The 121896-nt window shown below is 37.1% G+C and overlaps 4 protein-coding genes across 7 annotated transcripts; 1 reads left to right on the top strand and 3 right to left on the bottom strand.

Moving 5' to 3' along the window:
• Nucleotides 1–212: 212 nt before the first annotated feature.
• LOC135694214 (trafficking protein particle complex subunit 6B) lies at nt 213–4743 on the bottom strand. The gene is made up of 6 exons (XM_065212917.2): nt 4618–4743; nt 3952–4013; nt 3492–3609; nt 2453–2536; nt 2253–2346; nt 213–1237 (listed from the first exon to the last, which is right to left on the bottom strand). The coding sequence occupies exons 1-6, from the start codon at nt 4711–4713 to the stop codon at nt 1209–1211; spliced, it is 483 nt and encodes a 160-aa protein (XP_065068989.1). The 5' UTR covers nt 4714–4743; the 3' UTR covers nt 213–1208.
• A 792-nt stretch (nt 4744–5535) lies between these two features.
• Nucleotides 5536–46234, bottom strand: LOC135694167 (ral GTPase-activating protein subunit alpha-1). 3 transcript variants are annotated; one of them, XM_065212861.2, is made up of 43 exons: nt 45895–46234; nt 45038–45148; nt 44334–44383; nt 44046–44103; nt 42830–42873; nt 42192–42438; nt 39733–39854; nt 39175–39313; nt 38043–38365; nt 37343–37414; nt 35810–36088; nt 35475–35548; nt 29794–29905; nt 29003–29125; nt 27990–28395; nt 26752–27081; nt 26017–26249; nt 25198–25519; nt 23690–23970; nt 22790–22888; nt 22308–22469; nt 21442–21567; nt 20889–21023; nt 20385–20443; nt 19916–20024; nt 19256–19366; nt 18755–18835; nt 18151–18270; nt 17065–17245; nt 16504–16565; nt 15679–15825; nt 15039–15092; nt 14449–14581; nt 13312–13454; nt 12834–13015; nt 12480–12587; nt 11725–11796; nt 11116–11239; nt 10531–10689; nt 9313–9471; nt 8602–8729; nt 7992–8275; nt 5536–7169 (listed from the first exon to the last, which is right to left on the bottom strand). In XM_065212861.2, the coding sequence occupies exons 1-43, from the start codon at nt 46001–46003 to the stop codon at nt 7015–7017; spliced, it is 6528 nt and encodes a 2175-aa protein (XP_065068933.2). In that variant the 5' UTR covers nt 46004–46234; the 3' UTR covers nt 5536–7014. The 3 variants fall into 3 exon arrangements, with proteins under 3 accessions (XP_065068933.2, XP_065068947.2, XP_065068941.2); XM_065212875.2 differs by lacking the exon at nt 26752–27081; XM_065212869.2 differs by lacking the exon at nt 44334–44383.
• A 5690-nt stretch (nt 46235–51924) lies between these two features.
• LOC135694185 (endoribonuclease Dicer) lies at nt 51925–79807 on the bottom strand. The gene is made up of 15 exons (XM_065212886.2): nt 79675–79807; nt 73168–73407; nt 71191–71748; nt 69858–69992; nt 69416–69613; nt 67829–68238; nt 67021–67196; nt 59266–59401; nt 58284–58487; nt 57332–57502; nt 55186–56439; nt 54085–54750; nt 53031–53202; nt 52520–52592; nt 51925–52212 (listed from the first exon to the last, which is right to left on the bottom strand). Exons 2-15 carry the CDS (start codon nt 73385–73387, stop codon nt 52083–52085), a joined length of 4503 nt encoding a protein of 1500 aa, XP_065068958.2. The 5' UTR covers nt 73388–73407; nt 79675–79807; the 3' UTR covers nt 51925–52082.
• A 17733-nt stretch (nt 79808–97540) lies between these two features.
• Nucleotides 97541–121466, top strand: LOC135684092 (putative serine/threonine-protein kinase drkA). 2 transcript variants are annotated; one of them, XM_065199498.2, is made up of 12 exons: nt 97542–97839; nt 102387–102549; nt 103014–103141; nt 104797–104899; nt 105471–105522; nt 106903–107146; nt 108597–108728; nt 110751–110904; nt 111207–111317; nt 113808–113916; nt 115186–115367; nt 119109–121464. In XM_065199498.2, the coding sequence occupies exons 1-12, from the start codon at nt 97649–97651 to the stop codon at nt 119274–119276; spliced, it is 1737 nt and encodes a 578-aa protein (XP_065055570.2). In that variant the 5' UTR covers nt 97542–97648; the 3' UTR covers nt 119277–121464. The 2 variants fall into 2 exon arrangements, with proteins under 2 accessions (XP_065055578.2, XP_065055570.2); XM_065199506.2 differs by lacking the exon at nt 111207–111317 and having other exon boundaries at nt 97541–97839; nt 119109–121466.
• The last annotated feature ends 430 nt before the right edge of the window (nt 121467–121896 follow it).

Here is a 121896-nt window from a genome sequence, read left to right as displayed (position 1 = left end):
CCGACCTTGCCACTATCCCTCTCCACTGCGAAATAAGGTCATGAAAAAACAAACGAAAATGTGTTAATCTTTATTGAAAATCGTTACGCTCACAACAAGGCTATGAAAATCTTTGTTTGTTACCAAAATATATAAAAAGGTCACGGAACCAACAGATCTTTCATGGCTTGCTTTCATGCTTGAAATATGGATTCCAAAGAAACAATACAGTGTTATCTTTTTGACGAAATTCGTATACGCAAATTCTATATATTTAATTCTAAAGTAAGGCAATAAAATTGATATCTACGTTAGGATTTTGTTACACGGAACAAAGAATATAGGTAAGAAGGTCTAGTTACAAACTGATATATAATTCCCTTAAACTACTTTTGATAACAGAGAATAACATGTCATTTGCAGTGACACAAAGAAAGCCCTACATTTCTGAAATACTTTAAAGCACGTAAATACTTAGTAATACGTCGATTTATCGTTCAATTTTGCTTGTATTTGGTCGAAAGGTTGGTCTAAGTGTTTGCAACGCGGCCGCGGCGTCAGGGCTTTATTGGCTTTCATTTTCCATAAAATATATGAACTATGTTCCATTCATGTTGAATTTTCAAAACTATTCCTTTTCAACATTTACAGACGTAAATACAACATCAAGGTTTAAGTTTATTCAACTATACATCAATGTTTTATGCAGGTCGATTTGAAGAGCTTAAAGATTATTACACCGTCTGCTCTGTGGATTATCATTGCACATTTCAGCTTGATTTCACAATCCTGCTTATCCTATTCCTTAAGTACAATATATGAAAATTTATGACATAATTTTCAGGAAAAAGTTCAGTATTACAAAGGATGTCCCCCCAGACTTCAAGCCAAGTGAAAAGTTATGTTAAGGCAAAAATTAATTCACTCAGATGCCTTTGGGAAAATAAATTTACTGGATTCTTTTTCATTATTCTGTAAAATTTTGACTTGAAATATGTGAAATATTTCCTTTTTTGATGACAAGAAAAGATAAATTTCTAAACATAAAACGATACAAATAAAATTTGTTCACTAAATGGCCCAATGGAAGAAGATGTTTGGGAAGTGAATATTGATTTAGCAACTTCAAATTGGTTCGTACAAGATAAAGATCTGCTGGTGTGGCATGTCTTGTACCAACAGCAACCAAAATGTTGAGGTGAACTGTACCAAAGATGCCTTCTTCAAAGTCACTTTCGGATCTGTACGGTGAATTTACCTAAGATGTTTTAAAAATCATTACAAAATGGATATATCAAGTGTTATAGCATCAACTACAGCAATGTAACGAATTAAGGGAAAGAAAGTATAACTGCAACAGAGTAATGGCCATACTTTGGAGTTAAAAAACCAAAAGAATCTGCTTTACTAGGTGTTTTATCAATTGGTTAAATGGGAACTAAATATATGAAACTTTGCTAAAATCTTAATTAAGACCAATCACTTTATAGAAAAATTTGTACCTTCTCTGTTTCAATAGATGAGTCATTCAAGCAAACCAAAGGTTTAGATTAAGACACAACAGGTGTAGATGGTATATGAATATGAAATGTATGGACATCAATGAACCATCATCTCTTTCCAATCAAACTAATTTCATAGTTAAGTTCACAATTGCTCAAATCCATTGAAAAATGCATAGTAATGCATTGCAAGGTACATAATAACTTACTTTTAGGACCATGGTTATAGAAAAAGCATATTTTTTTTGTCTAGTGGGACATAGCATAATTTATCTAAGCCTATATTTGCTCATGTTAAAAAGCCAGGCTAATTTTCTTTGTTTGATGCAATTTATCATATGGTTACTTTACCTCTTGATCATTTTTCAGTTAAACTACGTTCTTAAAGACCTTCTGAGTTGACTGAAAGCCTAGTTTAGTGTCTGCTCTACAACAGCAGCAGCTGAATAAAATTTACACTCAATTTTATAAGAATCAGTAATTTGAAGTTCAGGCTGGTTGATCTTAACCTTTCCAAAATTATGAAGCTTGATTGTTCTCAATCTGTTTTAGAATATTAGGGTGTAAGCAGTACAATAACCAGCTTTTGTGCTTAAGGGGAGTGATGGGATTTTTAAGGGGATTTTTCACAACTTTCTGTTAAAAATTACAGGTTACAGTATCTCAGCTTTAGGTTATTATAAATTTGTTCTTAGATTCTGACCAATGTTGAGACTTGTGTTCTTACAAAGTTGTTCTTATAAAAACTGTATAACATGCTCAGGTACTTACAGGCAGGCATGGAAGAAACATCAACAGTCACTGTTGCTGAAAGTCCTAGCCCAGCAAGACTTCCACATATTATACCACAAGGAAATGCTAAAAGCTGTAAAGGAAAGTAAAGCTGTTAGAATAAAGAAATCAAAATTTTGACTCTGACTTTGACATATTGTCAATTTTCTTTTAATTCTCGAACTAGAGATTAAAAATACCTTTCTGGCTTCTTCTGTAAAATCTCTTTCTTTTGATATCTTACTAAGAAGTTTAAAATTTTCATCTTGCAGTACATAAACACCCTGAAAGGAAACGTTTGAAAAACTCCTTTAGTTGGATAGAAAACAATACACGTATAGAATCAGCAAAAAGCTGAAGATTGTGACATTAATATTGATCATTGAAATCTTAAAAATGAATCAAAAAGTTTGAAACACCTGGCTGCCTATACAATAATGATACTATGTTTAATGGTGTGATTACAGACATGTAAAAATATCATTTATACAAGTTAAAATATGGTAAAATGTACATACTTTGATGGAGGTACCAAAAGCAATTTGAAGTGGCAAAACTTCAGCCTTATTTAATGTTCTTACAATTTCATTATATGATTTGAAGAACTGGTCAAAAAGCAATAAAACAAGTGTGAGGAGAATAATCCAAACATGTGGTAAATGGTAAAAACAATAACAAAGGACAATATCATAAAAATTCTACAAGAAAATGAATGGTCTCCTAAAAACAATAAATGACCCTAAGGCTAAAAATACTGAATATGAATAAATAAAAAGGCTATACATACTCTTATAAATTGGATGTAGAAATGGAATGAAGTCTGAGTTCCCTCTGATTCATACAGCTTTATTTGATAATCAACATTCAATACATTTGACAAAGAATTTATTGCTTATTTCTGATAGTAATGGTTACTAGTTATCTCAAATCAGGCTTTATACTTCCAAAAGGCCCTACTTCTCTGATGGATAAATAATTTGAGGTGACTAAACTTTGTGACAACAAAATTGAACAAAACGATAACATTTTGACAGATACTTCCATGAGTGTTTTAAAAGTTGCTTTCACTGTATCTTTAGGCACTTCTAGATTCTAAAGTAAATATTGCATTTTTCTAAAGTGCACTATTGTTTTGCTTAAAGATCCATTTTTGCATAGATTATGTTCCTCGTTTTTCTCTTACAAGGACTGTCAAACACACCAACAAAATGGGAGCCCAATTAGAACAAGTTTACTGACCTGGTGATTGGTCTTTAAACTGTCCACTTGCTTCTTATAAATTTTCATCCAAAAATCTTTGCATATGAATCTAAGCATTTCTAGTTCATCCTTAAACCGTGGTGTGTCTCTGGTAAATCTGTAATTCAAAAAGACAAAAGGTCCCAAAATTCTTTCTGAACTGGCTCTTCATGTGCTACCAAATTTATTTTTTAAATATTGATTTGCAACTAACCTATTTTTATTTTATATTCTACATTAACCTTTCTAACATATCCAATATTTCGATACTAAATTTGCAGTATTCTGCAGGACACCTTTCCCTAATAGTAGTTACAAACTGCGATGATTTTTATCATCAGAGATTACAAGATATAGTTAGTCATAGTTTTTGTTTGATTAAAAATGAAAGAAAATGAAGGTGGGTTGGTGATATTGGATGATATTAGCAAATTCATAAAAAAACAAGCAAGCAAAATACCTTTCAATCAAACTCTGCCCAACTCTATATCCCATTTTCTCAAGTTTTGTGTATGCTTCAACCTTATAAAGTAAACAATTTAAAATTCTGATCATTTGAAAATGCATTTCTACTTCTACTTCTACTTCTACATCAATACTGAGCAGCACCGAGTAGCTGTATAATGCTCAGAGTGAAAGAAATAATGAAATAATAGTTTAATGGATAAAAAATGCTAGAAGATGCCATTGATCAATGATTCGATTGAACATTTGCATGTCTAATGAGAAGCTGCAATTTTGTTTGTCATCGGAACCAAATAAAAAAGGGACTGAAAATTAAAGAGAACATTGAGGGGGCATTGTGGTAATGGATTGGTCATGTTAGAATTGAATGCATGAATGCATAAAAAACATGTGACTTTAGAGACTCAACTATAAATCACTAGGCGATTTCATAGTCAAGAGTTGCATCATGGCTGCATGGTATAACTTAAACCGGAAAAAGTAATGTTTTGCTAATGCAAACATTTGCAATTCCAGTCATGCAATGGCAAAGCAGGGTACGAGGACGACGAGACGAGCAGCGAGCAACATGCTTAGAAATGCAGTTATGGAAATATCAAATTAAGTATCACCAGAATTGGCTTGTTCAGCCTAAATGGAAACTGAAAAAACTAAATGATACCTTGGCATTCTTAAGATTTGAACTGTACATTTGCGTTACAATCTCCATATGAAGCAACTCGAAAAGGGTTTCCGCTTCCACCATCTTGAATCGCATAATAAACTGTTGCTGTTGTTGTTGTCAAGAATCAACATGAACTTAAAACTTAAGCAAATACTTGCCAGCCCTTTGTATCCTAAATACTGGTTAAAATTGATATTCCTTATTTCTCCCATTGTTATTTACACCGTTCTTCACCCATATACACAAGAGACTTGATTTCTACAATGCCTGCCAAAAAACTTGGAACACCAGGCATATTGCGTTGTATTTTATATCATTAATTGTTCTTCCAAAAGAATACTTTTTCCAACCCTTTCCCCCTTAAAACAATGTTTAAAGTTCAGACAAATATCTTAAACGTAACGTAACAACGACATTCCCTAATATCTTACGCTGCTTTTTATTAAACCAAAATTGTTCCTTTGGGGTGGGGGGAGAGAGAAAGAAAGGGAGGGCTGAATTGACATTGAAAACTGATGTCAGTGTTCTTAGACTTTTGGGAGGCATCATACACCATAATTCGCCGTAAGAGACAATGTCGTATATACAATCTTTTGGTGGTACAAAATTTAAAACCTTTACTACTGAAACTTTTCGTCTGACACTCTTCAGAGTATAAAACTTCAAAACATAGATCGAAAACTCTACGCTAGGAAATATATACATATACCCAGTTGTAAAACGAAATAGGCCAGTCAGAAACATTTTCATTTCAACACCTTATGACTCCATTGGTAACATTTTCAATATGCAAGCGGCCCTGATTGGACAAGTGTCCCTTACAAAGCCAACTAAAAAATTCGTTTCTATGAATATTGATATTGCACGTCAATATGCGGTATTGAAAACAGACTTTCAAGCAGCAAAACAAAACTTCTATTCATTGCATCTTCTTTAGAATATATGCTACAACAAAATGAATTTTCCCGTCAATGCAAAATTATTCTATATGATGAATCATGTTACAATCATTATTTCTCGAAGCATGTAAATTATTAATCTCGTATCATTAAAACTCTTACGCAGTCAATACAAATCTGACTACAATTAGGGAAATAAAACTTCTTTACAAAATAAATTTATAGAAATCCGCTACATATACAATTACTGATATTTGCAAAGACAGATTCCTGAATAATGCAATACTTCTGCGAGTTGGTATGATTAAGAATGTCCACTGATTACGAAACCTCAGTTGTTTATAACAGCACAGAGTTTCTGTGTGTAAAGCGAGGAAAACAAGGGCATTGTCAAGGCAAGATACAAAATGGACTTATCATATAAAAGCACAGGACTTGGCTTGTGAAGAAAAAAATAGCGAAATATACTAAGATGCAAACAAAAATAACTTTAATATCTAGGGAGGGAAAAAAAAGTATCGATAGGGAACAGGTGCTATGAAACTTGGTATTACTTTATCATATAAACATGAGGAGACAAATACTAGAAGAAACAGCTACCTAGTATGTTAGAACATTACTTGGACGCACTTGTCCTTGTCACCGGACCGTAGAAAACTTGATTTTCATACAAACAATTAGGATGAATTTTAAAGTTGAAACATCAAGCTTCTTCAAAAAGCGGAAGGGGATGCCCTGAAATTTGTTATGAAAAGGCCTCCTTGAGAATTCTTGGAAATGGCCACACATACGGTATCTCGTTCCTCGTGTAACTTAACAAGGTCAGTGAAATAAAGTTGTTAACTAATAATCCATGCGAGTAAGTCCCTAGCTCCAAGATGCCTCTGAAAATTGGTGTATTCATAAATTAAGGAAAGTTTCAGATAAACTATATGCTGAAGAGCTCCTTGTTTAGATGTCCACGATCGATTAAAATACATTATGCTTGCTATGAAAGCAGACCTGCTGCATCTGTAGATGGGTCCTTAAAGCCAAATTTGACTCTGTTTAATAAGCAAGTAGATCTAAACGTAACATAATTGACCACAAGCTTCCAAAGTATTTGGCCTTTATGGGTTACAAAACGATTTTAAAGCAATACAAGGTTGTTTTAAACCTGAACGCCAAGCTAAACCAGGATCAAGGATTGATAATGAAGCTAACTAGCATATTTTAGAAGAATGAACTTTTCAGTATTTCTTGATTTCAAAAGTATGACAAAAACCTTCAGTGTTCATTGTTAAAAAGGGACAAAACTTTTTTTGAAAGTTCACTTCCTTCAGACAAACGGAGCAACAGAGGAAGGAGCTTTTATAACAAAGGATTTTATCATTTGTCAGACTGATATTTTTGTAATGAGTTTAAAAGGAGGGTATTAGATACAGCATGGCTTTAATACATGAGACAAAAATGGACAAAAGGAATTGCAAATTATAGACATCTAAAAAGATTGACGTCACGTGGCTCCCGAATCATCTTGTTCTGCTGGTGAAAAAGTCCGTGTGCCCGACTTGAATCTTTTCGACAAAGAGCGCTTTCGTTCTCTCGGTTTTTCTATTTCCAAATCTTGGCTTGATTCATCAGTTGATGAAACTGGAGAGACCACGCCTTCTACAAGAAAATTGTTTTATTGGTTAAATGGCGGTTTTGCTGGAGAATGGGATATAGATTTTTCAAAGACCCTCTACTATACTCTTCCCTGGCACAAAAACTCAATTTGACTCCAATATACAAAGAAGTGTCAAAGGCTAGGAAAACCTGTCCCGATATCTTTTTAGAACTCAAAACGCATTGGTCTATAAATCATCTTACAGTCTTCTAATTCATAAAAGTTTCATAAGATGCAGGTAGATAATAGCTTATAATCGTAATAACATGATTACCTGTTAACATATCTAGGCGTAAAATAATAATGATTATCACAGTCGTTACAGACAAAGGAAGAGAGGGTATTTTCCCCTTATTCTCAATGTCAGTTCATTTAGATTTTCAATATATAGATCGCATACACGTTAAAATAAGTTCTCCTGTCTCATTGTGGAAACTGACAACATCAAAGATCACAAGCAGATTATGCATGTACCCTTCTTGGTTTAGGTTGTTTTCAATTCAGCAAATAACACTCTTCGCCTCGTTTGCACGCTTAGCAGCATTCAATAAAGAGGATCAGTCGTATCTGAACGAAAACCTTGACTCAAAGGACAACGGTATATGGAAACATCGAAACCGTAATACACGATAAAGAGGCAAAAGTTTGGGATTACTTCCCTTTCTGGTTTCTGTTGTATTTCACCGATGGAAAGGCGCACCCACGCCAATATTTGTATACAACTCCTCGCGGCTTTAAACCTGCGCTGCGCAAATATTAGAGGGAATAGGGTATTCGTAGAAATTGAAATCAAGCATTGACAATTTCAAAAGAGAACTACTTACTTTCTCTTGTTTTGTCTACACTGCTACTAGCTCTGCTTCTGTGACCTTTGTCCCCCTGTGCTTCAAACAACTTCAACATGGCGACCGGATCTGAAGATGCTGCTGGCCGGCTTGGCAAACTAAATGTTCGATGTACCAAGCCATCTTCTACATCAAGTGTTCTACCTGTTTTGTTCTTGTAAGCACGACAAGGGTTTACTATGCTTTTGGCAAACATTTCAAATGAAGTTTCTTCGACGTGCTTTTCCGATATTTGGTTAATGTAGCGTCCTCTCTCCTCATAACTGGAGCAAAGTTCAGGAATAATCTCACATAAAAAACACAAAAGAAACGGACAGCCTAAAGTGAAAGTTGAAATAAGAGATTTTATAAAAGAACTGTTATAAGATGCAACACTTAAAATTAGGTTTGCTTCCTAAAAAACCAGATGAGCTCACAAAAAGGAATTAGAACTGAACAGTAAAGAATAGATATAAAAATGACATCAAAAGTTCAATTAGAATTCATATGATAACCAGAAACTTAAACCCAACATATTGAAATCAATTCAGTAAAAAGATCATAATAACAGATTTAAGGAAAACATGAAGGTAATATCTATAAAGGATACTGTCTTTCAAAAAGAGGCATTGTCGACCTCTTGGCTCTGCCTCCATTTATTGCAGTCGACCTCACCAATGACGGGAGTATGTTACCATTGACGATAGCACCGTCGAACAATGGCCCGAAAGGAGGTATCTGTAGAAAAGGAAACAATCTGCTTTTGATGTTAAAATACATGGGCTTTTTCAAGGAGCCGTGACGTCAGTACCCATATTTCAGGTGATGGCAAACAGAGGAAAGTTTATAATGCTCTAATTATGCAATAAAACATACTGTTGTTATACAGCGCTGAAGTATTGATAATCAAATTATTAGTATTATTTAGCCAATTGTAAACAATTAAGCAATTCAATTTGCACCGTGAAGTGTTGGCCTGCCACCTTGACGTAAAAGGTAATATTTTCCTTATTTAGGGTGAATGCAACCTGAACATAAAAGGTGAATTTTTACTTATTGATGTTGCTTCCAGGCTATTTTGCCATAGGCTGTGGAGCAGCCGATTAATGGCATATAAGATCACAAATGTACAACGTTTATAACAAAGAAATGTCTTAGTCAGAATGCACCAGCAAAGAGAAACGAAGAAAGCCTTACTAAAGGCCACTGGCATGCCACGAGCCTTTATCCGATAAAGAGTTATTAATGATGCAAACAGAACAAATTCCATAAATATTCTTAAAAAAAACAAATATAATGAGAATAAAAACGAGATACTTACACCAGGTTTCCTATCGATTTTGATTTTAAATAGATTGTTCTTTAGTGGATAAATAACGATAATGACATCTCCGAATTCCATGTTTACAATGCCTCTTCTGAAATCTCTTGAATGCTCAGACCAAACAATATGAACTTCATCATTACCAAGGTGACGAAGCTGCAATTAAAAAAAAATAATGATAGAAGTTCTGTAATGGTGTACTGCTCTTTCTTTGTGAAAGCGATCTTTCCAACTCAAACGAATATCAAAGATAATCCACCCATACTTTTAACGTACTGTATCATTCTTTGGTAATGGTAATCAGGTGTCCCCTGTGGAGGATCACATGCCTTTGTTGTAATTACTAATGTTTCAGAGATATTTTATCATACTGTGTAACTGGTCGTTAAAAACCTGTTTTAAAATCGGTACAAGGTAACTTCATGTTACCATTTTGAGGTCCAATAATATTATGCCGCACAGCAGCCACGAACCAGCATTCTGGGTGTACCCGATTCGTGAACCACGATGAATTCTTTTAAGCAACTCTTTTAAGCAAAATGTTCATTCTATTCACGATTAAGCATTCCTTTTTCTGCATAACCCCCTGGTGTCCTCTCCGGTGCCTCTCAAACTTTAGAGGTGTTCCAGCGTTATTGATAGTTCGGTTTTAGATTAAAGTAATGGGCCAAAGAGGTATTTCCAAAGGAAACTTGGTCTTTGACACCTACTTGCAAAGTTGAATCTTCCAATGAAATTGAATACTTTCCAGTGGACATTCGGGATTCAAAACAGTAGCGGGTATCTAACAATTTTTCGGCGGTACAAAATTTGAAAATGGCTTTGAAAAAAGCAAAGCAAACATTTTACAACACACGTGAAGATTTTTTGTCTGACACTCCTCAGAGTATAAAACGTCAGAATAAAGTTCCGAAAGAACAAGATGAAAAGTATATACCCAGTTGAGGTTCGAAATAGGCCAATTCTACCACATTTACTGGCTAGAATGAGTGCTTCTTTCAAATTAGCCAGCGGCCCTGAACCAAAATTAGCCACATCAATAAAAAATCAAAGAAGATAATCTAACCAGCACCTCTTGAAAATGAGCACTGACTCTAAACTTCATATAGCGTCACTCGTCTTCTTGAATCACATAACATAGCAAAGAAAAGGTAGACGCGGAAGGATTTATATAAACTCACTTTATGCCATTAATGGAGTTACTGTAATTCATACCTTTGTTATAATGCCAGACTCTCCTTCAGAAAGCGGCATTCTTGTGGAAACATGAAAAATCACTTCCAAGTCATGTGTTGCGAAGTAGGGAGCAGAGTTTCCAGTCGAGAGGTTTCGTTCAAGACCACCGATAAAGCCACTGTGAGTTGCAAGATCGACCTGTGAGAAAACGAGAGTCAATAAGGGTTCTACGATGCAGATCCAACGGACTGGATCGAGTCCCTGACATGGTCAAACCGTCAGTTAGAGTGATGTAGATCGCCAGCCCCCTCTGTAATTCCAGGCGTAGGAAACACGAGGTGTGGTCACATCAAGAGGAAGGACCAGGGCCTTGCTCACATTCGGAAGCTGTGTAGCAACTTAACCTTAAATAAAATCTACCAATTCAGTAAGATATTTTGCTGCAGGTGTATTTGAGATTAGTACACTCAGTTTGTAAACGGTATTCTAAATGAGCGAAAGAACTCCAATAATTCTAGGCATTTTGCTCAAATTTCAAAAATCTCAAAGGTTTAAACTCCCATCAATAAGAAAGTGTTGACAACACGAACAAATTCAGGACTATTTATTGGAATAATAACTTACCTCCCACGCCATGCCAGATACGAAGTCTTCAAACATCTTGCTGCCAGCAGTGTTTGACATAATCGACATTTTGTCTTCCTGCCCAGAACCAACGTAAAACACGGCAATTTTATGAGTCTCCCGGCTGAAGGAAATTGCAAAGAATTTTTCTTTATTGAAATTGATTAATATAAAAATGGTTCATATTAAAATAAATTCAATAATACAAAAACTGATTCCTTACCTGAAAGCTGACAAACGTTGAAATACAAAGGATAAGGACAGGCTTATAAGACGCAGGAATAAAACGCACGACCAGCCTTATAGCATAACTGGAGTAGGTTCCAAAAAAGGAGAGCTTAATTTGTGTGGATCGTCATTAGGAGTAGCTGTAGTTAACAAGACAGTACAGGGCAGGAATCCGCCATCATTTTCACATTTAGACCTCAAACTAAAGTCCCTTATTAAGTTACATTTAGTACTGAATGAACAAGCAGGTAAACAGAATAGCATTTTATTTGCAAATCCAATAAATATTCTAATTATCTTTAATATATACAGTTTTAAGCAAAGGTGTCTACTCAAGAAATTGAAAGTTGCGCTCATGTCGTAGCATTAGAGTATTCTTACCATGGTCTGCTATCAAGGTTCTTTAGCTCTCGTATCAATCCTGCCGACTTTTTCAAAAGATCTATCTCTTGCCTACAAAATTTAAAATCCAACGATAACAAAAGAAAAACAGAAATGATATAAATTTACATAGTATACTAGAATATTTAATTCGTTTTTTTACAGTTATATTCTGTCGGAGCGAGAACGATACGAAATAACATGGGGGGAGGGAAGGGAAGGGGAAGGAAGGGGGAAGAGAGGGGAGGGTAAGGGGAGGGAAGAGAGGGAGGAGAAGGGAAGGAAGGAGAGAGAGGAGAAAAGAAGGAAGGGGAAGGGAGGGGAAGGAGAGGGAGGGGAGGGAAAGGAAGGGAGAGGAGGGGAAGGAAGGGAGCGGAGGGGAAGGAAGGGAGGGGAAGGAGGGGAGGGGAAGGAAGGGAGGGGAAGGAAGGGAGGGGAAGGAGGGGAGGGGAAGGAAGGGAGGGGAAGGAGGGGAGGGGAAGGAAGGGAGGGGAAGGAGGGGAGGGGAAGGAAGGGAGGGGAAGGAAGGGAGGGGAAGGAAGGAAGTGGAAGGAAGGGAGTGGAAGGAAAGGAGGGGAAGGAAAGAGAGGGCGATGGTACAAGTAGCTCGCTCTAATCCAATCAGTGTAAAAGTACCATTCTCTGAACCGATTAAATCACCAGCAAAAAGCATGCGTGGACACATTGCCTTTAGTAGGCATCATTATCACCACCAATTTAAGCTTCTTGTTGGAAACCAAATAAAAAGAACTCACCGCTTTTCCCAAGACAAAAGGCCAAACTGATGGATGAAATATCGAGAGAGGTAAAATGGTGCAGTTGATTCGATCACCTCTGGTGCATCTATCCTCGTAGCGTTTATTCTAAGGTAAGAATTTCTATGGTCAGTAGTGATTGACAGCTGGAGCCATATAGGTGTCACTTATTGTTGAAGGGGCATTTGCCCTGACATTCCCCAACAAGTGGTTGTTATTTTTGGCACTTAGGCTGTAAATGATCTGAAAAAAGCTTAAATATAAATAATATAATTAATGTTGTTAAATACTGTACTGTTTTACAGTTCCCAATACCACTAATATATTTTAAAATATGGGTAATTGGAACCATACCTATCGTCGTCTCTTATTTCGTGAACATAATTCTGTTCTTTATTGTGCTGCTTTAAGACCGATGTGACGACTAACGATTGGATATCTGTTGTTATCTGTTCTGGAACCGGAGCTGGTACATTCAAGGCTTGGTCCCGGAATATCAGGCATTCTGGGCTGGTATTTCCAACATAGTACAACATCTAAAGGGAACAAAGAAAGGGCTTCGTTGCAATTTATAGCATTGTTAGGGGTAAAGATACTAAAATAAGATGAGTGCGAAGAAGCTAAGAGTTCTTCAGGGCCTGAATTGAGATAAAATTCAAAATAGTCTGCGTTTTGGAAAAATTTGTTTCATTAAAAGGTTCTATTAAATTAAGGTTCAATCTATTAAAAGGTTCGAGACAGCCACTTTAGTTTTGCCAATAAGTTGAATTTTCTTACTGTTTGCACTATACGTAAAATATCTTGGTCACTAACAATTCATCTCAACACATACCTGATCTATTCTATCAACATTCGAGCTCTCGTCCCACGTGAGCAGTCTTGGACTCCCGGATTCAAAACTCTTGTTCCATCCGCTGGTTACTAGTTTCTTTCCACGGAAACTGCGCAGCCAGCTGAAGAATGAGGAGCCCATATCTTGGGAAGAAAATGAGGACTGAAATCATATATCTGTAGTCAAAATGGCATTACATAATACGACGAAAAGGCTTCAATCCTGGACCGGCAGTATTAAGACCTTGCCCCCCCCCGCTGTTTAATTTTAATATCTCTGCTGTACATGTACATATACACGAACTTCAATTAGGGTCGGGGGGATAGAGTTTGGTTTATACGTCGACTGCTGTGTCCAATGTTGTAGACAAGCCTTATCGAGGCTTTGGTAAAGCACCAGAAAACACAGATACTTCCAACAGTTAAAATAAGGTATAAGTAAATTTGCAATATGAAGAATGGGACTAATGAAAATCGAAGCGTTGATTTGACTAATTCTCTGAGTAATGAAGATTACTGCTAACAAATGCCTCATAAAATACTCGACGCCTTTTAGACATAGCTGTACATCCTTTGATGTGTGGAACAGAACGATAGTACGTTGCCATTTTAAGCTTCATGCTTAATGTACTATGCTGAATGCGATCAGCAGGCAACTATTTAAATGCTTGCATTTGTATTTTCTAGTTGCCTGATGACCCATTAAGCATAGAGCATAAAGCGTGAACGCCGCAAAAACAACTTACACTCCAAACAGCAAATACTATCTGTTATAACGTACACAAATAAGCGCAATCAGCACCACCAAAGTATATCTAAGGCATCTACCTTATCAAATTAAATAGCTTAGAAAGAAAGTCCTGGTTTATTGTGAGGAAAAAAGTAAAATAGTTAACGTTACACATATTTGATAAGCCACTAAAATATACCCTAAACTGGCACATCGTTTGAATAAAGAATTGGCCGAGTTCTTCATATTGCAACGGTGAACTAATATCCCTTGCTCAAGCGTATCAGTACGGTTTCGACTGTGCATAAATGACAATAATGCGAGAATACCTAAGTTTAGAGGGCTTGCCTTGACTGGCATGAAAATGAGAATTCATAGGCTTTAGTGCAAATCGCGCAAATATCTTACCAGGTTCGTCCAAAATCTTTTTCTCTGGAAATAAAACAGAGTGATCCCAACAGTACTTTCCCGTCATGTCTCGCAAAATGAATCTACAAAACTTGTCATATGATTGAAGCGGGCTATCAATCTTCTCGTCTTTCTGCAATAGAAATAGCAAAAAGTAAAATTACGGTAAGAATTCCCTCTGAAATTTGACAGCATTGTAGGGAGTTGAAAATAAACAGATTTGAGTGTTTATGCTGAATTTCAAGCTGGGTATACATTTATTAAATAATAATGTTAGGAGAAGACCGACAGCCTATCGCAAAGCACTAACAGGGGAAAGGAGGGAAATGCTAAGAAAAAAGGGAGGTGTGATCAAGCTTCTTGAGAATTCAATTAGGGAAGAAGAAAGGCTTTAAGAGTCTGGAAAGCAAGAAGAGGGTAAAGCTAAAAACTCTGGGAATGAAAGGTGAGTTGTGGGACAAAGTGACATATATGCTTTGAAATACACTAAATCTGCGAGAAATGCTCGAGTATATTGCAAGACGATTCACTACTAAAAAGAGTTTTAGCAAAAACAAGTGCAATTTGAAATTGATTATGACGGGACGTACCTTCAAATTAATTTCAACAGCCGAGAGCAGGGTAGCTTTGTTCAGCAAAAAGAACTACAATAAAGTATGATAAAAATCTTTGTGATATATATAATTTTTATAAGATATATGACAAACATAATACAATATTTAACGTCATTTAAGGGAAAGCTAAGGAACTATACGGTTAAAAAGGACAACATGGATCTCAAGTATGTTATTGTTCCGAAATGAGTAAAAAACTTTAAATGGCTTTGAAAAAAGCAAACATTTGAGTATACTGAAGCTTTTTGTCTGACAATCTTCTTAGTGTAGAATTTTATATCTATGTTCTTATATATTGTTTTATATTTTGGGTATCTATGTTCTGATGTTTTATACTCTGAGGGGTGTCAGACGAAAAGCTTTAGTTTACGCAAATGTTTGCTTTTTTCAAAGCCATTAACAGTAGAATAAAAAGCTACGGTTTTTCTCAGGTGAGCATCACCGGACCCCAACTATTGAGAACTAGTAGTGGTCGCACCCTTAGCATGGACATCTAAGGCCGGTCCCAGGCCAAGTTTCCAATATTCCAGACTGAAATGAATGCAGAATTGGGACAGCAATTCTTTTACTACAGAAATAACTTATTTGCCAAGAATAGAGCTACATTTTTGGCTACCTGTACATTGTCTTGATCGAATATTGATGGCGTTAAATCTTCTTCATTGGTAGAATCGTCCTCATTTTCCATAACTTGACTATGGGGTCGAACAGCTCCGGTATTAAACGGAAAGTGGCCGAGATAATTTATCAGCTGAGTGATTGCCTACAAAACGATCGTGCAAGAACTTATTAGAACTTTTGAATGAAAGTGCAAATAAAGATGTGTTATGGGATGTAAAACGAGTTAATAATTCTTCCCAGGGACTTACTTAGCCACAATTTACAAACGAACACAACAGCTTTATAAGGGGCACATCATCTGTAAGTGCGAGGGCGAACATCGGCTACAATTGGGGACAGTATCAAATTGAAGGAAAGCGAAGAAAATATACAGGCTACAAAGAGAAAACTAACAAAATGATATTTACATGGCTTCTGAAGTTCTACAGACTCTGTCTCTATTACCTGCCCTCTCGAAAAAGGAAATGAGACCACAGCTAGAGACAATTATAAAGCTTCGTTCAAAACACTACTATAGCCAGTGAGTATGGAATCTTTTATCAAAGGAGGTGTGTCCGTACAAGAAGATTGCTTCGAGGCAGTGCAGCTCGTTCTAGCCAATCAACGTACGAAAAGCTTGCTCTTAACTAGCCAAATCACAGGACAGTCGAATTCACGCCAGCAGCTGAATTCAAAATTGCTTTCAACGATGGTGACCACAAATGCAATATATATTGAGACACTGCCGCTTGGCGGTTGTCAAACTGTGTATGTCGAATGCTACAATTTGAATGTATCAAACATTTGATTTCGAAAGAATACAACACGTGTAAACACTTACGTATTTCGAAGTGATTTTGATCAGCTCTTTTCTTTTCTCAAGCACAGCTTCTAATGCAAAATCTATTGGACAAATAAGAAAGTTAATGCAAATGTTGATGATCCTAACTACAGTGCAAATGGGGCATCCTGTCATAGTACCGAGACAAAAGTCTTTGCATATGAAGTAATATATGACAAAGCATAAAAAAGGAGACAGAAATCTATGTTAAAGATAGCGAAGAATTTCTGTTCTTTTTCAGCGTACACCTCACAACACTCAGACCCCACTGTAATAAATCAGCTAATCCAATCATTTCCAAACAAACACGATAATCAATAAAAACTCCAAAAAATAATAAAACACATAACGCAGAAATTATAATGTTAAGATACAATCTTACTTTATGCCCTATTCTTCATAAACAAAAATCAAAGTTATATGAAGTTGTGACAAAATAGAAACAGCTTTACAGAGCAAATGAAGTACATTCTTACTGGATTTCCAAACGCCATTTTAAAATTCAAAGTTTCTATGAAGTAAAATATATCTTCCATAAAATTTCCTTACTGTTTGAATTACCTTGTAAAATTTCTTTCCCCTCTTGTCCCTCAAAACCATCCGGAAAATCTGACACGTCGTCTTGAACCCTCGACAGGCGAATTGGTCGGCTGTCACCAGCCATTACTTGATTTATGTTGACAGACCGTCGTTTCTCTGGATACTTTGCTGGCGAATAACCATCATGCGCTCGTTTGAAAGTCTAAAAGATAAAATAGAAGTTTAATTTAGGCCTGAAATATAGACTCTAAGATTCATCACAAAGAATGCAAAAATATTTCCACAGGCTAGCAATAATATTTCTATTACAGGCATTCTGAATACTTCTATAGAAAAATCTAAAAAAGGCAAAATAAAGTACTGCAATGATTGGAATGAATTTCATTGGATGTTTGAAAACGAAAATGTGCACACTTGATGAGCTAATACATTTTTAACAAATACTACGATATCGATGCTGGGCGCAAATTCGAGTCATTGCGGTAAAAAGAAATCAGTGAAAAGAGTGAGCAAAAGCGTTAGCAAATTGCAAAAACGATTTTGAAAATCAACAAGAATAATGAAGAAAAGGCGACAAAAAGCAGCCTGATACAAATGTTTGAAGGTTCTAAAGAAAATATACACCTTGCACGCCGCTGAAACGTCAAAACTGAACCCTGTATGATCTCATAAACCATAAAACAAAATTTGTGAATGGTACTCTTTATGATAAAAATCAAGGTTCATATAATCCACTGCTAATTTTGTTTCAATCTGGTCGTCAACCAAAATGAGGTACTGGAATCGTGTTCATTTTAGCATCGAACTCCAGATCACGTGCTCTTTTTTATCAGTCGCATAAAAGAACAGAGCGCATAAAGCTACACTTCTCAACCTGCCAATTGCCATGTGGCTGCATCAGGGAAATCTACGTAGTCCAATGTTGACCAAAAACATACCAAAAACAAGGAATGATAACAAAAATAAATACGAATCAACAAATACTAGCAGCAGTCTTTTCAATTCATGCTACATTTGAAGGATATAAAGATTTCTAAAATATTTATGTACCAAAATTGAATAAAATATTTGGAAACGTAAGATAAAACTTGAAATTACGAGGCAAACCTTGAAAACAAGAGCCAGATAAGTAGCGCAATCGACCGAGTCTTTGCGTTTCGTTAGCAGCTGTGAATTTGAAATGACCATGGCCCAGTCTAACACACAAAGTACCATCTTGGATATGAACTGAAATAGGGAGGGGAGATTTAGAAGAATTCTCATGCAAAAACCATGACATAAAAGCTTAACAATAAATAATTCGTATTGGCCTGTATCGGCCAGAAGTTGAAATATGACACTCTGAATATACTGTTATGATGGGAATCGAGCTGCTTGATCGAAAGAAACCTGGTAGCTACAAAATTTACTATATTTGATTGACAGGTTTATCTGGATCATTCATATCCACTACCAGATTTCTGTTTCAAGTCATGTGTCAAAACATTAATTCAAAACAAAAGATTTTGGAAGGCAGAGCATTTATGATCTTAAACAGATGCCATGCTACATCATACTGTCAAATTATGTAATGTTCTGACGATTAAAATCACTTTAAGGTGGCTATATCTCAACGTAAACAAAATTATTCTTCAGGCAAGTGCATCAATCGACTTTTCAGTCTTAAACACGGAGGAACACGAAAAAAGAACAGAGTTAAAACATATCTTACCTCAGGGGCCGTATCACTGTTCATATCAGGACTGCCAGATTTATAATCAAGCAAAAGCTGTAGAGTTGTTAAACAAAGTGCCTAGAGAAAAGATATTGGCCATATACGGTAATATATCAACTTTTTGGCGGCAATTATAGGTGAATCACAACAAAATAGATACAGCCAGGCAAGAGCTTTTCGGGGTGTTGGGGCAAAAAAAAAGAAGGGACCCGTGATGATGCCATTAAAACTGTAATTGTTATTGCTACGAACTTTGCTATAACTTCTTGGGGTTCCTCTGATCTCAGGGACTGAAGGAATCTACCCTTGCCTTTTCTTGGCGGGCCTAGATACAACCTGGAGCCTGGAGCCTTATTTAGTTCGGAAAGGGTCCAATAGGAGAGTGCCTAATTATATCAACAATAATTCAACTAAATTTTCAAATCATTGTTGAAGCTATCGTCTGGGCTAACATCTGCGACCATTAGAAAAAGCAGCAAAGTAACAACTGAGAGCTACCTCCAATAGTTTCAACGGCAAAACTGTGTCATGGCAGCTCAGCTCCTCATACACGAATTTCAATGACCAGATTATATCAAGGGCAACATTTGAAACGGCTTTGTTGTGGAACTGAAATTAGATTCAAATGAAGTTAGAAGTATTACTTCTATGTTGTATTTAATAATTCTATAACCTCGAAAATCGATCCCTTTTATAAAAACTAAAAAATAGTTAAACCCAGAAAGCCAAACACAACAAAATCACTAAAGCAATTACACGACTTAAGTTTAAATTGTAACTTCGAATGGATAAGAATACTCGACAATGCCTTTCTAGCATTTCCTCAAACAAACGAACTTCCTTTGTCTTATTACTGCCTTCGTCCCGTAAGCCTAAGCTACATTACATCAGGTTTGATACACTGCTAATTGGTTTTTCCTTCAGATAGAGGTTCTAATTATACGATGAAGAGGCAATCCGAAGTGCTTTGCATGGGTTTCATTTTGCCAAACCGGAGTGAAAATGACTCCACTCTGAAGGTGAAGTGAAACCAACCTGAAGTAATTCGCGCTGCATTCTATCGCACATAAATGCTCAATTCGAAATTGATTTTCACTCCGACGGTTCAAAAGTGACTGTCTGGGTAAATACTACAATATTGTAAGAGAACAAACTTACACACAGTGATGCTAAGATGACGCACAAGCATTCTGTCACTCGTGGGTGGCCTTCTGAATTCATAATACTTTCCATTACAAAAACCCCTAAACAGTTTAGCGATGCACATCTAGAAAACGGGATGTTTTTTGGAAGCATTAAAAAAGTGTTATAATCAAATCTGTCATGAAAACAAATAGGAGATCCAGAAGTTAAAATAAAACACATTTGATATATCAAGTTAAAATCAATAAAAGGTAGGAAATATTGCAGTTTTATACAACATATGAAAACTTCGAGACAGTATATAAAGTATTACAAAAGGCTCTTTAAGTTGACAAAATCATCTTAAAAACAATAAGCAACAGATTTCAAAGTCTTTCGTGTTTTCAAACACCCATCAGCCCCAAGGATATTACAGAAACTCTAAAAATTTTCGGTTTGCAAAAAATAGGTTAACTCAATATATACAGAAGATATTGGTAAACACCTTGCGAGACAGGAAGGGTCTGTTTTTGCAGCCTTCAGGAGTGGAACAATGATATGCTCCTGCAATGAAATAGCATAAGTTTAAAATTAATTTCAGAAGGAAATTAAAAGATTCTTTGTGAATATACTCAGTTGTCTATGAAGGAATTTCCAGGAAAAGGCCGACCTCAACTTCCATTCGCTCAGGCGATCGCTATGAAATCCCCTGACCTGATTGGCTCCTCGCTGCATGTTTGCGCAAAGCCTCGTTAGAAGAAGGGTCCCAGTTCGAGGCTTACCTGGAACATTATTGTACCACACCGGCAATGGCTTGCTACGACGTAGACGGGACATTGAGCAGGTAAATAATATTAGCATTATTCAGTTTATAACGGACATATGACTTTGTAAGGATCATAAAAGCAAATTCTTTTCTTATCGTTTTCGTCTGGACTAGATCATTCAAAAAGAGTCGGCAGAGAGGTATGTTAACCAAGCAAAATCATAGAAAAAGTGATTTGCTCACCCGTAAGTCTTTACCACAAATAACCGCTTCTGCATCACCAACTTTCTTAATCGGCTGGTGAATTTTCATATCGGCGTACAAATGAGGATAACACAACAACGATCCTAGCAAAGACACAGCCTCTTTCCTTGGGTGCTACGATGAAATATTTCACTGAATCAATGAACGCGCAGTTTTTTGAAATGGCTGCAGCCTTTGCTACACACCACACATATTTGTTAAAAAAAATGCAAAAAAGGATAAAGCAAATACCTTAGTGAATAGGTGACCGTTATTGTATCTTTGAAAGCTATTGGTAGTATTATCAGATATCTACCGATTGCCTTTGAAAAGAATATCGTATTTCCTCTATTAAACGCCGCCCTCCGATAAACGCCGCCCTCTAATGAATGCTGCATCTTCAGCCAACCATTTGTGAAAAACGCCGCCCTCTATTAAACTTTGGATCCAAAAGTTGGATTTTGTAATGAACGTCGCGGTGTTCTTGAGAGGAAATACGGTATAGTAGACTATTATGAAGAAATATCAAGACAATATATGTGAAAAAACCAACCTTTAGATTTTGTGTTGAAATAATTGTGTTTGCAGCAAAAACAAAATCAAGGATAAGGGCAGAAGAGCCAGAGAAAGCAAAGCTGTAGAAATCCACACTTTGACTGATAATGGAATTGATGACATCCTAAATTTGAAATAAAAAGAGCAACCACTTGAATCAGCATCAGTTCATTAGTACGTTACAAGAATCATAGGTTCGTCAAATAAATGATTTTCAGAAAAGTAAACCGAAGAAGCGTTGGGGTGATTTGATGCTAGAAACTATGGGAGCACAATTATAGAATTATCTCCAAAAGCCTATAAAAGATACAGTAAAATTTTACCTTATCACTGAGAAAACAAATGCTGTTAAAATATTAGAATTATGAAATGAGTGAAAAATGAAACGTAATACAGATGCTATATTATTTTGTTCCAGATTTTAAAATATTTAACCAACCTTGTTTTTGTTATCTTAATAACTGTTATGAATTGATTATACCTTTTGTTAACGGCCCAAGCTAGATAGGTACACACGTTTTTTGGGTCGTGCATATTACAGTACGAGGTCGTATTTTTGGGTCGTATTAATGTAGTATTCTTGTCTTGTAGTATACGAATAAAATTGCATTGAATCTAATTGAAAGAACCATGTTTTAATTACATGTAAAAAAGGGCAATTGGCATACTTTTTAACTTTAATGAACAACTAATTCCAATTCCATATCCCAAAGAACACATATTGATATAAAACTACTTTAAGTCTTTAGTACTGTCGATATTTGTAAGACAAATCTAACAATTTATGTATGGTAACAAATCATACTAAATCAAATAAAAAATAATATTCAAACAAGCTTGTTGCTCTCTCAAGCAGGAACTTACTTGATCAGAGCCAGTAAGCCCAGCATGTAGAAGGCGATAGAAGTGTGTAAGGTGTTCTCGAGACACGTCATTGTCATGTCGACGGACAGTCATCAAACACATCAACTTATAAGCTAACATGCGACCGGTCTTGTGATCAGAAGCCCGACTTAGAGACATTGCCTAAAACAGACGAAAAATATTACAGTCTAGATCTCTTGACGAAAGTTCTAAGGATTTCGACATCAAGAGGTAAGTATTTGATGAGAGGCTGAAGTCCAAACAAGAGGCTGTGGTATACACTTTTCCATTTTACAAATACAAGTTTAGGGTTATCCAAGAGGCACTGCTGATTGCCAAAATCAGTTAAGAATTTCTAGTTATATCCAAGACTGTTGGGAATAGCAAAACATCTACATTGATATTACAGATAGAAACTCAAATTAGAAAAAAAACAGCCGATGTTCGATTCAAAATATTATGAAGATTGCCTTGCAACATACCTCAAAGCACCATGATGAGCAGAATAGCAACGGTGGAATTAGCCGTGGTTGTGGAGGAGTAGATCTGTTGTCGAGGGAAATTCCTTGGTTTTGCCGTACCTGTAAAAATGCAGCTTGTTCAGAAACGCAGTTTTCTTTTTACAGGAAAAGAGTTTGATCCTATAAGGTAGCTATGCGCACAGCTTACGTCACAATATAATTCTCACCAAATGATCGTTCTGATTGTAATTCGATGCCTGATGCGCATAATCCATTAAGCATTTAACAGAAACAGAGTGTCTTTGTATTTTGCAAGTATGTTCATTGTCAAGTATGGCGCTCGAATTTTAACAGCCGGTTTCCAATTAATAATGTAACAAAAGACAGAATAACACACTTGCTATTAAATATTAAAATTTCATGGGAAACAATACGGAATTTAACCCAGTTTCGCTAAATCGAATTAGTAACATTGCTTGAGACGAACTAGTGCTACACCTTGCTCAAGATACATGCATAAATCGAATTTCTTACAATTGTCGTTACTTGTTTCAAGAACAAAACAATCTCAAGTATCCACAGGTATTCACTCTAATTCCCGTCTTAAAAGCTTTTCTGATGGTCAAGGGTAAGGTAAACGGGTCAGACGAATAGTAATACATTGTAGGGGTTTGTGAATTCGAATCCTGTATCTAAGTTGAAAGATTAGCACAGCAAAGACGCCGATGCATAGCAAGACTATGATCACGTGTCTTGTTTTGAAAGTAGCCAATCAGACATCTGTGTAAGCATGAGCATCTAAAGCGGGTTTTTTAGACCCGTAGTCTATCGGACCTGCAGGGACGCCTCTAAACAAGTATAATAAAAAATGTAGAAAAGCTGGCTTTCATTTCAAACTGTTAAGAAATCTCTTAAGCTCACCGTGTGAAGCATGCTCCAAGTATCTATCAAATGTTCAAATACTTTGGCATGTATGTTCTGATCTTTGATCTTGTTTATGTTTCCAAGTATCCCAATCATCCTTCGCCATAAAACTGTTGCAGAAACTGGGGTCCAACCCTCAGCTTTCCCCCCTGCAATTACACTTTGTTCTTCAACAGCCTCATTGCTTTCAGAATCCTCAGTCAGGGTGTCTTGTCTTTCTCGAAATCTGTCAGAAGAGTCCATACTCTCTGGACCAGAAACAGGCTCTTCTCTCGTATCTGAATGAAATTAAACATCGTTTTCTTATTTCCCATTGCTCAGTCGTTACCGCAATATATAATTGAAGCAATTTATAAATATATTTCATACACAAAATAATTGCTAACCCTACATCACTTTATGTACCCAAATGTAAATTATTGAATAACTTGCAGCTTCAACAGTGGCGGCGCCAAGAAATTCAAAGTAAGGGGGCTCGAGTTGATAGCATTATTAGACTAAAAACCCAACTTTTGAAAAACGCACTGAAATGCTTCACAATATTTTATGCGCATGAGTTTATGGGGGCACTCGTTATGCTGGCGGTTTATTGGATGGCCGGCGAGAGGTTTTCAGAGGCCTTAGGTACACTCATTTTTTCATAAGAAACAAAGGTTAATGTTGAGCACTCCAGTTTCTAAATGTTCTGGAAATTTCAATACTCGTTGTTTCTTAAAAGTTTCTTAATTATGATGTCATGAATGATGTTATGAAATAAATGTTCGTGACTTTATTTTCACGTCAAGAGACTCCGTTCTGACGCTGTATGTAGATCTGGGATGTATATTTTATGTCTTGCGTCGTAAGTTCTCGGCCAACAACCAACTCAGTTTTTATCACGATTTAATAGTTTTTCAATTTTTTTGCATCGAGTATTGAAGTTTCTTATTTTTTCTGACTGTTCAGTACTCTTTTTTATAGCCAGTTTCTCATACGAAAAATGAGAGATTCTTTGCGAACATGCCCTCTAGATTAGCTTTAAAATGCATTTCAGAATATTCCTTGCAGTCTTTTTTTTGCAAACATTTTGCTATTTTTAAGGCATGCTTTTATAACGTATGAGTTATTCAAGTCTTAAAATGGAATTCGTTACTTAGGCACTATAGACCCCGGCTCATTCCTTGGAAATTAAGCAATACTGTAAAGGGATTTATCACACCATTCTTTTCTTCTATCTCTATTTTTTTTATTTTATTCTCCTAAAAAAACTTTTTTGCAAATAAGTGGGGGGGGGTGGGGGGCTGAAGTCTTGTGTATAAATGGCACTGAAAGGTTAAGCGGAAGCAATTTTCCCATTAGCAAAAAGAACTTGGAGTTTGAATTCATGTCACTTGCCTCCAATTGCTGCTTATGTATGATGACAAAACCAAAATTGCTATATGCAGCGAGAAAGGGGGCAAACTTGTTTTTAATCAACCCACTGAGTGAATCGACTGAAGAAAACCTTCATGGGAAAACAAACAAACCTTCCGCAAATCGAACATGCTGACGTGTATCTGAATGATCACCAACCAACGTCGAACAACTGGAAGTGAAACTCCCCCTAGATTCTAGGGTCACTCTTGATTCTAATATCTTTCCCTTTGGCACTTTGAAACTACCAACAGTGTCTCCTTCGTACAGTGTGAATGCAGCGCTGTCCAGGCTTTGCGAGTCGCTTCCTGTTGCCTTGGACGAAAGTTGCACATCGGAATCGAAGCTGATTAGATCGGGATCAGTAGCGCTTGAGTGATCGCTAATTATGTCAGGGGGTTTCGTATCCAAAGATTTTTCACTGTTATTTTCGTCCTGCAACACAAACAAGACATTTATTACGAAATACGGAGTAGATGCTAGGTGATTGTCATTGGCAAGACAAATAAAAAACCAACCTTTTTAGTGAGGCTTATTGGAAACATACATGCCGAATAGGGCCTTAAAGCTTTCATCATCTAGATTTATCTAAAATGTATTAGCAGATAAACAAACTTGCAACAAAGTCATTTGTTGAAAATGGAATAATAAAAGATTGTTTATGTTTTTCGCAATTTCTGTTTACAGATGACTCCCCATAGGTCGTACACCGGTTAGCACGGACTTTCACTAAGTCGGACCGAAGTCCGCCCGATTCCCCTGTTGATTTTTGTACCGTAGTCCAGTAGAAAGTTGCACCCCAGATACTTCGGTCATTCGCTTAGTCAGACCATTTCCTCATACTCCAGAGGAACTTAAGGGCCAGACATACCGGGATTCAATTGTAATTATTTCCCGCTTTGCATTTTCAATTTATAATAAAATAAACTTACAGACTGACTGAGACCAGAAGCTGTTTGAACATCTAGTAGACTGTTGGTGGATCTGTGAGCTTCGGCTTGCGCGTAAAACTGGTCTAAATCATCCCTACTTAAGCGATCTGACGCAATGCTGGGAGTGACACTTCGTGAGCCGTCACTTTTCAGGATCACCTCGGAGTATGGAAAGCTTGCACAACTCGCAAAACTATCCTCGCTTGAAATGCTGTTGCTTTTTGATTTTCGCCCTGAATATCAAAACATTATATCATAAATAAAAAAATTGTGCTGATATTGCAATGAATTAACAACTGGAGCATAGAGAAAAACCCACTCTCTATATATGTGCTCTTCATATATTAATTTTTCACAAAACATTAGGTCTAGAAGTAAATGCTTAGAAAGTATGATTTAAAGTTGCATTCATGGTAATTCAACATAAAAAAAGAAAGATGCAATTTCAAGTGTAATTGATTAATTTATTCATTACTCTAAACATACTCAGAACCTTGAAGGTGTTTAAAGCTTTAGAAAAAGAAGAGCTTTCCTCAAGAATGGCAGAAGATAGCAACGATGCCAAACATTCGCTAGGTAGCGCGCAATAGGTATCTTAAAACACTCAGAAAGCGACAAATGAACCTGACATCTACTTATAAATCGACTTGAAGTCAACGTTTTTGTTGACAAAAACACACACAGTGCCATAAATTGAGAAAAATTTGAAATCTAGACGATAGAAACATTGCATACCATGAACATGCCGGCTATAAATTCGGTCGGCAGACTCAAGCACTTCGTTAAGGAGTCCCTCAGTCTCTTCAGACCGTTCATCGTCATTATCAACATTGAAGGCTGTGGATTGTGGTCGATCGAATTCTGCCGATGAGTCACTGCTTGATGTTTCTTGGATCGCAAGAGGAGCATCAAGCAGAGGGGCATCGATCACAGGCACTGGGGACATGGGGGCATCTCTTGCTTTCCCTTCAGCCTCTGGTACATTGCGAAGAGGAAGTTCGCCGGTTTCATCCTCGTCGGCAACTTCAAGCAGTGTTCTTTTTCGTTCGACCGGGTCCTCGTAACCTTGAAATTAAGATCTGAACTAACCGTCTGACCGTTAATTACTATAAAGTCTTTATCACATTTAAGTCACAAGTTTTTAACTGGCAATACCTAGTTAATGCGCTGCACTTAAGTGACATTCTGCCTCCTATTGATTCTGCTAAGTAACTTAGCAGTAACATATACTGGGACAAAGTGAGGTTGAAAGGAGAATAGCAATGAGATACCGTAAATCCTCGAATTAGCCCCCTGCGGGCTTATTTATTTTTGATACTTTTGGATGGGGGCTTATTCGAGGGGGGGGGGGGGGGGCTTATAAAATTATTTTAGAAATTAAGAAGACATTATTAAAATACCTCGTTTATTTTAGTAGGACTTTCTTTATGAGCATTTAATTAATTACTACCGAAAGTATGAATTTGTTTTGGTAATTCAATGAAACGCCATAAGCGACCTCAGATGGCAAAAACAATCAATTGGTGGGGTCCAATTCTAGAATTTACGGTAGCAGTGGGGGCTCATTCGAGGGGGGGGGGGGACTCATTGACAATTTGTAGTTTAAGGGTGGGGGCTTATTCAAATACATGTTTTACAAACAAAACGAGGACAAGGTAGAAAGATCCATGAAAAACCGCAACAAATATAATTAGCCTAGGAATTATCGAAGGTCCCATGTCCCGTCAGACAACCGTTGATAGTAATCAATGCGTTTGTAATTGAGAAAACATTGAGAATTAGCCTTACGTTGCCGACTGGATACGTAACAATAGGTCTATTATGAAGTCTAGCCAATGGGAAACTGAAATGGCCATCGAAGCATTTAACCATAGTGATTTTAACTAAAAGGTAGACTTCTCTTCTTAAAAAAGGTTTTACTTAAAAACCATCAAACCAGAGCAAAGAAATATATTTATATCAAAAATTAATACCTTGATCTCCGGAAACAACGTCTGGCAAGACGGAAGCTGCAGTTAGTGAACTTTCACTCTGTATAACTCTCAACGAAGACTTTTTGGGTCCATCCTGGCCAGTTTGAAAAGAAACTGAAGTTGTTCTTGGCAACAGGGCCACAAAATCTCTGACATTCGACACATTGCTTTCGGCATCTGATGCCTCGGATTTCTGCTCTCCCTCTGCGTCACTCTTGTAATACCGACTCCAACCACGTGCAAACGATTTCTTTGTTGCATAACAGCCTTGGGGGTCTGAAATGGCCGACACTCTTCCCCTTTGCTTCTTCCGCTTTTGCTCTGTTAGCCGTTCCAAAGGTAAATCTGCTAGGTCAACGCCATATACTGTTCGTGCCAGCACTCTCGTCAGTGTTTCGATTGTCCCCTACAGGTAACAACAATACCTTAATTTTAGCTTCTCATCCATAACTTGATATTTATCGATCACTATCGGACAAAATAATACGCAAACATAGCCTAATTTTTCATCGTGGATATCAATTTTTATTATTTGCAAGTGCAAGAACAGGGTAATGAAATCGAGATACCGAGGAACTAAGATCCCGTTTATACTGCAGAAAAAAGAACAGAGCTCCTTGGTTCCACGCCTGATAAAGCGACGATATACCTTGCGTTTACACTAAGCATCTTTGTTCCGTGCTAGTTATGGAACGGTTCCGTTCTTCTTTGGTTTCGCTAAAATGTGAATATCTTTGGGTCCCATATCGAGTTTGTTTTCTCTGGTGTAATCGGTCTGGAACGGAACCTTTTGGCCACAATTGAAAACGCGGCTTAATCTATAGTTTGAATGAGGCTTTCACAAAATGCTAGCTGTCATTGTCGCGCCACTGCGCAAGCTTAACATCAAAGTGCGCAAACTCGAGTGTAAACTTTTTTCTGTAATGTAAATGGGGTCTAAGAGAATGAAAAACAAATACCAAATGCTCTAATAAACAAAATTCTTTCAAAACTGTCATCTTAAAATGACTCACCGCCCATTCGGAAATCATCTCATTCCATGAAGTAAGGGATGATATAACTCGCAGCAGCTCGTTCCAAAGCTCTAATGGCACATTGACTTGCAGACTTGCTCTTATCCAAGTTACAAACAGCGTCTAAAATAAGCAAAATTTTCAACATGTTACTTAATCTTCGAATCGCCCCCTCCCCTCGTGAGGCCCCCTTGAATTAGCCCAATAAATCTTTTCGTCTAAATCAATCGGCCCCTAAAAATATAATTCGCGGATTTACGGTACTAAAGCTAAAAAATGCAGTTGTCATAAATCGAGGGCCTATTTTCTGCTCCTTTGCGTGGACAATATGAAAACTGTTAAGAATTACCAGCCATGGTAGTAGTTAATATATAGTACAAGATACATTATTACAATGTCGAGGAAACTTTACATGCAAATGTAACATACTTGACCTGATGGGATGTGCCGAGAAACAGGTTATACTTATATACTTATATAATCCCGATCGAAATTATAGGACAGGGTATTATTAATTGCGTCGAAACTCTAGGGCAGGGTATCAAAATTAAGGAAATTGTTCGAGATAAGGTATTGAGAAAGATAAGATAGAAACTCTTTTAATTATCTGCAGATCCTCTTCCGCTCAGGTATATTTTGGCACAATTCTGTCATTTTTTTCGCATAATAATAATGGAACAGGGTATGCTTTTGGCATACGTTTTATGAAACAGGGTCAGGGTGCAAATGATCTTCCACAATTCCCAATCACTCGTCCTAGTCAAATGAAAAAACAAAAGAGGAAAAATTACCTGGAAAATATACGTAGAGAGCTGCCCTCCAAGAGTCTTTTCACGTGGAACCGGCGGCCTCCCCTTCAGTGTATATCCAGTTATTTTCAAAAGAATTACAAGCAATTGGTTCCTGAAGGTATCGAAAAAAAACAAAAACCATAAACTAAATGGCTCGAATAATCAAGGGTAACAAAAAAGACACAGGAAGTGCACACTCGACTTACACGTTGTTGAATCATAAAACGAGGGCTTGCAGCCCATTTTGTGTCTAGCCCATTTAGGAATGTGAAGTGACAACAGGTTTGCCTACAAAAGGCGGATCTACTCGAATGATGATACTATGCTATGAGTTTCTATGATATGCCTCAAAAAATAAAATTTTAAAAGAGTTCAATCAATGGATACATTGCGAGCTATAGAGCCAAAAAACTGGATACGAAATTAGCTTGTTAAACAGCCCCTAATTTAAATTATATGAAACTGCATTTAGGCGCTCTAATCCAATAAAACATTGTCAAGAAGTTATAATTAATAAGCAAATATGACTGCATAGCAAGGAGGCTTCTTTGAAAGGGAACTTATTCAAAACTCGACCAAAGAAGCGGCCAATTCGAGAGAGGATTGTCAAAACTTGACGCTACAGAGGGAGCTTTTTCGATAGGGGGGTTTGCCAAACTCAACGAAAACGAGCAGAGATCATTCGAGAGGGGGCTTATTCAAAACTAGACGCTGAAGAGAGGGCTTATTCAAAACTAGACGCTGAAGAAAGGGCTTATTCAAAACTAGACGCTGAAGAGAGGGCTTAGTCAAAACTAGACGCTGAAGAAAGGGCATATTCAAAACTAGACGCTAAAGATAGGGCTTGGTCAAAACTAGACGCTGAGGAGAGGGCTTAGTCAAAACTCAACGCTGAAGAGAGGGCTTATTCAAAACTAGACGCTGAAGAGAGGGCTTATTCAAAACTCGACGCTGAAGAGAGGGCTTAGTCAAAACTAGACGCTGAAGAGAGGGCTTATTCAAAACTAGACGCTGAAGAGAGGGCTTAGTCAAAACTAGACACTGAAGATAGGGCTTAGTCAAAACTAGACGCTGAAGAGAGGGCTTACTAAAAACTAGACGCTGAAGATAGGGCTTAGTCAAAACTCGACGCTGAAGAGAGGCCTTATTCAAAACTAGACGCTGAAGAGAGGGCTTAGTCAAAACTCGACGCTGAAGAGAGGCCTTATTCAAAACTAGACGCTGAAAAGAGGGGTTAGTCAAAACTCGACGCTGAAGAGAGGGCTTAGTCAAAACTCAACGCTGAAGAGAGGGCTTATTCAAAACTAGACGCTGAAGAGAGGGCTTATTCAAAACTCGACGCTGAAGAGAGGGCTTAGTCAAAACTAGACGCTGAAGAGAGGGCTTATTCAAAACTAGACGCTGAAGAGAGGGCTTAGTCAAAACTAGACACTGAAGATAGGGCTTAGTCAAAACTAGACGCTGAAGAGAGGGCTTACTAAAAACTAGACGCTGAAGATAGGGCTTAGTCAAAACTCGACGCTGAAGAGAGGCCTTATTCAAAACTAGACGCTGAAGAGAGGGCTTAGTCAAAACTCGACGCTGAAGAGAGGCCTTATTCAAAACTAGACGCTGAAAAGAGGGGTTAGTCAAAACTCGACGCTGAAGAGAGGGCTTAGTCAAAACTAGACGCTGAAGAGAGGGCTTATTCAACACTAGACGCTGAAGAGAGGGCTTAGTCAAAACTAGACGCTGAAGAGAGGGCTTATTCAAAACTAGACGCTGAAGAGAGGGCTTATTCAAAACTAGACGCTGAAGATAGGGCTTAGTCAAAACTAGACGCTGAAGATAGGGCTTAGTCAAAACTCGACGCTGAAGAGAGGCCTTATTCAAAACTAGACGCTGAAAAGAGGGCTTAGTCAAAACTCAACGCTGAAGAGAGGGCTTAGTCAAAACTAGACGCTGAAGAGAGGCCTTATTCAAAACTAGACGCTGAAAAGAGGGGTTAGTCAAAACTCGACGCTGAAGAGAGGGCTTAGTCAAAACTAGACGCTGAAGAGAGGGCTTATTCAACACTAGACGCTGAAGAGAGGGCTTAGTCAAAACTAGACGCTGAAGAGAGGGCTTATTCAAAACTAGACGCTGAAGAGAGGGCTTATTCAAAACTAGACGCTGAAGATAGGGCTTAGTCAAAACTAGACGCTGAAGATAGGGCTTAGTCAAAACTCGACGCTGAAGATAGGGATTATTCAAAACTAGACGCTGAAAAGAGGGCTTAGTCAAAACTCAACGCTGAAGAGAGGGCTTAGTCAAAACTAGACGCTGAAGAGAGGGCTTAGTCAAAACTCAACGCTGAAGAGAGGGCTTATTCAAAACTAGACGCTGAAGAGAGGGCTTAGTCAAAACTAGACGCTGAAGAGAGGGCTTAGTCAAAACTCAACGCTGAAGATAGGGCTTAGTCAAAACTCGACGCTGAAGAGAGGGCTTAGTCAAAACTCGACGCTGAAGAGAGGGCTTAGTCAAAACTAGACGCTGAAGATAGGGCTTAGTCAAAACTCAACGCTGAAGATAGGGCTTAGTCAAAACTCGACGCTGAAGAGAGGGCTTAGTCAAAACTCGACGCTGAAGAGAGGGCTTAGTCAAAACTAGACGCTGAAGATAGGGCTTAGTCAAAACTCAACGCTGAAGATAGGGATTATTCAAAACTAGACGCTGAAGATAGGGCTTAGTCAAAACTCGACGCTGAAGATAGGGATTATTCAAAACTAGACGCTGAAAAGAGGGCTTAGTCAAAACTCAACGCTGAAGAGAGGTCTTAGTCAAAACTAGACGCTGAAGAGAGGGCTTAGTCAAAATTCAACGCTGAAGAGAGGGCTTATTCAAAACTAGACGCTGAAGAGAGGGCTTAGTCAAAACTAGACGCTGAAGATAGGGCTTAGTCAAAACTCAACGCTGAAGATAGGGATTATTCAAAACTAGACGCTGAAGATAGGGCTTAGTCAAAACTCAACGCTGAAGAGAGGGCTTATTCAAAACTAGACGCTGAAGAGAGGGCTTAGTCAAAACTAGACGCTGAAGAGAGGGCTTAGTCAAAACTCGACGCTGAAGAGAGGGCTTAGTCAAAACTAGACGCTGAAGATAGGGCTTAGTCAAAACTCAACGCTGAAGATAGGGATTATTCAAAACTAGACGCTGAAAAGAGGGCTTAGTCAAAACTCGACGCTGAAGAGAGGGCTTAGTCAAAACTAGACGCTGAAGATAGGGCTTAGTCAAAACTCGACGCTGAAGATAGGGATTATTCAAAACTAGACGCTGAAAAGAGGGCTTAGTCAAAACTCAACGCTGAAGAGAGGGCTTAGTCAAAACTAGACGCTGAAGAGAGGGCTTAGTCAAAACTCAACGCTGAAGAGAGGGCTTATTCAAAACTAGACGCTGAAGAGAGGGCTTAGTCAAAACTAGACGCTGAAGAGAGGGCTTAGTCAAAACTCAACGCTGAAGATAGGGCTTAGTCAAAACTCAACGCTGAAGAGAGGGCTTATTCAAAACTAGACGCTGAAGAGAGGGGTTATTCAAAACCCGACGCTGAAGAGAGGGCTTAGTCAAAACTAGACGCTGAAGAGAGGGCTTATTCAAAACTAGACGCTGAAGAGAGGGCTTAGTCAAAACTAGACGCTGAAGAGAGGGCTTAGTCAAAACTCAACGCTGAAGATAGGGCTTAGTCAAAACTCAACGCTGAAGATAGGGCTTAGTCAAAACTCGACGCTGAAGAGAGGGCTTAGTCAAAACTCGACGCTGAAGAGAGGGCTTAGTCAAAACTAGACGCTGAAGATAGGGCTTAGTCAAAACTCGACGCTGAAGAGAGGCCTTATTCAAAACTAGACGCTGAAAAGAGGGGTTAGTCAAAACTCGACGCTGAAGAGAGGGCTTAGTCAAAACTAGACGCTGAAGAGAGGGCTTATTCAACACTAGACGCTGAAGAGAGGGCTTAGTCAAAACTAGACGCTGAAGAGAGGGCTTATTCAAAACTAGACGCTGAAGAGAGGGCTTATTCAAAACTAGACGCTGAAGATAGGGCTTAGTCAAAACTAGACGCTGAAGATAGGGCTTAGTCAAAACTCGACGCTGAAGATAGGGATTATTCAAAACTAGACGCTGAAAAGAGGGCTTAGTCAAAACTCAACGCTGAAGAGAGGGCTTAGTCAAAACTAGACGCTGAAAAGAGGGCTTAGTCAAAACTCAACGCTGAAGAGAGGGCTTATTCAAAACTAGACGCTGAAAAGAGGGCTTAGTCAAAACTCAACGCTGAAGATAGGGCTTAGTCAAAACTCAACGCTGAAGAGAGGGCTTATTCAAAACTAGACGCTGAAAAGAGGGCTTAGTCAAAACTCAACGCTGAAGAGAGGGCTTAGTCAAAACTAGACGCTGAAGAGAGGGCTTAGTCAAAACTCAACGCTGAAGATAGGGCTTAGTCAAAACTCAACGCTGAAGATAGGGCTTAGTCAAAACTCAACGCTGAAGAGAGGGCTTATTCAAAACTAGACGCTGAAAAGAGGGCTTAGTCAAAACTCAACGCTGAAGAGAGGGCTTAGTCAAAACTAGACGCTGAAAAGAGGGCTTAGTCAAAACTCAACGCTGAAGATAGGGCTTAGTCAAAACTCGACGCTGAAGAGAGGGCTTATTCAAAACTCGACGCTGAAGAGAGGGCTTAGTCAAAACTAGACGCTGAAGATAGGGCTTAGTCAAAACTCGACGCTGAAGAGAGGCCTTATTCAAAACTAGACGCTGAAAAGAGGGGTTAGTCAAAACTCGACGCTGAAGAGAGGGCTTAGTCAAAACTAGACGCTGAAGAGAGGGCTTATTCAACACTAGACGCTGAAGAGAGGGCTTAGTCAAAACTAGACGCTGAAGAGAGGGCTTATTCAAAACTAGACGCTGAAGAGAGGGCTTATTCAAAACTAGACGCTGAAGATAGGGCTTAGTCAAAACTAGACGCTGAAGATAGGGCTTAGTCAAAACTCGACGCTGAAGATAGGGCTTTTTCAAAACTAGACGCTGAAAAGAGGGCTTAGTCAAAACTCAACGCTGAAGAGAGGGCTTAGTCAAAACTAGACGCTGAAGAGAGGGCTTAGTCAAAACTCAACGCTGAAGATAGGGCTTAGTCAAAACTCAACGCTGAAGATAGGGCTTAGTCAAAACTCAACGCTGAAGAGAGGGCTTATTCAAAACTAGACGCTGAAAAGAGGGCTTAGTCAAAACTCAACGCTGAAGAGAGGGCTTAGTCAAAACTAGACGCTGAAGAGAGGGCTTATTCAAAACTAGACGCTGAAGATAGGGCTTAGTCAAAACTCAACGCTGAAGAGAGGGCTTATTCAAAACTAGACGCTGAAGAGAGGGCTTAGTCAAAACTCAACGCTGAAGATAGGGCTTAGTCAAAACTCAACGCTGAAGATAGGGCTTGGTCAAAACTCAACGCTGAAGAGAGGGCTTATTCAAAACTAGACGCTGAAGAGAGGGCTTATTCAAAACTCGACGCTGAAGAGAAGGTTTATTTAAGAGAGTGCTTATTCAAAACTACAGGTAAAATGGGCGGCTTATTTAAAAAAGGACACTAATGGACAGCGGGTCTAACTCGAGTTACTATGGCAGAAAAAGGCAAATTGAGTGCTAAATGAGGAAGTTTAACAAAACCGTATGTGTCTTACCATGTTTGTGCATCCAATGCTTGTTCGAGAACAATGTTACGATACATTTTGATGACCTTTCTACAAACTTCAGCCTGTAGAACCAAAACTATTGGTGAATATTCAATCTTTTCCAAATAAAAGTTGAATATTGTCCAAAAAAATGAAATCATTTTTTTATCATTACATTGTGCAAATCAAACTGTGCTTTGCAAAAGTAGCAACTGAATGCAAAAGAAACAAAGATGGTAAATTAAGTTATCTTTTGGATTATGCAACAGTCAATAAAACAATCGATTTTGTCTGAGACGATAACTTCATTCGATTAGATAGTTTTAGGGATAGGTCATGCATACCTGTTTCTGAAGCAGATCCTGTCCTGTTTGTGCAAAAAATACGTAGCTAGAATTCGTGACAAATAGTCGGATATTTGCTTGCAGACCCGCCCGTACGTATTCAATTGGTACTCTTGGAAAAAAGCCTCGATCACAATTGACAACAGCCTCTTTATAAGACGATGTGCGCAATAAAGGTGATCTATCGTCTGGAACAAGAGTTGCAGTGTTCTCGATAACAAGCGTCTCTGCTCCCTCTGGTAGCAGATTTTCTTGCATAAATATTGGTCGCTCTGTAGGCTGATGGTTAAAAGATGGTTTTAACTTATGCAGCAGATAATAACAACTATTCATAAAAAGTGTTCCTACTGCAATGGCGGTATCAGACAACAGTTAAAGCTTACCCATTTATAGAAAATATATTTGATTTTATTATTGCAAAAAACCATAGGCTATGACTAATGTCTATTCTAATATAATTAGGTACGCTAGGTGGGCGATCGTCTAATGTAATGAGGGACACATGGTTATGAACGACACAATATCATGGTAAGGAGTTACACAGCATCATGCTAATGAGTGACACAATATTATATTGATAAATGACACAATATGATGTTAATGATATGTGACACAATTTCATGGTAATGAGCGACACAATTTCATGGTAATGAGCGACACAATATCATGGTAATGAGTGACACAATATCATGCTAATAAATGACAAAATATCATGGTAACGAGCGACACAATGTCATGGTAATGAGTGACACAATATCATGGTAACGAGCTACACAATATCATGGTAACGAGCTACACAATGTCATGGTAATGAGTGACACAATATCATGCTAATAAATGACAAAATATCATGGTAATGAGCGACACAATATCATAGTAACGAGCTACACAATATTATACTGATAAATGAAACAATATTAAGCTGATAAATGACAGAATATGATGTTAATGATATGTGACACAATTTCATGGTAATGAGCGACACAATATCATGGTAATGAGTGACACAATATCATGCAAATAAATGACAAAATATCATGGTAATGAGCGACACAATATCATGGTAACGAGTTACACAATATTATACTGATAAATGAAACAATATTAAACTGATAAATGACACAATATGATGTTAATGATATGTAACACAATTCCATGGTAATGAGTAACACAATATCATGCTGGTAATGAGTGACACAATATCATGGTAATGAGTGACACAATATCATGCTGATAAATGACACAATATCATGCTGATAAATGACAAAATATCATGCTGATAAATGATACAATATCATGCTGATAAATGACACAATATCACGTTGATAAATGACACAATATCATGCTGATAAATGACACAATATCACGTTGATAAATGACACAATATCATGCTGATAAATGACAAAATATCACGTTGATAAATGACATAATATCATGCTAATGAGTGACACAATATCTTGCTGACGAGTGAGACAAAATGATGCTAATGATTGACACAATATCAAGCTAAAGATACACGGTGTATTGACTCACTTTGAACCACTCATGATACACAGTCATCACTCTGCAAATTATGTCAGACCATGAAATCGGCATAAGGAATCCCTAAAGTAGAAGAGTAAGAGAGTATTAACCTACAGGATTATACAGAAAAATTGTAAAAATTTCAAGGTCAATAACTAACCTTCGAAAAACTGTCTCAGAAATATCGCCAACAAGGGCGCTCCAACCTAGCAACCGTCACTTTTCTCGACTGCATGTGACAATAAGATTAAATCGTATCATTTCAATATTCTTAATGAATAAACGGAGGGTGGTCTGGCAGGGCCATGGTTAAGGTACGACATTTTTTGTTAGAAGTTTTCCACCATTTTTCATAGGAAAGTCGTTCTGATGAAAGGAAAGGTTCTACCGACCGAGAATTTCTTAATTTACTTACGTTACTTAATATCTACCGAATATATTTGGAAAATGTAGAAATTTAAATGAGGGTATGTGGAACTTTCTCGTGGAAATGATAATATTGAAAAACGTCTTTCCGAACATAGAATAAATGAATTGGTGACGCATGTAAAGCATCGAGAAAGAATATTTGACTATCACCGAGCCACGAATTTCGGATCAAAATACCACAGATTTTTGTAATATTGCCAGAAAGTTTGTGATCAAGGAAGAGGAGATTAAATCAATGACAATTAGCACAATGCTTTTAGAAAGTGGTAAGGAACAATACCTGGCGAAATACTTCATGTAAGCAGACAACATTGTCTTTCGTTGAGTAGAGAACTGATCTAACTACTTCGGCAGTGTCGAACAGTGTTTCGTACTGAAGAATGCTTTTCTCGTCTGTTGTAGCTGCAGGGGAGTAAGCATCGTTGTTAACCGAGTCATCAGTGTTCGAAGATTCCGATATCCGGTCTTCCTCGTTCCGTCGTCCCGGCTTTTTAAATCGAATAGTGAAGGCGACGAACCAGCATAGGACTCTCCAGCGACAATTCATCTGTGTTTGTGATTCTTCGCCTGTTTTTGTTTCCACGATTTGGGCTTGTTGCACATCTGGAGCGGTGAAGAAATAGATTTTCTGTTAGTGATATGATCCAGTAAAAAGACTTGGGTACTTTATAAAGATGTTATTTTCAGTAAATTATTCAGTGGACTAGTAAGAGCAACCTAAAACGCAAATGATCTTTGCAATATGACCTTTGTTAACCATTAGCAAAGCGACATAGCAATATATGCATAACTGACCAGCTGTAAATGTGTCTGAAACAATTCAAAGCCTTGGAAAATAGGTGATTTCTAAAAAATTGAGAAGTGCTAAAGAAGTTCCGAGCAAAAAGGGGAAACACTCGATTGATGTACTGAGTAATGTTCTCTTCTAGGAACTAGCAGGAGAAAAGAAGGAAAATATCCAATTTCATTTCGGATGCATGTCAAAATAACATAGCGAATTTTGGTACAAATATGCAAAATTTCTCCGAATCTGATAAGCCTTCAAAAAGACAGAACCTAGGTCAGCCAATTTTTCTGATTTTTGAAATTTTTGAACTCTACTTGGAGGTTTTAGCGAAAAAAATTTGGAAAAATACCCCCCTGCATACGTATTGCTATAATCTAAACAAGCACTTGCTCCATCTTCTTGTTAGACCCAATTCAAAGTACTAGAAGCATCTTATAAGCAGTCTATAAGCATTTTCTAACGTTGCATAAGTAGCATAAATTATCATTTTTTCATTTTCAAATAATTAAAGGAGGGTAGCCCTTCAGCAAATGCTGGTTTACAAGGGGCATTTTATATGAGATCATAACCACTATTGATGAGGTTAAGTTAAGGAATAATTTATATTCAAGAATTAATAGCTTACCTTCCTGATTCACATATAGCGTATCAACAGGGTTCCAAAGAGGAAAGATAAATGGTAGGTAAAACCGCTTGAAATGCTGGAATAAGTAGTAGAAACCACTTTCCCGCATTTTTATGTCCTTCCAGCTGACATCCATCATCTGAGGAGAAGAAGAAGCAGTCAATCAGTTAAGACAAGCCTCAAAATATAATCAACTTTAAGTTTACTTTGATAAATATCATATTAGTTATGTTGGGTGCCTTGAAATGAGTGAATAATATAAGAACTAGAAAGCAAAATAATTTCGAAAATCGTCTTTAATTTGACAATGTTCTGTTGCAAACGTGCATTACGTTATATACATAGATAGGAAAATTACCGCATATTAGCTTATTTTGAAAATGTTTTGTTGCCTGCTAGCTTGTTGGAGAGAATTGCAAAAAAGCTTTACAGCTTTACAATTTCATTGCTAATAACTCATAACAAGATATTCTACTACATCCTGTTCTCTTTTCGTTCTTTTTTGAAGGAAACGACTCTTCCTGTATTTCAACTCAATCGAATTTAAATTCGCCTTACCTTTTTAGTCATATAATCCAACAACCTGTCTAAGAACCTTGTCGTAAGACTTTCAGGTGAGGGATTTTTCTCGCCTTGGGGCGGTGGTAACAATGGTATTATTGCTTCCGTGTTGCACCAATCTGCAAACGAAGTAAAAAATTTCTTTATAAAAAGGGAAACAATTATATGAGTTTGTATTTAGATCGATGGAAAGACGACCGGGCTCTGCCAGTTATCTGAAACATATCGTCATTATCGAGTTTTGCACAATCTTTGTTATCTAGTAGACGTTGTTCGATGGAAGAATGACTTGTTTCTAGAACTACAAGATCGAGGAGGCTGTACTCTTTGAGGGGCAGTTTAGTTTCTTATGTTGGAAAGAACATGTTGTTTCATCCTATCCCCCAATCTTTGGGTTGTGCGTCCTACGTAGCCAAAATCACACTTAACACGTAAATTCATAAACAACGGAACATTTTTGGTTAGTAGGAATGCAATCCTTTTGAATGGCTGGAATATATGAGTTTGTTAAATAGTGATTGTTTGTCAAAGATGATTAAAATCACGGTGTTTTCAACAAACCCACTATTAAAACAGAGAGACTAGAACCAAAAACCGAGCACATCAAACACCCATCAAACACACTCTGAAAATATTCGTCTCCAAACAACTATTATTGCCAAACAAAACATGTGATATGCTACTTACTATATTGGATGATGTTTTAAGACGACTTTATAGAAAAATTATTTTGTTCCCATGTCCAACAAACCACTTTGGACGTTCAAAAATGTAGGAAAATTGAAAAACCCTTAAAGTAGCTAGCATTGAAGAGGTTTGCTAAATAGTAAAACAATGTGACTGCAACGGTCTAAGGGATGGAGTCTGCTGGTAGCGAATTTGGGGTTTATGGCGATTATGGAACAGGCCCACCAACCCATGAAAAATAGGAAAGTGGATTACAATTGATAACAAGAAATCAAGATCGTTAAAAATTTAGATTTTCCCCTCTGGGCTCCATTCACATTTTCCCTTTGCAATCAAGATTTTTTTACTGGATCAAATGAATTGACAATTAAAAGCCCGTAAGGACCCGTAATCCTTGTATCTGATACTTTAGGTAAATAGAGGATTTGTTTGTTGTTCGTACAACACTTAAGGCGGTATTCATACAATGCTAAACCATTTAGTGTGATCAAATCTATCTACAGGCATCTCCCAGGTATACCAGTCAAACAATGATTTGCATTTATAGTCCGGAAAATACAAAATTTAGATCCCGTTTACACTGTGCCGGTTAAATTTTATCCGCATCAAAATTACTTTAGACAGGCGTCGCGTTTACACTAGATCTACGCTTTCCGCACGAATTTGAGAGCGGCAATCCGAACAAAATTAGTTCACCTAGGAAAGTGGATTAAATTAGTTCGGATAGCTATGTGGTACAATGTAAGCGGTTTTATTCGGATAAACATTATCCACATCGTATCTTGCTTGAAAGTGATTGGCCATTTCTTCCTATTTAGTTTTCACTATCTACCAATCAAGACCTTTCTCCATTCTGGCTGCCTTGTAGTCGATAAATACTCGTGTTAAAAGTGCAGCATCTTCATCAGTCCACGTAAAATTGGCATCCTTGTCAGCTTTCCCCACTTTCTTCGCTATTTAAGCGTCATTTTGTTTCAGAGAACGAATTATTAAAACTAATTTTGCCTTATTTGTTTTTCACAATATCTTCGGACTTTGTCTGAAAGAGAGGCAGATGATTCTGAAGAGAGAACTAATTTTTTTTACGTTTGCAGGAATTTAGTTGTTATTTTTTTGCCCAGAGTTGACTTCGTTTTGGGCGTTCCGTGCACGATTTAGGTCACGTGACTGCAGTTATCAGGCACAGTGTAAACGGGAGGGCAAAGTGGATAAAATTTGTGCGGCACAGTGTAAACGCAAATCAACCAGAGCAAGTTCTATGTGGATAAAATTTATTTGGCACAGTGTAAACGGGGTCTAAAATTCAGTTTAAAATAATGATGATCTGAATCAAAATTAGAACTTTGACTAAGGTTGCGTGATTCTAGGAAAGGTGTACTTTGTACAAGATAAACACAGATATAAAATGTTATCTCTGACAATTTTATAGTCAATTACGTGATGATTAAGTACTTGATGATGCACAAATCAATAATACCTTACATAAAGGCATCTAGTTGTGATAAATGTTTTTAGTCTTTAGTAGGCCTTGACATGGTATCTTTTTAAGCAGCAATACAATTTATGGATCTGAGACTATTAATATGTTTCTTTTTTAAAAAGATGAAAACAATCAGTTCTAAGCAATGGCTATCAAGATCACATGATCATAAGCGATCACACTGGAAGCAGACTACTTTCAGCAGAGAACACCTTAAAGAACTTTTCAAACCAGGCTGATTTCGAAAGCATACAAACATAATTAGCCATTTTCAAAGCTGCATAAATACCTGAGTCAATCTCAAGATATGACAGATACTGAGATGATGTCACTGTTGTATATCCAGTGCCACTTATACAAGAATAGACAGATTCAATGAACTTCTGGGGTCTGTATATTTTTGATGCATTGATTTTGTTGAGAGGGTTGGGGAAACCAGGAATAATGCTCCCATACACCAGCAAACCAAGCTCATCAACATTTTCTTGCAGATCTTGAAGCCACAACAGATATAATTTTACCCCAATCTCTCGCACCTAGAATTAGTAGGTATGAGATTTAATAGATTTGTAAAATGCAAAGAGACTATTTTATCTTTTTCATTTGTGTTACTTCTAAGGTAGCAGAAAATTGACCTTAAAACAAAACAAATTATCAGCATATATCTGGTATGTCTCTAAGCAGGCATAAAATTCTTAAACAGGATTGACAGAAAAAACTTGTTAAGATCAAAACTAAAATACTTAAAGTCTTAATAGCAAAAGGTACAGTAAATGTTTCTAACACAGTATAAAAGGACAGCAAATCAAAGTGACAGAAAAAACTTGAAATAAGTCATAAAATCAGGCATATAGTAAAATTTCTGCTAATACAATGATTGATTAACATGAAAAATCTGAGTATGTTGTAAACATATAAATTTATTACCCCTATCATATTTCCATGATGAAGGAGTCTTCGTAAAATTAATCCTGTTAAAAACATAAATGGAAAAAATTAAAAAAAATGAATGTATTATACTGAGAAAAATTGAAATGGATGAGTCCTAGTCGTTCCTGGATTAAATTACCTTCAATAAAAAGGGTCTGTCAAAACTTCCTGAAGGTCTCTTTGCACTGTATTTTATAAGCCCCAACACGCTACTCCAAGACAGTTGGGGCTTCCAAAGGGCATCTTTCATGTACAATAATTGAATAGAATTTAAAGAAAAGAGGCAACAAGAATCATTCTGGGGCAAAGAAAAATCATACTACAAGACCTTAAAAAATTGTACCATAAAAAACATTTGTGCAAGTTAGATTTTTGAAAACAATTTAAGTTTTAATATTTGGCTATAACTGATACTATTGGTAAAGTTAAAAGGGGAACAAAATCTGCCAAGATAATATAAATTCATCATTCCTAACCTGGACAAAGTCACATAAAATAACCCCAAATGCAAACAGCTGTAGTCACTACCAGTTAACATAAAACAACAAACTAACCAGCGCTTCATCAATTGAATTTCCTACAAAGACTTTATTACAAACTTAAAAGCTACTCAAAAGCTGTAAATTTGGTGAAAATTCATCTTCACTTGTTAGATTTAAATTAATTTTACCTAATTTCTTCATGCTGAAAAAGGGAAGCAATTCATACTTAAGTTCTACTAATACCAGTGGCGGACACTTGGTCAAATATTGGGGGGGGGCAAGCCTATTGTTTTAATGAGATGATGTCACATTTCCCATTGTTTAAGAACAAAAGACCATTGTTCTCTAAAGTATTGGGGGGCAGTTGCCCCCCCTTGCCCCCCCCAAGTGTCCGCCACTGACTAATACATGTTTCCATATTGGAGGAAAAAGCTGTTCAGGGTCTCGGTCAGGTACTCATTAGCTCAAGTGAGACCTTTGGCTATCCTGTTTTTTTCTAGGTAACTGAAAATGAGGTACTGTCTTTTTCTAAGTAGCCTCTGACTTTCAAGTCACCAGTATATCTAGACATATTATTATTATCATCATTGTTAGCATCAATTCATTGCCTAGCTATGTCAGTTAAACTAGAAGATTGAAATGAATTAGTCAATTACATTATACAAATATGCACCCATGTTAAGAATTTAGCAAGATTTGATTAGTATGAATCTATATCTGAAAAATCGTACCAATGCTGTTGAACTGCCATCTTTCATATATTCTTTCAGGAACAAGAAGTAGCAACTTCTACAAGTAAATAGATAATTAAACCTTACTTTAATGATTAATAGTTCCTCATAGTTCCTTCAACTATAATTTTACTTATAAGAGTAGATCAATTAAAATCTGAAAACTCACCATGCAAAATTGATGTTTTGGAACACTTACAACAAATTATTTTTCCAAATAAACAAGACCTTGCTTAGCAAGATCTAGCTTACTGTTGAAATTAAATTATAAGCAAAATTAAAATATACCTCAAGGATTAGTAAAAGTCCTTCTAACTCTTCTTTAAATGATCTGTAACCTATAAAAGGCAGATCCTGGTGATGAGTTTTATGAACCCTTCTATAAGCATAACATGACATAAAGATATACAAAACAGATTGAAATACAATATGTGCATAAAATTATTAATTGAATGTAAAATGCAAATAATCAAAAACATTTTAAGTGAACGATTTGGAAATAGCTTCTGCAAAATATTTTCTTCTTTCCAAAGACTTTTTGTTAAGTAATCAATATAGTCAATGGTGTTGTACGTCAAATGAATAATAAATAAAAGTTAGAATAATTGAAATATGACCATACACATGAAGCTTGAGTACATTGCAATAATATTAAACTTCATGTACAAAGTCGTATTTTAATTTTACTAATTTTTATTCATAATTCCTATTTGCTGAGGTTTGCCAGAAGAAATGTTTTATTAGCAATACACCTAGACTCTTATTACATTTATTGATAAAATATTCTGTTTCAAATACCAGTCATTAACAATGACCCTAGGGAACTATTTTGATCTAAACTCATTCATCAAGAGCTTTTGATTAATACAAATGCCATCATGCAATAATTATGGGGTAATAAAAAAGTTAGTTTGCAGCCAAGCATTACTAACTGTTAGAAACCAATAGATTATCGTCATCATATCTGTATAACGAAATCAAACTGCGGTTACCTTTTGACTTGAATGCAGCAACAAGGGCATTCAATTCCTCATAGAAAATGTAATATATATCTACGTAATGTCTTTGAAATAGTTTCTTGATTTCACCAAGAGGTTGCTGATCTGAAGAGAATAATTTTTTGAATTATTTCATGCGAATTGAGCAGACTAAACTAAAATTAGTCTTTATCACAAAAGAGATCATCTCACAAGCTAGGCAGGCACTGTGTCCTGTCATTCAACCACTCAGAGTTAACAATAGGCTTTTCAGCATGTTTTTGGCCCAGAAAACATTAATTAGCCCTAGGTTGCTGATTGGATACATAACAATAGGTTTAGTTTGTAGTCTAGCCAATGGGAAATTTAAATGGTCAGCAAAAGGTGTTGGGACATAGTAATATAAAGTAAGTAAGGTCAATCTTATATCAAATTAGACTAAGATTGTGAACAAGGGATTGAAATGTTCTAAAATAATATTTCTAAGAGGTTTTCAACAGTCAATCAGTTATCAGAGTAGACGCTTCTAATTTCATCATAGCATCATTTTCCTCAGCTAAACACCAGACTTATCCTTGCATAAGAATTTTTAAGGGCAAAAATGATTTACCTAAGCAGTTGGAAACTTTTTAGGTGCAATTGTAATCATGTAATCATTACTCAAGCAGATTGCCACTATCAGCTTCTCATGTATGTATGACGGAAATATGGATAAACTGGCAAATATTGTTATATTTATTTTGAAGTAATCAATAAGGTATGAAAATGGCATATATCACAAAACAGAGAGGAGAGATACAAGTACAAGTTTGTTTCTTAAAAACAATGAAGTTTACTGAGTTAAGACATGCTATGGTAGGAAACGTTCTCACCTAACAACGTTCTTAGGGCTCTGAATCGAGTGTGAGTATCTCTCCGAGGGTCTATAAACCTTGAATTCGCCCTCTTCACATCGTGGCTTCCTTTTCTGCTGTGAAACATCACGATGACGATAATACAACTTTAACAAATAGCTGTCCAGAATTTTCTGCTAGCATCTTTACTATTGGTTAATTTTACATCTCCAAAATATGTCAAATGTTGATTTCTGGCGTGTTATCCGGTCAAACTATTTTAAGATCATGCTGCAACTTAGCTGACACCTTATAAATGTCGACCGCCATCTTGCTTTGGATTGCACCTATGTTGTAAAACAGTGCGCAAGCGCAATCTCAGCTTCCTGTTTCAGAATGAACGAAGACCATTGTGGTATGGTGGGTGCCCTACCGAGCAGGAGGGGTTTTAGGGACAGCAGAGCTCGCGGCTGAAATCATATGCAGTGTGCGGGCCTCTATTTGTGTGGCCCCTCCCAGCTACCATTAGCGTGGGGCCTTAGGCTGTAGCCCCCTAGGATACCGCAAAACCGTCACTGTTACCAAGATCCCTCTTTTGCCAAAGATAACATTTCATTTTATACTCAAAACCTAAGTTGGAATTTCAAATACATATTTCATTAGTAAAATTAAAAACATAAAAGATATAAAGACTAAAGCTGGGATCTATCTACAAGGAAATTGTCCTCTTTTGTTATTCAGAATTTCACTTCAGATAAATTCTTCTATCGGATAAATCCATCCTAAAGTAGACAATTGATGCTACTCGAAAAGTTGACAGTACACGGAGTGTTACTGACAATGGTCCTAAATTGAATAGTTTTTGTGATGTGGATCTAAAGTTTATGCTACTGTAAATGGAAGTGGGCAGAGCCGCCGAGAGGAGGGGGGGGGGGGGGGCAAGGGAACCTTGCGGTATAGACTCTAGAGGGCCCCATAAAGTAATGAGTTCCATTGAAAATAGATTTAATTAAAAGTAACAGAAATATGACTAAGAACAGTAAAACGTTTTAAATAATTGCAAGAAATTTAACAAATTTAAGGTAGCAGTCTACCATGAAAATGGTCAGTTATGAAAATTTTGTCAAAATTCCTTTTTCCTTGGATATGATCAGGAAAATTACTGCAAAATTTGATTTTGAAGGAAGTTTTCCCGTAACTGTTGTAGTTTTTGCGAAAATTTGATTTATTTATCCCCTGGGCTGATCATCTTTCCTTAGCAACCAAGTTTCTATCGGTTGCTAGGGGGTCTGTTGACACCCATGGGACCCGTTTTTGAAAAAAAATTATATTACGTAATCTATGGTCTTCTACCCTATCCCAAAATGCATTTATACCACTTTAAAAAACACAGGGAACGAATGAAGCATAGTTTCTGTTTGGCCTGGCCGACGAAAGTTGTTCGAAGAGTCCTTCTGTTTATGAAGCGAACTTATCCGACAATGAACGCCCTGAAAAGAGAGTTTTTAATCGAAAATTTAGGTCGGTAAAGCGAAGAAAAGAAAAAGATCTGCTGGAAGTAGAAAAAACTATGTATTCGAAGCAATGACAAGGATTTGGATTACTTAGGCCAAAGCGAAAAGGTGATGAAGATGTACTGCCTACCTCGTCTTCACAAGCAACAACGGATCAAAGCAAAGAATTAGAGGAACACAGTGCTTCACTTTATAAACTTATGAACTCTTTCTTTGGTTCAGAAAACCTTAGTCCCATAAAAAGACCAATTTCCGGATAAAAGAAACGAAGGATGCTGCTGCTGGCAATATTGGCAGTGCTGACGATGGCTACAGCCTTATAGATAAGAAACTTTTGATGAATGCAATCAACAAAATTGCTGTTTGTCGTACATGTAGGAATCCAAAGGCACAGTTAAGCCTGCTGCTTAGTTTGGCCTCTAGTTTAGCAATAAGTTTGGCCTTGCAGAGAAATATTATCTTGTATGTAGCCATTGTCATACAAGTTCACCACTTGAGACCAGTGAACAGCTCAGTGGATCTAAGAGGGCAGACAAGAAAGGGGGACAGACCACATATGAAATAAACTGTAGATCAGTTGTTGCTTTACTAGAAACTGAATGTGCTGGGTTGGAGAGATCTTTTGGCTTATGAGTCTTCCAAACACTGTCTCAAAGTCACCTTATGGCAAACAGTTAAAAAATCTTGAGGAAGTGTCAGTAAATGTATGTGAAAACATTATGAATGAAGCAGCTGCTAGGCTTATAGAGATCATTGAAATAGAAGAGCATACAATGATTGAATTTGATAAACCATCCACTGGAATGAGTCCTTGCATGGTATGGTATGGGCATGATGTCCAAAAACCTGTCAGGTTTAGTGGTTAGAGATCAGTGATTTAGTGGAAAACGAAAAGTTACAATCACTGTTTGCCATTCTGTTGGAAATTTCAATATTGGGCCATCATCAATTGCAGATGTTTTGAAGGCATTACAACTTAAATGTGGCCAAACAAACTTTAAATTATTTGAAAACTGTTGACAATAGAAGGCTGAAAGATGCTGCAAGGAAGTTTTCACAGAAATACAAAGATCAGAGACAAAAATTACAAGCTGCCACCTTAAAAACATCACAGAAATACAAAGATCGGAGACAAAAATTTCAAGCAATAAAGAAGCGAAGACTTGATGTAGCTAGGAATAGCTATTTATCAAGGGCTTTTGGTCTTTCTGCAGAGCCTGAAAACATTTCTAAAAAGGTAGTTGATGCAAGTCTAAAAAGGAAAAGAGGAAATAAGGAAGGAAAGAAAAAGAGACCCAGAAAGTCGACGGACCTGTCGAGTAATGAACATGGACATTTCAACCAGTTTGAGCCCCCAGTTACCTTTATGATGCCTCTAAACATTATTATTGACTTCTTTTAACATTTTTGGTTGTATCTATGGGTACATTATATGTGATACACAACCAAAATTCAGTCAAGTTGCAAAAGATAAGAAAAATTAGTTAATCAGTACATCTCAAAACTTCAAATGCACTTTTCTCAAATCTCAAATACGGACATCTATTAAGCTTGTGATTAAGATATCTTTGGCTCTGTATAAGATATGAAGATGAAATTTTCAAATAATATGTATCTTTTAATGCTCTATGCAATAAATACATAGATTTTTGATAGAAGAAATATTTCACAAAATATTTTAGAAAACTCAACTTTTCACAATAAAATATCTAGCTGACTTGGTATCATAAAACTGTGTGTTCATTGCATAGATTATGTAAGTAGAAACTTGTTGCTAAAAAATTTTCACCATAGCCTTTAGCATTCATGAGATATCATTTCCACAATTTGCAGGAGTTCGGCCTTTGTTTTTATGTTTCTATGGCAACGTCATTGCCACACCCTTCCAGACATCTAATTTTGCTTTTTAAATCTTACATTTTTTATAACCTGAAAATTTCAAGCTTCAAGCTCAAGCCATTATCAAGTTTTGGTCAGTTTTCCATATTGCTGCTTTCAAGGTAGACTGCCACCTTAAGCTAATCTAAAGGCATGGTCGCAAACGATTTCTGCTCGTTTTCCTCGCACTTTTCTTTCGGTTTTGCCCCGGGGCCTCTGGAATCTAACAGCCTCTGTGTGTGTCCAGTTCAGTAGTCGTATAAATACTATTTTTCTCTCTCTTTGTGATGTCTTAGGGAAGCTTGCAGCCAAACATAGTACTTGTCACTCTTTGTTACTGAGCCCTCAAATCTTTACTCGCAATAATTTGGCTTCAAGGTTCCCCTTACTTGTATCTTGAATGTTATTTTTTACGTTTTGTGTAATGGCCTCGGGGGTAGACACAGGGCCGCCGAGAGGCGGCCTGGGCCCTGGGGCAAAGTCCCGGTTGGGGCCCTAGAGTCGGATAGAATAATTTTTCGAGACCACGCCCTTTTTAAAATGGGAAACACCCATTATTTCCAAACGTTTGCGCACGTTATAGAATATGGTTAAAATATCATAAAATGTAATAAAAAACATTAATTCTAAAGATAAGCGATTTAAATACGCTCTTTGACCACATTCTTTTAGCTGATTAAAGAGGACTTCAAAATGTGTTCCTTCAATTCTGACTGTTTTTTTCTGGTGAACCACGCAATATTAAAATTTAAAATGAAAGCAAACTTTTATTCTACGCACTTTTATTTAAACTATGCTTTTCAATTCTTTCGTCCTTCAAAAGTTAACTTTTCTTGCTCTTTCAGTTGCAAACTGATCAATTATATTGTCGTAATCAATTTGTCTTGCTAGTTCGTGCTCGATCGAAAGAGTCACGAGGCTTGATAGTCTGTCTTGAGTCATTGTTGAACGTAAGCGGTTCTTTATTAATGCTAGTTTGCTGAAAGGGGCCCCAAAAATATAATATAGCTTTATGCAACGAGTCTAAATGCAAACATAACTCACCTGAATGGGCCATAGATTAAAACAAGATTATATGGGTTAGCTAATTTTTTATCAGGGATCCCTTCCATCAATAAGTACGATTTTGCGAAACTCAGGGAAACTCAGGTTAAAAGATGAATCCGTAAAATATGTGATCTAAGGTTTATTCAGCTTTTCTCGGGGCCCCAGACTCAATAAATAAAGCTAATAGACCTTTAATTCAAACAAGACCCAGCGTACGGACCCAATGAAATTACTGCCATCATATTCGATATTAACAAATATATCTTTAAATGCATTTTCAGTTTCTAGACATTTTAAAAAAATTTTCAAAATAATTTCGGTGCCTTTTTCAGGCCGAGGCCCTGGGGCAAATTGCCCCCCTGCCCCCCTCTCTGCGCCACTGGGTAGACATAGCTTACTGCTCCCCGGGGTATCGTTCTAGTAGTATTGTATAGTAATTTTGTTAGTAGAGTATTTCGTTATCTGTAAATTGTAACTTTTTAGAGGAATAAAAAAAAAAAATCTAGCAGCAGCCCTGGTAGTAAAACTTTAAGCGATGTGACTATAAGCAGAATCAACTGTATGTCCATACTTTTGTTGCACTGCTTGTAGCTCGTATAAAATAATGAACTTTTATGGTCACATATAATGCAAATTTAACTGTAATTTAGGTAGCATTATATAAAAAAGTTGAGTTGAATTAAAGGACGTTGAAAATATTCAAAAAAGGAATGCTATCAAGAGAAAAATTATAGAAACAGTAGGCTTAAGCAGAGTTTTCGGTTAACCCTAACCCTTCAACTTTCAGAGATAAAACTGGCTTCTATCTATGCACCGCTATAGCCCCCCTTATTTGCAACAATAGGCCGAAAAAATTTTTTGAAGGTTTACTCTAACGCAACTTTGGATAGCTTACTCCCATGAAGTAGCAGTTCTTCTTGACTGGAAACCTTTTCGTTCATTTTCTAGATGTTTTATCTTGTTTAATGGTATGATGCATTTTTTAACTTTGTCAGCTTGGTGTTTTGTTACCCTCAAGCTAATTTTATCTATTTTTTTAGTTATTGATATCTTCCCTAAACCAGACTGTTTATAAGAATTGAGCAGAAATAAGCAAGTATTTTCTAAAAGGGGCGTTTTCCGGCGCTCTAGAGGGCGTGGCCTGAAAAAATTTTCAGGCACACCCATTTCAGCCCCTCCACTATTAAACTGGTGCACGGTTCCTGCCACCACATAACTAAGTGATAAAGAAATGTAAAAAGACCTCTAAACCGTGACAAGGATCTCTATCAACGATTTTATTTCATACCCAAAATCCATTGCGAATGACTATGAAAAATGCTGGATCCGCACAACAATTTCGGTTGCTTTCAAATCTAACTGGGCACATCGCATATTGATCAACACATAACAAATTTAAACAATATTTTACAATGCTCCAACGAAACGTTCAGTTGGTTTTAACAAGGTTGTGGCGCTAAACAAGACACCGTATTACATCAAACAAATCCTTTGGGTGATTACTTGCAAGAAGGAGTATTGTGAGCGAAAAGACATGACCACCTTGTGCCACAATAGCAAAAAGGAGAGGGCAGCCCCCTTAGCTGAGGAATAAAGAATAGAGCATTAAAATACAAGAAACAAAGCTAAGTCAATTAAAAAATTATTGCTTTGTAACGCCAATCGTAAAGATTAAAAAGTTATGAACTACAAAACGACGACACTACGTAATATAGTGCAAAGAATTCTTTTTTGCAAACACAGTGTCTATCTGCCGTAGAAAATGGAGATATTTGCTCGTAAAGCAGATCAAACTTCGAGCAAAGCCTTTTGAGCGGCAGCTCCTTGTGCCATTTTTCGGTTTTGTCCGATGCCGTAAAATTCCTTTTCGTCAATCCGCCAAAAACACATGCACTTTCCATTTGTCATGTTTTCAAACCTATTGAACAAGAAAAGACTGTATGAATCAAATGAAGATGCTAATGAAATTTGAGTAATTTTTCGTTACTTGATAAAAGATTTATTCAGCATATACGTGTTTTATTTGTTTTGTATCTGTGATTTACTGGTAAATTTCACCACTTTCTAAGTAATCAACTGAAGCTTTTTTCAGCACCCAATTTAAACGTAAATGCTGCTCGTTATATTTAAACGTTATGTTCATGGCAAACTAGCAGAAATTTTGTAAATATACTAATCAAACTTCGCAAAGTAACATCTTAACCAATATTTGAAAACAAACAAACCTGTAGGAGGCTTGTGGGTATTTCTCTTTAATTGCTCTTACTGGATTTAAAGGCACGTTTTCCACGTAGGCATCTAAAAAACAAGCAAGATTTTTCACGACTCATGACGAATAAAGCGAAAGTAGCTACGTCATAATTTGGAGACTCTGACTCATAATATCTCTACTTACTTTCTTTCTACTTACTTATAACGTCTCTTCAAAACCTCAAGATGCATCCTTTTCCCCACTCTAAAAAAATATCTATACCTAGCAGCTCGGGTGTTAAGTGGGAATCACATTTTTTGAGGGGATATAGAAAAATGTTCATCAACCCCAAGAAGAAGGAAAATTTCATAATTTTCCCTGAAAAGTTCGCACTTGGGTAAGATAGCCTCCCTTTCCCACAATCACCGCGCCCATTTTCAGCTAACTCTTGCTAGCAGCGGTGCTAAACCCTCCCAACAACATAGGTTAAGATAAGACAAAGAATCCAAGTACCATCACATGGCACCAAATATCTACCAACTCACCAATTAACGGCTTCAGTATGGGATAAAAAACTCTCCATACTTGCAGAAAGTCAAGACCACTGTCAAGAAACACTGCCCCTGCCAATGACTCAAAGATGTCCCCAAGTACTTTAGGTGCATGATAGCCTTCGTCTGGATCATCGTCAGACGTCAGTCGAATCATGAATGGGCTCTAAATAGACCACACAAAATGATTGCAAAAGTACAGTTGACAAACGCTGTCTGAAATTCTCACAGGAAATAGGCATTTGTTCGAGATGGCAGTTAGTCAATATAGCGAATGGTTTCAAATAACGAACCCTGTACTACATCAAAAGTGAAATTGAAACTAATTCAAGATATCGAATGTTCGAGATGAGAGGTATTCAAGATAGCGGGTGTTAAAAGTATAAAAATCTTTGCAATCAAATACATTTGACAATATTTGGCATTTAAGCAGCAATCATAACTATAATGATGGACTATGTAGCTATATTAATTTTTCATCTAGAGATCATGCAATATTTTGTTTCCGATATAAAGGACCTTGACCCTTAATTTGCTCTCTTTACCTTGCCTTTTTTATTCGATACCTTCTTCGTCTTATCAGTTGAAAACAAAAATAAAATGCATTGAAGTAGCTCAAAGATGAAATGTCTTTGAGTCTATGGAGTTATGGTGGACGGAAATCAAAAGCACCAGGAAGCTCGCATCCTACAGAAAAGAGCCGGCCGCCTGGCATTTCCTTGAGCTTCAGGTCGCGATGATGAAAGAGGAACTCCAGGTTATGTAACATATAGGTATTCTTGTTTATTTTATTACAGTAAAAGAAAACAATGGCTTGGCAAAAAAATTGTCTTGAAATTAACTGAAACTTAAGGTGGATTTTTGTCTTTCTTCACAATCTCAATAAAATCCCTCTTACCAGATCTCGGCAAAGGCGAAGGAAATCAACATTCACTTCCTTGTCACATGTATCCAAAAAAAGTAGGATGCAAGTTTAGTTCATCGACTTTATAATTAATGAATTAAGATACCGATGTAATAAATTTATAAAATCATATAAGTTACACACCTTAAAATTATCATTTATTTCTTCTTTCGTGAGGTCACCGAACCTGCTCAACACTGAATCAAGTTTTGACTCCAGCCTCATCAAACCTTTATGAAGACGATATTTGAGTGAGAGCAGGGCAAATGTGTTGTTATTCACCAGTGCTGATTTGATGTCTGTTAAACTGCTTGGGTCTAGGTCTCCATTGTTAGAGCATAGGTGCCCTACGATCAGGAAGTCCAATACAGCATCACCAAGGAATTCCAGCCGTTGATAGCAGCCCGTGACTTTGTTTAAATGATATGACATATGCGTAAAGGCCTGCACCAAAAACGATTTATCTTTAAACTCATAATTTATCGTTTTTTCAACAGCAGAAAGTCTCATTTTTTTGTACTGTCTTGTGACAAAGGCTCGGTTTTCCGCATTTTCTTCGTAGATTGCTGCATGAGGCAGATCAAAATCAGCATACGCGCTGTTACAATTTGGAGCAGGCATAAGCGTTAGAGAGCTGCGGAAACAGTCAATTCCAAACCACTGCATCAACTTTAGCGCACCATTTACTCCATCGTGCTCCAAAAATGCGCCTATGAGAGCTTCAATGGCATCTGCTAATGATTTGTCTCTGATAATGTGACAAGGAGCGACAGGGACCTTTTCTTCCTCACTAGATGAATGGCTTAAGACCTGGAATACATAACCTCCGTTTTTCAACTTTTAAGGGAAATATTTCTTTAGAAATTATGCTATAGATTTAATAGAGAAGAAATTCTCTAGCTTCAAGCCAGTTACTTTTTATGCAAAAAACATTTTCTGACGGTCTATATTCTGACGGTTCATAGAGCTTTAAAAACAGCAGAGAATTTTCAAAAACTAATCAAATCTAACAAAAAATGTTATATCTCAACAAAGATGCCATAAAATCGATAGTTCGATGAAACGTGTGCAATAAACAGTTTGTGCTAATGTTCAGGCGAATGGATTACGAGTTTTGCAGGCAGCACTAGTGGTTCGCTTTACCAATGTTTTGAAACAACAAGAGTTTTATATATGTACAAATCACTCGTTTTTAGCAAGCTATACAGGCAAAAGGCAGTAAAATTAGCAGAAATGAGACGATACCTCTGCGAACATTGGAGGCAACCAAAGAGTTTTGGCATGGTCATACACCGTATCCTCATCCTTTCCTGTAAGCTTCACACCAAATGACGTATTGCACATAACGTGCTGCAAATCTTTCTGCTTTGCCACTTTCAACAGCTTTTTATTGCAAACAAGCTGCTTACGTTTTTCTGTCAACCTTCCTTCGTACTTCATCGGGTATTTGTAGAACAGGTAGATAGATGTTGCAACCTTCAGAAAAGAATCACCAAGGGTCTCCAGTCTCTCCAAGTCAAAGCCAGCGTTTGCTTTGGCAGTTGTTAGCGATTGTAGGACCACCTCTAATTTGACGCATTTGTCTCTGCCATGGTTTTTTCCGTGCAATAATTCACCAAGATTTCCACATGCATCATCCAGCTTTAAATCTTCAAATTCACGCTCAAAATTTGTATCATACCTGCAAACACCGCCTCTTTTCTTTTTCGGTTTTCGCATTATCTCATCAAAACATTCCCTCTCCTTTTTATTGACACAGCGGCAATTCAAATGCGAAGGAGAGATATCTCGAATCATCAGCTGTCTTAATTCTTCGGCAGCAAGAAGCGTCTCGAGCCTAAAAAGGAGTGATGGCACGCACACTGATTGACAGTGGAAGCTAGCAGGAATCCGTTTCCGCTGACAAAGCTCTGGTACCAAGAACTCGACAGATGCGCTTTTTGAGCTGTTCCACTCTTTGCTGCTATACCTAGGGGCAGTGTAATTGATCCTTGTACTTGCATGGACAGACTGCAACAACGGTTGCTCTTGACTGATAATCTTTCCGTATTTGTTTCTATAGTATTCTTCAAATGTTACCTTGCCAGCTGCAATTCTATCTGTGATCAATATATCGTTTCTAACTGCAGCAACATAATACAGGCTTTTCCTGTCTCCGAGGTAGGTCTTGCTTATCACTGCATCATCGAGGTCCCCATCTGCAGGATAGAAATGATCGTCACATACTTCACTCATAAACTTGCAATCGAACAGCTGCTTCTTTCTTTTTGTAAGCGAATGAGAGCCACTTGCAAGAACAACAAGAAGAGCCTTTGACTTAGCATTATCAAGGGAAAAAGATCTCCCAGATGCAAAATCACCAGCAAACATCGTCATTGCTGATTTATGGAAACTCTTCACGCATTCAAGCTCCAGACGGTTCAGGCAGACATCGCCCTCTTGTAGTTTTACACTTACTCTGACTTCTCCAGCCTGGGTAAACAGCGGGAAGTACGGTACCTAAAAATAAATAAACTTTGAATTTACTCCATATTGGTAAATCGGAGACCCCGTTTAGATTGATCTTTCACCGATTTGGTTTACACTGTCACGGCTGAAAGTTGTTTCGTTTACACTGTGTTGATATGAGCTGTATGTAAACTGGTCCTTGTTCTGTTATTAAAGAATATTTTTGTCCTGATCTCTGTTGCAACAAAAATCTTTCACTCTATGGATTTCAGAACAAGTCGGAAGGGGGGAGGGACAGAAAGGAGTTATAGAGGGGCCAGTAGTGAGTCTCAATGTTCCAGACATGAATAATGTCACATAAAGTAAAGTAGGAATGAAGATAATTTACTTCTTAAATCACATACCCTCAATGATCCATGAATATGAGAACGAATTATCATGTATAATAAAAAAGTTATTGATATGAAAAGACAAAATTACTTAAGCCAATAGCTATAAAATGCTACTTGAGAGAAATGGTTCAAAGTTTTCTATTCAACGACAATGGCATTGCAAAAAGGTAACTGTTCAGCCCTTAGAAGTGCATTGTAAATTTACTGATTGCCAGTAAGTCATTTAGATAACTGTATATGTCTATGATGAGTTTAAATAAACTGAACCGTTAATCAAAATACTACATTTAGAGCTCATTGTGTACAAGCAGTTTCTTGCTCAAACCAAACGCTTAAAACGTAAGAAAGCAATTGTACTGTTGTGATTTATGTACCTATTGAATCAGCATTGCATAAATTAGAATAATTAATAAATTGAATAGCCATAGAGAACCACGTGGTGGAGTCAAAGAAACCACACACTTGGTAAAATATTCTATTACGTTTTTACTAAACATACGTTCTCTTGTGTTTTATTTCCAATACAGAACATAATAGCAATTACTTCACACCTTTGGTAATGGCCTGGCAACAAGTAAGCCATATTGTCGACGATTTTCACGATACCAGATATTCCATAAAGACTCTTGACCAGTCTTTGGTTTCTCCAGAACTATCTCCAAAGCATAGAGATATAAGCCAGATGAAGGAAAAGGTCCTTCGAACTCAAAACAGTCTGGGATCTAAAAAAAGAGCTTTTGTCATCAATTTTGAGCCAAAATAAAACAATTGTTGCGATGTTTAAGGAGAATTGAAAAATTGGACGGCCAAACATTTACTTCCTGTTTTTCATGCTTATATTACAGAGCTACAATAAAATGTAATCTTTTCTCTGAACACACCTTAAGAAAAAAGGTGAAAGGTATTACCTAAGCTGTTAGTACTTGGAAGCCCGGCCACACAAATAAGTGCATTAATAAACCAACTAAAATCAATGTAAATATAAGCTAAAAAACAGGCCATGTGTAGGAAACTAGTCGATCGCCTTTGCCAATCTTCTTGCATCTATTTCTGCTAATGTTTGCTCAATTGGGCATTGTGGAGAAAATTATCTCTCCTATCAGCCTTGGCTCTCTGAATAATCATCCACTTTTCCCCTAAGCAGATTCACACGGCAAGACGATACTTGATGATATTTTCTTTAGCATTGGCTGTTCTTGCAACACTTGATCCCGGAAAAACGGTTGAAAAGCCATACAGGGACTGCAGAAGTATGGAAGAGGATGTGGGGACTAAACCTCCCCGTAATTTTCAAAACTGTACTAAAAATAATCCTTTTGGCCTTTTGCATATAACCCCCTCCCCAAAACTTGTTAGCCCCATTCTCCGTAATCTGTTCCACAGTAGATTTAGAAACAATTTTTTGAGAATTCCTGCTGACACTCCTGCGATGTATATTAAAGTCATTCTCTTGTTACCACTAATGATGTAAACGCTGCCTCTCGATGAAAGTACTCTCCTTACCTTTCTTTGATAAACAAATGGCGTACTCATACAGGCACTTCCAGCATGCACAACTTCATCCTCATCTTCATCGGTTTCGTCAGATTCGTAGTTTCTTTTAATTGGTACGAAATAGTCATCAAGTTCTTTAGCCTTCCAAAGACGAACACACGCCTCTTTTGCCGCAGAGATTCTTGCTAGTTTTTCGGTTGGAAGCCAATCGCCCTTCAAGTAAAAATCCACTGGAATTAACTGGAGCGAATGAATACAGTTATGAAATATGATGTCATAAAAAAACCTGTGCAATATGAGCTTGATATATTAATTTGGCTTGTTTTAACAGAGTTTAATAGCAATACAACTCTTTCGTGTTTGCCTCAATTGATGACGACGAATTGAGCAACCAACACCAATGGTAGGATAGGCCTACGCACTCCCTTCAATGAGAGGAGGTAGCTTCCAGTGGTGGCGCCAGCCACTGCAGAGTGGGAGGGTAATGAGCGTGGCCAGTGGAACCACGCCCATTTTCCTCGTTTCAGTGCTTTGTAGAAGGTTAATTTTTTGGAAATATGATCTACCCCTACCTAACGCATTTTAATCAATTTTAAGAAGAAACATGTGGACCATGTTTTGACAAATGGGGGGGGGGGGGGAGGGGTAGTTAGCCTCTCATACCCCCTATGCGCCACCACTGGTAGCTTCGTTACTAAATTATTGACATTGAAGAGCATTTTCCTTCCAAATGTATCTCTTATTATTTCGTATATTTTCCTATATTTGTTGAATAATTTACGAAAAACTAATTTGGGTCATGTTGCTTACTATAGTGTTTCGAACCAGGGGCAGAGATCCGCAATAGAGAAATGTATGAATGCTTTCTATCGATTAAATCACAACAATCACCAACCAAAATTTATCAGAGAAATCATTATAGGCTCATTCAAACACGTGATGCAAATGTCACTCAAAATGTTCGACGTCGTTGCTCAGACATCATGCATACCTCGATTGTTTCTCTCACAGGACAGTTTATCGGTAAACTGACAATAGCCATGAATTCACCATAATCAGCGTGTTTTTGAATTTTAAAGGTCGGTCTCAGAGATGTATACTGACCCGAAGGAAGCTTCGAACAATAACTGAAATGAAAATTTTGTTAAACAAAACGTTTCAAATAGTTTTCATCAATTTTCAAGGTACAAACCTGTTAACTTGCAAACTGTTAAGATTTGATAGAATCAAGTCTATCCAATTTTTCTATATCAGCCAGGCTCTTTTGAAAAATGAGGCAAACGGAAAAGTCCCTTTTAGAAGACTTATTGCTAAAAAGGGGCCATTGCGCTGCATAGGCATTCCATAATGACTTTCCAGACAGTCCCAAAATTAATTTTGGTTGATCCGTAGAAGTTTACCGCCATTGCTTGTATAGTCGCCTGGACGACTTATTACGCGCTAAAGTTCATTGCTAACAATGACTCTTAAAAAGGCACGAGAGAACTTCACCTGTAAACCTGTGCATCATACTTGTCGATATTCAATCAGATCTGTCCCATTCATTTGGAGTATTAACATTCTCATCGTCTGGAATGTCTCTGAGTAACCTATGAGTTATTCTAACTGTCCGTGCAGTTGTTTTCTCTGGATTCTCACTATGAGCCAGTCCACAAAACAGGAAATCTGTACGCTGCAGTTGCAATGATTATTTCTAGATCGATTTTCTCTTCAACATGAGTTGGTGAGTAAGCCATTACTTTCAAATGCCCGACCTTTGCACTTTAGGGGGCCCAGGCTAAAAAAGTAGGGGCCCAAGGCTTCTTACCTCTCTTACTGCAGCTTTAAAACTACTTGCTTCGTAAGAAAGTGGGAGGGGGGTGGCATGGCCCTGTTAAGACTAAATAATTATGCATTTGAAGATCCTTACGCTGTACGTATGCTGTTTTTCTGTATTTTATCATCTCATTGCCTATTCTTGCTACTGGACGCAATATCCTACAAAACTACAACATGCTTTGATTAAGACTTCCGACTTTTCAGTTTGCATCGTTAGATGGTGTCGCGGAAAGCAGGGAGTTTGCCGCGCAAACGCCTTTCCCACGGTTTACTTGCGTAATTAACCAGCGTGTTATTAATCAAGGTCGTTTTTTCAGTATTCTTACTGTTTCTTTTGTCTCGTAATAGATCTACATAGGTTTAATCGTTAACACATTTATTGTTGGTAATATCTTTTGTATTTGCCGCTTGGTTAATTGACTTGGAACTTTTACACATATCTTTTGTAATCATATTTTCTAAAGGGACCGATAACTAAAAAACTAATTGCTTATGGTTTAATGAAGTGAGTGTGTGTTGGAAATGAGCGTGTAATGTATACCACATATTTTTACTAATAAAATGATAAAATACAAAATGTTGTATTGATTGTTGATTGCCTTACTGCAACACACTTTGTTGATTTGTTCGGACTGTTACGATACAGTGGAGGCACTGCCCGGATAGTGTGTTGGAGTAAGTTTTGTTTGTGGAAAATATGTCGGTGATAGATAGGAGAAAGAACGTTCGATTGGCGCATAGAGAATTTGCATTGCAAATCATAGAGGACGGTAATGGAAACGACGTGAGTGAAACAGATTTAAGAATGATTCAGTCACAGCTTAAGGAAAAGCAGAAGAAGCTTGATAAATTGGACGACGAGATATTGGGGTTAATAAGTGAGGAAGGAGAAGCCGATGATTGTGTAAAGGAAGGCAAAGAAGCGGGACAGTTTAGATCAAAAGTTCAGGCTGCTATAATACAAATCCAAGGTCGATTGGATGATAAGTTACAACGCAGTGGTTCCATTGACAGTCTAAGTTCTACAGCCACTTTGAATACTAGAAAGGTACGGGCAAGGTTACCTAAATTGGAGATGCGAAAATTCAGCGGTAAACCGTATGATTGGCAGGAGTTTTGGGACGCATTTCGCTCGTCAGTTCACGAAAATGAGGAACTATGTCAAGTGGACAAATTTACGTATTTACGCTATCTGTTAGACGAGCCTGTGAAAAAGGTTATTGCTGGGTTTTCCTTAACTGAAGCTAATTATGAAGCGGCAGTAGATTTATTGAAACAAAGGTTCGCAAAGCCAGTAGTGATAAAAAGATCGCATATCAATGAGCTAATGAATTTGCAACCTGTTTATAAAGAGCGCGATTTGGATCGTCTTAGACATTTCTACGATATGGCTGAGACACATTTTCGAGGGCTGCACTCTATGATGATAGATGAGACCACGTATTCTTGTGTTGTCGTTCCATTGCTGCTCGACAAATTGCCAGAAGCGGTTCGATTGAGTATGTTGCGAGCGGTGAAGGGCTCTGAAGATTTACCCATTTCGTCTTTTTTGGAAGTGTTGAGAAACGAGCTTGAAGTACGAGAGTCGCACGTTTCAATCTTGAAGCCAAACCTTGCTGGTTCGTCTGGAATGCAGTCAATGATTGCTAGTGGAAAAGGCAAAGATTGGGTGAGAACATCGAGTGCCTTGCACAGCGTTGCAAAGGACCATCGATGCGCCTTTTGTTTAAAATTTCATGAAGAAATTGATTGTCAGAATGTAAAGGACTTTAGTGAACGTAAAAATATTGTGAAAAAATATGGTCGTTGCTTTCTTTGTTTAGCAAAGGGTCATTTATCCTTCAAATGTAGAAACAATATTTCATGCAATATTTGTAAGGGTAGACACCATAGTGCCTTATGTGAACAAGGTAATGCTAATTCTACTGCGTGTAAGGATGTCGGAAAGGCAAACACGAATACTTGCGTAGAGAGTGTTGAATGTGGGGGGAGGGTAGCTCTCCAAACCGCGCAAGGTTATGTTAATGGAACGAGGAAAGTGAAAGTGCGAGTACTTTTTGATGGGGGAAGTCACAGGTCCTTTGTTACCTCCAATGTTGTGAACAAAGCAGGCATTTTTCCTTCTCGTAAGGAGAATTTGCGTATATGTAGATTTGGTGAGACTAATGTAGATGTTTCTGCAAAGGACATTGTTCAAATCACTTTGTCGTCTGTAGATAAGAAGTATAACATCCCATTTGAAGCTTGTGTTGTAGATTCCATCTCACAGCTGGAAAACCAACATTTAGAGATAGTAAAGAAGGATTTTGCTCATCTGAAGGACATTTGGTTTTCAGACGTTGATTCGAAAGAAGAGCAACTAAGCATACAAATTCTGATCGGTGCAGATTACATGTGGCGGTTTATGGAGGACGAAACGAGAAAAGGAGGTGTGAACGAGCCGGTCGCCGTACGAACAAAGTTGGGTTGGGTTCTTTCAGGACCAGTTAAAGGTGAGATCGTTGATGTTACTTCTGTCAGCAATGTCAATATCAATTTTGTATCGGATAAGGAAACTAATGTGTTTAATGATAAGGCCAGTTTACAGGATCAGATCCACAAACTATGGGATTTAGATTCTGTCGGAGTACGGCCTACAACTGATGTTCATGAAGATATTGTGGATAATATCGAATTTACAGGCGAGCGTTACTCGACTAAATTGCCATGGAAGGAAGCCCATAAACCCCTTCCAACTAATTACGGTGTCAGTGTAGCGAGATTAAAGGGGCAATTATCTAAACTCAAGAAAAGCCCTGAAGTATTGCAAGAGTATGACAATATTATTAAGGACCAGCTTGAGAGGGGGATTATAGAGAAGGTTGTAGGTTTAGATAATTCTAGCAATGTTCATTATTTACCACATCATGCTGTTATAAGGGAGGAGGCAGAGACCACCAAATTGCGTATTGTTTACGATGCATCGTGTAGAGAAAAACACAATGGTACTTCTTTGAATGATTGTTTACACGTAGGCCCGTCCTTGAATCCGTTGCTTTTTGATCTTCTTGTCTCTTGGAGACATCACCAAGTCGCCTTAGTCGCCGATATTGAGAAAGCCTTTTTAAACATAGAAGTGCATCCTGAAGACAGGAATTGTTTACGTTTTTTGTGGGTTAATGACATAAATTCCCAGTCGCCATCTATTGAGACGTATCGTTTTAATAGAGTAGTTTTTGGAGTAAATTCATCTCCATTTTTACTCAATGCTGTTTTACGTCATCATATTGACAAATATACAGAGGTCGATCCGCAATTTGTATCACATGTAAGAAATGAATTTTACGTAGATGACCTAGCATCAGGAGCTAAGAATGTAACAGCAGCGCTGGAATTGTATTATAAGGTTAAGAACAGGATGGCTGAAGGAGGTTTTCATTTACGCAAATGGAAAACTAATGAACCCGAAGTCGCGAAGGTTATTGAATCTGAGGCTATTCAGGAGTTGAATTTTAAGACAAAAGAATGCGACAATTCGTATGCGAAAACCATCTTGAATGAGGGAAAGGATATTGATTCCTCATGTAAAGTTTTAGGGATTCATTGGAATCAACGTGAAGATACCTTGCAATTCGAATTTTCGAAAATTGCATCCGAACTACTGGGTAAGAAAGTAACGAAGCGTGAAATATTAAGTTTTCTTGCCAAAACTTTTGACCCGTTAGGAGTTCTTTCGCCTATTCTGATTAATGGGAAATTTCTTTTTCAGGAATTGTGTGTCGAAAATATTGGGTGGGACGACGAGTTACCCCCTGATAAATTAGAGCGTTGGAATAATTGGTTAAGTTCATTAATTAATGTGGGCTCTATTGTTATTCCCAGATGTTTGTATGGGAAGAATGCTGAGAAAATTTTGCATTGTTCCCTACATGGTTTTGCTGATGCGTCATTAAAGGGTTATTGTGCTACCGTGTATTTTGTTTATGAAGCTAAGGAAGGAGTTTTCAGTCAGCTAGTATGTTCAAAAACCAGAGTAGCACCATTGAAAGCTCTTTCTATCCCGCGTTTAGAATTAATGTCTGCTAGAATTCTTGCAACACTAATTAAAACTGTTTCCTCAGCCTTAAGTAGTTACTGTTATATAGAGGAAAGGTATCTTTGGCTTGACAGTAAAACCGCATTGTTTTGGATAAATAACAGAAATGAATGGAAACAGTTTGTGCAACACAGAGTGAATGAAATTTTAAGGTTATCTTCAAGTGAAGAGTGGAGACATTGTCCCGGTAAAGATAATCCAGCAGATTTAGGATCGCGTGGGGTTTATGCTGATACTTTGAAGGATAGTGAGTTATGGTGGCATGGTCCAGACTGGTTATGTCAGGATAAGTCTTGTTGGCCGTCAAATATTGATTTAGGTAGACCTTCTGAAGTAGATGTGGAACGTAAGAAGGTTGTCAATTCCATGTTGATTAGAGAGGAGAGTTCTAAGGATATTGATCAACTCATTGACATTAATAAGTACAGTTCGTATGATAAGCTTGTACGCGTTACTGCATATGTCTGCCGATTCATAAATAATCTTAAAGCTAAAATGAACAAACAGGAAAAATTAATTGGATCTGTAACTGTACCAGAAATCTTGTCTGCGGAAAGGTTGTGGATTATTAATGCGCAGGCAGTCTTGAAACAAGATCCAAAATTTGAATTGCTTAAGAAACAGCTACGCATTGAAGAGCAGAGTGGTATTTTAAGATGTGTAGGTAGACTATCAAACTCTGATATGGAATTTGATAGCAAATTTCCTATAATATTGCCAAAGAACCATCATTTCACGGAACTCGTTGTTTTACATGTCCATGCGTTAATGGGGCATGAGGGTCTTCGTATCACTTTAACGGAATTAAGATCTCGGTTTTGGATTACTAAGGGGAGGCAATTCATTAAGAAGCTTATCAAGCCTTGTATAATCTGTAAGAAATTGGAGGGTAAGGCTTATAAGGCACCACCTATGGCACCGTTACCAGATTTTAGAGTACAGGAGTCACCGCCTTTCAGCAAAGTAGGTGTTGATTTTGCTGGACCGTTGTATGTCAAGGGGTTAAAGGGTAAAACACGTAAAACGTATATCACCCTTTTTTCATGCTGTGTAACACGTGCTTTACATTTAGAATTGGTGGAAGATCTTACAGCTCAGTCTTTCTTAAGATGCTTAAGACGATTTACTGCTCGAAGAGGTACGCCAGAGTTAATCGTATCCGACAACGCAAAAACTTTTAAGGCAGCAGCCAAGTCTATCAATCGTATATTCAGAAATAAAGATATGCAGCGGGAGTTGGAGTCAAGAAGAATAGAATGGAAATTTAATCTAGAAAGAAGTCCGTGGTGGGGTGGCATGTTTGAACGAATGGTTGGTGTAGTTAAACGTATACTTAGAAAAATTCTTGGCAATGCTCTTTTGAATAAGGATGAAATGCATACTGTTTTAGTAGAAGTGGAAGGAATTTTGAATTCTCGACCACTGACGTACATATACGAGGATGATTTTAATGTTGACATACTAACACCGTCTCATTTAATGTTTGGTAGGAGATTATCACCTCTTGCAGATCATATAGAATTTAATTATTCTGATGATGAAACTTCGCATAGTAAACGATTCCTTTATCTAGTTAGGAAATTACAACATTTTTGGAAGAGATGGAGAACCGAATATTTGAGGGAACTACGTGAAAAGCATAATGCTGCTGGAGCCGACAATTGTGACATTCATAAAGGAGACATAGTATTGATAGAGGATGAAAATGTCAAAAGAAGTCAATGGAAGATTGGAAGAATCGAAAGATTAATCGTCGGTAAGGATGGTAAGATACGGGGTGCTTCTGTAGTTAAGATTTGCAAAGGTAAGCGAGATTTACTTAATAGACCAATTACTAAACTTTATCCTTTGGAGATAACAGGGACAAGTGACGAAGTGGGGGATATAGGAAATGGTGACAGTGAAAGAAAGGAAGTACGGAATAGGCCTCGTAGAGCTGCAGCTGCCGACGCGCTATGGCGGACCCGTCTTGTTTTTGACTCGGAGTGAGTCAAGGGGGGAGAGTGTCGCGGAAAGCAGGGAGTTTGCCGCGCAAACGCCTTTCCCACGGTTTACTTGCGTAATTAACCAGCGTGTTATTAATCAAGGTCGTTTTTTCAGTATTCTTACTGTTTCTTTTGTCTCGTAATAGATCTACATAGGTTTAATCGTTAACACATTTATTGTTGGTAATATCTTTTGTATTTGCCGCTTGGTTAATTGACTTGGAACTTTTACACATATCTTTTGTAATCATATTTTCTAAAGGGACCGATAACTAAAAAACTAATTGCTTATGGTTTAATGAAGTGAGTGTGTGTTGGAAATGAGCGTGTAATGTATACCACATATTTTTACTAATAAAATGATAAAATACAAAATGTTGTATTGATTGTTGATTGCCTTACTGCAACACACTTTGTTGATTTGTTCGGACTGTTACGATAGATGGTTTTTTAACACCAATCATTTATTTGCTTTTCAATAATGCTTAAGTTCTCTATTTAGTCCTCCATATTCTTCCCTGTATTATAAAATAGCAAGAGGCCCAATGTGCCCTTTTCATAAAAATACCCAAGACATCACCAGCTTGTAATTATCAAAAAGATTCCTACGAAATTTTGACGTTAGTGCCTTTAATGTCTTATTCTTGCTGAAATTTCTCAAAACGTGTAGAAAACATCTTATGCCAGAACTTAGATTATTTCAAGATGCCTGCAGATGGTTGAAACAAAATGACAGTTGCAAAAGAATTAGTAGAAGCTGGGACTTATGTTTCAAATTCGTTTTTACTGGCGCCTACCCCTTTGCTGCTTGGTCGTTCCGGCGTACCCGGATAAGCTAATACGGAGGTATAAGGAATAGCAAACTTACATGTGCAGTAGCTGCATCGCATTGTTTCGATTTATTTCTGCCGCCCCTTCCTCGTCAGAAATCCTAAAGGGCTCGATGAGCTGCTCTGCAACTCTGTATTCTGCAATTTCTTCTTCGGTTGGTAATTCACGACCTCTGCTTTTTTCGATTAAAATTTGTTCAACCTCTCGCATTCTCTTCAATTCAGAAAATAAATGAACGTCTAATTCAGTTAATACGTCACAGTAGATAAGTTTTTGCTTAGTAACTGCTCATTTAGCTACAAAGCAAATGAGGAAACCTACTGAAAACGAACTTAGGAAACCAGATCACATTTTTATTTGGAAGGAGAGTGCTCTAGACGCATTGGCAAACTTTTATGGTAGTTTTCTACAACTTGAATATCATACCTTAGCAAAAATGTGAATAGGCTGTAGCCCCCAGCCCCCCACCTCCTCCCTTGAACGAATAAGTAGACGATATTCAGTAATCTAGTAGAAAATTGAGTAGTTGACCTGCATGCTTATTAAAAACATCGCAATCATAAAAAGATTTTCCCATTGTAATCCTAACCCACTAATGCAAGCTGATGCCTTCTTTGACTTACAAGCCTGGCGGCGATTGCCCCTGCAGCCTAAGTGAGAACTATTCGTTTAGAATAATAGACTACTGTCTCTTTTTTAATAAGAACAGAGGCTTGATAACACGGTGAACAAGGCACCAGTTTTACAGTCAAAATATATGTGAGCTTTTAATGTAACGTGAATATGTACTGTTTACGCCACTTAATGCAGAAAACATGCTCATCAAGGCATTGAATAATAGATACCTCAAGCTGATATTCTGTTGATTCAATCTCCTCTTGTCTTGATAATATGACAAATTTAGAATTTTTTGCCCGTGCTCTTCCCTTTGATTGTACGTATTCCCTATAATTCTGTAGACCATCGAATCTCACGACGAGGTTACACTTGCGAACATCGAGCCCCTCCTCCACAACACTCGTCGCAACAAGCACATTGAATTCCATGCTTCGAAATCTCCGCAGGATTTTCTCTTGGTTCTTTGACGTCATTGAGCACAACTCCTTTTGGGTGAAGATACCCACCAAATTATGTCCGTATACAAAATCACTGACGATGCCTTCATAATGCTCATAGCACGTCACTAAGTTGTTGATGAGATCACTCAAAACGTGAGCAGTGATTCGCTTTTTCACAAACACAATCGCACAGAGATCTGAAAAAACCACAATGCACAGGTTCAATCGTGCTAGCGTTTTTTCATTTACTGCTTATTCTGTACAAGGCCATAACGATAGGCACACTCTCTTTTTGATCAAGGAGGATTTTGACCATATAGGGTTGCTTCACCAAGAAATTTTCAACCCTGTTGGCAAATTAAGGATAGCTCTTCCAATTTTTTTGGCAAATGAGACATGGAAACCCCATTGGGAACAATATCTATTCTATCGACGGCACTGATTCGGTATTAAGACCTCTAGGAACTCAAATCACTAAGGCCTCAAACTACACCAGGTAACAGAGCCGTGGAAGGGGAAAGAATTAAGGGGGTGAGAATTTAAAGAGAAAGGGGAGGGAGAAAAAGGAGATCGAGAGAGGATAGAGCCTGCCAAAACCGGCAAAGCCTCTCATCATTTCATGTATTCTCTCATCTCTATTTCCCTCCAAAGTTTAAGGCTCTGATACCCATGGTAGCCACATATCTGAAACAGCATGTACAAGCATTTTGAAACAAACTTAAAAGAATTACACGAGAACCGAAACTAATAAGCTTTTTATTTCAATTATCATTTTCACTCAGGCAAGGAGGCAATTTTCTTGATCGTGAAATTTTTATGGGCGGCAAACGTGCATTAGACAAGCCTTTGGACCATGACCTTTGGACCAGTTAGTAAAACGTGGGGAGGTTCAGGGTTGACATTCTAGTTTTGACAGAAAAGGAAACGAATGAATGGGTGATGCAAACAAGCTCTTGCGCAAAGGGGTTCCTAAAATCACTAGCAAAAAGCGAAGTGTTATCTTATCAACATGCTCGTAGACATCAAGGATTCAAAATGATCTAGGGCAAGTACTAAAAAGCAGAAAAAGTATCGAGCATTGAGTTTTTTGTGTAGTGGGGCATGCTAAATCAATTCTACGAGTTTTGAATCAATTCTGCTAATAATGCATTATTGCTCGCATCCACGGCCCCATACTTTCGGCTTTTTTGTAGAAAGGAAGATCTAAGAAATATTGTTCTTCAAAGAATTTTAAGGAACACATTTAAGACTAACAATTTTAACTTGACGACAGTGGATTTAGGAGAGTCGCACATAGCAGTATTTTACATTAAGAGTACATGGAGACTGTTCTAAACACGAAATCTGAAAGTACAGAACTATAAGGCTCCCTACCTTTCTTATTATCAACCAGCAAGTCCATCAGTGTCATAACTTTTGGGGTGATTAAGGGCATCATGAGCAAAATACTTTCAATGCCCCCAAATTGAGACACTGCATAGTGCTCAAACAAATGAATAATGTCCTCTGCTATTTGAACCACATAATCGAGCCACTCCGACCCAATACGATGAAAGCTATCTTTCTCCTTTTCTGAAAAAAGAGAATCAATCTTCAAACTTGCAAAATGTTAAAGTGATCCAAAATACCTCAATCAAATGTTGATCTACTTCAGAAACGATGCAAGATTTTTTTAACAAAGCCAAAGAATTGTGAATTAGAAAGATAGCACTTAAAAGCTCTTGTTTTCTTGGGACTAAGTATTTTACAAGTGGTCTTGAGGTTTCTGTTTTCCATCTATCTATCTCCAACTCGTTATACAGGTTGTAAAACATACCAATATTTTCTTTGATAACAATTGCAGCTTTGTAAGTGCACCATCCTCCAAGGAAGTCTAAAATTTCTTGTAGATCTCTAAGGGCATTTACACATTTTTTGTAAGCCTCCTTTTCCTCTTTGCTATTTGGCATTTCTGCAATGCAGGAAAAGTGTGTTAATTCCACGATCTTTCCTCGGCATTTAAAAAGGAGAAACTTAGTGACTCGTTTTATTGAGCGGAAGACCACTGAATCAGAAATTCCAAAATTGGTCTCAAATTTACGATTACAATATTTAGCAGGTATTAGACAGTTTCACAACCAGCATATTGTAATATATAAACATATTATTATATATGAAAGTTGAATTAGAAACTCTTTTATATGGCATTTTTCTCACAAATATGAATTTGGAGGCTAACTATTTACTACCTGTTTGTCAATGATTGCCATTGTTAAAAAGATACAGGAAGATCTGGTAGCACAGATTGGTTGATTAAGGGCACGAAAGTGGCGGTGTAGGCTACCACAAACTATGGAGGGATGATGGGCGAGGCCGCTGAAAGACCACGCTATTTCATATCACAGGCATACCCCATTTAGCATGGTTTCAGTGCCGCAGTCTCCCAAAATAGGCTTTTTATCTTAAGTAAGAAATATAACATATCTTTATCCAATAAATTTCTTTTAAAAGTTTTAGTAAGATAAGGGAGAGGATGTTCTGATAAAACTAAGGGACACCTCCAAATCCTTCTTTGCGCTAACACTAGTCTGCATCCAAATACAATCAGAAAATTCTAATTAAGGCTTTATAATGAAACAAGATATTAATTCTTTAAAAGGCTAAGGGCATGATGCATTGTCAAAAATTATTCTTAAAATTAGATTACTCTTTGCATGTGAAATCAATGTGAAAGGAATATCGGTTGCATAGGTGTGATCTCAGGGCCAACAGCCATCAAGCTTTCCAACAATTTTTTTAATTGGTGAGAGAGGGCGCATTTTAAAGTGTTTTAGCAACTTCTTTTTCAGCCAGATGTGCTAGAGAGAGGCCTAAACCATTGGCTATGCCTAAACCAAACCTTAACAAGGGAGAGGTTGCTTTAATAAGGAAAGCCTTAACAAGAAGAGAGTAAGAAGAAATCAAGAAGGAAGACATACAAGGAAGTTATAAGACTCTTAAAACAACAAGGTAATTGTTTCCAAAGTTTACAAGGAAATATGAGTTGTGGGACCAGTTTTTTGAGATGTACGTTGAGTGAAAGAAGTAATGTGACATTTTCAGCTAATATTGGAAGATAAAGAAAGGCCTAGCTTTGGAAAGGAAGTAGAAACATCCAAGTCAGTACTAACCTCCGTTAAATTTAAGAAGATCTGAGATTTGTGTGTATATCTGATAGAACTGAGAGTCATCAAATTCCAGGTCAGGATATCCTTTTATACTTTCCTTTGGCTTTGTTGCATATGACGATGTAGAAGATTGATCTGCACACGTAAAGCATACTGCTCGTAGGTTTATCTCAAGTTCCTTCATTCTTTCTTCTAGATGGTGTCGAAGTGAGATGCCTTTATTCTTGACCTTTTCATTTATGATAGAGGCTGTTAAACCCATAACGCGGGGTTTGATGCTAAAATCTTCGATTCGTTTCATGATCTGCGCATACGGGTGGTTTTTATTAGTATGGTGACATTCATCCAGTACTAGCAGATTGATATTCGATGGTAGCAAGTAATTATGTTGAAGCATATCAAGCAATATCTGATGTGTCATTACCAGAACATCGTGCGCATTGAATTCCTTCTTCCAGTCTTCCTTGTCCCAGAAGTCAACACCCATGTCTCCTGTATATTTACCTACCTTAAGGAATGTCCTGTCTTCAATTGCTTTGCTTTGTTGATGTACTAAAGGAACTGTAGAGTAACAGGATGATTAATGTGACTGTAAAACATTTTACATTTCGATCCAATTGAAAACAAGTAACAAATACCAACAAAAAATCATTAGGTACTACCATCAATCTGTAAAATATTGGCGATACAGTCCCCATTAGATTTGCAAAAAGTGACCATCCTGCTTCTACGTTTTGTTGTGACAGTTTTGGTGTAGTCAGAGGAACCAAGGAATGGTGCCCCCACTCTTAGGGAAGTATGTAAAAGAGCCCTCAAGGTTAAAAACATCTATTTCATCAACATCTTGAAAGGTGCTCCCCGTTTTTAAAGTGCCCTTAAGTAAACATTTTTGTACTCAAGGAGATAAGATAAACAATTTGTTTCAATTATAACATAATGGAAGTACGGTAAAGTTACTTTTCGTTAGAAAATGGGCTTGATAAACGTGGCCTCAAGAAACACCTCCTCTGAATGACTCCTCCTGATGCCTTTTAAGAATATTGACAATGCAATGCAACAATTGTATAATGATATTGGGAGAGAGCAAAACGGGATTTTGCAATATCATGATGCAACAAAGGACTGCAAGGAAAACTGTCAAATGTAAAAAACAAACAACAGGAAAAATTCTGAGAGGAAATAAAAAACATATTCAGATTATTCACGGATCTTAAAAAGGCAAGCAGCTGGGTACGGAGAAACCTAGTGTATTAGAGCTCAAGGGAAAACATCCTTCTTAAAGCATCAATAAGATCAGTTAAGGCAGCATCCGAAAATGCTCAGACAATGGAAAATCGTATGGAAGAAGCGAGAAGCTCAGTTCCCATGCGGGACTGCATCAAGGACCCGCTTCTAAGTCCCTTTTGATTTCTGCTAGGCGCGGTAGTGATTAGTAAACATTTCAGGTAAGGAAAACCTTAGGAAGTTTTGTTTGCCATCGATGTTGGAAAGAAGCAAAGAGTACAGAGAAAATGAATGATGTGACAAAAAGTTAGAGGGAGGAAAGGCTAAACTCAAGAAAAAAGAGCAAATGGTTAGCTTCAAGTAAGAAAAGTCATGACCAAAATGTGGTAAAACCGACTACGTGTTGCGAGCTCGTACAAAGATCAAAAGCCGATCATCTGATAAAGTAATTATTTTCTTTATTTTATAAGTTTCCAGGTCAAAAGTTTTGGGCAAAACACTTGAGTCACATCTAACATTGAAAGGTTTGGGTAGTAAGCCCAAAATTTTCCGTTATCTCCCCCTTGAGATGAACGTATCTATTTGCTCATGATGAATGCTGCTATACATTTTAATCTCGTACACAAATGTCGTGACACATGTAATGGCATGGTCACTTTATTACAGACATAACATATTTCCAAACTTTCAAAAACCATATTTTCCATTATCGCATCTTATAGCAATCATTTTAGGTTGAATTACTGCAAGACATACCTGTGGTGACCAGGAAAAACGTCCTTTTGCCCCCTTCACTAAGTTTTCCTTTGATTTGATGAGCCAGCTCTTTGATCAGCAACACGCTGATGAATGTCTTACCAGTGCCAGTGCCAAGACAAACAACTACATTTTGCCGGCAAGCTTCTTCAAAGATTTCAATCTGATAATCTCTAGGTAAGAAGTCACTTGAAGCATCACCATTGTCCGATGCCATCATTCTGATGATCAATACTTTCTCTGACATTAAAACGAGAAAACAGTTATTCATGGGGTCATTGACAAAATTAGTCAACCTTACAATATATACATTTCAGGAGTTTTCTATCAGTGTTTTCGCTGTAGTCTGCGAGGTATATGTACAAAATAATATAGACCATAAAAATATGACAGGGAAGAATGTCTACAGTTGATTTTATTTTGATTGAATTTGTAGTGCAAAACATTCCTGGAACATGAGAAATTTCTTTCAGATTGGTAATGTAATATGAATCAGCGCGGCGGTAGACTCTTTTCAAAAAACAAATTATGAAAGTAAATCAAATTGCAACTATAATCGATCAAAGCAAAAACCTACTTAAAATCTCAGTCAGTGGCGTACCCAGGGCTGCAGTAGTGGGGGGGTCTGGGGCGTAGCCCCCAGAAATTTTTTGAACCACGCCCTTCAAATACTCGCAAATGCGTGGAAACGCCCTTTTTGCAAAATTTTCCCCCATCATTTGATTCATTTTAGCTTTGGTAAATAGCAAAGTATTTTACAATTGTTATTGACACAAGCATACAGTATACTACACCCCCCCCCCAATGAGTTTTCAATCGCTTTTGGACAAATCTCGAGGACAATATTTTAGAAAAGTGGGGGGTCCGGAGCCCCCTATTCCCCCCTTGGGTACGCCACTGATCTCAGTTGACATAATTTTGCAACCTCTGTTGAACATTCAAGGTATTTCTTTCCAAATCTTTAAAAAAAATCAGTAGTTACGCTTTACACTTTTTTACAAGAACTAAGATAAATTTTATCAGGGAAATTAAACTCTATCAGGACACCTACCGTCTTTTCAAAAATTACTCAAAGATAATTTATCAACAGTCTTTATCAAGATTATTTATCATCCTTTTCCGTTTCTGGAACATATATTTTCACAAATATTTATGCTCTTAAAGGTTCCTTTTTATTTAGGCTTTTTATTGTCAGGCATAACCTTTTGATCCAGACAAACTTTATGTTTATGGTTTACAGAGCAAATCACTCAAAATTATCCAGAATTGTCTTTCTATAAGGCCCTAGACGCACACGCACCTAACAAGATTTCAGGAAGAACTTCTGACACACTTATGGTTCATAGAGAAAAGGGATTGAGCCTGTTAGTAAACAATGCTGAATTTCCATTACGCCCACCCAAAGTGCCACTGAAGAAAATTCACAAATCCCTCAAAGGTTCCCTCGTCTTGCCCAAGAGCAGGACGAGCCCTAGGGCCTAACCGTCAAAACGTTAAGGCTAATGAAAGATAAATCTCCAGGCGAAATATAACAAAATGACTGCTAATACCTCAAATAACTAGAAACAGAGTATCATGTCCAGATGGCTTGGAATTTTGATAAAAAATGAGGTTACCAAACTTAGTGCTAAAATTGATGATAATTTGAAATATGAGCCACATGTTGAAAAATATGCAAGAAGCTTCCATTATAACCTGCTATCAACTTACCAAATATATGGTTAACATACAATAATTGTAATAATTGTTATTACAGTGTATTCCCGATATAACGAGCCCCGGATATAACGAATTTCCCGGTATAACGAACTAACTATCTGGTCCCTTTGCTTCTGCCTAACAAACTCCTAAACAATTCTTTCGGTATAACGAACCCCGGACATAACGAACTCTCAATATTACGAACCAATTCATGGGTTCCTTCATCATAATTACCCTCAACATAACGAACTTTCATAATTTGTTCGTCTGTTGTTTTATTTATTTATTTTCGATGTTCATTTATCACTTTTTCTTGGGGGGAATCATTATTGTCATAGGTGAAACATGGTAATGATACATTTCAAGCATTGGCTGATAAGGCTCAGAGCACGGGATGAAAGTTTGATTGCGTCAGAAATTACTGCGAATGAGTACATTGACACTTATGAATGTCTTTTCTTATATTTGATACATTGGCAATGAGCGACGACAAAATTTTATTGACAGACCCAGATGGAGAAGCAGAAGAAGGCTAAAAGAATGTGAAGTAATCGAATACGTCATTCAGCCGCCAACTAGAAGTTAAGTGATACCAGCTTTGCCAATGTCTTGGTCCCAAATAATAAGAGGAACATTAAGATCTTAATTTTTAATAATCAACCAGTAGTATTATTTGATCTTAGCTTGGTTTTTTGGAGTTAAATGGGCACAGAGATTTGAGAAGCCAATTGCAGATTCTTTAAGTAAGAACTGCGAAAGGACCTAGAAAACGTTTTCTCTCGGTTTAGCGAACCCCCAATATAACGAACTATTTTCTGGTTCCCTCCAGAGTTCGTTATAACGGGATTCCACTGTATTTATTTTATTTTGACATTAATTATAATTTATAATGTGGTTGTTGACTGGTCTATTCTAAGTCAGTTGAATTAGTATTCCGCTCACATTGATGTTATGCAGCAAAATTTGCCAACAAATTGTAAGAAAATAAGATGAAGAAAAGGATGAAAATAAACAAAAAACTGTGTTATTAGAATATCTAACTGCAGATATTTTGTTTATTCCAATGTTTTGCGGAGGCTTTTTGGTTTCTCTTTTGATTTAAAGAAAAAATTTCACTTTTTTAGTTTTAGATGGGGGGCCCTCTCTCGATTAGTTCATCTATTAGAGAGCTCCTCCTTAGACAAATATATTTAAATACATAATGTTTTGTAATGTTCTATGTTTAAGTTCTATGTTGTAATGTTATGTTAATAAATTTTATTCTGTATTGTAATGTATTTAGGTATATTTGTCAATAAAATTGAATCGAATTGAATTGAATTGATAAGAAACTGTTCATTCAATCCAATAAAACTACCTGTTTGAATTATACGTCTCCTAGCACTTGAAGTTCTAGAATCACTTAACACCCTTAGAGAACACAGGGACACCTTTACAAGAGTAAGGCAGGGGGGCAGTGTTTGTGCTGTGAAAAATCATTAATTGTGTGGACAGAAGAAGTTCGTTTCCAACTTAGGACACTATTAGTAATATATTTAATAGGCTGGCGGGCAACATCAACAGCCGTGTGCTTCCGTTTCTGATTGGCCTATTTTGATCCATAACTAAGTATATATAATTCCTAGAGTGGAGTTTTCAAGCTATATTCTGATCTGACGTTCTATACTAATTTTCATATCAATAAATCATTAAAGAAACATAAACAACAACGGAGAAAAAGCTAATACAACAAAATTAATGATACACAAGGCACACTATCAACGATATTCATCTAATATTCATCTCCCAAGTGCAAAGTCGTATTTTATGATATTAATTTGTTTGCTTTGTTCATTCGACGTACAACACGCTCAGTTACTTTAATTATAAATCAATCAGCCGTTTATCACGTCTTATTAAAGTTTTTTTAAACCAGTAGATAAAAAGCAATATAAAATTTGTCATTCTATTACATTCATTTCATTTCCAATTCTTGATTCACGATAATCCCATCGATCTAAGCAGAATGCTTTTCAGGAGAGCCATTTGCAAATGTAATACTTTTAAAACTGCTTGCAATTAAACACAATACACAGACAAAGTTACGAAAAGAGAAAGAAAGTAGAGCAAGAGAACGTTTTAAAGATCTTGTTTCTCGCTGAAAAATGAAAAAAGAGGGCGCTTGTTTCAGTGCACGTTTCAAAGGTATCCACGTGTGAGAACCACGATACGAAAAACTTTCTTAACATTTGTACTGTCTTCATTTGTGGAACATATAAATCAGTATTTGAATTTCGTAAGTTAATGATGTCCCTTGAAGAATTGTTTGTAAATAATTTTGAGAGATAACTAGGTGCAGGCCGTTAATGGATTCATAGATCATCGTAACGGTCTCTACGCTGTTTAAAGTCGGTTTTGCTCAGAATGTAGCAACGTAGCAGGTAAACACAGGTACAATTTAAAATTTAATAATAGAACATCAGATATTGTACCTGCAGTGGCGAAACCAGCTCTGAAAAGTTGGTCATGCACTTGGCAAAAAATAAACAGGGTCTTCGGCACCACAGCAAGGTACCCAAGTTAAGTTAAGGTTAGATCAGTTCCCTTGAGAAAAGTGTTTTCAGCTATTGTGAAAATACCCAGAAAGCCTTAGGTGGGCATAAAACTTTTAACAATTTGCAAAAGAATAATTTTCAGAACTTTCTTGAAACATGTTTTGAAGAAGCCTTGGCTTTAGGTGCTAAACATGTTCTTAAATTCTGAAATTCAAATTTTATCTTGTTTTCAATGTTAACATGTTTTCAAACTCTGACATTCAATTTATTAATATTCACTATTTCAAGAGCAGTTTGATTCACCTGATCAAACCGTCAGATACTGAAGGAAGGCTTATTTAGGTAAAATAACACAGTTAGATTTGATTTTCACAACATTATATAACATGTCTAAATTGTTTTGCTCTGATACATGACAAGATAAATACACTTTCGATGACCCTTCCCTAATTCCTTACTTAGAACTATTGTATTTACAAGTACAAATAGTGTTATTTTTACAAATAAAATAATTAATGCCCCTAGTTAATGTTCATGCTACACCTCATTTCTTTTAAATTCATTATTCTTAATTTGGCAAAACAGATTATAATCAGAAAATGAAAGTGCATGACTAAATTGGGATCCCTGTGATATTTGCATGACTAAATTGGAAACCCTTGAGCTTTATTGAGTTTCAAATGTAGAAACCCTATGTTTGCGCCTACGGAGTTTCATAAAAGTACGCAAAGAACAATTTTCTTTGATTGTGGAGAATTTTCAATGTGATAAAATCCCATCTTTTAAAACATCTAGAAATTTTATCATTGATTAAAAATTTGTTTTCTGGAAAAATTTTTGGTCATGCTTGGTATGACCTGCATGACCTCTAGCTTCGCCACTGTATACTTGCTATAGTTATTCCGAGAATTCGATCTGAAGATTGCAATGTTTTATAGATAACCTTTTGATTTAGCTTAAAAATTCATTTTTGTTTTATTAACAAAGTTAAATGCTTTTTCAGAAGAATTTTTATGCTTAAAGTTTGCATGTTGTGTTAGACAAAGCATCATGGCGTGTAAAAGTGACCAATTCCTATATAGATAATGGCAAATTGTTCCAAAAAAGTAGAGTCATGTTATGTTGTAGGTGTGGAAGGCAAACTTTGCAGCTTTTTGGCTTTGTATCCGTTTTTAAGTGATTTTGATACACCGGAAACCAGGTTGGGTATATTTTCGGAAATGGAATAATCTTGCTTAAAGAGTGTTTTGTACTGAAATAGCTTTTAAATCTGCCAGGAAAGCAAAAATAAATTGAATGCATCTTTTGGGCCCTAGACGCACCGAACAAGATTTCAGGAAGAACTTCTGACACACTTACAATCTCTATTGTTCATAGAGAAAGGGATTAAGCCTGTTAGTAAACAAATGCTGATTTTCCATTGCGCCTACCTAAATTGCCACTGAACCAAATCCACTAATTCCTTCAAAGGTTCCGTCGTCCAGCCCCAGAGCAGGACGAGCTCTGGAAAACGGAAATAATTAGCAATTAACGCTTTTTTCTGGTGCCACAGAATAGAGTACCAAAGTGTGACGTCATCAAATATCTATTTACAGAATTGCAAGAATTATGGGGCAAGAGCCTGTGCTCAAGTGGTCATATCTCAGCTAATTCGTAATACCTTTAATTAATTTTGCATATTTAGAGGTATTTCATGATGCTCTTTTAGGTTCTGGGATCAAAATTTAGAAATTCTAAAAATAAATTTTTATGACGTCATCACTTCGGTACTCTATACCCGAAGTCAAATCGTTGTTTGTTCTAAACCAACTTACATTGGCCCAACAGAAAACAAGAACTTCACACACAAACAGCAGCGCGCACGAATTTCCAAGCGGATTATCTTTATCAAACTTGAAAAAGTATTCTCAATTTTCCATTTTGACAAACCTAATTAGTTTAATGTCAGAAATCAGTGCGTCTAGGGCCTTGTTCAAGAGTTGTCTGACATACCATATACAATGGTTGCGTGTGGATCTTCAGAGCTTATAATGCATACAACGTAAGCCCTATACCTGAAAATTATCATTTGCGCGGTATTACACGGAGAAGAACAGATCTACTCTGAACATCTTTGGGCCTAATTACTTGGAAAGCCGGCTTCAAATTCATCAAGCCTTTCTAAATCATTTCGTCTGCGACTGTATGCGCTACAAGTCACTGGAATCTTGTATTTCGAAAAGTTTAAGAGCTCATTAGTATGTACAATAAACTACAAAAAGTGAAAAATTACCTTTCCGTATGTTTTCAGCTACCAAACAAACCAACTGGCAACTTCGACGACATCTAGTGAAAGCTTGTTCAAAGGAGGCATCCGCTAAGCGAATTTGTTTTCCGAGAATCAGCCCACAGGGAGTCCAAATTTTGTTGAAGAAAAGTGATATCCAAGACACTACCGTAAATCCTCGAATTAGCCTCCTTGGGGCATATTTATTTTTGATATTTTTGGACGGGAGCTTATTCGAAGGAGGGGGCCTATACGAGGGGGGCTTATAAAATTATTGTAGACAATAAGAAGACAGTATTAAAAGACCTTGTTTAATTTAGTAGGAATTTCTTTATGAGAATTTAATTAATTACTACCAAAAGTACGAATTTGTCGTGGTGATTCAATAAAACGCCATAGGCAACCTAATATGGCAAAACGGTCAAATTGAGGGATCCAATTGGAGAATATACGGTAGCAGTGGGGGCTTATTCGAGGGGGGGGGGGCTTAATGGAAAGTTGTAGTTCTAGGGTGGGGGCTTATTCGATGGCTGGGCATTTTCGAGGGGAGGGGGGGTAATTCGAGGATTTACGGTATTTATTATGCTATATTGACAATTGGTGTTTAGTTGATCAGTTAAGTTATCTCAACCCCCTTTTAAGTGTTTTAACAACACCATCAACAGAAAATGTCGAAAAAGAAACTCTGTGGCCTTTATTCACATTGTAAAGTCGTCCTCATAGACATAAGCACAGAGCTTTATTTTTTTCCAGGAAGGGGGGGGGGCTAAAAATTAATTGCAATTGCTAATGGAGGCTGCCGAAAGAGGCCAAGCTGGAAGTTCTAAGGTGGTTTTCTTTTACATTTTTAATTTTCGTTGATATTTGATCTTGATTAAATATCTTGGGAAAAATTTTGTGCGTGAAACCAAGATTATGAAAGGATAGTCTAATAAATTGATAGCAAATTTCCCTATTTCCCAGGGAGGAGAGCTGAGGCCTCCAAATGTTCGTCAGGAGGGGTTCGAGCCCCACCATCTAAGTCTGCGCATATGATACGAAACGAAAAACTTTCTGAACATTTGTACTGTCTTCATTAGTGGAACATATAAATCAGAATTTGAGTTTCGTAAGTTAATGATGTCCCTTGAAGAATTGTTTGTAAATAATTTGGAGAGATAACTAGGTGCAGGCTGTTAATGGACTCATCGTAACGGTCTCTACGCTGTTTAAAGTCGGTTTTGCTCAGAATGTAGCAACGTAGCAGGTAAACACAGGTACAATTTAAAATTTAATAATAGAACATCAGATATTGTACCTGCAGTGGCAAAACCAGCTCTGAAAAGTTGGGCATGCACTTGGCAAAAAATAAACAGGGTCTTCGGCACCACAGCAAGGTACCCAAGTTAAGTTAAGGCTAGATCAATTCCCTTGAGAAAAGTGTTTTCAGCTATTGTGAAAATACCCAGAAAAGCCTTAGGTGGGCATAAAACTTTTGACAATTTGCAAAAGAATAATTTTCAGAACTTTCTTGAGACATGTTTTGAAGAAGCCTTGGCTTTAGGTGCTAAACATGTTTTTAAATTCTGAAATTCAAATTTTATCTTGTTTTCAATGTTAACTTGCTTTTAAACTCTGACATTCAAATTATTAATATTTACTATTTCAAGAGCAGTTTGATTCACCTGATCAAACTGTCAGATATTGAAGGAAGACTTTTTTAGATAAAATAACACAGTTAGATTTGATTTCCACAACATTATATAAAATGTCTAAATTGTTTTGCTCTGATACATGACAAGATAAATACACTTTCGATGACCCTTCCCTAATTCCTTACTTAGAACTATTGTATTTACAAGTACAAATAGTGTTATTTTTACAAATAAAATAATTAATGCCCCTAGTTAATGTTCATGCTACACCTCATTTCTTTTAAATTCATTATTCTTAATTTGGCAAAACAGATTATAATCAGAAAATGAAAGTGCATGACTAAATTAGGATCCCTGTGATATTTGCATGACTAAATTGGAAACCCTTGAGCTTTATTGAGTTTCAAATGTAGAAACCCTATGTTTGCGCCTACGGAGTTTCATAAAAGTACGCAAAGAACAATTTTCTTTGATTGTGGAGAATTTTCAATGTGATAAAATCCCATCTTTTAAAACATCTAGAAATTTTATCATTGATTAAAAATTTGTTTTCTGGAAAAATTTTTGGTCATGCTTGGTATGACCTGCATGACCTCTAGCTTCGCCACTGTATACTCGCTATAGTTATTCCGAGAATTCGATCTGAAGATTGCAATGTTTTATAGATAACCTTTTGATTTAGCTTAAAAGTTCATTTTGTTTTATTAACAAAGTTAAATGCTTTTTCAGAAGAATTTTTATGCTTAAAGTTTGCATGTTGTGTTAGACAAAGAATCATGGCGTGTAAAAGTGACCAATTCCTATATAGATAATGGCAAATTGTTCCAAAAAAGTAGAGTCATGTTATGTTGTAGGTGTGGAAGGCAAACTTTGCAGCTTTTTGGCTTTGTATCCGTTTTTAAGTGATTTTGATACACCGGAAACCAGGTTGGGTATATTTTCGGAAATGGAATAATCTTGCTTAAAGAGTATTTTGTACTGAAATAGCTTTTAAATCTGCCAGGAAAGCAAAAATAAATTGAATGCATCTTTTGGGCCCTAGACGCACCGAACAAGATTTCAGGAAGAACTTCTGACACACTTACAATCTCTATTGTTCATAGAGAAAGGGATTAAGCCTGTTAGTAAACAAATGCTGATTTTCCATTGCGCCTACCTAAATTGCCACTGAACCAAATCCACTAATTCCTTCAAAGGTTCCGTTGTCCAGCCCCAGAGCAGGACGAGCTTTGGAAAACGGAAATAATTAGCAATTAACGCTTTTTTCTGGTGCCACAGAATAGAGTACCAAAGTGTGACGTCATCAAATATCTATTTACAGAATTGCAAGAATTATGGGGCAAGAGCCTGTGCTCAAGTGGTCATATCTCAGCTAATTCGTAATACCTTTAATTAATTTTGCATATTTAGAGGTATTTCATGATGCTCTTTTAGGTTCTGGGATCAAAATTTAGAAATTCTAAAAATAAATTTTTATGACGTCATCACTTCGGTACTCTATACCCGAAGTCAAATCGTTGTTTGTTCTAAACCAACTTACATTGGCCCAACAGAAAACAAGAACTTCACACACAAACAGCAGCGCGCACGAATTTCCAAACGGATTATATTTATCAAACTTGAAAAAGTATTCTCAATTTTCCATTTTGACAAACCTAATTAGTTTTATGTCAGAAATCAGTGCGTCTAGGGCCTTGTTCAAGAGTTGTCTGACATACCATATACAATGGTTGCGTGTGGATCTTCAGAGCTTATAATGCATACAACGTAAGCCCTATACCTGAAAATTATCATTTGCGCGGTATTACACGGAGAAGAACAGATCTACTCTGAACATCTTTGGGCCTAATTACTTGGAAAGCCGGCTTCAAATTCATCAAGCCTTTCTAAATCATTTCGTCTGCGACTGTATGCGCTACAAGTCACTGGAATCTTGTATTTCGAAAAGTTTAAGAGCTCATTAGTATGTACAATAAACTACAAAAAGTGAAAAATTACCTTTCCGTATGTTTTCAGCTACCAAACAAACCAACTGGCAACTTCGACGACATCTAGTGAAAGCTTGTTCAAAGGAGGCATCCGCTAAGCGAATTTGTTTTCCGAGAATCAGCCCACAGGGAGTCCAAATTTTGTTGAAGAAAAGTGATATCCAAGACACTACCGTAAATCCTCGAATTAGCCTCCTTGGGGCATATTTATTTTTGATATTTTTGGACGGGAGCTTATTCGAAGGAGGGGGCCTATACGAGGGGGGCTTATAAAATTATTGTAGACAATAAGAAGACAGTATTAAAAGACCTTGTTTAATTTAGTAGGAATTTCTTTATGAGAATTTAATTAATTACTACCAAAAGTACGAATTTGTCGTGGTGATTCAATAAAACGCCATAGGCAACCTAATATGGCAAAACGGTCAAATTGAGGGATCCAATTGGAGAATATACGGTAGCAGTGGGGGCTTATTCGAGGGGGGGGGGCTTAATGGAAAGTTGTAGTTCTAGGGTGGGGGCTTATTCGATGGCTGGGCATTTTCGAGGGGAGGGGGGGTAATTCGAGGATTTACGGTATTTATTATGCTATATTGACAATTGGTGTTTAGTTGATCAGTTAAGTTATCTCAACCCCCTTTTAAGTGTTTTAACAACACCATCAACAGAAAATGTCGAAAAAGAAACTCTGTGGCCTTTATTCACATTGTAAAGTCGTCCTCATAGACATAAGCACAGAGCTTTATTTTTTTCCAGGAAGGGGGGGGGGGGCTAAAAATTAATTGCAATTGCTAATGGAGGCTGCCGAAAGAGGCCTAGCTGGAAGTTCTAAGGTGGTTTTCTTTTACATTTTTAATTTTCGTTGATATTTGATCTTGATTAAATATCTTGGGAAAAATTTTGTGCGTGAAACCAAGATTATGAAAGGATAGTCTAATAAATTGATAGCAAATTTCCCTATTTCCCAGGGAGGAGAGCTGAGGCCTCCAAATGTTCGTCAGGAGGGGTTCGAGCCCCACCATCTAAGTCTGCGCATATGATACGAAACGAAAAACTTTCTGAACATTTGTACTGTCTTCATTAGTGGAACATATAAATCAGAATTTGAGTTTCGTAAGTTAATGATGTCCCTTGAAGAATTGTTTGTAAATAATTTGGAGAGATAACTAGGTGCAGGCTGTTAATGGACTCATCGTAACGGTCTCTACGCTGTTTAAAGTCGGTTTTGCTCAGAATGTAGCAACGTAGCAGGTAAACACAGGTACAATTTAAAATTTAATAATAGAACATCAGATATTGTACCTGCAGTGGCAAAACCAGCTCTGAAAAGTTGGGCATGCACTTGGCAAAAAATAAACAGGGTCTTCGGCACCACAGCAAGGTACCCAAGTTAAGTTAAGGCTAGATCAATTCCCTTGAGAAAAGTGTTTTCAGCTATTGTGAAAATACCCAGAAAGCCTTAGGTGGGCATAAAACTTTTGACAATTTGCAAAAGAATAATTTTCAGAACTTTCTTGAGACATGTTTTGAAGAAGCCTTGGCTTTAGGTGCTAAACATGTTTTTAAATTCTGAAATTCAAATTTTATCTTGTTTTCAATGTTAACTTGCTTTTAAACTCTGACATTCAAATTATTAATATTTACTATTTCAAGAGCAGTTTGATTCACCTGATCAAACTGTCAGATATTGAAGGAAGACTTTTTTAGATAAAATAACACAGTTAGATTTGATTTCCACAACATTATATAAAATGTCTAAATTGTTTTGCTCTGATACATGACAAGATAAATACACTTTCGATGACCCTTCCCTAATTCCTTACTTAGAACTATTGTATTTACAAGTACAAATAGTGTTATTTTTACAAATAAAATAATTAATGCCCCTAGTTAATGTTCATGCTACACCTCATTTCTTTTAAATTCATTATTCTTAATTTGGCAAAACAGATTATAATCAGAAAATGAAAGTGCATGACTAAATTAGGATCCCTGTGATATTTGCATGACTAAATTGGAAACCCTTGAGCTTTATTGAGTTTCAAATGTAGAAACCCTATGTTTGCGCCTACGGAGTTTCATAAAAGTACGCAAAGAACAATTTTCTTTGATTGTGGAGAATTTTCAATGTGATAAAATCCCATCTTTTAAAACATCTAGAAATTTTATCATTGATTAAAAATTTGTTTTCTGGAAAAATTTTTGGTCATGCTTGGTATGACCTGCATGACCTCTAGCTTCGCCACTGTATACTCGCTATAGTTATTCCGAGAATTCGATCTGAAGATTGCAATGTTTTATAGATAACCTTTTGATTTAGCTTAAAAGTTCATTTTGTTTTATTAACAAAGTTAAATGCTTTTTCAGAAGAATTTTTATGCTTAAAGTTTGCATGTTGTGTTAGACAAAGAATCATGGCGTGTAAAAGTGACCAATTCCTATATAGATAATGGCAAATTGTTCCAAAAAAGTAGAGTCATGTTATGTTGTAGGTGTGGAAGGCAAACTTTGCAGCTTTTTGGCTTTGTATCCGTTTTTAAGTGATTTTGATACACCGGAAACCAGGTTGGGTATATTTTCGGAAATGGAATAATCTTGCTTAAAGAGTATTTTGTACTGAAATAGCTTTTAAATCTGCCAGGAAAGCAAAAATAAATTGAATGCATCTTTTGGGCCCTAGACGCACCGAACAAGATTTCAGGAAGAACTTCTGACACACTTACAATCTCTATTGTTCATAGAGAAAGGGATTAAGCCTGTTAGTAAACAAATGCTGATTTTCCATTGCGCCTACCTAAATTGCCACTGAACCAAATCCACTAATTCCTTCAAAGGTTCCGTTGTCCAGCCCCAGAGCAGGACGAGCTTTGGAAAACGGAAATAATTAGCAATTAACGCTTTTTTCTGGTGCCACAGAATAGAGTACCAAAGTGTGACGTCATCAAATATCTATTTACAGAATTGCAAGAATTATGGGGCAAGAGCCTGTGCTCAAGTGGTCATATCTCAGCTAATTCGTAATACCTTTAATTAATTTTGCATATTTAGAGGTATTTCATGATGCTCTTTTAGGTTCTGGGATCAAAATTTAGAAATTCTAAAAATAAATTTTTATGACGTCATCACTTCGGTACTCTATACCCGAAGTCAAATCGTTGTTTGTTCTAAACCAACTTACATTGGCCCAACAGAAAACAAGAACTTCACACACAAACAGCAGCGCGCACGAATTTCCAAACGGATTATATTTATCAAACTTGAAAAAGTATTCTCAATTTTCCATTTTGACAAACCTAATTAGTTTTATGTCAGAAATCAGTGCGTCTAGGGCCTTGTTCAAGAGTTGTCTGACATACCATATACAATGGTTGCGTGTGGATCTTCAGAGCTTATAATGCATACAACGTAAGCCCTATACCTGAAAATTATCATTTGCGCGGTATTACACGGAGAAGAACAGATCTACTCTGAACATCTTTGGGCCTAATTACTTGGAAAGCCGGCTTCAAATTCATCAAGCCTTTCTAAATCATTTCGTCTGCGACTGTATGCGCTACAAGTCACTGGAATCTTGTATTTCGAAAAGTTTAAGAGCTCATTAGTATGTACAATAAACTACAAAAAGTGAAAAATTACCTTTCCGTATGTTTTCAGCTACCAAACAAACCAACTGGCAACTTCGACGACATCTAGTGAAAGCTTGTTCAAAGGAGGCATCCGCTAAGCGAATTTGTTTTCCGAGAATCAGCCCACAGGGAGTCCAAATTTTGTTGAAGAAAAGTGATATCCAAGACACTACCGTAAATCCTCGAATTAGCCTCCTTGGGGCATATTTATTTTTGATATTTTTGGACGGGAGCTTATTCGAAGGAGGGGGCCTATACGAGGGGGGCTTATAAAATTATTGTAGACAATAAGAAAACAGTATTAAAAGACCTTGTTTAATTTAGTAGGAATTTCTTTATGAGAATTTAATTAATTACTACCAAAAGTACGAATTTGTCGTGGTGATTCAATAAAACGCCATAGGCAACCTAATATGGCAAAACGGTCAAATTGAGGGATCCAATTGGAGAATATACGGTAGCAGTGGGGGCTTATTCGAGGGGGGGGCTTAATGGAAATTTGTAGTTCTAAGGTGGGGGCTTATTCGATGGCTGGGCATTTTCGAGGGGAGGGGGGGTAATTCGAGGATTTACGGTATTTATCATGCTATATTGACAATTGGTGTTTAGTTGATCAGTTAAGTTATCTCAACCCCCTTTTAAGTGTTTTAACAACACCATCAACAGAAAATGTCGAAAAAGAAACTCTGTGGCCTTTATTCACATTGTAAAGTCGTCCTCATAGACATAAGCACAGAGCTATATATTTTTCCAGGAAGGGGGGGGGGGCTAAAAATTAATTGCAATTGCTAATGGAGGCTGCCGAAAGAGGCCTAGCTGGAAGTTCTAAGGTGGTTTTCTTTTACATTTTTAATTTTCGTTGTTATTTGATCTTGATTAAATCTCTTTGGAAAAATTTTGTGCGTGAAACCAAGATTATGAAAGGATAGTCTAATAAATTGATAGCCAATTTCCCTATTTCCCAGGGAGGAGGGCTGAGGCCTCCAAATGTTCGTCAGGAGGGGTTCGAGCCCCACCATCTAAGTCTGCGCCTATGCTCTAGAACTGTCATAGAATTTGAATATTATAAACACAAGAAAAAGTATTTATAATGAAATGTTTTCGACACTCAGGGTGAAACCTGGGCATGAATGAATCTCTGTTGAAGCATCCGTATAATGTAGCAAGGGCAAAACAAAGGCCCATGAAATAAATATTCAAAAATGCATTTATTATCATTTATTTCACGGAAACGTTCAATCGTTACCGCCATTTTTATTTTGCGGAGACGACTCAGCAAGGAAACGACTGTTTCCGCAAAATTTCCAGATCAGCGATTCATACGAAAAAATAAGAAAGCCTTTTATTTTCTGGTTAGAAAGTGCTTCATGAGATTTAAAAACACTGGTCATTTATTTCTCAAATAGGGTGAAACTTTTCCAACCGAGTTACCACTTTAGTTAAATTTAGAAGAACAATTTGCAATGCCATGAACTTCCAGCAGGTTTCCAGCCTTAATTAGGACGTTTGAACCTAATGCAAAAATTTGATAAATCCGATCCAATGAATTTAATCTCTGGTGATTCTGTAAGCAAAGTTCAAGTCACCCATTTTCACTTTTGTCTGCCATGTCATATTGTGATTGGTATTTTACGGCGAACGTAATCTTCGATGTTTCTGAACATAAGCGCTGTAAAAACAGCGCCGTCATTACATAAATCATTTTCTGCATGGCTCTGGTGTATGATTAAACAATGCTTGTTGAAAATAAGTTGATTTCTGTAGTGTTTGCCAGATATGGCGAACTGACACCCTTTAAGCAGTGCATGTATTGTGTAGATCTTGTTCTTCCCAATCAAAATTGACCTCTCAAAGCTCACATGAGCACTTCGTTCCACGCTGTAATTCATTCCATTCCCCGTCTCTGCCCTGAACATTTTATATAGCCTTTGCAGTGGCCTCTGATAAGAATCCTTGAATTCACAAACAGTAAGAATCAGCTCAATTGGCCCCGAAGATATCAACAGCTCTACTCCATCCAAAACAATTGCCTGATCTACTTCAAACTTCAAAGAATACGCTGATGTACCCTGGTGGATGGTTGGCTGACTTTGCATCTCCCGATTTGTTATTGCAGCAAGTCAAATTTCTCGTCGCAGTCTTTGGGCTTTTCGCTTACTTTGCGATCCTGCCAAGTCTAGGAGTACCTATGGAATTGCTTTTGAATAAGAAAGATGTCAGATTCATTCAATATTCTTGCCCTACAAAGCAGCAATGGCTGTCCTTTTACAATATGGTCCACTTCATTAGATTGAGCATCTCAAAGGCCGTTACAATCATTTTTTTACATCATAAAGTGTTAAAGAACTTTAAACAACAAACTGCCCTTGCAACATTTAACAGTTATCTCTTACGGTACGGCGATTTTATCCTCCATTCAATCATTTTTGAAGTTTTTAATTTTTAGTACCTGCAATGAGGTGACAAACCTCTTCACCTTTCATACGTGCAATTTTTCAGAATTGAAAACCACTTTCTTTACAATCCAGTGAATTTCATTTATTATTTATCTTTAACAGCCAACTTTTAATTCGATGTTACTTTGGCCTCAGCGAAAAAAACTTCAATCACTTTATTGTTTTTCGTTAGGAAAGAGCCGCAAAGATCAAAACCACACATAAGTAATCAACTGCTATTAGAAAATTCTTGCCTTGCAGGGACTTTTATTTACAGTTTTGGAATATTTTTTCATTTAACAAGTAGACGCTTTTTATAAGGAACCTAGCTCAAGGCCTTGTTATTGATGTACCTTATCTTTGGACCTCTTTTGTACAAAATGTAGTACTAAAAGTTCCTTAATAGTTCCTTAATCTAACTCAGGGGTGAAGTGCCATCAAAATAACAAGGGGGGCTTTGCACAAAACGCTGCGAAAAACAATAGCAAAAGTAGAAATTTGCTACTTTTCGGCATTAACAAGGGGGTTTCCGGAGGTTGAGCCTCCCTAGCACTACACCCCTGATTTAACTGCATATTAAGTGCCATGAATTTTGAAAACTGCACTTGTCTTTTTGTTTGGCTTCAAACAAACATTATACAACGAAGTATCCAATACCTGCCTGCGTAACACACAATTTATTTGATTTTTAACTGCAAAGAAAGCAACTAAAGTTTTGAAGGAAAATTTTCCTTAGAATTGGAATGTGTTTGTGTCAATTTCCAATCACGTTTAATGAAATGAAGCAACAACTCAGACACAAGGAAAGTGGCAACATATAATGCAGGCAGTCAATGATGAATTATCGAGACTAAATAAAAAAAGCGTCTACAATTGAAAGTATTCCTCCGCGGATACTGAAAGAAAACGAAGACATTTTTGCACCATTACTGACGACAATTTTCAATAATTCATTGCTCCAGAAAACGTTTCCTGAAGATCTTAAATTGGGAGACATAACTCCACTATTCAAAAGCGATAAAACTACAGAAAAACGAAACTATCGACCTATTACAGTTCTATCCGCATTATCAAAGGTCTTTGAACGGCTTCTATATGCCCAGATGGTTGACTTCGCGGATACGTTCCTAGTTCCCTACTTATGTGGTTTTCGGAAAGGTTTCAACACACAGCATGCGCTGTTGAGATTAATGGATATTTGCAAGAATTCCCTAGATAAAAAAGGGGTGGTTGGTGCCTTGCTAATGGATCTCTCAAAAGCGTTTGATTGCATAGACCATGAGCTATTAATTGGGAAATTAAACGCCTATGGTTTTTGTAAAGATGCTCAATTATTGATTTATAATTACCTGTCCGGTAGAAGACAAAGGGTAAAATTAAATGGTTCATTCAGCACTTGGCGAGAAACCTTTGCAGGTGTACCACAAGGATCAGTCCTTGGGCCTCTTCTATTTAATTTATATATTAATGATTTATTCTTAATGGTAACTGATACTGCAATATGTAACTTTGCTGATGATACTACGATTTTCGCAGCTGACTGTCAATTAGATAAAGTTTTAGAACGGCTAGAAACTGATGCTCTCATTTTATCAAAATGGTTTCCATAAAACTTTATGAAATTGAATGCAGGGAAATGTCATCTTCTTACTTTTGGAACAAATCAAGATGACTTTAAGATCAAAATCGGTGAGGCCACTGTTGAAGAAAGCTCTGAAGAAAAACTGCTAGAAGTGATAATAGATAAAAATCTTAATTTCAAAAGTCATGTCTCAAATTTATGCAAAAGAGCCAGCCAAAAACTGCATGCTCTTGCTAGAGTTTCGCCATTTATGGGTTCTGATAAACTGCGTCTCCTAATGAACAGCTTCATAAAAGCTCAGTTTAGTTACTGTCCCCTAATTTGAATGTTCCATGACAGATGTCTGAATGCTAAAGTAAATAAAATCCATGAAAGAGCACTCAGAATTGTTTATAAAGACAGTCATGCTGACTACGAAGCATTGTTGACTTTGGATAATGCAGTATCAATTCACCAACAGTATCAATCTACAGTACTTGATGATAGAAATATACAAAACCAAACATAACCTGAACCCTAGTTTCATGAGTGAGATTTTTGAAACAAGAAATGCACATTATGATTTGCGAACTAAAAATAATCTCTGCATTCCAAAAGCCAGGACAACTTCTTATGGTATAGATACTGTGAGATATTTAGGTCAAAAACTGTGGCAAACACTACCTCACAGTATAAGAGAGTCCCAATCACTGGCAACATTTAAAAAAGAATTAAGAGCACACCCTATAGAATGCGACTGTAGATTGTGTAAAAAATTTATTGCTGGGTTGGGTTTTATTTAGAACATTATACCTTAAACCTTTTTAATATTATATCATATATTTTTACTTCATACTAACTCTTTATAGATAGTTGGCCTTAATTAGCTTCTTTATAGCTATCAGCCGTTCATTTAGTACGCCAACTTTAAACAAATTATTTATATTATTATTATTATATTATATTCGAGAATACTAAGAATAGTTTTTTGTGACATCACGCTTGAGAACTCTCTGATTGGCTAATATTCTTCCCGCCGAACGGATTACGCTGCGCTGCCCGCTTTGGCTGGCCTAGCTGCGGTAGTGAACGATATTTTAAACTGGGGGCAAAAAGCTATCGGGAAGGGCAAGAAGGTTTAATTACTAGAATTGAATGATGAAAATGGAAGCATTTCCATTTCAACATATTTGTCAATTGTCAACAATTTGTCGCACAAACCAAACAGGGACGGAACAAAATTTTTATAGCCTCAGCTTCACTACAACGGGAAAACAGCAATGATTGGAAAACAGCCATTTGATTCAAAAGCTCTAGAAATAAAAGTTGGAGGAGCCTTCCCGAACTTCGATTAGAGTTTTGCGAGCCTCCTCGTAGCATCTACAATGCCTGCCAAAAGTCTTGGAACACTGACATCAATTTCCAAGGTCAAAACCAATCATCCCCCTCTCCCCCACGGAACAATGTTGGTTTACTATCAAACGGACTAGGATTTTAGGAAGCACTTTCTTTTGCGCTTCTTTTATGATATTTCTCTAAATCATCAACATTGTTTGAGGGGGAAGGGGGCGGAAGTAGCAAATTTTTTTCATGAAAGGAATGAAAGATATCAAATGCAGCGTAAATTGGTGGGTGTTCCAAGTACTTTTGGCAGGCATTGTCTGAATTTCATTTTGAAGCTTATTAGATATTCGACCAAAACCAATATCCTCCTATAGGTTTTTGATGGTGCTGATTCCATTTCTGCCATTTTCAACATCGTACGTGTTACCGATAAGGAGATATGGGGGTATTGTCTCTTTTCGGGGGTGGGAGTAAGCTACCCCCATAAAACTAAATGCCATATTTCAATTAAGGTGAAAATTGCTAAAATCAAAATCGATTTCCAATAAATAAGATCAAGATTGTATTTTGAATCTTTTCAAAGGCTCGTAGACAGATGGCTGTCTAAGAAATAATGGGATAGATGAAGGAGACAAATATGAGTGGCAGCTAGAAAATAATCTAAAAATGGAAAGGATGCAATTTTATAAAAGTGACATCGATTCCTCTGTTTCATGTTTCTAATTATAGATAAGGTCGTATTTGAGAATTATGTCGGGTAGTGGCTCTCCTTTTATCACGGATTTACAAGTTGTCATTCATATAGGCCCTTGTTGTGCAATTCAGTGCCCAAATGACAAATTTCAGAGTGTTTACCTAAATTGTAGAAAGGAACCCCGTGTTTCCCACATCAGAGTTCCCAACTGATTGATCTACTATTCCATGTTGGTTGGTAAGGGAACTGAAATAAAACTGACATCCACTCGCCTTCCTGCGCTCCTAAATGCTTGGTCCAGAAGCACTACAAAGAAAGCCCTCTTCCCTACTGTAACTGCATTGCCAAAATGGCCTTTAAGTTAGACTCTACCTGCTACTTTTGTCTTCATAAAGCGCAAGGCAGATTATTTCATCGTTAATTGATTGCTGTATTTGTTTGCGTGACATTTGCCACAACAAAATATATTATTTCATCGAATGTAGCGCGCGTCGATGTGAAGGACAAGGCCCCGCAAGGCAACTCTCACCCTCGGAAATGAACGCTTGTAGACCGTTGTGTAGACCGTGGCTGTTTCTTCGCAATTTTCTGACTTGTCAGGGGGATGTTTGCCCCCAAATTCACCCAAAAGGTGTATAATAATACCCCTCAAAGATAAAATTAGCCTTTGTATGAATTCCATGAAGAAAACGGCAAAATATGACGAGAATCCCACGGTCTACACTCAAAAGGAGAATAAGATCTAGAGTACTTCAAATTCAATTCTCAGAAAGTGTAGACCGTTGACACTTTCCTGAATTTCTTCAGTTTTACAACTTGTATCGATCTGAAAACCTACAATATTTTTTATACCAGCCATGCACACCTACTGACGAGGTTTCGTCTACTTTCTTTGAAAAATACGATTTTTATGAACATTTTAAATGTGTAGACCGTGGCTGTAGACCGTTGGTAACCATTGGCAATAGGCATTTTCATACTACATCACGTGCCCATTAGGAAAGGAGCGTTCTTTCAATTCCTAGCATACTTTAACAATGGAAAACGAACAATTATAATTGGCACAAACCATTTTCCAATTACTGGGACAAGGGAAAATAGAAAATAATAGGGAATGGGGTGTCTATGAGCGCTACCATGTTGCCACATGTGAATGCGAAGGAGCATAGCCTAAGCAAATTTATTAAATTCGTAGATGGTTTTGGGAGGGTTATGGTGGATAAAATTGAGCCATTTGAACAGTTTCTCACCAGCATGTTGTTCGCAATTATTTATATCATGCATAGTTTGTAGACATTCTCATGAATTTTTTTGTTTTTTCATCAACAATTAAACCATAAATAAGGGGACTTTTAAGCAAAAAAACACTTTTTCAAAAGCACTAAACTATACTGTTTTTCCTTTGAAAATTGATAGTTTTCTTTAACCGATGATCGAATTCTGCACAAAATACTTGTATTCAATAATGATTTAAATGATATTGACGGAAAAAATCAGTACAATGTTTTTTGTAACAAATAACAATACTCGGATATCTACTATATCAATCGTTCAGAGTCCAAACCCCCTCCCCCCCTTTTAACTGGGTAAAGAGTGAAAATTTCGAATTTTCATTAGTAGCTTTGAGATCAGCACCATCGAAAACCCTAGGGTAGCACAATGTTTTGATATCGCAGATTGCTGTTTTCGAGAAAATTTTCAGACAATGCCTGCCAAAAGTCTTGGAACACTGACATCAATTTCCAAGGTCAAAACCAATCATCCCCCTCTCCCCCACGGAACAATGTTGGTTTACTATCAAACGGACTAGGATTTTAGGAAGCACTTTCTTTTGCGCTTCTTTTATGATATTTCTCTAAATCATCAACATTGTTTGAGGGGGAAGGGGGCGGAAGTAGCAAATTTTTTTCATGAAAGGAATGAAAGATATCAAATGCAGCGTAAATTGGTGGGTGTTCCAAGTACTTTTGGCAGGCATTGTAGGTCACTGTGCTAACATAGTTTTGTTACGTTCTGACAGGAAATATCTTTAGGGTTTAATCATGTGACCGGAAGATATCTCCTATCAGAACGCAATCAACTGTGAGGGAAAGTAGCATAAAATTTGTCTCTGATTGGTTTGAATTAATTTCAACGGTTAATTTCACTCCAGTGTTAATTAACACTTTTACTCAAGAGGGGGAGGGGGGGGGGCCATTCACCAAAAAATAAGGCGTGGCCTAAAATATAAAATGTCTCTGGGTGTGGCTTTTTGACGCAGTTATTAAGGAGTTTCTTCTCGTCACTCAATCATCGCTTCGATTCTCACGTTGTAATTTTCTTTACCTGAGTACCTGAGGGTACCTTGTTTGATTTTACTCTAGAAGTCAAATAAAATTTTAGCGGCATCTTAATTCTTACGGTTATCTTGTCACTAGATGAAATCATAGACGTAGGAACCGTGGGGAACAAGGCCCCTTTCCCCTCCATACTATTCAGAAACAGAGTTAAAGTGAGCATCTTCAAATCACGGAGGTGCCCCTTTTTTGCCTACATATGGTGCCCCCGCCTTTGAAAAGCTTCCCACGTCAATGGATGAAATATGATTAATAACAATGGAGGCTATTAGAGAAATGCTTGGGGGCATAGTGTGGATTTTGCTGACAACCATAAATTCTCAATTTAGCCCAGGGGGTTGCAATTGTGGACATTTATCTATGGAAGATAAAGCTTATTCGCTTATCAAAATGTGGTGACACTGTCCAAAAGTTTAAAGTTAAACTTTAACTTTAAACTCAAAGATATTTGTCTGCATTCATTTTGAAACGAGAAACATCAAGAAATGTTTTTGAATATCTGATTTGAGATCGATTACAATCTTTTTTCTTTTTCTGTGGTAACTCAATTGAGCCTTGGTGGGGTGGGGCTTATCGATATGAAAACTAGTATAGTAGGTTAGGAATTTGTTCTTGGCTTCTATTATTCTCTCCTACATCGCACTTGCTCCTTACAGAGAATCAAGCAATAGGACAGAGATCTTGAAATTTCCAAATGATTAAGCATTCTAGCGTTTTAGCACAAGAAAGTACATTCATTTTTCTTATACTGCACACACACACAAAGGGCCAATGTTGAGTACTCCAGTTTCTTAATGTTCTGGAAATTTCTAAGGGGCAAATCACTCTATAAAAATCTCGTACACCTTTTGTGAAAATCCTATTGTTTTATCTGAAAATCCCCCAAAATCCTTTTGTTTTAGGCAAAATCTCGTATGCTATTTGCAAGAGTGAATCGCCCCTCGGAAATCTCAATACTTATTGTTTCTTAAGAGTTTCTTAATTATGATGTCATGAATGATGTTATGAAATGTTTGTGACCTTTTTATCACGTCAAGAGCTTCCATTCTGATGCTGTATTTAGATGGGGGAAATATATTTTTATTCTTTGTGTCTTAAGTTCTAGGCAGTCATGTTTTTGGATTTTACAAAAATTTCATTGTTCTTAGTTTTATCACGATTTAATAGTTTCTTAATTTTTTTGCTTCGAGTACTTAAGTTTCTTAATTTTCTCTGACTCTCCAGTACTCGTTTCTTATAGCCAGTTTCTTGTAAAAACAATGAATGCAATCAAACATAAAGCTCAAACTCAGACTCACAATCTTTTTCAGCAAGCAAACAAATTTATTACACTATACTGATATAAAATAGAATTTCTAGAAATTTTAAAATTAGAACAATAAGTAAGATCAGGAAATCGAGCCGGAAATTAAAATTTCAGACTTCAGATATTCAACGGACTCATTGTCATCACCAAAAATTTACCGACAAAGAAATAAACGGAGAAGAATTCAGGTGATATTTCACCTATTGATAGATGATTCTACCGACAAACTAAGGACTGTGTAGACAAACAGAAGATTAACTGACGAATTCATGAAGTATTTGGGGCTGTGACACCCCCTACACCTCCCGCTAGCTACGTCCCTGCTCATTAAACCCACAAATGCCAAGCTGCAACTGCAGAGTATGTAAGGTTTTTTATTCGAATTTCGGCTTTTTATCATTAATTGTATTTTCTAATCAATATAAAATAAAGAACTCATTCGCCTAGGTAAGGCTTGCTCTTGTCAAAGGTGGTCTTGTTTCGGACAACAGAGCTCGTTCCACCGAAAATCGGGAAGCGATAAAAGAGGTAAATCGAGGGGTTTTAGTTAGACTATCTTAGTTCCTTATTTTATCTTGTTCTAATTGATCAATCAAATTATTCAGTGACGCCTAAAATTTTGTTCCTAAAAGAGCTTACACTTTTGATGTTATATGTCTTTTTACCTGAGATGGCCTTAGTTTTCAAAAATTATTCAATAGGAATCCTTGATTAACTGTTCTTTGAATGAATCTTGTTCTCGCTCTCTTTACAAACAGGCATTGATAAAATAAGCTCAAAAGCTGCATTCAATCACGTCAGTTTTTGCTCAGCAGTTTCTTCAATCTTCAAAGTCTTGTGCAATCGAAACATAGAGATAAAACCTTGTCCCCCGTCCGGTAAAAGGTAAAAGTCACTGACTTTATTCTGAGAACTCAAAAGTGACTTCCTCTTTGCTTGGTCATATGACAAAATCTAGTGAAACCAGTGGAACATGACACCTTTGCGGCCATTGTCACCGACAAATTGCTTTTGCTTTTCGATGCCTACTGTACAACGACATTATTCATCAGCGTTATGGCTGGTATCTTTTGGATACTCCAGATATTTCTTGTAATTGGCAACCATGTAGCACATATGCACTTAGCAAAGATAAAGAATGAACCAAAATCCGAGGTGATAACTGGGAAAATGCTCAGCAGCTGTGTTTGTGATATCAATGGAGACATATACAACCTTACCAGCGCAGGGAACCCGTCTGGACCAACGTAAGTCAAATTTTAAGAAAAGGCATTTCTATTGTAGACGAAGGATCGAACAATCCCTGGTTTTTGGAGCTATTTTGCTTTTAAACAAACGTTTGAAAACCCAGAACCAGAGGTTAAAGCTCTCCCAATTCGGGCGGAAGTCTCCCGATTTGAGAGTTCATAGCTCGATCTCCCGCTTTCAAACTAAACCTCCCGCTTTCAGGATATTTTTTTTCTAAATCTGCTCTAAAATACCATTTCGAAAAATCAACAGCAATGTATGTGAAGTTTGCCTTCTTTCAGATCCTTGAAACATAGCTGGTAAAATGTACTCTGGCTCCAGGGGTTATTCTAAGAAAATTTTACAACACCACAAAATCAAGCACTGGTAATTTTTTGTTAAGCTTTTTAACTCTACTGTTGAGAAAAAGCCAAAAACAACGGTAGTATAAGAACCAGTGTCCTAAAAAATTAGTTTTTCTTTTGTCTTCAGTATTAGCATTGGCGTTGTAGACTTTAAATTTTGACGGGGTAAAGAGGGTGGTGTGGTTTTACCCAATTCCCTGTCCTGGGAAATCTCTTATTTTCGTATTTGCCAAAAATGGATCATAGAATTGGAATCGTGATGTTAAAATTAGGCTGTTCCGAAAATTCCAGGAAGCAAATTATCCTTTTATAAAATTTAGCTTTTCCTATATATTTCAATGGAATTTTTTGCTGTAGTAAATCCGGTCAAATCTAAAGAAATATCTAAATATTCGAAACAAAGTAACTCGCGACCGAACGGTTCAAACAGCATGAAATTCTCAGTATAAGCTATTTTCAAGACGATGATTTCAAATCTGTAGTTCATTTTTGAGAACGGTCTGTAGATAGTGAGATACAGAATCGATGATATCAACCCGAAACGGTGAATAATACAGCATCAGAACGGAAGCGAATATCTTGATGTGATAAAAACGGTCACAAAATTTTATAACATCATTCATGACATCATAATTAAGAAGCTCTTAAGAAACAATGAGTATTGACATTTTTAGAACATTAAGAAACTGGAGTACTCAACATCGACCTTAGATTCTTATATAAAAATGAGTGTGTATTATTTGTATCACACAAAATCTGTACCTACTACGTGTGCATTTTAATTTGCAAGTGCTCGAAGTGTGGAGCCCTTATCCGGGGGGGGGGGGATGCTTTACCTTTGAGAAAAACTGAAAAATTACGGGGATTTGCCTTACACTATAATTTTTTTGACCCTGTTCTTGAAAAAATTTCTGTAGACACGAGATCTATCCTGGAATAATAGTTTTATTCCAAATTTTAGCTTTAAGAGAATAACGCCATAGAGTGGACAACACTTCCATTTTCATGACAAATCTGACCTGTCCTGGAAAAAGTATTTTTGATGGGCATACCTCTGCCAGAAAAAAGACAACCCTTTCCCAGAATTTTCAGCCAAAAATGGTACTCTTTTAGAAGGAACATCGTCCAAGTGAAGGGACATCGCCCTGGGCCCTCGTACAAGTGTCATTTTTGTTCTGTGGTGGATGGCTGAAATCGAAAAGGAGAAGGCACAAACTATAAGAGAGAAAGAGAAACGCCAGCGTTGATTTCAAGGGGCGTACACGGAGGCATAAAATGTTACCTTAGAATACCACACAAAAAAGATAAATACCCAAAATCAAAAGTAAAAATGTTTTGAGATTCAGGACTTGCTCACTATTAACTATAATTCTTCGATTGTGTTAAGTCTTTGTTTTGATTTGAGATTCTTACAGTTATTTACCAAACGATTTCTTATATTTTCCAGAGGGTCGTTTTTCACAACACCACAAAATTGAAAACACAACACCACAAACTAAATTTACAACACCACAAAACGGTAGCAAAACCACGTTAGAATAACCCCTGTCTGGCTGGCTCTTGATGCGGACCTTTTCAGTTCCTTGTTCAAGCCAATCAGAGGCCGCCATTTGTAAGTTTCATGGCGATGCGACCTGCTCTAGCTGTGTCTGCTGTGAAGATTTTAATCGAGAAACCGCATCTATCCCCCTCATTTGTTAACAACAAAATTATGTTTGATCCTTACTACAACATGAAGTTTTGCAAGCAGGAAAAATAGGGCCAATTCTATTATTTAGCCACCCCTCCCCAAAAATCAATAATTTTCAAAATCAGCAACTTTTCGAAATATGATTTTCGTGATTTTTACTGTATTTTCATTGAGCTTAGCATGTTTCAGTTTGCCGACCTTGTTTTCTAGCTCACTCTTGGAAATATGTACCAATTCCATTCAAGCTTTAAAAAGTCCAATTACCATAGATCTGTCTAGTAAATACCCTGAAAGCTCTAAGCACCATGTACTTTCGAGTCCCCAGTGACAATAAATAAATTAGACAGCATAAAAAAGTCATGCTCAACATCCTCCCTCTGATCCCTGACAATGACAGATATTAAACTATTTAGATCGTAAACAAACAAAAAATAATTATGGCCCTAGGAAAATCTGTATGCAGCAGAATGTGAACAGGTGCTAACATAGGATTAACCAATATCAGGGCCGGGGGCCTAATCTAATTCAAGGCCTTTTTATGTGAAGAAAAATAATATTTTATTATAATAAAGCTTCAACTGCATTAATGTAATTTGCAAAACTTGAAGCAACAAGTTTAGATGTATGACAATTACAAATGTACGACAATGCAATAAGTTTGTGCAAAAACATGCCCTTTGTCAACTTTTTTAGAATTTTCGAAAGCTTCAAAGTCAGAGAAAATATCATCTATAGAATGCACGTCCAGTACACCATGCTCGATGCTTGAGAGAAAGCCTACCCAATCGAGTCTGACCTATAGATGATTGCAAGTAATTCTTTATGCGTTTCAGACACTGGAAGACCTTTCGTTACTGCAGTTTGCGTTTGTCATCGTGTTTTCTAAATTTGGACTAAAATTCCACAGTATGATTTGAATTATATTTTTTTAGATAAATTTTCTAAAAATTGCTGGTTAACTGAGCCATGCAAAGCCAAATGTTCTTCTGGTCATTAGAAATGACCAGGTCACAGTAGAAAAATACAACCAATTATTCCTTTGTCGACGAAAATGTGCTTCACATCTTGCTGGAATATAAAGTTTTCTTATGAATTGCTTCGCAAAAATGTAAATTTGCATGTATGAGTTACGACAGAGAACATTCAAGTTTAACTTGAGCCTTTCAACTTTCAACTAATGCATTCAAATGTTTTTGCCAGCTCAATCTCCTTTCTAGCTGTTGTTTGCCCATTTTTACAAAAAGTTGATTCTCACTGAATGAAAAAATTCCCATAAAATACTTTATTAAATATAGGAAGTTAAAAAAAATAGATTTGTATTATTATTTAAATAAATTGTTGTAATTTGTAAGATAAAGTATATTCTGAATGTAAAGGAAACAAGTTTCATTTTTCGAGTTTATCGAATACCCACGATTTCAGGGAATTTATTTTTATAAGAACTTATTTTTGTGGAAATATTTTGCAAATTTCTTTAGCATAAGTTTTGTGTATCGAATGTATAGATTTGAATATTTCCTAGGTTGGAGTGTCTGTTTACGCGGCCTTTCACTGAAAATACCCAAACAAAGTTTAGCAGGGCTGCTTAGATTCTGGGCTGGGGGCCTAGGCCCCACAGGCCCCATAGGTAATCCGCCACTGGTGCTATGTCATGCTTATGTTAACAATTTTTACTCTACATTTTGAAAGTTTACTGACTTTTCTCTCAGTGAGGTTTTGATTAATGACATTTCTTTGAGCCCCCAAAGCTTATCAGTTTTAGCGGTTTTTGAAAGGAGACTGATTAATGAGGGTATACAGGCTGGCGGCTTATAAGAATTATCTGAAAGTTTGCCTGAAAGTAGCTCTTTTTGAAGCATTTAAACTATTTTCTGGCTTATTTGAAGCAACAAAATATTTTGGAAGTCAATATTGACAGCATAAACCTTGTGAAAGTGCTTCATTTTATGTGCAGTTTTTCATTCACGTTGAATATTTTATTTTTCATCGAATAAAATCATGTATGGTAGAAATACGTTGGATGAGGCTTTTCTATGGGTTTGTTATTTCGAGGGTGGGGGCTTATTAGAAATTTATCATATCCAATGTTGGGGCTAATTAGGGGAGCTTATGCCAGGGCAATCCGATGATGTACCGAATGTGAAAAATCATGACACAATGATACTCTGTTTTTCAATCAACGAGTGTATTCCGAAACTGACAAGTATGGGTGTATCTAGCAGAAGGATTGGTGTCTGGGATTGCCATTGGAGGTTGTCAAAAGACCCAGTTTGTTTTCTTCAACCACATATTTGTCGGTTCTTATATTTTTCTCCCTTTTTCTGAATTTTTTTTAAGCCTTGGTTTTTAGAACTGACTTTAGATCACTAACTTTGTATGTTTTGCTGCATGAACAGAATTTTGCTCTTTCTAGGTTCAACTATCTTGTTCGAGCCTGAGCAGTTTTAAGATTCGAAAAATGTTAACCCCAATAATGAAACCCCGTTTAAAAAAATCTTCTTTTTATTTGCAGACCGCTCAGCTTTCCTGAGACAAAAGAGGCATATTTTTACCTTATCAGCATATGCTACCCTTTCGAATGGCCACAAGTTTTGAAAAACAATCCAACACTTATATCAAGGTTCGTATGGTGGCTAAAAAGACCACCTTACCAACCTCGATGCCAAGGAGCCTCGGTAAGAAAAAGTTGCATAAGGATCAAATATGTGAACGTGTCGCTTATATTTTGAAACGCGAATATGCAGCTGGACATTCTATTTTCGTCCATTCAAGTGACCTTTTTGAACCATATTATTGAGTGGAATTTTTGAAAAACTTGCGTTTCCAAACATACATTTACATGTCCCTTTATTTTCAATTGTTGGAATCTCAAGACATAACGATTTCTGCATTTTTGAATATATCGGCAGTTGAGGTGAGCTAAATGACTATGCCTTTGCGGCACAAAATATGCAGCTTGAGCCCCTGAGGGATATTCCCTACCTTTCAATACTGAGAGGGGGGTGTCTATGTCATTCGTTCTATCTTGGTTCTGTCTGTGTTACATTCACTACAAAATAACTGTAATTATCTTACTTACTTTGAGGCAGTTTGGTATCACTTCAAACTTCAATTTTTAAACTACAATGAAACTTTTCAGCTGTGCCAAAGAAGTGATAGTGATCCTGATGATTATTTCAAGTTGGTAACATCACAGAAAGATTCGATCAATTGTTTCCTTAATCGCACAACTGGTCATGTTAATTGGGTGTACAAAGGCGTTGGACCGTAAGTTTTGGATTTGATTATAATTTTTTATGATGCTCATGTTTTCTTCTTTGTTTCTGATGACCACTGACCTATAAAGAAGACTGGTTGGAGCTTCTGTTGTGAGAAGAACGTCGCCTTTCGAGGACAGGGCCTAAGCAATCATAACAACGTTTTTGTCTCCTTTGGCCTCATTTCTTGTCAGAACTCATATGCTCGCCTATCCATATCATCCAAGGGTAAGTTTTGAGAAATAACTTCCTCCTTTTGTTAGGGCCCTCTTTCTTTTGAAATTGAGCGGGCTTCCCGCGGGCTTCAAACTTTATATTTTCAAGACAGTAAGAAGAGAGTCGTCATTATTAAGTCTTTACCACCCCAACTGTCTATAATGCTTTATCTCCGGATTCATGCGGCTATAGTACCCAGGGAAAATTAATGTTATAAATACATAACTTAGCGTGCCTGTTTGGAATGCTCTTTGCTCGTGGTTCATTTCTCCCGTAACTCTCTCTCCTTTTGGTTAAAGCATTATGTCTTTTTACGAATCTTTTAATTTCATTGATCTCTTGGGAGTTAGAGTTTATTTACCTCGCAGGATTCCTTTCGCTGTTCTAAATGTCTTGATGTAGGATAGATTCGGCTTTTTAAGTAAGTTATTTTTCCCTTCTGCTTTTCTATCTTAGGACCTATGCATTGGGTCCCTGGTAAGGAAAAGTGAACTTTTCTTGTCCATTCCCTGTCCAGAATTTGAAGATGATTTGTTGCTTAAGTCCATCGTGTAATATTTAAGTCTGGCGGTTTTTATGGGTTAAGTGGAGCCGATGGAGCGACTTGTGCCAAGAACCGGATTTGATGAGAAATGTGACAATGTCTTTAGAGGGAGCTATTCAAAATCAAGGACTTCCTTTGTAGATATTTTTTTCCACAAGTAAAAAGTTAATGCTGCATTTCAGAGATTCTGGGTGGGTTAGAGCATGCGTGGGAAGTATGATCACTCAGAGAAAGGTAGTTTTCTCTCCCTATGTTCTTTCTTATCTTGTTTAAAGCCCAATACACAGCATTTAGGCACCCAACGTGGGACATTTAAGCAAATAAATGCAAAACGAGGAGGCAGATCTGCCAAGGCAAATGTCTTACACGGAGACAACAGAGCAACGCAGATGTAACAGAGCAGTTGTTACCTCCACTGTCAACAGGCACCGCGGAGCGTTGAGAAGAGTGGGGGGTCTAAAAAAGTGGGGGGGCTAAAACCGTATAGAAAGAGGCTTTTCTGGTAGTTTGATACTTACTGTTTGGCATTTTTGCAAAATGTAGGGGGGCTAAAGCCCCCCAGCGCCCCCTGCTCCACGGTGCCTGACTGTCAATGTCGCGCCTTTCGAAAAATCCTCAACAGAGTCAAGGAAATATGGTGGTCACATGGTCAACGACTGTGGAGTAGGCTTAGGAAAGCAAAATTAACTCAAGTGCCACACACTAACCCAATTTTGTTTTCCTTTATGAGACTAACTTTCTTTATGAGTAAAGTTTCATAGCTTAAAGGTATTGCTCGGAGGAAGGATTAACCCTTTTTTGCGCACGTTTTTGACCATATTAAAAGTATAGATACATAGAAAAAGGAACAGAGATAAAAAAGTTTGCTGTTTGGTAGGTTGATGCATAAGTGTTTCTTTTTTCAGGCTTTTCAGCAAAGGGGGGCTGGTCCTTAATTTAAACTGTGGAAGCAGTCATAAGATTCGTGGAATCCGTGATATTGATCGCACGAAAGGGAACCCTTGGAAGGTAAGATTTATTATAAATGAAACCTTTGTATATTCTGTTACAGGTTTTCTATAATTTTCTTGGACATAATTGTCATGTTTACCTTAAGCTTACGATTGTTGAAGCCTGAGGTGACAAATGATTGATTTATTTTAGAAATGAACTGTATAAGCAAATTGTGAAATAGAGCAAGGGGTTCCTTTTTGTAGGGAATAGGGTAAGAGTCTACCGTAGGAGACCCTGGTCCACGCCACAGAAAGGGCCAGGGGTCATGGCCTCCCCACATATTTGTTAAATAAAAGAAAAAAACAATTTAAATTGTTTATATAGATAAACCATTTAATTACAAGATTACAACAACTACATTGATCCAAAGAACACACGTGCACTGCAAGGTTTTTCTGACCACTAAAGCGGCACTAAACCTCAGCTCTGCTTTTCATGTAAAGTCGTGACGTAAATGGTCTCTCTCATAGCTAGCTATGTAGACATAAATAAATTGCCTTTTTTTCTTTCATCTTTTTGCTCTGGATTTAGTATAATCCTGTTGCTTTAGCTTTTAGATTTTAACCTAATTTGTTTTGTCTTACAGTATGTGAACATAACAGATAAATGCTGTTGCAAAAATCGATGCAAAGAAGCAGGTATGTGTATCAGGCCTATGGGCATGCGAGAGGCTATCTCCCCCTTTCCCGGTTAAACAGGCGTGAAAGTCTTCAAATAAACCCTGTCACTTTGTGTAGGAAAGAGAGGCAAAAGCCCTGGAAAACACTTCTGTCTTGTAATATGAGTATATCCTGACCAACATATCAACACACTGTACGTAATAAAATGGACTGCATCAGTCTTACTATTAAGAAAAGCTGATAGTCGAGTTTGGAATCTAATCAACGCGTTAATCCTCTTGAGATGTCTTGGGCCTGGTAGATTTTGAACTCTTGCTAATGCAAATTGCCAACAATTTACAAAAGTCATATTTTTCTCTTGATTTTCATGTAGGAAGCTTTTTTCAGATTTTTACTTACAGATTATTAGAAGTATACTTATTTTAGATTTCAAAAACCAACCCTAGTTATACTAGTCTGAGTTTCTTGTAAAGAATATATTATTGCAGATACATGTATGCAGTGTGTAACATTTATATGTAAAAAAATGACAAAAATGTGCGATGAAAAAAGGTAAAAACATACTTTAGACAATGTTTTCTTTTCCCAAAAACATGTAGCAAAGATTGTGTAAAAAATTTTTAACGTTCACCAAAGATTGGTTCACGTTATGGAAACGTCAAGGAATGTCAGTATCCCTGTCTCTGTAAGAGTTCTCGCCCCTATGGCATAACTTACATAGCTTTTGAATTGTAAGCGTATAAACCAAGGCTGACACCAGTAGTGATATATAGAGGGGGGGGGGGGGGGGGCGGAGATCATAATATTTCCGACGACATATCTACTTCAATGGTAAATTGAATACTACGCATGCGTATCTATTTGTAAATTCCCGTTTGCAAGATATAGGTCTATTAGTAACTATATCTATTGCCCACCCTGATGTACTGATTTGACAAAGCTATTAGAAACCTTCGTTACTATCATGTTATCATAAAGATGGGAGTTGCAAGTTATATGCCACAGACTTAGATTGACAAAATGTATTGCAGAGGTTTGTGTCAACAACCAAAGAATTTCAGGTGATTATCTTTTGATCAGGTTAATTCATAGTCCACAGCCCCCCTCCCCCCCCCCCTCTACAAGGTTTGCCTCGCGACGGCCCTGATGTCAGTTTGTACTCAAAGGACAATTTAAAGAAATTGACAATTAGCGTGCCGGGAAGTTGATACAAAAGCTCCAATTTATCAAAATTTACTACAAGTTCAAACTGATAATTTTAACAAAAACTTAAATTGATCAGATGTGATAACAGAATTGGGCTCACCAGAGAGAACATGTATTTGAGCCTTAAAAAAGCTGTGACAATTGATGTCACATACTGATTATCGCTTAAGCTTTTCTATACAATTCCAACAGAAAGTTCCACACTTCAGCCATCTAAAGATGTCACGAGAAAGTCTGCGGAACTATATGCAGAGCTTGGTATTGGATTCTTGGTTTTATTTGTCTTGCTTGTGTTAGGAGTCAGGTTTGTAGTGAAGCGTCTTGCAGCACAAACGATTATACCTCAAGATCCTCCTGAAAATTACGGGACATTTGTCACTGATCCTGTTCTGCGACAAAAACTTATTCCATATAGTGAAATACAAAATATAATGAAGTAAGCAAACCTCTTTTCTCTTCTTTTCTTTGTTAGTTAGAGCAGCGATTTTAAACGGAAACGGCAGTTTTTTTAACGCGGGCGTTTCTGAAGTTTAGAGTGAAAGTCCTAGGTGGCTGGCTAATGTCTTCCAGGGGGCTACAACTACTGGGAGGTCACATCATGCAATCAATGTTAAACACATCTTCAAAGCAATTCTGTATAATGAATTATTACAATAGTGGAGTAACATTTCCCATTTCCGATAGCTGATATGCTTAGAAGACATCGAGTTTGGGACGGCTGTACCCCCCCTACCCCTAATAAGGCAATATGTTATTGCAATGCAGCAGTACCATATAAAGCCCCCGTTCCCCTAAACGTCCAGTTTGGAAAATTAGTTTCCTGTACACCAGATGCAAAAAAATTGCATTGAAATTGTGCACCAGGTACCTCTACCAGGTGCGCACCAACTTGCACTTACGTCTAATTAGAAGCTCAGTTATACTTGAATATATGAAAATAAGACAAAGCAAAAAAGATTAAAGTGACAACAGTCAGGGCTGTTGGAGGCCCTAGGGCAAATCTTAAAGAAAAACAAGGCAGGAAAGCAAGCAGAAAATCTTCTGCAACCACCCCCTTAATACAAGCTTAAAATACACTTCAATTCATTTCTCGTTCATTTCTTGTAATTCTTTAAAATGTTTCATTATAACCGTTTGAAAACAACCAAGAATGTGTTCTGAGATTTTTAATAGTCCTAGATAGGAGTCCTAACACTAAGCTCAACCATCATATTGAGCCTAAACTGCTAATTCGAGTCTTTTGCTAGACAAAACATCTGAATATTTCTTAATGGAGAAATTAACTTTGAAATTCATCTAAACAAAAATTTCTTTGTGATTGCAACCTTTGGTATTACGATTTGTATTTCTGAATATGAGAAAGTTTGGGGTGGGACTGGGGGAGTGCTCAATCAACGTCTCGAAGGGGCTCAGAATCACCGAGTTAGGGGCTTGCTGGCTTACTCTTTTGGGAAAACTGCAGTTGTAAGCGCTTTAAGAGAATGTAGCCATTTTGATAAAAACTTACCCTGAAGGATAGGTGTTCCACAGATTTTGCAGAAGAAAAGAGGCCATGGTGGAATTAGTTTTTGTTTGTTTTAGCCGTTCTTAAGTATGTTTGGCCTGGTTTAGTTGCTTCAGCTTTATTCAGATGGGCCTGCTTGCGTTACTTTTGAGGAAGAGGGCTGCCAAGGTTTTAGCAGCCTGATATTACTCAGCAAATGCTTTTAACAATCGAATGAATTATTTTTCCTTGTTCTTGCAGTATTGATCACTAACAAACCAACGAAATTTTGAATGCAATAAATAGTTCGATGAAGTTGCTTTAGGTATACTTAGGTGAAAGATTGCATCTTTCTGTAGCAGCATATTGTTTGATTCTTTTCTTCTTGTAATATTGCTTGCAGAGTTGATGAAGGATCTTTTGGGGTTGTCTCAAGAGGTACATGGCGTGGGTCAGAAGTTGCTATCAAAAGAATAAAAGATCACATTATTGAAGAAGATAAGAACCATTTTCTTGAAGAGTCTAAGTGGATGAGGTATATATCCTACTGTTTTTCAAATCAAATTGATTGCATCAATGCTACTACCACCAACAATAGGCAAGAATTAAATTTTTGAACGAAATTTCACCTGGATTGCTTGGATAAATTTAGGTTAACTTGTTGTTTTCGCGACTCTTCATATTGATGGGAAGCGATTGTTTTACCTTGCTTCAAAGAAGAGCATTTACTTGCGATTTCCCCCTTCAAGTGATATCCAAGTAATATAAAAAGAGTAACGTAATGACAATGTCACTATGATGTTACATAAAGGGCCTTCTTTTTTGAAACAAAGCCAACGTTGAAATTCATGGTCTTGGCTTAGATTCACACCCAGCCCCTTTAGGTAGTTCAATCATCTTGAACTATTGAAACATAGTTTATAGAAACACTTAAATCATTGTTTCAAAGTACTCGTTTTAAAAAAAACAGTTCATCTAACTGGATATATCTTTCATTGCAAGGTTGTTAAATACTTAAACTATCGTGAAGAAATATACAATCTCCTCCGATTCGTCTCCGAGAATGCAATTCATTATATAAAAACAACTTCGTGAATTGGAAACAGCAAGCGAAGAATGCATACAAGTTAATAATAAGCGATTATCTCAAATACAAACGAATACAAACAGAATACAGCCCTCGGTTGATCTCAATTGTCAATTCTGTAATCTTCCTTGAACATTCGACCTCCCTCAATCACCAACACTTGAAATCCTCCTTCTTTCCTCTCTTGTTAATTATGCTAATTTATTCTTACGTCACGCATACAAACCGTCCATTTTTACAACATGATTTCAAAGAGGCGCATATATTGGGAATAGAGTGTCACACCATTTATTGTTCACATAGTCGGTCCATTTTAAGATAAAACGGTCTCCGGTGAGTTATTTAGAGTAGATTCCTAAAAGATCATGGTCATGGTCAAAGCCAAATCGATAGCAGCATGATGATCCAAAGAAATTATATTCTCTATAGCCAAATCGATGCAGACCTTATTAACCACTTTTCGAAGTCGAACTTTCTGCGTAAAAAGGCAATGATCGTTTCCCGAAAAGCCATTGCGCTCAGGGGTGTAGTGCTAGGGGGGGGCTGAATCCCCTTGCTAAGGCCAAAAACTGGCGAATTTATATTTTTGCAATTGTTTTTTGCAGCATTTGTGCAAGAGCCCCTTGTTTTCTTGATATCAATACACTACTTGATATCCCTATCTGATATCAATATGTATTCGGGTGGGGGGATGCTTGCGTTTGCACTAAGCCTATTCTCTGATTACCCCCCCCCCCCCCCCAACAGTCAAACGCATTGAGAATATTGATCAGAAACACATCATACCAGAAAGGACACTGCCAACATACCAGAAAGAAAACATGCTCTGCTTTAATCTACTGGCGTTTGCAGGACTGGATATTAAACTAGCCAAAGAGGCTTCTTGAATGAATGACCATGACAATGACACCAATGATGATTTTTTTAAGGTCTCCGGGTCATCTTCTTCCTGTCCCAGAGTACTTGAGGAAAGACATTTCTGAGAAATTTCGCAGTCTACAGAACGGTATCAGAATTGGGAAGATAAGTGTCTTAGGTTTTGCACGACAAAAATATGTAAGCTGGTATCACGGGAGTTTTGCTGATAGCGGATATCGGGTTATTTGGGGTGCAGAAATGCGGAAATCAGTCATCGTTTCTGCGGATCGCGGAATTGGGCTGTATTTTTTGTGGAATGCAGTTATTTGTGCTAAAATAATAATACTTTCTAGGAATGGCTGAGCTGATTCTTGCAAAATATTGTGCATTATTTTTTTAAAAGCCCTAACAAACCAAAACATATCGCAAAGCTCCAAAGACGACAGAAATAACAACAACAACAACAACAAACTTATGGCGCAAAATAACAAAGAAATGACAGAAATGCGGGAATTAAATATCTTCCAGTGACCCCCCCTTTCAGCAAAAAGAATTATAATTAAGACTTGTAATTATGAAAAATAACTGAAAGGCTCACTCAATTTTTTGTAGTAGGCTTACAAATCGACACATAGTGCAGTTCTATGGTATATGTCACATGGAGCCCAATCTATGCATTATCAGTGAATTCATGAGCGGGGGATCAGTTGCTGATGTTATCCATAAAAGAAAAGAAGTTCTCACATGGGAAAGAATAATAGAATGGGTATGAACGTAACTGCATTATAAAGCACTTTAACTGTTAAAATTGTTGTCTAATTGCAGTGAAACCATCCAATTTTTTTCTAAACCAGCTCCTTAAAATAGAAAAAGAAGCACAGAAAACAAAAGAACCACTTTCTTCCTCTCACGTTACTTTTGAGCCAAACCTGGATACAATTTTTTGCTTACCTTTGGCCGATATCAGACGTTTATGCCCTGAAGAATGTCGGATGACAAGTATTTCAGTATGCTATGTTTCTGCTTTTCATGCCATCTTCAATATTTGTACCTATTGTCTGTTTACAGTCTACACATGCAGCCACAGGGATACTTTACCTGCATAGCTATAGACCAACAATTATTCACAGAGATCTCAAGTCAGACAACCTGCTTGTCGATAGATGTGGATGGGTTAAGGTGGGAAGTTAGCTTCTAGCTCCACATCAGTTTTATGCGATGTATTTTTCCATTTCTTGTAATTTAAAACATTGATACTTCATCACTCCTTAGTTGTTTAATATTTTCCCAATCATTTTCCTCTGATGATCTTTGCCCGGTTCGAATAGCTCATTTTTGTGGTTTTATCATGGTTATAAACTTGAACTGACAAAAATGGTGAATTTTGAAAGAATGCTTGAATTACGATTCTGCATAGAACATACGTTATCTTTGTGTAGCTAGAGTGTTTTAGTTACGAAAGCCACGCAGTTCGAAATGATTGCGTCGCTATATTTTTATGATTCTCTAGAAATATATTCCGTTTTGAGCGATGATATTCCCGGATTGTGCGATGAAATTCTCACTTTTATGCAGAAATAGACCGAAAAAGACATCGTTTTCTTAGTTTGCGTCCTGAGAAAGAGGTAACTATAAGCGTAGCAAGTTTGGGAGTGCCTCCGGACATTTGTGAGGAACAGCTCGTTTATGGCGAATCATGAAATAAATTGCCAGAGTTCAAACAGTTTTATGTCTTTTTGATGATTTGTGTTAAACTGTATCATTTTTTGATAAGGCAGACATTCGAAATTTCCGTTTCCAATAAACTGTAGCATTCAAAATGTCCGTTTCCCAAACGATGCAATCGTACATAAGAAAGAAATTTCCACCCAGTTAGTGTTCTCAATACCTATTCAAAGATATATGAAAAAGTCTTAAAAAATCAATTGGTTCAACATTTAGATTACACGCTTTCAGTCTTCATTGCTGCGTATCGACAAACGTATGCAACCCAACATGTTTTGATACGTTTAATAGAAGACTGGAAGACTAGCCTTGATAATGACGGCTAGTTGTTGCAGTCTTAATGGATATTTTGAAAGCTTTCGATTGTATCCCACATAATTTGCGTTTGGATTTAATGAAGATGCTCTAGTTCTAATTTATTCCTATCTTAAAAGACGAAAACAGTGTGTTTGGATAAATAATTCATACAGTTCTTTTCAAGAGGTTACGTCTGGTGTACCCCAGGGCTCTGTGCTAGGACCAGTCCTGTTCAATTTTTACATAAATGACTTATTTCTATTCATAAAACAAGCAACGCTCTATAATTATGCAGACGACAATGCACTTGCTTATTTTTCTAAAAACATGCGCGATCTTGTAAATACTTTGCAAAAAGAAACGGGAATTGCCTTATCATGGTTAGAACAAAATGAAATGATCGCAAACCCTGAAACATTTCATGCTATAATTCTTAGGAAAAACAAGACAAATACTAGTGGAGAACAAACAATCATTAATGGTAAAAAAATTAAATCTGAGGAGACAGTGGACTTTTGGGGGTAACATTGGATTACAAACTTGATTTCGAATCACAAATTTCGAATATTTGCAAAAAAGCTGCAACACAACTAAATGTTCTTAAAAGATTAAAGACGCTTATTGGCTTCCACGAGAAAAAGATTCTTGCTCAGAGCTTTGTATCTCAAATTTTAGTTATTGTCCCTTGATCTGGTATTTTTCATCTTCTAAATCATTACAGAAAATTGAACAGATACAAGAACGCAGCCTAAAATTTCTCTATAATAATCATACAAGTTCGTAGAACGATCTGCTTGTGAAGTCAAACAAATGCACGATGCTCGTTGCTCGTTAAAGAATTCTGTGCATTGAAATATTCAAAACAGTAAAACAGTTGAACCCACCTTTTATGCAGAGTATTTTCAAATTACGTTCGTCAAATTATTCATCAAGAAATCCAAATCACTTAGCCCATGTTAGACCTAATCAAACAACATTTGGATCCAAAAGTCTTATGTCAATCGGACCACAGATTTGGAATGGCCTACCCAACGATCTGAAATCCGCAGAAAATTCGAAAAGTTTTAAGAATCTATTAAAACAATGGGCGGACCGAAATCTGAATGTAGTGCCTGTCAGCTTCTGCCAGTAAATGCAAGTTAATCTTTCACTTAGTATCTATAATTACTTTAATGTACTAATTGGTAACTATGTTCGATTTTGATTAATTAAAGTTGTATATTAATGTATATATTGTTAGCTATTTCTTTTATATCGAATTAAAATAAATCTACAACAACAACAACAGCAACAACAACAACAACAGAAAGTTCAATTAATTCTTCTATTGCGACAACAAAGTTCAGTACTCGTGGTTTCTCAAAAGTTTCCTAATTTTGATGTCATCATATCTAGTCTTTAGTATCATTGATAATTCTTTATGGCAGTAAAAAGTTCATACTTTAGCCCTTTTTATCACCGAAGGCAAAAGACTGGTGGTTTGCCTATAAAGAATATGTGAGAATTTTTTAAAAATGTTTGTTTTCTGTATCTAATTTATACCAACAAACCAATAAAATTTTTTATACTGACAGTTTTAATGAGTGTCCATTTCTTGTTTCTTTTGCAAGTTTCTGATAAAACTGAATGTATTTCAATTTTTTGCAGGTCTGCGACTTTGGCACTCTGAAACTTATTAAACCTTTGATTGAACGAAAAAGGGAAAACGATAAAGCAGAAACATGGCCTAGTCCTTCTGGTCAAACTCAAGCAAATAGTTTGTATTAGTTTCAGTTAAATTTACAAAGCCGTTAATATGAGCAGGTCGTCGCTAGCTATTGTGATTGGGGGTTTCCAGGTCTCATTTGCCGAAAAACTGGGTGAGCCATCTTTTATTTGCCGGCAAGTTTTAAAATTTACCGACAAAGTACCCCTAGATGGCAAAAAATTCCTCGTTTTTGCATCGTAGTTTATTTCAGGAGGGGGGGGGGGGGTGTCACACCCTGCGAGCCTCAGATAGCGACGGCCCTGCCTAAGAGCTCTGAAATAATTTTGGAAAACTTTGCAGGCTCTTAAAAACATTTTCAAGAGTTCTGTCACATGACTTTTTGAAAGCTAAATCATTCATCATGCTGAGTATCTCATAAATAATGGCTAGGATAAACTGCAAGATATATATGACGAATGTAGAAATTGATGAAAAAGTAAGAAAGGGAATGGTAATAAAAGTTAGGTTTGAACTGCGGACAGATATCCTGCTATTTCTTTTCTAGCTTTCTTAGGGGAAAGGGGGGGGGGGGGGGGAGTAGAGAACCTTCAGTTTAGTGCCAGGTCAGCAGTCAATGTGAATACTTTTACCTTTTCTCGAGACTTGTTCAGGTCTCACTCTTGAACACAGTATGGCCAGTGGTGCAGTTGCGGTTGTGGACGTCCGTCCGATGGTGCGAGCTGGCATAGGTTACAAGTAACACAGAAAGTGAGAGTTATTCAAAGAGTGAGACCTGACAAGTCTACCTCTTCTCTTATTTGCTTCCTGCTGGTTTGTACGCGATAGTACCCGTTCCCTCTTTACCCTCACAAAATTACTCTCCGTATCGTCCGGATGTCCCGTCTTTCGCAAAGGTTCTTACGCAACTAAATTTTTTAGGCCCAGTTTTCTCTAATCAATTTATATATACTATGTATACAAAGATTACTTCACTATTTTCAAAAAGTCCTCTCGATGATTTGGCTGATTCGCCTTTTCTAGGCATCAAATAAATTTGTTGCACGAAAAGGGACCACAAATCTCAGTTACATTTAGTTTAGAGGGTAGGTAAAGGAAAACGTCGTGCAGGTCGAAGACACCTCAAACAAGCTATCAATATCCAAGCTCCAATGCCTATTGAAAAGTCGCTACCTGAACCGGATTGCCGATGTTGGATGCCCGTCCCTGCAATATTGTGTTCTGGTGAGATGCTAAATAGATAGGGTATTATGGAAACCGCTTTGATTTTTGCAATAAAAACGTTTTTTTTATACATTTAGCATGACCCATTTTTTGCAGAAAGCTTTGACACCCACTGGATAGGTACACTGCGATGGTGTGCACCTGAAGTTATACCAAAGCCGGGTTCCAACAAAAAGATAAAATTCACAACAAAATCTGATGCATATTCCTTTGCAATCACAGTTTGGGAAATGATTTACAACAAACGCCCTTACCATATGCTTAACTGGGATCATCAGGTGAGTAATGCCACAAATAGCATAGCAACCTTTTCGTGTATATCTGGTTACCTTGACAAAACTGAAGGCTGAATGTCAAAAAGATAAAATTTAGAAAAACAATGAAACAATGAATAATTATAAGATAGAAAGGCAATGAAACAAGATACTGTTTGTATATGACTTTTAATTTTTGTTCATCGACCGTCCTAAAGGTCAATGCCCGTGTGCCCGCTGTAGTTTCATGGCTCTGAGTAAGGCCTTCCTATAATGCCTTCCTATCTCTATGTTTAATAGCAATAGTGTAGGAGCCAAGGCCTCTGAAAAGACGATCTTGCGCCAATTGTGATAAAAGCATGAAAATCTGCACAACTACACAGTTTGATATGCTGAATAAGATGGGGTCGGGACCCAGTCTGAGAAATGCCCTCAAGAGCTATTTTCAGAATGCTTAATTGTTCCCAGACTCCTAAATTGATTGTCTCTTTAACTTTGTCGAAAATGAAATCAATGACATGAATATTGGTATAGATACTAATCATAACGCGGTAATGTAATTTAGATTCACATCCAACGTCAAAATGCCCCCAAATGCTGTATGTAGACCATGTTCTCGTTCCCAGACCTCTAACACGCTTATCTCTACAACTCTGCTAAAAATAACATCAGTACCAAGCAACTTGATTTAGATAATAATTATAGCACACTAAATAATTGTTATTGCTTCATTTGCCTGAGTTTATTCGAAACTTTGGCAGTTCATTAAGAAAGAAGCTTTTTCAAAAGATAATCGAAGGATTCAACCTCAGTAGCTGAAATTGTTGCCTGCCTTTTGCTGTCATTTATCACTAAAGTTTACTAAGAAGGTATGGTGAATGGAAACTGTTGGAAAAATTCATGCCGATTGCTACTGCCCTCGCCCTTTCACACTGCACAGATGTCCAAGTACTCGGTTAAATTCGGACATGTGAGCAGTGTAGATTCGCAAAATGGATAGACAGACTGCCAAGAAAATTAAATGAACTTCTGGAAGAGCGACCTAGTACGCGACAAGCTTACCTTCCATTTCTTACCTTCCATTTCTTACCTTCCATTTCTTATTTCCATTTACTTGCAATCCACGTAGTCGCAGAAAATCTTTCAAATCTTCATACTTGAAATCTTCGACAAGTCCATCGCTCAAGCCTAGGCCTCAATACCTGAGCCTTCTCTTTTTCTCACAGCGATGTCAAAAGTGACAAAGTAACTTGAAGACTTTGAATGCTAAGGCGGATCTATTTCAGTAGCTTTTAAAAAATGTTCTTTCTTGATGAACTGCCAACGATTTGATCACAAAGCATAAACCCAAGGAATCACAACACAACACGCGCGATCTTTCACCCCAAATCTCAACCCAGTTTCCTTTGAAGCGGTTAGTTGAAAAGCTGTAATGATGATAATCTCAACTTTTAGCGACAAGCCCAAAATTTCTAACTTTAAACAAATTTCTAAATGCAACAATAAAAACGCCCGTCTTTTCTAAAGAAGACAGTAAGAAATCTTCTTCTCATCCCTTTCCATAGAAATATTCCTTTCTCAGTTTAGATGTCAAACCACAATCAACTGCCAAAAAAAGTCTTGAAACACTAACGTAGGTTTTCAAAGGCAAATAAAGCCACCCCCCCCCCCCCACTCTCTCCTAGGAACAATGTTGATTTATTATAGAAAATTGAAAGCGGTTATGGAGTATGCTTTTTCTTGTAGCTTGTTTGATATTTTTCTTTTTCTTTCAACATTGTTTTGGGGGAAAAGGGAAACGGAAGTACCGTAGTGCCTCGAATAAGCGCCCCCTCAAATGAGCGCCTCCTTCGAATAAGCGCCCACCCTGGAGCCTCAAAAATTAAATAAGTGCCCAGGCATTACGGTAGTAGTATTCGGGAAAACAAATGAAAAGTAAAAAGGCACAGCGCAAAGTGTTATTTTTGCAGTGATTGTATGTCTACATTTGTATTAGTATCAGCCAGGTAGCTGCAGAGCAGTGGCGTACCCAAGGGGGGGAATAGGGGGGTCCGGACCCCCCACTTTTCTAAAGTATGATGTAAAACTCATTGGGGGGGGTAGTATACTGTATGTTTGTGTCAATAACAATTGTAAAATACTTTGCTATTTACCGTAGCTAAAATGAATCAAACAATGGGGGAAAATTTTGCAAAAAGGGCGTTTCCCCGCATTGGCGAGTGTTTGAAGGGCGTGGTCCAAAACATTTTCTCCAGGCCCCCCACTACTACAGACCTCGGTACGCCACTGCTGCAGAGGGCACCGGGGGCTGTGCCCCACCTCCCAAAATGAAAATTTTGAAAAACTCTCCCCCCTCCTAGCTAAAGTTTTTCCAAATGATATTTTGAAAAGTTGGCATAATTGTAATTCCATAAGATTATTGCTTTGGCAAGAGGGGACACTTCATTTTAGAAAAGTAAAAATCTACTTTTAAAATATTCCATGTCTTGAAATACTCGAATGTGCCGTGTGCAGCTGTGGCCTTTTCGCCAGTGTGCCTTGACTCACCTTTTTTTCGAAAAAAACCTAACTCGAGATATATCTTTTGAGGAATTTTCTACTGAGTGGCTAAGGAAACCTCACAGTTTATTTCTTTAACATTTTGTAATTGATTACAGTAATTGTTCTGTTTTTGACTCATACAGTAGTTGCTTTGTACCCTCAGTAAGCTTGATTTAGTCCAAATATATCTGTTTGTTATATACCTTTTTCTTGTTTTAAAGCCGGCCCCCCTCAGGTATAATTCTTGCTCGAATTTGCTCACCCTAGCCGACATCTACAGCTACGTGGTTGATTAGTATTAGCTTGTAATGCATTCAAGTCTTCCAGTTGTATCGCTTCATTTTCTGGTTCAGTTTCAAATGCAGACAGTTTTCTAAGTAAACCTTTTGCTGATGCAGAAATTTTGTAACAGCTTTCTAGGCATTACTTTCTTAGAAGTTGAGTCCAAGTTTTGGGTTACAAATTGAACTGTACGAGTAACATACTTTTTTAAAAAATTGTCAGCTAACTATTAACCATTGTAGGATGCTTGGAATGCGTGCTTGGCTTAGGATATAGATAGAAAAACCTTATCCAGAATATTTTGGTTCCAAAGCCAAATGGCAGAGTTTGGTTTTTTTGCCTAAACCCGGCTGAGAGGCTTATTTTTGAATGAACAAACTCTCAAGAACGTTACAGAAAGAGTGAATATCAGCTGTTGAGCCAAAAAACCTCTAGAAAGAGAATGTTTGAGAATATGAGAAACAAAGAGTCGACAGATTTGTTCTTTGAAGTATCGTCAAGCAAATAAGCTTTAAAATGTGATTTTATCGACAATTCTGTGCTGTCAGGAAAGTAAAGGAACTGTGTTATTAAACTATAAAATGATATCTCGTGGTTGAGAGAGATTTAAAAAGGTGAAAGCATACTGTCCTTCTCTGTCAAAAGAACAGAGACTTTAAACGAACAGAAAGCATACTGACGAGCATCTACTCTGAAAAGTTGCCGACAAACCACCCCTTAATGGTAAAAAAACTCCACATTTTTACAATGGTTTTGTTACACCTCCGCTAACCACCCCCTCACCACGTAGTGAAGGCTCCAGGCGTGCTTGGTAGCATCATTTTCATGACAATTTTATCAAAAAGTTATTGAGTTTTCTTTTAAGTTTTTAACTTTGAAAGATAATTCTTTTCTAGATAAAAAAGTTAAGAAGCTGTATTGTTTATGTATTTAAACTTATAGGTAATATCCGCAATCACAAGTGGCAACACACCTAGCACCGATGAAAACTGCCCTGATGCACTAGAGCGTCTTCTCGGAGCGTGCTGGAAGATGCAGCCAAAAGACAGGCCAGATTTTACGCAAATCTTAGAGAGATTATCAAGCATTGAAGCTCCAAGTAACCGGTAACGAATGAGAATTTTGTTGGCAATACTGGATTTGTTTCTGTTCTTTACATAAGCTTTTGATTCATCTATTGATTTTTTTATGTATGACCACCCCAGTTATTTGAATTTTGCAGATAATCATACTAATTTTTCCATTGGCTAGAGCCATTAGCAAAAAACTTTCCTGGTCTGTAGGTTGAGTGGAAGATCATCCAAACACAACGAAAGTATTTAACGTTTTTGCAAGTGAATATTGCGGTAAAATTTGCCCTCTGGTGAACGGCGTGATAAATAAATGCCCAATGAGCACAGAAACTTGCCCAGATATTCTTCTCAAAAGAAAACAACAGTATTTGCAAAATCATTGAGCAGGGTGGAGCATTAATTTTGAAAGACATTTTCATAACCTTTGAGGGGGGGTACAGGGATGGGGGCACAGGGATGGGGGCACAGTACTGAGCCTAGCAAGTAGTGAAAGGGTTGATGTTTCACATATCACGTAGGAAATGCAAGCCTCTGTTTGCTGCAAAACTACAAAACTTTGTGTCCGTCGTATCCTGGATTACCGTTTCACTGGGAAAGTGACTTTTCAGTCAGCCCGTACGCCGTAACCTCCGTCATTTGGGGACAGTCTTGCTCTTTGCAACTGAACCTAAGTAGTGAAAAGTGACACGAAATTTGCAGATTTTAACAAGAGTGATATGTGTGAAAACTTGCTTTGAAAACTTAAATTTTCTTGGTATAAGTTATTAATTTGAGAAACATTATAATTTTACAGCATATCATTTTTTGATTAGTTTCATCGAATGAATGAACGAATGAACGTTGAATGAATAATAAATAGAAAGCAATATAATTAAAAAACGACTTCGTTCATGGAAGTCGAATATTGTTGTGACCATGGTTGTGACCTTACGAGCATAACTCTGATGTAGTACAAAGTGATATTTTGATTACATTACACTCTATTTTTATAAGAGCCAGAAAATTGAAGTTCAGCCTTGTTGTTTACAATTTTTCCAAAACGTTGAAGCTGGATTGTTCTAAATTTGTTCATGGAGGATTGATCAGAGTAATCCAGTTGCGTGGTTGCCAGGGGGGGGGCAGGGGACACGTGCCCCACCAGCGACCAGGAATCGGGAGGCACCGAAGGCGATCCAACTCTTCAAAGGAGCGCCAAATCCCGTGGGAAACAAATGGGAATGAAGAAGGCCACTTGACATAGCAGAGCTCTGAAGAGGCGCATATTTCGATATGGAGACTTCTTCCTATCGTCTCGTCTGTTTCTTTCTGCCTCGGCACTGCCGCGCCATTACGCCTTCTTCTCAACCTCTGCTAAATTTGTTCTTAAATAATGGGGGTTTAAGCAGTGTAATCATTTGCTATCGTGCTTAAGAGGAGTGTTCAGGCCCCTTTTCTCAACAAAGTGAGTGAGCTAACCTTTATTTGCAGACAAGTTTGAAATTTCTTCAACGAACCCTATATGACGAAAAACTCCTCGTTTTTGAGATTGAATTATTTAGGGGGTTCCACATTTACAATAACACAAGTTCAGCCTGTTCTTAATCTTTCATTAAAGTTGGATCAATTTTGAGGCTCGAGTTCTTGCAGAATTGTTCTTATAAAAAAGGGGTGTAATTCTGCTTGGTTTGAGACGTTGCTTACTAGTACAATCTATAAAGTTTACCAGATGTGATTTCTGAACAACAATACAGTTCTTGAGTATGATATATCGGTATTATATCATTAATTAGTTAAGACGTTACTTTGGCAAGCATCTGTATGCTGAGCAAGGGGTGTTTTGCAAGCGGGGTTTCATATCTAGTTCTTAAACATGAGAATTAAAGATTTTTGTACAAATAGTTAAGTCAAACATATTTTGATGCTACGTTTTAAATAAGATGAGCTTATTTACGTACATTTACTAAATTGATTAATGTAATAATTTATTTAAGATTCGATTTAATTTTGTGCCAGGTTACATATGATGTAAATGATTTTTAATACGCTTGTCTTTGTATATAGTGATCTGATGTTAATAGTTTAACGTTTCCGTGCAGAAAGAAAATATTCTAGCAATTTTTAAAATCGAGTCAATCATTTCATTCGAAATCTTTTTCTTGTCATTTTTCATCGCTAACTATCTTCTTTGTTAAGTCCTGTCACTAGCGTAGCAAGAGGGCAAGTGGAGCAGCCATTCCCTATTTCAACTGGAGGTTGTTGTCTGAAAAACGCAAAGATCAATTGACATCAACCAATGTCTTAGATTATATCCATCATTCTTCAAAAGCAGTGGCGCTGTCATATACGTTTCGGTAACGTCATGCATATTGGTTTGGATACAAAAAAGCAAGGTTACTTTGGTTATTCAAAAATGTACCCATGCATTTAAACAACAGGGAACCAAAACGAATGGCGAAATTAAGTTTACAAAATACGGCTCCAGTCACTACGCTGTTGATGGGAACAATGTAAAAAGCTTAGGAAAAGCCCTTTTTAAAAAAAATTGGCCTTTTGACTTACAGAGAACGCCAATTTAGCTTAAAAACCCTTGATATGCTTGCTCCACTCGTCCCTGCCCCCTTTCTTACCAATTTGGCTATGTTACTCACTTTTGAACTTTGATTACTAATTGGCTAGTT

Source organism: Rhopilema esculentum, chromosome 10 (assembly GCF_057945365.1).
Source record: "Rhopilema esculentum isolate cy_ngs chromosome 10, ASM5794536v1, whole genome shotgun sequence".
NCBI lineage: Eukaryota > Metazoa > Cnidaria > Scyphozoa > Rhizostomeae > Rhizostomatidae > Rhopilema > Rhopilema esculentum.
Note: the sequence above shows the minus strand (reverse complement) of the source record. Positions and strands in the feature narration are given on the sequence as shown.

What these genes read in the sequence shown, in the direction of transcription:
- LOC135684092 (XM_065199498.2), top strand. Translation starts at nt 97,649, where the DNA reads ATGGCTGGTATCTTTTGGATACTCCAGATATTTCTTGTAATTGGCAAC. An exon ending in GGGAACCCGTCTGGACCAAC is followed by an intron (nt 97,840 to 102,386) that starts GTAAGTCAAATT and finishes TTTTATTTGCAG; the next exon opens with ACCGCTCAGCTTTCCTGAGA. An exon ending in TGCTTAACTGGGATCATCAG is followed by an intron (nt 115,368 to 119,108) that starts GTGAGTAATGCC and finishes TTAAACTTATAG; the next exon opens with GTAATATCCGCAATCACAAG.
- LOC135694214 (XM_065212917.2), bottom strand. Translation starts at nt 4,713, where the DNA reads ATGCGATTCAAGATGGTGGAAGCGGAAACCCTTTTCGAGTTGCTTCAT. An exon ending in GGGCAGAGTTTGATTGAAAG is followed by an intron (nt 3,610 to 3,951) that starts GTATTTTGCTTG and finishes TTTGAATTACAG; the next exon opens with ATTTACCAGAGACACACCAC. An exon ending in GTTTAAAGACCAATCACCAG is followed by an intron (nt 2,537 to 3,491) that starts GTCAGTAAACTT and finishes GTTTCCTTTCAG; the next exon opens with GGTGTTTATGTACTGCAAGA.
- LOC135694167 (XM_065212861.2), bottom strand. Translation starts at nt 46,003, where the DNA reads ATGTTTCACAGCAGAAAAGGAAGCCACGATGTGAAGAGGGCGAATTCA. An exon ending in GCTATATGTGAATCAGGAAG is followed by an intron (nt 38,366 to 39,174) that starts GTAAGCTATTAA and finishes TCACCGCTCCAG; the next exon opens with ATGTGCAACAAGCCCAAATC. An exon ending in GCATGTTCGATTTGCGGAAG is followed by an intron (nt 23,971 to 25,197) that starts GTTTGTTTGTTT and finishes AATTTCATTCAG; the next exon opens with ATACGAGAGAAGAGCCTGTT.
- LOC135694185 (XM_065212886.2), bottom strand. Translation starts at nt 73,387, where the DNA reads ATGATGGCATCGGACAATGGTGATGCTTCAAGTGACTTCTTACCTAGA. An exon ending in CATTTGTTTATCAAAGAAAG is followed by an intron (nt 57,503 to 58,283) that starts GTAAGGAGAGTA and finishes CTCTTTTTTTAG; the next exon opens with ATCCCAGACTGTTTTGAGTT. An exon ending in AAATAAATGATAATTTTAAG is followed by an intron (nt 53,203 to 54,084) that starts GTGTGTAACTTA and finishes TGGTCTATTTAG; the next exon opens with AGCCCATTCATGATTCGACT.